This window comes from Prionailurus bengalensis, chromosome B1, assembly GCF_016509475.1.
Source record: "Prionailurus bengalensis isolate Pbe53 chromosome B1, Fcat_Pben_1.1_paternal_pri, whole genome shotgun sequence".
NCBI classification, from domain to species: Eukaryota; Metazoa; Chordata; class Mammalia; order Carnivora; family Felidae; genus Prionailurus; species Prionailurus bengalensis.
The window spans coordinates 72,788,190-72,932,368 of record NC_057344.1 but is presented as its reverse complement, the minus strand read 5'-3'; the positions used below and the strand labels follow the sequence as shown (position 1 = coordinate 72,932,368).

At 38.1% G+C, this 144,179-nt stretch overlaps 1 long non-coding RNA gene and 1 pseudogene across 1 annotated transcript; one reads left to right on the top strand and one right to left on the bottom strand.

Annotated features, from left to right (window-relative positions):
* Positions 1-27,303: 27,303 nt before the first annotated feature.
* On the bottom strand, positions 27,304-122,424 carry LOC122468909 (annotated as a pseudogene).
* Positions 122,425-128,453: 6,029 nt separating this feature from the next.
* LOC122467828 lies at positions 128,454-130,906 on the top strand. The gene is made up of 2 exons (XR_006293086.1): positions 128,454-128,577; positions 130,706-130,906. It is a non-coding gene; the product is annotated as an uncharacterized LOC122467828 (long non-coding RNA).
* The last annotated feature ends 13,273 nt before the right edge of the window (positions 130,907-144,179 follow it).

Here is a 144,179-nt window from a genome sequence, read left to right as displayed (position 1 = left end):
AAGAGGTTTCAAATAGGAACTTTAATTAGAATCACAAGGCTGGCAGGTTTCTGAGTCGCAGACATGTTTGTACAACCGAGTTCCTTTCACATGGGCCACTCTGGATCATTGGGTCCTATTTGTGCACCACTGGGGACTGATTGATTTACTTAAGGTGGTGAATGATTCTCTCAGGCTCTGCTGGTGATGGTGGAGAGTCTGAGCCACTGTCAGAGATGTCTGTGAACTGGAGGATGGAGGAAAGATAGTTAGTACAAGGTCCTCAGTCTGAGTATATTAAGAAACAGAAGCAGATAAGAAAAACCTTGCTAAGACAGTGTTTTGTAGAAGGTAGCTTGCCTTCTTCATTCACTTTGGAAAAAACGCCTTCACAATTGTCAGTTTTCTTTATCGATGCTTGGAAAGGCTCCTGACTTGGATTTTTATAAAGAAAACCCAAAGGTTAACTTGAAAATAGGAACCCACATTTTAGAATCAGAATTTGGAACAGTTAATGAAACAGCTAAATGCATTATGATGGTCGTATCAATGTTCTATGGTTCTGACATTCATTACCAATTTCATTTTGGTAGAGAATGGTTGAGTCTTTACCAGGTGAAATTGATAGAATCTCTCTTTCCTGGTCTCTCTCTATTCTGGTCTGCTTTGGTTATTCTGCTTTTCTGATAATTTTCTTCTTTGCCTGCGGTGCTCTGGTTCCATGCCTGTTAGCACTGGGAATGTTTGCTGCCTGGTGTTAGAGCTTGTTGTACCAATTTCAGAGAATTTGAATTCTCAGTACCTATCTGCAACTGTTTAAAGGGTAGGGTTTAGAGTCATTGCAACCACTGGTTCCTGTGGAACAGTTTTTGAAGAGTGTAAGAGCTTTTTTGTCCATTTGGCTAAAAGATTTCAAACCTTGAAAAATATTTAAGACACTAAGAAAATCACTTTAAAAATAGGAAACAAGAATTGCAGTATCAAAATTGATAGTAATTGCGAAAACAAAATTATACACATCTTTTCACATTTTAAGGCAGATGATTACATTTCATGTGGGATATGGGTATAACACTTCCGATATGATCACGTTAGACAAGATACTCTGGTTCTCTGCCTCAGAGCTTTCTCCAAGCTAAGAGAAATGGATCATTTCTCATCTGCAGATGGGGCAGGAAGTGCAGGGGAGTTGAATTCCTCAGGGCCTTTGACCAATCAGAGTGGTAGCCAAGGCACCAAGGTCCAGACTCCTACCCTAGGTGAACAATGCTGAAAACATTCTTATGCTTCTCTGAGGTTTTGTAGAAACAGACCCCATTGCCCACGGCAGCACCTTGATAACGCAGCCTTGTACTGGCTCTTCCTCCTTAACTGGGCCGCTCTTTGCACCCCCTCAGCGCTGCTTCCTCAGACTCCTCCTCAAGTAAATACCTGCATCCAAGTCTTTGCCTCAGGCTTGGCTTCCAGAGGAATCTAAATTGAGACACCTAGAAATCCATCCTTCTACTTAAAGAATTGTAGCCCTTTTCTTTTTCTTCTCCTGAAGCCTCGAATATCTGTGCAGGGAAAAGTCTAGAACCTGTTTTGACATCTTTTCTGTAAAGAGAAGAATGGTTTTCGTGTTGATATCCAAATGGAGACCTAAATGTCCATCTGGGCAGAAGTCCTTCAATTCTAAGATCTTTCCTGAAGTCCTTCAATTCTAAGATCTTTCCTGAAGTCCTTCAATTCTAAGATCTTTTCTGGATGTCACGGTCCTATGTCCCCTTACTGGCTTGACTAATAGACTGATGATATATGAAGTTGGGTATTATATATTCTTCAGGCATATTTAAACTAATAACATAGCTGTGGGAAGCAAGGTTTGCTGTATAAAAACTGGAGGTAAGAAGAGTGTTAAGATACTACTTTCAGAATATATATTATAAATGAGGAAGCTTTGTACCAGGGTGATGATGGCTGGGGAGCACTGAACCTGGGGGGCATTGCAGATCAAAATTGTTCAGTATTTAATATATAATGACATATGTAATGCAAACCAGAAAGAAAGAATGCAAAGTAACTAAAGGCAAATGGCAGTGGAGAAGTTGGTAGCAGGAGTGGCACAGACCACATGTGGAAGCTCCAGCCTGTGAGACGACATTCACAGTGTGAACTGGTTTTTGCTAGAGTGCAATGTGCAAAAGGTTTTGAAACTTTTGTTGTAGCTTCTCTAAAAGATATAAAACTGGATTGGCAGAAACGCAGATCATCATTGTGTTAGACAAGGCTGCGCTAAATCAATTAGGACAACACACTTCTCTTTTTTCACACTATGGATCATTTGCTGTGTATTCATTGGCTATACTCATTGGTAAAACTATTGATATTAGGGAATTTAACACTGACAGATAATGTAGTTTGGGAAAAGAATGATAAATAAAAGAACACACATTTTTTTCACTGAACGTATATTCTAACTTTGGCAAAATATTAGTATTAATGTGCAACTCGATGATTTTTGTAATTTTTGTTTATGAGGCAGATTTATATGAAGAGATGTTTGTAAAAATCAAGATATGTAAATTACACTTTACATGGAGGCAGACAGAATTTATTGATGTAGAGAAAGTCAGGATTATAGTGTGATAGCAAAATGGGAAAAAATGAGCCTTTAACAGAAATAGTACAAAAGTATGTTTTTAATAATTAGAGGAATATGAGATTTGCCTTCTAAGCAAGACTGTTCAAATAGTAATTTTCTTGATTTCAGTTTAACATTTTATTCTTAGACTATTTAAATTTCAGCTTCACTTTTTGAAAGTAGGGAACTTACTGTTTTCCTTTTTATATATTTAGGTGGTGAATCTAATTTGACTAAAAAAATTTCAGATTTTAGTATATGTAAGATATTATGGGGGTACAGTTATGTACAAGACGTAGGAGCATGTGCAACATCATTGTGTCAAGCTGTGTGTATGTGGCAAAATGTAAACATACAAGGGAAGTAGACACTGAAAAGGCGGAGTTTATTACTGAAAAAGCAGAGGGAGAGATTCCTAATGGCTAGACCCTAACCCTGCCAAGCTAAGTGGTGAGTTGATCTTCCAGCAGAGGGCAGTGCAACAAACTTTTTGGTGGAGAGGGACTTGAGTGAAGAGCATAGAGATTTAAAGAAAATTCCTCATCAAGGGAAATTGGTATTAGTAATTGAAGGGCATGAAGGGGCTATGGAAAGTTGAGGGACTTGGTGTTACTTCTGCTTTTCTGGGTTGCGTGGAAAGATGAAGTAATTTATCCCCTTTCACCTTTTTGTGTCTTCTCTTCCTCATGCTTGATCGAAGGGGGACACTAAGTATAATTATGTATTGAGGTGATTATGGATGACAGTATCAGTAAAAGGAGCTTTTTTCTTCACTGACTGAGACTTTGGAACATGGTTCCTTGTGGACTGGAATGTGACCCTGTAAAAACAGCAAAAAATAGTATTTTGCACCCCTCATGTTCATGGTTAGCTACTGTTTTCATCTGATAATGCATTGTACCCGTCCACCATGTTCAGATGTTGCAATTCGTTAGGGAAAGGTTAAAGAATATCCCTTCCCTTCCCTTCCCTTCCCATTACCACCTCTGCCACATTGTATTTTGCATTCTAAGGAATGGGTATCTGTGTCCTGGGATATCTAATGGGGGAATTTTTCTGCAGATGGAAACAGAAATGGTAATAAAAAGAAATGTGATGTTCATGAAAAATTCATGTCTTTTGTGTCATGACTATTCCTGGCACGATGGCTACGGAAATTAAGATATGTTTTAATAATAGTGTTTAAACATGAAAAGTGCCCTTGAACAGTGTGGGGGTTAGGCATGCTGACTCCTATGTAGTTGAAAATCCATGTATTACTTTAGTCTCCCCCAAAACTTAACTACTAAGAGCCTACTCTTGATAGCCTTACTAATAACATAAACAGATGAGTAACACACATTTTGTATGTTATATGTATTATATACTGTACTACAATAAAATAATCTAGAGAAAAGAAAATGTTATGAAGAAAGTCATCAGGAAGAGAGTATACATTTATAGTACTCTACAGTATTTCTAAAAAAAAATCTGCATATTAGTGGACTCGTGCAGTTCCAACCCATGTTGTTTAAGGGTCACCTGTGTAGCACATTTCAAGTTAATAACCTCACATTTTCAAAGTCATATTTTAACAAGCGTTTTGCTCAGTTGAAATTTTTACCTATTCCTAGAATTAGGACTGGTCTCACATACATTTTCAAACGTAATCCATTACCCTCCTAGATAAGTCCATTCCCTCCTACTGCACCTAAGAATTATTTTGAGTATCTTCTTCGTGTGTCTGCTTTTAATGAATCATTATGTTATTTACTGTCCATTCGGCTGTGAGAGGGCTCCAGAGAGGAGAAGTACTGAGCACTCCACATGGGCACACAGTGTCTCCACAGAGAAGACTCTGAAATAACATCTGTGATTGCTGACTGGTACTCCTTGCTACTCAGCTTTACCCCCCTGCAGTGAGTCCCTGGAAACAGAGCCACCTGATGTGTCGTGTTATACATTAGTCTTCGAAGGGTACCTGCAGTGGTTCCATAATACTAGTTTTTTTTTTTTTTTTTTTTTTTTTAAATAAAGGTGTTTTGACAAATGGGAGCAAAGCTGTACCCTGTTTTCCAGACCTGAGATTTGGAAGAAGTGGCTGATTAGGGGGCCTAATATTTCCTCTCACGTGTCCTTTCCATGATTCTTGAAGATGCTCTGACCTCAGTCTTTCTGTCCACTTCAGGGGAAAAACATGGTGTGGTTTCTTTTGTTCCTCAGGATTACACCGAACAGTGACAGGGCTTTGTTTGGCCACTCTGCCCTAATCCGTGGTCCCATGGCTTGGTGGTTAAGCATTCACCAAAGTGATTATTGAATTCAGGCTGCCTGGGTCCGTTTCCTACTTTTACAACTCAAATAGCTATATCACCCTGTGATGTACTGAATATTTCTCATCCCAGAGCTAACATCAGGTTGATGATAATAGACCTCCTCTTTATTGTTGTGAGGATTACATAGAATAAATTTTCTAAGTGTCTGATCCACATAATAGAAAAGTTTCTACTTTTTGGGTTTGGGTTTTTTTTTGATACTTCTCATGGGTGTACGTTTTCTTTCTTTCCTCCTCCGCCTTCTTGCAATCTGTTTAAGGTAGTTGTAAGATCATTATAGAAAAGGCTCAGGCAGCCCTAAACAAAAAGGTACAGACAGGTTGAAGAAGAATGAAGAAGGGTAATCTGGAGAACTTAAGTTCTCTTTAAATAAGATCTGGAATTTCTCTACAGTCCTCCATTATGGTGTGGGCCCTTAGAAAGTACTCCAGGAGGGAAACTTGCCATATGAATTTCCAAGGCACCAGAGTTAATATGCCACAGCAGTGGTTCCCAAGTCTGTGTAAGGATCAGAATCACCTGGGAAACTTTATAAACTGTTCCCTGAGATTGGGTTATTAGATCGGGGATAAACATAGGAATCTCTATTTCTAAAATGTTGATCGCGAATCCTGTTTAAAAATCCTTGTCTGGTGGTTTTATTTATTTATTTATTTATTTGTTTGTTTATTTAACTTGTTTTGTTTTTTATTTTTTTTTAAATTTACATCCAAATTAGTTAGCATATAGTGCAACAATGATTTCAGGAGTAGATTCCTTAGTGCCCCTTACCCATTTAGCCCATCCCCCCTCCCACAATGCCTCCCGCAACCCTCAGTTTTTTCTCCATATTTATGGGTCTCTTCTGTTTTGTCCCCCTCCCTGTTTTACATTATTTTTGTTTCCCTTCCCTTATGTTCATCGGTTTTGTCTCTTAAAGTTCTCATATGAGTGAAGTCATATGATTTTTGTCTTTCTGACTAATTTCACTTAGCATAATACCTTCAGTCCCATCCACGTAGTTACAAATGGCAAAATTTCATTCCTTTTGATTGCCAAGTAATATTCCATTGTATATATATACCACATCTTCTTTATCCATTCATCCATCAATGGGCATTTGGGCTCTTTCCATACTTTGGCTATTGTTGATAGTGCTGCTATAAACATGGGGGTGCGTGTGTCCCTTCGAAACACACCTGTATCCCGTGGATAAATACCTAGTAGTGCAATTGCTGGGTCGTAGGGTAGTTCTATTTTTAGTTTTTCGAAGAACCTCCAGACTGTTTTCCAGAGTGGCTGCACCAGCTTGCATTCCCACCAACAATGCAAAAGAGAGCTTCTTTCTCCACATCCTCACCAACATCTGTTGTTGCCTGAGTTGTTAATGTAAGCCATTCTGACAGGTGTAAAGTGGTATCTCATTGTGGTTTTGATTTATATTTCCCTGATGATGAATGATGTTGAGCATTTTTTCATGTGTCGGTTGGCCATCTGGATGTCTTCTTTGGAGAAGTGTCTATTCATGTCTTTTGCCCATTTCTTCACTGGATTATTTGTTTTTTGGGTGCTGAGTTTGATAAGCTCTTTATAGATTTTGGATACTAACCCTTTATCTGATATGTCATTTGCAAATATCTTCTCCCATTCTGTCGGTTGCCTTTTAGTTTTGCTGATTGTTTCCTTCACTGTGCAGACGCTTTTTACTCTGATGAGGTCTCAGTAGTTCATTTTTGCTTTTGTTTCCCTTGCCTCTGGAGACGTGTTGAGTAAGAAGTTGCTGTGGCAAAGATCAAAGAGGTTTTTGCCTGCTTTCTCTTTGAGGATTTTGATGGCTTCCTGTCTTACATTGAGGTCTTTCATCCATTTTGAGTTTATTTTTGTGTATGGTGTAAGAAAGTGGTCCAGGTTCATTCTTCTGCATGTTGCTGTCCGGTTTTCCCAGCACCACTTGCTGAAGACACTGTCTTTCTTCCATTGGATATTCTTTCCTGCTTTGTCAAAGATTAGTTGGCCATACGTTTGTGGGTCCCTTTCTGGGTTCTCTATTCTATTCCATTGATCTGAGTGTCTGTTCTTGTGCCAGTACCATACTGTCTTGATGATTATAGTTTTGTAGTATAGCTTGAAGTCTGGGATTGTGATGCCTCCTGCTTTGGTTTTCTTTTTCAAGATTGCTTTGGCTATTTGGGGTCATTTCTGGTTCCATACAAATTTTAGGATTACTTGTTCTAGCTCTGTGAAGAATGGTGGTGTTATTTTGATACGTATTGCATTGAATATGTAAATTGCTTTGGGTAGTATTGATGTTTTAACAATATTTGTTCTTCCTACCCAGGAGCATGGAATCTTTTTCCATTTTTTTGTGTCTTCTTCAATTTCTTTCACAAGCCTTCTATAGTGTTCAGTGTATAGATTTTTCACTTCTTTGGTTAGATTTATTCATAGGTATTTTATGGTTTTTTTTGTGCAACTGTAAATGGGATTGATTCCTTGATTTCTCTTTCTGTTGCTTCATTGTTGGTGTATAGGAATGCAACCAATTTCTGTGGATTGATTTAATATCCTGCAACTTTGCTGAATTCATGGATCAGTTCTAGCAGTTTTTTGGTGGAGTGTTTTGGTTTTCCATATAGAGTATCATGTCAACTGCAAAGAGTGAAAGTTTGACCTCCTCCTGGCTGATTTAGATGCCTTTTATTTCTTTGTGTTGTCTAATTGCAGAGGCTAAGACTTCCAATACTATGTTGAATAACAGTGGCAAGAGTGGATATCCCTGTCTTGTTCCTGACCTTAGGGGGAGAGCTCTCAGTTTTTCCCCATTGAGGATGATATTAGCGTTGGGTCGTTCATATTTGGCTTTTATGATCTCGAGGTATGCTCCTTCCATCCCTACCTTCTTGAGAGTTTTTATAAAGAAAGGGTGTTGTATTTTGTCAAATGCTTTCTCTGCATCTATTGAGAGGATCATATGGTTCTTGTCCTTTCTTTTATTGATGTGATGAATCACGTTAATTGTTTTGCAGATATTGAACCAGCCCTGCATCCCATGTATAAATCCCACTTGGTTGTGGTGAATAATTTTTTTAATGTATTATTGGATCCGGTTGGCTAATATCTTGTTGAGGATTTTTGCATCCATGTTCATCAGGGAAATTGGTCTCTAGTTCTCCTTTTTAGTGGAGTCTTTGTCTGGTTTGGAATCAAGGTAATGCTGGCTTCATAGAAAGAATTTGGAAGTTTTCCTTCCATTTCTATTTTTTGGAACAGCTTCAAGAGAATAGGTGTTAACTCTTCCTTGAATGTTTGGTAGAAATCCCCTGGAAAGCCATCTGGCCTTGGACTCTTATTTTTTGGGAGATTTTTGATTACTACTTCGATTTCCTTACTGGTTATGGGTCTGTTCAAGTTTTCTATTTTTTCCTGTTTCAGTTTTGGTAGTGAATCTGTTTCTAGGAATTTGTCCATTTCTTCCAGATTGCCCATTTTATTTGCACATAATTGCTCATAATATTCTCTTATTATTGTTTTTATTTCTGCTGTGTTGGTTGTGATCTTTCCTCTTTCATTCTTGATTTTATTTATTTGGGTCCTTTCCTTTTTCTTTTTGATCAAACTGTCTAGTGGTTTATCAATTTTGTTAATTCTTTCAAAGAACCAGCTTCTGGTTTCATTGATCTGTTCTACTGTTTTTTTGGTTTCAATAGCATTAATTTCTGCTCTAATCTTTATTATTTCCTGTCTTCTGCTGGTTTTGGGGTTTGTTTGCTGTTATTTTTCCAGCTCTTTAAGGTGCAAGATTAGATTGTATATCTGAGATGTTTCTTCCTTCTTTAGGAAGGCCTGGATCGCTATACACTTTCCTCTTATGACCTTCTTTGTTGTATCCCAGAGGTTTTGGGTTGTGGTGTGATCATTTTCATTGACTTCCATATACTTTTTAATTTCCTCTTTAACTTCTTGGTTAGCCCATTCATTGTTTAGTAGGATGTTCTTCAGTCTCCAAGTATTTGTTACCTTTCCAATTTTTTTCTTGTGGTAGATTTCGAGTTTCATAGCGTTGTGGTCTGAAATATGCACAGTATGATCTCGATCTTTTTGTACTTACTTAGGGCTGATTTATGTCCCAGTATATGGTCTATTCTGGAGAACGTTCCGTGTGCACTGGAGAAGAATATATATCCTGCTACTTTAGGATGAAATGTTCTGAATATATCTGTTAAGTCCATCTGGTCCAGTGTGTCATTCAAAGCCATTGTTTCCTTACTGATTTTTTGATTAGATGATCTGTCCATTGCTGTGAGTGGGGTGTTGAAGTCTCCTGCTATCATGGTATTACTATCAATGAGTTTCTTTATGTTTGTGATTAATTGATTTATATATTTGTGTGCTTTCACATTTGGCACATAAATGTTTATAATTGTTAGGTCTTCTTGGTGGAGAGACCCTTTGATTATGATATAATGCCCTTCTGCATCTCTTGATACAGTCTTTATTGTAACGTCTAGATTGGCTGATATAAGTATGGCTACTCCAGATCTCTTTTGTTGACAATTAGCATGATAGAGGGTTCTCCAACCCCTTATTTTCAATCTGAAGGTGTCTTTAGGTGTAAAGTGGGTCTCTTGTAAACAGCATATAGATGGATCTTGTTTTCTTATTCATTCTGTTACCCTATGTCTTTTGATTGGAGCACTGAGTCCATTGACATTTAGAGTGAGTACTGAAAGATATGAATTCATTGCCATTATGATGCCTGTAGAGTTGGAGTTTCTGGTGGTGTTGTCTGGTCCTTTCTAATGTTTGTTGCTTTTGGTATATATCTATATCTATGTCTATGTCTATGTCTATGTCTATATCTATATTTATATCTTCATCTTTTCTCCCCTCAGAGAGTCCCCCTTAAAATTTCTTGCAGGGTAGGGTTAGTGGTCACAAACTCCTTTAATTTTTGTTTGGGTAACTTTTTTAATCTCTCCTTCTATGTGGAATGACAGCCTTTCTGGATAAAGAATTCTTGGCTGCATATTTTTCTGATTCAGCACATTGAATATATCCTGCCACTCCTTTTTGGCCTGCTAAGTTTCTGTGGATAGGTCTGGTGCAGACCTGATCTGTCTTCCCTTGTAGGTTAGTGACTTTTTTTCCCTTGCTGCTTTTGTGATTCTCTCCTTGCCTGAGAATTTTGTGAATTTGACCATGATATGCCTTGTTGATGGTCGGTTTTTGTTGAATCTAATGGGGGTCCTTTGTACTTCCTGGATTTTGATGTATCTTTCCTCAGGTTAGGGAAGTTTCCTGCTATGATTTTCTCACATAACCTTGCTACCCCTATTTCTCTCTCTTCCTCTTCTGGGACCCCTATGATTCTGATGCTGTTCCTTTTTAATGAGTCACTGATTTCTCTAATTCTTTAATTGTGCTCTTTTGCTTTAATCTCCCTCTTTTTTTTCTGGTTCATTATTCTCTATAAGTTTATCCTCTATATCGCTGACTCTCTGTTCTGCCTCATCCATCCTTGCCGCTGCTGCATCCATCCATGATTGCAGCTCAATTATAGCATTTTAAATTTCATTCTGACTAGTTTTTACTTCTGTTATCTCTGCAGAAAGGGATTCTAATCTATTTTCAACTCCAGCTAGTATTCTTATCCTGATTCTAAATTCTTGTTCAGACATCTTGCTTGTATCTGTGTTGGTTAAATCCCTGGCTGTCGTTTCTTCGTGCTCTTTCTTTTGGGGTGAATTCCTTTGTTTTGTCATTTTGAAGGGAGAAAAGGAATTAATGAGGTAGAAGAATTAAAATTAAAAAAATTAAAATAAAAAATATTAAATTAAAAAATTAAACACACACACACACACAAATCTTATAAATGATGCTAGATCTTAGGTGTGTTTTGGTCTGGGTGTTGAAAGTGGTTTGACAGATTAGAGAAAAAAATGCGAGGGGAAGGAAATCTTTTCAGAATTTGAAAAAATAAATACACTGAAGTAGACTAAAATGAGATGATGGGAGTAAAATAGAATTTGAAAAAATGTACACAAAAGTAAAGGATATAGTAGAAAAAATTAAAGAAAAATATTTGTAATAAAAATGAAAAATAAAAATGAATTTTTCTCTTTCTGTATTCAAGAAAAAGAAAAAAAACAAAAAAGAGAAAAAAGAAAAAAGAAATCATTTGAAATTTTGAAAAAGTGAATACACTGTAGTAGACTAAAATAAAATGATGAAAGTAAAATAGAATTTGAAAAAAAATACATAGAAGCAAAAAATGTAGTAAAAAAATTAAAGAAAAATATATTTAATAGAAATTTAAAGTAAAAATGAGGTTTTTCTCTTTCTGCATTCAAGAAAAAGAAAAGAAACAAAAAAGAGAAAAAGAAAAAGAAAAAAGAAAAAAGAAATCATTTGAAAATTTGAAAAGGTGAATACACTGTAGTAGACTAAAATAAAATGATGGAAGTAAGATAGAATTTGAAAAAATTTTCACAAAAGGAAAAAAAATAGTAAAAAAATTAAAGAATATTTTTAATAAAAATTGAAAATAAAAGTGAATTTTTTCTCTTCCTGTACTCAAGAAAAAGTAGTGTAAAAAAGAAAAAAAAAAGAAAATTGAATAAATAGATGGACCTGTTAACAGACTGAAATAGGACTGAAATTACTTTGTTTTCCCCTAGAAGTCTGAGTATGAAGCACTTTATAGTCCATAAACTAAGCAGGCGGTGAGAGTTGTGTTCTTGAAGAGCGAGGTTGGCCCAGTTGGGAGGGTCTTAGTGTAATGGCTCCATTATCCACTGGATGGCGCTGCTAGCCTCCTGGGGTGGAGTGTTGAAGCACTCGTAGGTGCATATGCGCATGCGCGGGAGCAGTGAAAATGGCGCCAGCCAGGTACCCAGTCTCTAGTATCAGAATTCTGTTCTCCCTGATCAGCAAACGTGCACCCGTCCTCCATCTTCAGCTTTCATCCACTACCCGGTTTTTCACTGCGCGTTACCAGGCCCCAGGCAGTACTTCTCTCCCGAGTTTTGTCTCAGATGCGGCTGTTTTCTCCGGCCCCTTACTTCTGAAGGACTGCAACTTTGACCCATTCAGCCCCTCTGTAGGAGGGTCTCACTGAGCAATGGCTGAATGTCGGCCATACCCAGGAACACTTGCTGGACCCTGCTGCTGCCCTGAGACTGTGGCCAGGTGCCAGCCTCCCCAGAAAAAGTTTGCGAGATAGTATAGCAGCAGCGTTTCAGGGATTATGGAAAATCGCAACACACATCTGGCACCAGGCTTCACCTTCAACAACCTTGCCCCAGCACCAGCGAATGTGGCTGCCTTCCGGGGTCTGCTGGGACCAGGTGGCTTCAACAGTCTCTACCAAATGTCCTTCCAGCAGTGGAACTGCTTTTCCCCATGTGGCCTGAAGACCTCCCGGACCCCACTCTGTTCCTGGAGATTCGCCCTTCCCACCAGAGCACTGCCAGGTATCGAGCTATGGAGTTGCAGACTGCACTCCCCTTGTTTACAGTCTTAATAGAATTTAAACCCTGTCCTTTCTCCTTTCTCCCTTTTTAGTTTAGTCCCTGCAGCTGTTTCCAATTTTCCACTTTCTCTCCAGCTGCTTTTGGGGAGGGGTGCTTTTCCCGTATTCTCCCCCCCACCAGTCTCCATTCTCTCTCTGCTCACAAAAGCACCTCCCTTCCCACTCTCCAAGTTCTCTCTGCACCATGTACCTGCTGAATTCTGTGGTTCAGGTTGTGCAGATTGTTGTGTTAATCCTCCAATCAGTTTTCTAGGTGTGTAGAACGGTTTAGTGTTGGTCTGGCTGTATTTCATGGATGCGAGACACTCAAAAGACTTCTATGCTGTTCCGTCATCTTGGCTCTGTTCTATTGATTTATTTTAATGTTTATTTATTTTTGAAGGAGAAAGAGACAGGGTGTGAGTAAGGGAGGTGCAGAGAGAGAGGGAGACACAGAATCCAAAGCAGGCTCCAGGCTCTGAGCTGTCAGCACAGAGCCCGATGTGGGGCTCGAACTTGTGAACTGCGAGTGATATCATGACCTGAGCCACCATTGGATGCTTAACTGACTGAGCCACCCAGGCACCTCCTTGTCTGGTGGTATTAACAACAGATTTTGGGAATGGAAATTAGAATGAAGATAAGTACTACATGAGAATTGTGCACAAAATAGATGCCAAAGATGTTTCCTATTACTACTCTTTTGCAGAGAAAAGTCTGATCATGATCTTTGTTCAATTCAACTTTGTTCAATTAGCCTGTACAGCCATATCTGAGGGAAATCCCTTGTACGGGGGATTGAAAGGTGGGAAGTGAGGACAAATATTAGATATAGCATTACCTATTTAATTTTCGCAATTTTGGTCTCAAATTTACATTATTTTATTGGCTTGATGCACTTTGCAGAAGAAATTACAAATCTGAATGAGCAGTGAGAGGTATGCTTTTTTGGAACATGCTAAATTTCAGTTGAGGCCCTCTGTTATCTACCAGCAATAGTTACTGCTCTGAGAATATTGTTTCTACCTGCTTGCCTTCTGGCCAAGGGGGAAGGTAGAGGGTTCAAACAGCCAAACCAGACTCAATGTGAACAGGCAGCTTTATCTTCTTTGTTGTCATTGGGCAGGCAAACAGAGCACATTGAAACTTTGGGGTTATGAAAATTGAAGAGATTTAGGGAAAATTTACCTTCATCCTCATTTTTACTACATGTTGAAAAAGGTGTCTAAGCTGAGATGTTTGGGGAAGTTAGTTAATGGCTCTTTTATGGAGTGAAAAAGACTAATTAGTTGTTTTCATTGATTAGATCCCCAAATAATTGCTCAAGTCTTCTATCAGCCTAGCTAATAATAAAAGGGGCGGTATATAACCCAAATAATTCTTGACTATCTTGAAATCTATTTCCATCTGTCAGCTCATCTCCTAAACATTAGTTTGGTTAGTTTAGTGACGGGGAACCCGTCTCTGTACCTTCCCCTCCACTGTGGGAGCAGCACAGCAAACCACATGGCTCAGCCTCCACCAATTCTCTTTACACACCTCCTTCCACACAGTCCCCCAGGGTAACTGCTGAAAGCTCTCCTCTTTTCTTCTGTGGACCTTCATTGCCATACTGCCCTTTCTCTCACCTCTTCTTGCTCTTCCTTCCAAAATTCAGATCCCCCGCACATGGCAATTACTTTTGCATAGCTCATTAGTAACTGGTCTCTGCTCTTGACTTCACTGTTCTTCTTTATCCCAGCAAATGAATAAAATGATCTTTACACACTTTAACACAACTGCTATTGCTATTATTACCATTATCACTAATCTTTGCTATTACTCCTCTCATTACCCTCACCAGTGATGAAGGTGATAGTGAAACAATTCTGACTTTTTTCGAGCACTTGTACCAGTATAGAAATACCTTGCACGCAGGTGAGAAAATGAACTCAGTGGTTAGCTGCTGGCCACCAGTTACTCAATGGAGGCAGAACTGTAGAGCATATGGGTTTGTAGCTTATACCTTTTGTGTTATAATGACATTTAAATTTATCAATAGAATGCATTGGTTTCAGTTTATCTTCGAATTTACTAACTTGAGTGAATTTTTAGCCATTTTTGTTGTGTTTTTCGGGGCGACTTCCATTTGAAAGCATGCACAGGATAACTTATTTCATTGTCTCTGGCAGAAAGAAATGAAATGAGATCCCAGTAAGAACTTAGAAGGGACTTGAAAGGATGAACCTATGTTTAGGGTCAGTGGGCTGGAACTGAGCTCGTAGTGGCTCAGAGCTATCAACTGTGTGCATCTCTTTCTAACACTGGTCAGTGACTGTAGATTGGTAGCTGAGAATCAGCCATGGTGAGATTATTTACATCAGAGAAGTCACCAAATGCTACTGTATTTATTTCTTGTGGCTGCTGTGACAGGGTTCTGTAGTCAAGGTGTTGGTAGGGTCGTGCTCCCTCTGAAGGCTCTAGGGGAGAATCTGTTGCTTGCCTCTTCCAGCTTCTGGTGGCTCCCAGGTGTTCCTTGACCTGTGGCCACAGCATTCTAATCTCTGCCTCTGTGGTCCCATTACCTCCCACTGCCTCTCTCTTATAAGGGTACATGGGACTATGTTTAGGCACAACCCAGCTAACCCAAGGTATATCCAGGACAAGCTCCTCCTCTTAAGATTCTCTTTTTTTTTTTTTTTTTGAGAGAGAGAGTGAGAGAGAGAGAGAGAAGGGGAGAGAGAGAGAGAGATCACATGCATGTGTGCTCAAGCAGGGGAGAAGCAGAGAGTGAGGGAGAAAGAGAATCTTTAGGAGGCTCTACACCTAGCTCAGAGCCCGGCACAGGGCTTGATCATGACCTGAGACCATGGAATCATGACCTGAGCCGAAATCAACAGTCAGATGCGCAACCTACTGAGCCACCAAGTCAGTGCCCCATTAAGATTCTCAATTACTTCATTTGCCACGCATAGTAACATTCATTCTTTTGCAACATAAGGTAATAATACAGGTTCTGGGGATTAGGACATGGACTTTGGGGGCCCACCATTTAGCCACTACAGGTACAAAGCAGTCTCTTCCCCCACTGGACTGCTGCTTTACCTGCATACCACCGGTCCTATGTTCAATAAAAATGGTTACCTGGTGTGACATAGGGCTTCAGAGCAAATGCCACCATGAATTACTGGTGCAGTAAGAGCAGTGTGTCCTAGTTCAGTGTCAGCCCTGTCAAGGAAATACCTTCCTCACTTTGAAGGGTCAGCATGATTGATTAAATTATCAGCACATTAAAGTTAAAATTAAAATCCGCCATTCATTACAATGGATGGCACTGGGGGCACCTGGGGGACTCGGTCGATTAAGCGTCCGACTCTTGGTTTCAGATCAGGTCCTGATCTCATCGTTCGTGAGTTCAAACCCCACGTTGGGCTCTGCACTGACAGTGCAAAGCCTGCTTGGGATTCTCTGTCTCCCTCTCCCTCTGCCCTGTTCTCTCTCTCTCAAATAAATAAATAAATAAATAAATAAACAAACAAAAAACAATGGATGGCACTGATGTTTTCAAAATTGTAAAATGATTATGGAATGGCCATGATACAAACAACTTTATTCAACAAAGTCCTGAGTTCGTGACTGGATTGTTTTAGATTTCCTGTGTTTCTAAGCTTCCCCTTACATCACACATATGGTCTTCTGTCTTTCAAAAATATCCCAATGATAACTTTTTGTGACCATAATCACATTATTGGATGAAAAATCTATTTATAGAGCATGGATCAGGGAATGTTTATTGACAGTTTTGGTAGGTACTTAACTAAAGAAACGAAATTCTGGGGATGACACCCAATCTCTCAGATATTTAAAAATGATAGTTGATCAAGGATTTGTGATAGCTTACCTTGCACTGCCAAGATAGTCTGGAACTTAAAGTTGTTCTTATTCATTACTTTGGCATATTTAAATGAATTTTTTTTTAAATTTTTTTTTCAACGTTTTTTAATTTATTTTTGGGACAGAGAGAGACAGAGCATGAACCGGGGAGGGGCAGAGAGAGAGGGAGACACAGAATCGGAAACAGGCTCCAGGCTCTGAGCCATCAGCCCAGAGCCCGACGCGGGGCTCGAACTCCCGGACCGCGAGATCGTGACCTGGCTGAAGTCGGACGCTTAACCGACTGCGCCACCCAGGTGCCCCTTAAATGAATTTTTAAAAAGAAAGTGTAACTATACTTATCCATATTATCATCATCAGTAATTTCCAGTAGAACTGGAATGCCACCAAGTTCCATCAGTTTTATGGCTATTCTCCATCAGATAGTTATTTGGCTAACACAAGTTGTTGCCTTGAAGATGGATTGACTCTTAAAAGCAAAATCCTTCTGCATGAAGCCTACATTGATCCAGGAAAGTGATCAAGCTTTAAATTGCTTTTCAGATGTAGTTGGTCCTGAGGCAGGCCATTAAACATCTGCTTCCTCTAGGACAGTGGTTCTCTATCTTGGCTGTACATTAGAATCACCCAGGAGCTGATACAAATCCTAAAGTGCAAGACCAGTTACAGAGGACTCTATAAAACTGGTGCTTCGTCTTCAGTAGTCTTTAAACTCCCCAGGTGATGGTATTGTATTAACAAATTTGGGAACCAAGTCATTGCTCTAGGAAGAAATAATCCTTTCTCTTCTCCCAGGTTAAATGAATCCTCAGAAATAATCTTTGACCAGAGATGCTAAGTGTCCCCAGTATCATCATTTTACTATAAGACTGGGATTATAAGCTTTAAAAAAATTAGATGTTTAGGTGTTTATGGTACTTGTTACTAATAACCAGGTTTTTTGTTCACCCTATGTGGGAAAGAGCATGGTACTTTTGAGAATCATAGAATTTATTATATTAGGCCCAAGTAATCTGAACTATTGATTACTCAAAAAAGAAAAGTGTATTCATTTTATAAGTTAATCATGCTCTATTTCCACTCTAACCTCAGATATCTTACTATACCATTTTACTGCTTATTAGCATATGCAGATAATGATGGGGGGAGGGGGATACCAGAGATGTTGAACAAACAGGAGAGGAATAAAGTTGAATGGATTTCCAGATGTAAATTTTTTTAAATGTTAAAAAATTTAAACTATGAATTCTACACATTTTATAGAGATGGCACATGCTCATTGTAAAAAAATCAAGAAATGTAGAAAATTTGAAAGCAACATATAAAGAAAAAAATATCATATTTAGAAATAACTAGTATTAATATTTCCTAAAAATAAGCCAAATATGTCTCTGTTTATATAAACTGATAAAAGAGTTATGCAGATAAATAGACTTTTTTTTTTTTTTTTTTGGGACAGAGAGAGACAGAGCATGAACGGGGGAGGGGCAGAGAGAGAGGGAGACACAGAATTGGAAACAGGCTCCAGGCTCCGAGCCATCAGCCCAGAGCCTGACGCGGGGCTCGAACTCACAGACCGCGAGATCGTGACCTGGCTGAAGTTGGACGCTTAACCGACTGTGCCACCCAGGCGCCCCAAAATAGACATTTTTAAGAGACTGGGATTCTGCTATACATCAGGTTTTTAATATTAAAATTATTACATTTAATTTTGCTTGAATTAACAGAAGAAAAACATATTTAAATATAATAAAGAAATTGTTGAACTTCAGAGGTATATTGGACTCAAAAATTCAGAAAATTTAATATGAAAATCATTAAGAACCTGGAGTCATCATATTCCAGTTTTACAGAGTATGAACTGATGACTTCTTGATATGGAATATGAAGGATTAATAGTTAAAAAATTTTTCCCACTTCCTTGCCACAACCCGCTGATAATTTTTACTTACAGTTTTACATTGTTAGTTTAGAATATTTACATTTATTTTATTTTTAAAAAATTTTTAATGTTTATTAAAATTTTATTTATGTTTGTTTATATTTGAGAGAGAGAGTCAGAGCATGAGCAGAGGAAGGGCAGAGAGAGAGTGAGACACAGAATCTGAAGCAGGCTCCAGGCTCTGAGCTGTCAGTGCAGAGCCTGACCTGGGGCTGGAACCCACAAACTGTGAGATCATGACCTGAACCGAAGTCAGAGGCTTAAACAACCGAGCCACCCAGACACCCTAAGAGTATTTACACTTCTAATGTGCAACACAATATCTATGGTTGTTTACAATTAGTTCCCCTTTTCCATAGTTTCTTCATCACTTATGACCAAAGTTCGTAGTGTATATATTGTTTACCACTAAATTTTCAACTCCCAAGGATAGTTCTAGCACAGCAGATTTGTTAAATAAATAGCATTCCTGGGGTATTTGTAATGATTAATATCTTAGTTGGTTGGGCTTATAATTGAGTAGTTTTTGTTTTTTATTTTTAAAGAGGGCTATTGGTTCTATATTCTTTGATTCCTTTCAATTTAAAACTCTCATTTTTGTTTATAATTATGATTTTCACTTTCCTTCAAATATAAATATAAATACCATCGCATTTTGCAATGGAGAAGCCTGAGACTCTCTGGCATTTACTCCCCTTCCAGATAGTTTGTTTTCTCTCTCTGCAGTATTCTTCATTCTAAAAGTTTAATCACTAGGACTTTTTTTTTTCTGGAGAGTTGGTTGTTCTGTATCACAGTTTCATTAAACATAGTTTACTCTTTTGATCTGTAGATTCATATCTTCCTTGATTTTCTGTGTTATTTGTTTAACTTGTTTTTCTTTTTTGGGGATTCTTTTCTTCAAGGCTTTCATGTTTGCTTATGTTTGATCATTTTGCCTGATCTTAATATGCACATTTTCTTTAACTGCATTTTTATAATTCATTAGGATTATTGTAATTCTTTATTCTATGCTGTTAATATGGTTTTCAGCAATACATTTGTTGTAGCTGTTTCTTCAAATTAAGTATCTAGCAAACTATAAAAATTTCAGATAATATGAGAATAATATGAAGGAGAACAACAGGGAAATAACAGACAATAGAAACAGATTCATAGGGACTCCAGATATGGAAATTAAGACACAAGTTCTAAAATTAGCATGTTTATTATGAGGAAATAAAGACAATCTTGAGAAATTTGGCAGATACTAGAAAGTATAAAGAACCACAAAAATATGAAAACAAAACCAATAAAATGTCTAGAATTTCAAAACATAGTAACTAAAGCTATAAAACCACTGGATTGTATTCTCAGCAGGGATGAGACATAATGAACCAGAAAATACATCAGGAAAAGAATCAGAATGAAACACTAATAGACAAAAAGATGGAAAATGCATAAAGAGTAAAAAAATGTAGAGGATATAGTGAAAATATCCAAAAAGGGGAAGGCAGCACAAAATGAGGTGGACGCAATATTTGAAGAGATAAGAGCTGGGAATCTTCTAAAAAGGATGAATGCCTGAAATTGCAGATCATGAGACCCTCCAAAACACCAACCAGGTAATTAAAGCAATTCTACATTTAGCACATGAAAATAGAAGAGCTGGCAGCAGAGGAAAGGAAAATACCAAAAGCAGCCAGGGACTGGGGAGCTGAGGAGGGGATTCATATTTCTTCCACAAAAGTGACAATGTAACTGATAGCTTACTTCTCAAAATCAGAAACAATGAATGCCATAAGGAAATGCAGTAACATTTTTGTAGTGCAGAAATAAAGTAACCGCTAATCTAGCATTATCTACTTTAAGGTGAAGTGAAGACATTTAAAGAAGAACAAAACGGAAACTATGTCATCAATGGATCATTATCAAAGAAAAATCTAAAGAGTGTTTCTTGTGAAATGGGTAGATAATTTAGAGATATGGGGAAAAATGAAAAGCTGTGAAAGTATAAATGTGTAGATAAAATGAAATTAACATTGACTATATAAAATTATATAAGAATAAATAGTAACAAATTATATAATAAATTTTGTTGACATTAAAAATTTATTATTTTTTATGTGTTTACAACACTTGTTATATATATATATATATGTTTTTTAAATATATGTAGCAAGTGTATCACAAATATCCAATATGTAGGAATCAATCTAACAGAGGGCTATGAGAGTACTTTACACAGAAAACCAGAAAAAAAAATTGAGAAAAATATGTATGTATAATATTAGACATTTGGAAGTAATCACCAGCAGAACTAAGGACAGAAAGATTAAATGAGCTAAAAATTGTTTTCCTGGAGGAATGAGAAGGGGTACAAAGAATATGGTTGGGGACTGCTTCTTTTGGTAAAAGCCGTTCTGTACCATTGCAGTTTCTAAACATGTGAATGTATTTTTTTGTTGTTGTTAAAAATACTTACGTATTTTTTAAACCCCAAATTTAAAGTTTTAAAGTTTAAAGTTCCCCGAGAACTGCATCATTTAACTTATCAACTCAACCTTTGAAATGACCCCTTTCTTCAAAGTCCTTTCTTATTTATAATATTTCTGTTTTATCATTATCTATTTTATTTTCTTTTTTAATTCAAACTCATTGAAGGCAGAGACTCTTCCTTATTTTCCTTACATACTCCAAGGGCCCAGTGTGGGTTACAAGTGCATTGTATAAGAGCTATTTCTAGATCAACACTAGTATAATCCTGAATGTCAAAAATATGCAAGGACAAGGATACCATTGTGCCTACACAAAATCTGGACAAAAATAAGCTGTGCTTATGAGCAAATGAGCTTAGGGATGGAGGGAAGAAGTTTGAATTTACTTTTTTTTTTTTCACCAAAATTATACTGTTCATAGAGCTTGTGGATCCTGAAAAGCTACCAAATACTTCCAAACAACTGTATTTTTCCTATTCCCAGAAAACCTCTCAAATAGCAGGTCTGCTGCCAGGTGTGTGGATAATGGGACTCCTGCCAGATCCCTGGGAGAGTTCCTACCAGGCCACTGGGAGGGTCCCTGGGCAAGTCGGACTAACCTCAGACTGCAGCTGTGAGGAACTAGAACTGAATCAAAGGACTGTTTCAGGGTCTGAAACAGACAGATGGTACTGCTGACGGGATGAAGCCCAAACAGGTCTATTGCCCAGTCTACAGGGGGTTGGGACTGGTTCTGAGTCTGAAATTGGGATCGCAGTTGGTGAGCCCTCCACCTAGACATGGATCTGCCTTCTCAAAATTGTCCTCCTTGGTTGTGTGCTCCTGTGGGGTTTTGTAACCTCCTGTCTGGAAACCAAGGCTCCCATAAATCCACTTTTATCCATGGAGGCCATGGGGGAATATGAACGAGGGACTTCCTATTCAGCCATCTTGTGGACATCATTCTCAAAGTATATAGTCATTAGCTATAACCTTTTATAGAACTTTGTCCTTGAATTTACATATGCACATGTATTCTTACAAAAACATAAACATGCTTATGCTATGTTTATTATTCAACTACTATGGGGATCGGATCAAGTGGAAGAGAGAGGTAGACTTCCAAACGTCATTCTTGCTTAGGGGATCGTAGAAGCAGTGTGTTAGTGGAATTGGCAGTTGTAGCATAGCTTCCAATTCATACAGCTTCTTGGCTGTTGTAGGAGCAGCAACTGTCTTGGTGGTGTGGCTCCCAGAAGCAGGGAGGTTTCATGGACATACCCTGCAGTCCTCCCACCAGTCCTAGAAGTGATTCCATAAACTGTTAATTCCCTGCAACCATTTTCCTTCATTAAACTGATTAGATTATTTCCTACTCTTCTGTTGTGGTTGAACTCAGACTTACATACTTCTCTTCTTGCTGACATCCCTCATGTCTTTGAGTGATTTTATTTTCTTGGACCCATCACCTTATTTTGGAGTAGGGCAAGAAGAATCCTTTTTTCTCCTCTGGTAAGGAGGAGGAAAAAGCCACACTACTTCCCCAAAGGTTGCTCTCTATGAAGGACTCTCTTCTCTTCCTCTTCCCTAGTCTTTTGCTTACAAGGATAAGGATAATGTTTGGGTGTGGCAGAATCAGTTCAGATGTCACTAAATAACTGGAGGGGCTGTCTGGCCCTCAATTATTTGTGGCCCCTTCTATCATAGGAGTACTTTACACACTCAAGTTTTCACCTTTGGGCCCCCGTTTGCAGTGATAAGGCAATGAGGAAACCCCTCCACACAACATCTGTTCCAGAGGCTATTGAAGAAATATCGATCAGGAAGTATTGTTAGCTGGGGCTCCTTTTTTTGCAGTAGAGATGGAGAGACTGCACTGGTTTGAACTAAGTTCACAGGACAAGGTGAGAATTTGAGGGTGGAAGGCTTAAAGAGAGGGCTGTGGCAAACAAACAAACAAACAAACAAAAACAAACAAAAAACCCCACAAAACAAACAACATTTTCAGGCCCCTAGCTTGCATGTGGCATCATTTCCTGAGATGGCGACTGTGGGAGGAATTGTAGTGGGACAAAGGTCACAATATGGTTTTGGACAAGTGTGAGATGTCTCTTGGGATGTGCAGATAGAGGTAACAATAGGAGAGCTGGTGCAGGAAGAGAGGCTGTGCTGGAGATGTAATGTTGCAGTTGTAGGGTTTGAAACTCGGTAGACAAGATTGTCCAGACAGAAGAATAGAAGAAAGTGAAGGGAGAAAGTAGTTCCTTTTATTGCTGGTTTTATTTTATTCATTAATTTTTTTAATGTTTATTTATTTTTGAGAGAGAGAGAGAGAGACAGAGAGACAGAGACAGAGCATGAGCAGGGGAGGGGTGGAGAGAGAGGGAGACCCAGAATCTGAGCTGTCAGCACAGAGCCTGATGCAGGGCTCGGACCCATGAACCGTGAGATCATGACCTGAGCCAGAGTTGGACACTTAGCCAACTGAGCCACCCAAGCTCAGTTAAAAAAAAAAAAAAAAAAAAAAAAGTTTTTTCCTTTAAATAGTGTAAGTTTATCATGTTAGCATAGTGATGGGAAGCAGTAGTGAGGGAGAGGTCGAAGAAGAAGTGTTGGCCCCTTGATTGGCCAAAGGGCGCTTTAAAAAATTATTTATTTTATTATTATTATTGTTTTATTTGAAGCAGAAGGGAAGAAAGAAGCTTGGCTATAGATGCAGATAAATTTGTAGCCACAATTATAGAAAGTTGAAGGGGTTCCCATCTTAAGACTCAGGAGGAGTCAAATGTCTTTTTGGTGCCTAAGAATAATCAGTGTCACTGGTTTCTGCAGCTATGAAACAAGCAGAGTTCATATTTGTATGACTTTATGAGCAGAAATTTTATCAATTGTCCGTTTTTTCTTTCTTTTTATTTTTAAAATATTTTTATTTATTTTGAGAAAGAGAGAGACAGACAAGAGAGTGAGCAAGGGACGGGCAGAGAGGGAGACACAGAATCTGAAGCAGGCTCCAGGCTCTGAGCTGTCAGCACAGAGCCTGACATGGGGTTCGAGCTCACGGACTGGGAGATCATGACCTGAACTGAAATTGATGCTTAACTGACTGAGCCACTCAGGCTCCCCGATTGTCCTTTTTTTTTTTTTTCTAAATTATCCCTTAGCTGTCTATATTTCCTGGGGGAGGTGAGGAGGACTAGTATAAGTGAATCAAAGGGGAAAAAAAAAAATCAAAGGTTGAAAAGCCTTGTAGGACATAACACTTTGAAACTAAACTTTCAGGATCAACAATGTACGTTTTCTGAAGGAGACAAAAATGATACACCCAATAGTAATAACCAGCAGGTTTTATTTTAAATAGGACCTAACACCATTGAAGGAAAACTTAACCTTTCACAACCCTTTATTAATTTTTTTTCTAAAGCCACACATTCTAAGAATACTGATATTTTCTGGGCAGCTAACTACTGCACTTCTACTGTAGAGCCCACGCCTAAGATTGAGATACAAAAGATCCGCTCCTCTGAAATTGTTAGAAGCCACAGCAAAAAGACTGGGGCACTGACCAAAAGGAGATGAGTCATTCGTAGGAAAGCATTTTTCTCAGGGATGTAGGGCCCAGAGGCTGAAGGCGCACAGGCAAGACTGGCGATGTACTTGCAAATTAACTGCGTGAAAGCCTCAGTCACTGTCATCATTCTCGGCACGTTCAGGCCCATGGAGTAAAACAGCATTTCAGTACTGATGTATCTGCTGCCATTTGAGCCACTTTGCAGTAGATTTAAAAAGATGAGGGATGCAATATTAACGGTAAAGAGAAGGGGAGGGGTGGGCAGGAACAAGGAAGATGACTTCACATTTCGCTGTGTATTTCCAAACCATATTTCCTCTAAAGAGATTCTTGTTCATATTCTTATCCTGTGGTCAAATGAGCCCCATCCAAACACTCAGGCAGCATCTGGCTATGGGGGTCTAATCCTGACGAGTGTGCAATGCTTTCAAGAAAAGAAGACTTAAATAAGTGAAATGACTCAAGAAAAGTTCCAGGCAATAGCTGAGTAATAAATTGTGAGGAAGTGACAAATGCTGTTGGAATTCAGTAAAAACAATGAAGTACAGTGGGTTTGGGCAAGAAGGAGAGATTGTGGAAAGGATATGTCTTGAAGAAGGTGGCAGGGGTGAGAGGATTAGAAAGGAGGAGAGAAGCATGTAGGAGGAGTGTTGTGACCAGGGTTCTCGGAGCAGGCTTCGGGAAGCATCGATGGTCATGATGCTGATGGAGATGTGATGTGGAGAAAGAGAATGAGGGATGAGTAGGATCTGAGGCAACACCGAAATGAGCACCAGCCCAGGGGAGCCAGCTCCCTGGTCTAACCATGCCCTTTATGATGGATTAGTTCAGTAATTAACAAGTATAATTCAGGTCCTTCTTACTGGTTCGTTGTTACTTCGTTTCCTTTATTAACGAAAAATAGAGGAATTCTAGAATGCTGTCTGGTTCAATGTACCCGCATGCTAAGGCAGGCTGTTGATCAGGGCCTTTCTCTGAAAGCAGGTAACACAGACAAAGAGGAAAAAAGGTGAGACAATAAAAGATGTGCCCTTGTGAGAGATGGGGTGGCTACTATGCCCAGGGCTGACTGAGCTGGGGACCTGGGGTCACGTTGGGCGATGCGAGCCTCTGAGTTTACTCATTAGTTCTTAGACCAAACAGGAGAATTATGTCTCAGGGCTTTGATAAGTCATGTTCTTTTGGGGCACTGTAGTTCTGAGGATTTAATCAGCGATAGGTGGGGAGTGAGACAGTGCTCTCCAGAGAGCTGCTGATAGTTTGCCTGCATTTACTAATTTCTCAGGGACACTCCGCTTCAATGAACTCAGGACCACAAATTGATCAGCTCCATCTGCTGGCATGATTTGCCCTCCTAGCAAAGCCAAGCCAACCTGTCTATTTCCTTACTTAAAAAAAAAATTTTTTTTCCATGCACTTGCTTGAACATTTCTTTCACTATAATTGCTACGTATTCTTATTTTTGTAGTATTATATACATGGTTATAAGTCATCTCAAATCTTTTTTTGAAGGAAATAAAAGATAATAATAGTTTTTTCTTTGGCTTACATAAGAAATTATGAGGGGAGAAAACCCCTCAGAGAAGCCATCTAGGATATTTACCTGTTATGAGGTAGGATTAAACTAACCCCTACAGTCTGTTTTTAAAGACTTTCTGAGAGAAGTAACTTGTATCTCTGTGATACATTTTCATATTTGCCATGGCTCAATGTCAGGAATTCCTTTATGTTTGACCTAAATTCATAGGTTACATTTTTTTTTAAGTTTTTAAGTTTATTTATTGAGAGAGAGAGAGAGAGACAGAGAGAGTGAGCAAGTGGGGGAGGGGCAGAGAGAGGGAGAGAGAGAATCCCAAGCAGGCTCCAGACTGTCAGCACAGAACCTGATGTAGGGCTTGAACCCACAAACCATGGGATCATGACCTGAACTGCAATCAAGAGTCAGATGCTCAATAGACTGAGATACCGAGGCGCCACCATAGGTTACATATTAATAAGAGTTTCTCTTTTACTCACCTTAGGGGTGTTTGCTCCTTCTTGTTTCAGCTCTTAGTTGTGCCTTCCAACCTCAAAGTCATGCATGGGAGATGCGCCCACCCCATCTGGTAGGTCCCTGGGGGCCTAGGCCCTGGGTGTGGTAGGCACAAGCCTTCAAGAGAAGGTTCAGTGATTGGTGTGTGTGTGTGTGTGTGTGTGTGTGGACTCATACCTGAGGACCAGGAGTTCTGCTCACCAGATGCTTGGCAGCTGGCCAGGAGGGGTTCTGACATTTGGGCAGGTAGGCAGTTTGAGGCCAGTGGGCCTCTGTTGAGGTGTCACCAGGCCACCACAGTACTAGAGTGAGCTCCATAGGACTTTTGGATCTTGGCGGGTTTCCCTTTCAGGGTCATGTGTTCCAGCCCTGGCATCTGCTATGAGATCAGTCAGGGAGGGTGTCAGGGCATGCTCCCACCTCCTACTCTTTCCCTCCAGCCCCCTTGAAGTTTTCACACCATTCCCCTCTGGACTTTTATCCTCAGTCATGCAAAGCACACGAAACATGGCGACCCTCTGTCTATAGTAGAGCAGGACTGCTTCTTAGAAACACAGGACTAATTTCTTAGAAACTCTCCAGTAGGTGAGAAGAACAGCTTTCATTACGTGTTGGTGAGTCACTCCTTCTCAAGGAAGGAGAGAATAATTTTCCCGGAGAAGCAAAATGACAACAGATACCTCCCCCAAATAGGGCTTTTATATTTTGACTCCCAAGGAAAATGAGCGGAACTGAATAGCATTCTGATTTATTTATTTATTTATTTATTTATTTATTTAATAGCATTCTGATTTAGTTGTCACAGCACATCAGAAGCTTGGTGATGATTATTAAAATCATAAAATGGCCTCCTTCTATTTTCTGGCCACAATAAGAACAATCCTTTTATTCTTTCAAAAATTAATTATTTTCCAAAGCTTGTCATCTTTATTATTTTCTTGTGTCTTTCCCCAAATCTTCATATCTTTCTTTAAAATCAGGCCCTACTACTACTCAGTGCTCGTGAAGGCTCTGTTTGATGCAAAGTCATATCAGGGTCTTAAGTGACACTTTGGTAGCCACTTGTCCTATGCAGATTTTAGTTTTGGAATTGTTATAATTGTACTGCTTTGCTAAGTCATGCTCGCTTTGCTCCATGTTATCTGGATAGCCAATTGGCAAAAGCAGCTTTGGCGAACCCTGAGATAGAGGTAGTGGAACAGTTCACATCTTAGAGAAACTACATCCCAGATGCGTGGCCTCTATGCTGCTGCCTTGGGTCAGTTTGACGGCTTTTTAGTTTCTATCCTGGGACTCCACCTGTTTTAGTCCAAATATATATTAGGTGTAAGTTACATTAACTCTGTCTTGAAGATGGCGTAGTCAGATAGAGGTTCATCTGTCTCCCATGACAAGAAGTCTGGGGTTGTTGCCCGGTAGCATTGGTTCAGCTGCTCATCAGCATCACCGGGGTCCTATCTCTGCCCTTCTTACTTCTGCTACCTTTCATTCTCATATTTTTGGTCTCATGATGCCAAATGGGATCTATAGCTCCACACATGGTATCAGTGATATATGTGCATGGGGTGGAGGAAGAGCTGAAAGCCCTCAGCACCCTCTTCTCTTGCCTAGAAATCTGAAGCTATACTTCATTGGCCACATCTTTGGCCACCCCTACCGGCACAGGAGAGTAGGAAAGAGATGAGGTTTTCTGGCCTTGATGGCAGAGAGGAGCACAAGAGAAAAGGGTTGGAAATGGCTGTTTGATCACCTAACCACCAGTGCTGCAAATCACACAAGAAAGAGGCATTCCAAAGTTGTTAATTAGGGTGGTCCCTGTACAGGAGCTTTGCCAACTTGTTGTTGGGGAATTCCTCAAATTAGGGGAGGTAAGTTCTGTCTTCACTACTGCAGATGAAAATACCAGAAACCCACTTTCCCAGCCTTCCTTGAACTAAGGTGGGAATCTGAGAGGGAGAGGTGGGGTGGGGGAGAAGCCCATGTCCAGTTGTACTTGAAGCCAGTCTTACCCCCATCCCTCTCCAAACCAATTCAGTTGTATGGGTCGGTATACATAGGTCATCACACTTTTTTCCTGAAGACAATTTGGGTTGAGGTTTCTGTCACTTGAAAGCAAAAGCATCCGAGTTAATACATACTTAGAGTAAAATTCTTCTGGTATAAAATAATAAAACTACTTCACTGGTATAATTTTTGTTTCTAAAAACTTCGTCAGCTTCCTTAGACCAGTTAAAGCCACAAATCCTTGTTCTTTCTTCTTCTCATTACCCCTCTTCCCACTCCACCGTAGCATGGTGTCTGTGTTGTCTTAAGGACCTTTATTCCAAAAGATAAATCCTAATGGACATAAATTCCACTTGCAATAAAGCTATTCAAAACTCTTCTTTCCCCATCCCCCGTACAACATATATTCCCATGGGAATATATATTCCCATATATTTACATTGTTTCAGAGAATATTTGGAGGTTGTAGTAGCCAGCTTCTAAGACAGCCCTCACTCATCTTACCTCCTGATATTCATACCCTTGTGTGCTTCTGTCTCACATTGAACCAGGTTGGTCTGGTACAGCATATACCCTGATACGTTGCTAGTGGTGATCCACTGATTTGTCCTAAAGATTTTGGCAGTCAGTGCACAAAGAAGGAGACACAATTAGTATGATCCAGAAAGAGACTACTTCAATAGTCCTTAAAAAGAACATTGTGCAATATCATGAACAGATGTTTCAAAAACAATGTTTTCAGGAGAAATAAATTTGCTCCTATTTAGGCTTATAGTGTCTAATAATCACATCAGTTGTAAGAAATAGAATGTTTTCCTTCAAAAATGGAATAGGCTTAATTCTAGACCCAGCAAAGATGGGTTCAAGTATAAAGAACTCACCAGTATGAAGAAATTAATGAGAGCCAGAGCTCACAATTCAGATTCGTCTTCAATGAGCTTTTTTAAAAAATGGATTTTTTAAAAGTTTATTTATTTATTTTGAGAGAGACAGAAAGAAAGAAGGGGCCAGGGGAGGAGCAGAGACAGAGGGGAGCAGAGGATCCGAAGTGGGCTTTGTGCTGACAGCAGAGAGCCCAACATGGGGTTTGAACTCATGAGCTGTGAGATCATAACCTGAGCTGAAGTTAAATGCTTAACTGACTGAGCCACCCAGGCTCCCTTAAAAACTGAATTTTTAATTAATTGTTTTACATGAGAGTGCATTTAAAAGACTCACTGAGAAGTGGGATCTATGATCATTAAACAGTTGGATTTGGCTTATAAATCACTGGAAAATAAACCTCCCAAATGTTCTTGAATCTGCTTTCATTTATATATAAGACAGCTAGAAAAATACAACAATATCATGTTGTAAAAAAGACAACTAACTAATCACATCCTGTGTGGATTTCTTAGATCTAAGTCTTCTTAAGGATAATATACATTAGCACATAACTTTGGGGCACTATAATCAGGAGAATGAACCCACAACAATGGGGATAAATTAATTCAGTGTTGTGCTGCAGTTGGCTTGTACCAGCTCCCTTCCCAACTCTGTGATCAGTGACTGCATGCTGGGAGCTTCAAATCAGTCAGTTGTTATAACTTTTCCAGCACACTGCTGGATGAATTTCTCAAATAGAGTGTTGAGCAAATGAAGCAAAACAGTATATATGGTGTGATCCATTTATAAATAAACTACAACAATTGGCCAAACTAATCTATGCTTGTAGCGGCCAGGAGAGAGAAAGGGTGGTGAACGAAAGGGGTATGAGGTGGGCCCTGGAGGTGTTTGTGAGATTTTATTGCTTGACTTGGGTGCTGGGATCATGGATGTATTCACTTTTTGAAAATTCATAAACATGTACCCTTCTGAATTGTACATGTTTCCATATGTACATTATCCTTCAATAAAAAGTTAAAAATAACAAAAAAGTAAGCAAGCCATTAGACTAAAAATGAGTCTTTAAACAAGATAAAGAGTTATAAAACAAAAACAAAAGACAAAGATGTATAATAGAAGGCAACGAAATCTGCAAAAAGCAAAACTCTTTCTGTAGGAATTGGGTGTCCTGGTATTTGACACATTGTATGTGTCATTGCATAGGCGTGGAATCAATGAACCAATGGACAGTTCTCTTGAACCAATGGACATTTCTCTTAAAATCCTCCTCCAGTCAACTCTGCAAATACATTATTTCAAACATTGTTATAGAAACTCTTTTTTAATTAAAAAAATTTTTTTTGATGTTTATTTATTTTTGAGAGAGAGAGGCAGGCAGAGCATAGGAAGGAGAGGGGCAGAGAGAGAGGTAGATACAGAATCCAACATGGGCTTCAGGCTCTGAGCTGTCAGCACAGAGCCTGACATGGGGCTCGAACTCATGAACTGTGAGATCATGACCTGAGCCGAAGTCAGACGCTTAACTGACTGAGCCACCCAGGAGCCCCATTAATTGTTTTTATCAACATAAAAATGTTTCCTAGTTAGGTATTTAAAAGTATCAATTCTCGGGATGCCTGGGTGGCTCAGTCAGTTAAGTGTCCGACTTTGGCTCATGTCACGGTCTCATGGTTTGTGAGTTTGAGCCCCGCATCGGGCTGTGTGCTGAGAGCTAAGAGCCTGGATCCTGCTTCCATTTCTGTGTCTCCCTCTCTCTCTGCCCCTCCCTGCTCAAGCTCTGTCTCTCCTTCAAAAATCAATAAACATTAAAAAAAAATTTTTTTTAAAGTATCAATTCTCTTTGTGCATACAGTTTTTTTGCAATCATACTTAACTTTGCAGCAAATAACATGAGACAGGCAACAGGAATAATGAGATATCTGGAAATAACTTTATACAATGCATCAAGGAATGAAAGAGAAATTCCCTATTTACAAGTGAAAAAGGCTCAAAGAGCCTCTTCTTGTAGATTTACTTAGTCCATAGTGATACTTCTGCAAGTGACTGCTTATGGTGGGTGTTGCTGATTCGACTTTTTATTCCCACCAAGCATCTCTTATTTGGTTCTATGAAAGTTTGATAATTCAGTTCCATTGCAAGAGTAGCTTTTGTGGTTTCCTTGCAGAAAACCCTCTAGAATTCATCTGTTAACATCGGTAGCAGCTCTTCTATTATTAGACAAACAAAACAAAATAAAACTTTTTTATTTATGCCATAAAGTATCATGTAATAGCATATTATACAATATGATAAAATATATTCTTTTTCATCTATTTCTCTAAACTTCCTAAGATCTTACTACAATGAAAAAGGTGGCATCAGTAAGGAGTGGGTTGGACTCTATTAAATACCTTCAGGAAACCCTCTGTAAATGTTTCTTTCAACTAAGCTTCTGATAAATACTTATATAGCAGCTCATGTCTATTGCTCTTTATTTGGATACCATAGGATTTTTTTTTACAATTGTAACTACTTATTAAGGACTTTTAAGTGGATAACTAAAAGAAGTTAATAGCTGAAAATATCTTTGAGGGCATCTGAACCTACTCACTTATTTATTTATTTTATTGAAGTATAAATAGACATAAAAATCCAATTAGATTCAGGTGTACATCACAGTGAGTCAATATTTTTATACATTACAAAATGATCCCCATATTTAGTCGTTATGATCTATTGCTATATGAAATTATTTTAATATTTTTTACTATATTCCCTATGCTGTACATTACATACCTAAGATTTATTTACAGTTGACCCTTGAAAAACACAGATCTGAACTACAGAAGTCCACGTTTACATGGATTTAAAAATAAACACAGCATGGAACTCTAAATGTATTTTCTGTTCCTTATGATTTTCTTAATAAGATTTTCTTTTCTTTAGCTTACTTTATTGTAAGAATAGAATATATAGGGGCACTTAGGTGGCTCAGTTGATTAAAGGGCTGACTCTTGATTTTGGCTCAGGTCATGATCTTGTGGTTCATGAAGCTGAGCCCTGCTTTGGGCTCTGCGCTGATGGAGCATAGTTTGCTTAGGATTCTGTCTCCTTCTCTCTGTCTCTCCCTTGCTTGCTCTCTCACTCTCTCTCTCTCAAAATAAATAAATAAACATTAAAACAAATGATAGAGTATATAATACATGTAACATACAAAAATATGTGTTTTTTAATGCTTATTTACTTCTGAGAGAGAGAGAGAGAGAGTGAGTGGGGGAGGGACAGAGAGAGACAGAGACACAGAATCCGAGGCAGGCTCCGGGCTCGGACACATAACCGACAGAGCCACCCAGGCACCCCTACAAAATATGTGTTAATCAACTGTTTATGTTATCAGTAAGCCTTCTGGTTAGCAGTGGGCTGTGAGTAGTTAAGTTTTGGGGGACTCAAAAGTTACAAGCAGATTTCTGATTGCATGGAGGGGTCAGAGCTCCTTACTCCCACATTGTTCAAAGGTCAACTGTGTTTTATAAGTAGAGGTTTATAGCTCTTAGCCCCATTCACTTATGTCCCCAGCCCCTCTACCCTCTGGCAGCCCCCAGTTTGCTTCCTGTGTCTCTTAATCTGTTTCTGTTGTGTTTTGTTTGCTCATCTGTTTTGTTTCTATTAGATTCCGCATATAAGTGGAATCATATGGCATTTGTCTTTCTCTGTCTGACTTATTTCACTTATCATGATGCCCTCTAGGTTCATCTATGCTGTTGCAAATGACAAGATCCCATTCTTTTTTATGGCTGAGTAGGAAGCCATCTGATTTAACACTGAGAAACACTGGAGGTCAGATTGGCATCTAACTGGGAATGTTCAAGCACATGACAAAGCTCAAAATCTTATCTTAATAGGAAAGTGGCCCCTAAGTGCTGTGATAATAAAGCTAAATTCATGCACTCTCCATTTGAGAGTTCCAATATTTTCTCTGTTGCTTGACTGATTTAAGTGATATGTGAGGAATATACACTACAAAAACAACCCTTTATTAGGCAAGATTTAATTTCTTTCTGGGCTCAATATCTGTAAAGTGGAGATAATAATGAAAGCGAAGAAAAATTATGGGCTTAAATTAAAATATATCAGTAATGTGTGTTTGTATCTTGCAAGAGAGAGACTATCACCTCAGGGAAATGTCATTGTATTTTCATTGCTCCTGACTGGCATTTATTTGAATTTCATTCAGTTAAAAAATGTGTACAGAGTCTCTACTCTATTAAGCCCTCACATACTAAGGAGGGTATAAGAATAGTTGAGGTATAATTCCTGTGGCCAATAAGTTTCCAACAATTTGTGGGAGACAAGTGCACACATGAGAAATGAACATATATACCATACAATGGGTCTCCTGGAACAAGTGTACTATTGGAATTTAGCTGGTACAGGCATACCTCAGAGGTATTCTGGGTTTGGTTCCAGGCAACTGCAGTAAATTAAATATCACAATAAGGCAAGTAAAATGAACTTTCTGGTTTTCCAGGGCATATAAAAGTTGTTTACGCTATACCATAGTCTATTAAGTGTACCATAGCATTATATCTAAAAGGTAATAATGTACTTACCTTAATTAAAAAAAAATAATTTATTGCTAAAAAATGCCAACCATCATCTGAACTTTCAAAGAGCCCTAATCTTTTTGCTGGTGAATGATCTCACGTTGATGTTGATGGCTGCTGACTGATTAGGGTGGTGGTGGCTGAAATCTGGGGTGGCTGTGGCAATTTCTTAAAAGAAGACAATGATAAAGTTTTCCATATCAATTGACTCATCCTTTCATGAACAATTTCTCTGTAGCATGTGACACTGTTTGATAGCATTTCACCCACAGAAGAACTTTCAAAATTGGATTCAATCCTCTCACACCCTGCTGCTGCTTTATCAAGCAAGCTTATATAATATTCTATATCCTTTGTTGTCATTTCAATAATATTAGCAGTATCTTCACCAGGAATAGATTCCATTTCAAGAAATCACTTTCTTTGTTCATCTGTAAGAAGCAACTCCTCATCTGTTAAAATTTTATCCTGAAATTGTAGCAGTTCAATCACATCTCCAGGTTCCACTCCTGGTTTTAATTTTCTTGCTATTTTCACCACATTGGCAGTTATTTCCTCCACTGAAGTCTTCAACCCCTCAACGTTATCCATGAAGGTTGGAATAAACTTTTTCCAAACACCTGTTAATATTGATATTTTGACCCCTTCCCATGAATCATAAATGTTCTTAATGTGATATAGAATGATGAATTCTTTCCTGAAGGTTTTCAATTTATTTTGCCTAGATCCATCAAAAGAGTCACTGTCTTTGGCAGCTATAGCCTTATGGAATGAATTTCTTAAATAATAAGACCTGAAAGTTGAAATTACTTCTTTTATTTTTTATTTATTTTTTTTTTTTGAGAGAGAGAGAGAGATAGAGAATGAGTGGGGGAGGGGCAGAGAGAGAGGGAGACAGAATCCCAGGCAGGTTTCCTGCAATCAGCACAGAGCCCAATGCGGGGCTTGAACTCACAAACCGTGAGATCATGACCTGAGCTGAAACCAAGAGTCAGATGTTTAACTGACTGAGCCACCCAGGCACTGCAAAATCTTGATCCATGTGCTGCAGAATGGATGTTGTGTTAGCAGGTATGAAAACAATATGAATCTCATCCATTTCCACCAGAGCTCTTGGGTGACCAGGTGCATTGTCAATGAGCAGGAATATTTTGAAAGGAATCTTTTTTTCTGAGTAGTAAGTCTCAACAGCTTAGAATATACAATAAACCATGTGGTAAACAGATGGACTGCCATCTGGACTTTGTTGTTCCATTTATAGAGCACAGGCAGAATAGATTTTAGCATAATTCTCAAGCCCCTAGGATTCCTGAAACGGCCAATAAGCAGAGGCTTCAGCTTAAAGTCACCAGCTGTTATTTGCCCCTAACAAGAGAGTCAACCTGTCCTTTGAATCTTTGAAGCCAGGCATTGACTTCTCCTCTGTAGCTACGACAATCCTAGATGACCTTTCCTTCCAGTAGAAGGCTGTTTCATCTACACTGGAAATCTGTTGGTTGGTGTAGCCACCTTCATGAATTATCTCAGCTGGACCTTCTGGAGAACTTGCTGCAGCTTCTCCATCAGCACTTGCTGCTTCATCTTGAACTTTGATGTTATGGAGACGGCTTCTTTCCTTAAACCTCATGAACCAACCTTTCCTAGCTTCAAACTTTTCTTCTGCAGCTTCTTGTCTCAGCCTTCATAGAAATGGAGAGAATTAGGGCCATGCTCTGGATTAGGCTTTTGCTTAAGGGAATGTTGTGGCTGGTTTGATCTTCTATTCAAACCACCCAAACTTTCTCCATATCAGCAATAAGGCTGATTTGCTTTCTTAGCATTCATGTGCTCACTGGCACAGCCCCTTTAATTTTTTTCAAGAACTTTTCCTTTGCACTGAAAACTTGACTAACTGGTACAAAAGCTTTCCACCTATCTTGGCTTTTGACATGTTTTCCTTGCCAAGCTTAATTATTTTTAGCTTTTGCTTTAAAGTAAGAGGTATACAACTTCTTCTTTTACTTGAACACTGAGAAGGCTTTAAAGAGTTCCTGATTGGCCTAATTTCAATATTGTTGTCTCTTGGGGAATAGGGTGGTTTGGAGAGAAAGACAGAGAGACAGAGAGAGAGAGAGAGATGGAGGAACAGCCAGTTGGCAGAGCGGTCAGAACACATACATTTATCAGTTAAGTTCACTGTTTTATATGGGTGTGGTCCCTGGCATCCCCAAAACAATTACAATAGTAACATCAAAGATCACTGATCACAGGTCACCATAACACAGATAATAATGATGAAAAAGTTTGAAATATTGTGTGAGTTACCAAAATGTGACACAGAGACGCGAAGTGAGCAAGTGCTGTTGGAAAAATAGCTCTGATGGTCTTGCTTGACAGAGGGTTGCCACAAACCTTCAATTAGTAAAAACAAAACTAACAAAACAAACAAACACACAAAACCAAGTTTCTGTGAAATGCAGTAAAATGAAGCACAAGCAAACCAGGTATACCTGTACCATAAAAAGATGAGGAAGAGGCTCCTGGTCAGATATTTTTGGAAACACTGCACTGATTAAGTTAAAATTAACTAGATGCTTACATCAAGGATTTTCATAACATATAACATGCTAATGTTAATCATGAATTTCCAAGAAGGAGAGAGGGAATGTTGTATCCCAGACTTTTGTATCTTAGAAACCTTGGGTCAGAGAACATCTTGGTGGAAAACGTACGTTGATAAATGTCACAACTCAGGCTACAGAAGCAAAATGCAGAGAAGATAACAGAATTTGGATTTAGAAGACCTCTATTGAAATACTGGCTTTTCTGCTTTCTAGCTTTCTGAATTTGAAAAACATTATTGCTGGGATTTAGTAAAAGAATAAAGCTATTTTTGGTTTTATTTTTTCAGTGGTGCATTGGAGCTGGCTCAAAAGTTTTGAAGAATTTTTTACCTAGTTACTCAACATAGACATAATTAAAAGTAGTATATATGATATGTGTGTATATAAACTTAAATTAAATAAATGATATGATTATAAAATGTATATAAAATTATAAAAGGTAATAAATATTCAAAACTCATCACTTTCTGGTTATTTTATTATATCTATTATATTTTACTATTTATTATATTTACATTTATTACCATATTAATGCAATGAAAATCCTATATAATTATGTGCTTCTGTACATCTCTTCCCAGCTCCATGTTCACCGATATCACAGCTTGAAATTAGCCAGGGTGGGCTATTTATACCATGGAAACATACAAATGCTACAAATTGGCCCCCTTTCCTCTCTGGTTGTTAGACAATGGCCAGCCCACCACTAGTTTAGTGACAATTAAATACGATATTGTGTCTTAACCTCCTTAAAAAATTGCCTTAGTTGTGGGATAATTGGAAATGGTGTAACAGGATGCTGTGAGGTACCTCAGTATACACTATAGGGTACACGGAAAACAGCTAAATTAAGGCCCTGTTGAGAATAAAATTATAAACTTTCAAAGTCAGCTTGGAAAAGAACCAGATCTTGACTGAGATGCCAGCTCTGCATGAGGTGTTAAAGAGGCTCTGACCCAGGAGGGTGCCTGGGAATTAGGGGAGAGCACCTTTTGTGAGGAGAGAAGAGCTCTTAAAGAAAAGCTATCTGTCCCTCTTACCACTCTCTGGAGCAAGAAGATACTTGGTCAGTAGACACCTTTGGTGGACTTGCAAATTTTGTGTGTGTAGAAAGAAGGTGCTGTTGCTGTCTGTACTAATTTCCTATTGCTGCTGTTACAAATTAAGACACAAACTCTGTGTCTTAAAGCAATACAAATTTATCATCTTACAGTTTTGGAGGTCAGAAGTCCAAATGGATCTTAGAGACTAAAATCAAGAGTTCAACAGAACTATATTCCTTCTTGAGAATTTAGAGGAGAATTCATTTCCTTACCTTTCTCCTTACCATTCCTTACCTCTCCAGAATGTAGAAACTGTCTACCTGCCTTGAGTTCTGCTCTTTCTTTCATCCTCAGAGCGTGTAACTCCAGCTCCTGCTTTCATTGTCATACTTTATCTCACAGCTTTGACCCTCTTGCCTCCATCTTATAGGAGTCCTTGTGATTCACCGTATCTACTGTGATAATTGAGGAAAATCTTCTCATCTTAAAATCTTTAACTTAATCACATCTGCTAAGTCCCTTTTGCCGTGAAGACTGACATATTCACAGATTCTGAAGGTAAAGATGTGAACATCCTTTGGGGATGCATTATTCTCTCTACAACAAAATTATACTATGAAGTGGATGTTCTCTTAGCTACCAGTCTTGTCTACTTGTTCATGTCATCCCAGAATTGCAGAAAGGGCAGCATGGTCAGGCAGAGATTACCCTTTCAAATTCCTAGTTCTCAAACAATGCAGATTACAGAGCCTACCTGCTCCAGCAACTCCAGATTTGGGGTAATAAGGAATGAATGAGACCAAACTGTAGGTTCACTGGAACCAACACATGTGAGGCAATGTAGTTCAAATGCTAGAGGAATGTGGCATGGGGGTGCTGGTAGGGATAGCTTGAAAATGTAGCTGATTCTTGCAAGGGCCCATTGATTCTATGGGATTGCATACCATGTCAGCAAGGTTTTGTTGGGCTTCCACTGATCCACATAAGTCCAGAGATAATAAGCCAGGTCAGTGGTGATTATCAACAGAATGAGAACCCCTAACCACCACTGACATAAAGTTGTTTATGACCCATAAAGAGAAGCATAGTCAATCCAAGAATCAAATGACCATGAAAGGAAAAGGCTTTTCCCACTCCCCTCTCCAAAACCAGAGTAATACACGTGAGAAAGAAAGGAGTATGAAAAAGTAGATCATTTTATACTCCTTCTCTCACTCTACTCCAAATTCGATCCTCCATAGGTGAGGTGAAGGAGGAGGGGATTTGCAGACAGATTGACTTAGATGTGGGATTAAAGCTTAAAAATGATCAGTACTGAGTCTTAGTAACTAAAATGCAATAGCCAGTACTAAACAGAAAGTGAAAAGTTGTAGAAGCAGGGGCGCCTGTGTGGCTCAGTTGGTTAAGTGTCCGACTTCAGTTTAGGTCATGATCTCACGGTTCAGTTCCTTCCTGAGGGAAGGACCCTTCCTCCCCCCCCCCCCATTAGGTTCTGTGCTGACAGCTCAGAGCCTGGAGCCTGCTTCAGATTCTGTGTCTCCATCTCTCTCTGCCCCTCCCCCACTCATGCTCTGTCTTCCTCTCTCTCAAAGAATAAATAAACATTAAAGAAAAGTTATAGAGGCCGACTGGGATCGCATAAATAGAGTTTGGTATTTGGCAGAAGTCGAGGGGTAGGCAGAGCACAGTTGCTGTCAGTTGTTTGAAAAATAACATCTTAAACATATACCCCAATGTGGTGAGATTCCTCAATTAAACTGGTCACGGAAGAAGTCATTGTTATTGCTGTGCTCAACTGCCAGTGGGGTCATGTAGCTAGTAGACGCCACTCAGAGTGGAGAAGCAATAAATAGACCGAAAAGCAGAGCAGTATCTGGGGAAATAGCACTGAAAGGAAGAGGCATAGGGGAATGGGCAGGATTTGGTTGGACAGAGCATTTATCTGCTTTTACTCTCCTAAAATATGAAACATTGGAAAGGATAGAGGAGAATATGAAAATTTTTTGAACTGAGAAAATGAAATGGGTTAGTGTTAGAACTGGGCTAATTGTCCCACAGCCTAGGAATCATACAAGGAACAGCCTTCCAAACGCTCTGTGACCGATGACAGCTGGGCTGTTCACCCTGGTACTAACTGATGCATCTTGGCACCACGTGAGCTATTAGGCTGTTGATAGTGAGCAGGCTGAGCTCATGCATTCTCATCACTCATGCAACAACCTGTCACAGTGTAGGGATGAACAGATAGTGTGCACAAGAAAATGGCCTTTTTTTCTTTCCTAAGATGTGTATTCCAGCCGGAAATGCCAAAATTGAGAATAAGGAATAGCTATGGTTCATAAAGAAAAATAAATGGGTCCTGAAAAAGTCATACTTTAATATTTTACCAGTAGTAGTCTATTTTTCTAAATCGGCTCTGCATAGAATAACTCATCTCAGAGTAAATGACAGGGTGGAGAGATAAGCGGATGTCCCCTCTGCAGTACCTTCGCCAGGACGTGGAGGTTTGGTCAGCAGTTTCCTCCTTGTGAGTCCAGGCAGGAATATTCCCTCTACAAACAGGAGACATTTTGAAGCATTTTGATCAATTTCAGTATCTGACCAACTGAAATAGCACTTTGGTGAACTGATGGTATGTAAATGGTGGCCGGGAAGAACCCTCAAGAGTGGCAAGGGGCTCTCAGGTTGCACTAGGGTCATGTGTTGCCCAGAGAAACTTGGGCAATCAGGATGCTGGTCTCTGTAAGCAGTGGAGGATTGTATCATTCAGCTGGTCATGCCTGTTACTGGATGGTTTTCAAATTTCAGACACTTCAAAATGGTAAGACAAGGAATTTTAGAATTTACATTTCACATTCTTTTCCTTGGGAAGATGAGGGTAAAATTATAAAAATTAGAGAACACAAATCATTATTTTCATACTGACAAAAAATCCTACTAGCTAAAAATCTCTCATATATGGGGGTGCCTGCGTGTCTCAGGTGGTTAAGCATTGGAATTTGGATTTCGGCTCAGGTCACGATCTCACAGTTCATGAGAATGAACCCTATGCTGGGCTCTGCACTGACCGATCTCTGTTTGGAATCTCTCTCTGCCACTTCCCTGTTCTCTCTCTCAAAATAAATAAATAAACTTTAATAAAATAAAGTAAAATTCTCTCATATATGACATTTAACACTAATTTAACAATGCATTTTTAATAAATTCCAGGTCGTAAATTTCCAGCCATCTGTTGTTCATTTCTACCTCCAAAGTCTACAGACACATCAGACTAAATGTATCTAGAATTAAACTAGCTCCCTTCTCAAGACTACTCTTGGCTTTTTATGTTCTGTAGTTCAACTAGAATTAGTCACTCCTCTCTCTCTCCCCCGTGTCTTTCTCTCTCTCCCTCTCTTTCTCTATGATACACACACATGCACATACATGTACACACCTATTCAAACTCATGCACACACACCAAGGTAGGTTAAATGATGTAATTTCAATAGCTGACCCCAGAATTTATCTTAGGACTGAAACTGTTTCTGTTTATGTTAATGTAATGATAGGCTTCCTCGTGTCTGGGGAAGATTGTTCTTCAAGGGAATGATTCACAAGACCATGAAACAGAAAAGAACTAAACTTCTCTGCATAAAAAATGGAAGGAATTTGGAAATAGTGTATATCAGGGAAGATAGGAAAGCCAAGGAACACAGCAAAACTTTTATCTTTGGAGAAAGTTGGTGAGAAGTTTCTGGTGGTGTGAGTGGTGACTATTAAGAACAGGGATTTTAAAAGTAAGATCATGTTTCTCATATATCGGTTTATATGAAACATTTTATTTTACTTCTTTTTAAAATTGTATGTTATTGTGGAGAGAATATTTAACATGACATTTACCTTCTTAAATTTTTAATTGTACAGTAGGCTATTGTTGACTGTAAGTACAAAGTTGTACAGCAGATCTCTAGAGCAAGATTGAAACTTTATGCCCACTGATTAGTAACTCTCCACGTCCCCTTCCCCCCAGTTCCTGCCAACCACCATTCTGCTCTTTGACTTTATGAATTTGACTATTTTAAATATCTCATGTAAATGGATCATGCAGTGTTTGTCTTTCCGTGATGGGCTTATTTCACTTAGCATAATATCCTCAAGATTTATCCATGTTGTCATATATCATAGAACTTTTTTAAAATTTTTTTTTAACATTTATTTATTTATGAGACAGAGAGAGACAGAGCATGAACAGGGGAGGGTCAGAGAGAGGGAGACACAGAATCCAAAACAGGCTCCAGGCTCTGAGCTGTCAGCACAGAGCCCGACGTGGGGCTGGAACTCACGGACCGTGAAATCATGACCTGAGCCGAAGTCGGCCGCTTAACTGACTGAGCCACCCAGGCACCCCAGAACTTTCTTTTTAAATGCTGAATAGTATTTATTTATGGTTTTTTTTGTGTGTGTGTGTGTGGTTCGATACAAATTTTAGGATTGTTTCTTTCTCTTTTGTAAAAACATATCATTGGGATTTTGATAAGGATTGTACTGTATCTGTGGATTGCTTAAGTAGTATGGACATTTTAACTATTACATCTTCCAATCCTTGAACATGGAATGTCTTTTCATTCATTTATGACTTGTTTAATTTCTTTCATTAATGTTTTGTAGTTTTCAGTATACAAGCCTTTCATCTCTTTAAGTTTATTCCTAAAAAACTGCTATTGTGAATAGGATTGTGTTCCTAAATTTTATTTTTTTTATTTTTTAGATAGTTTGTTGTTAGTGTTTAGAAACTCAGCTGGATTTTTTAATGTTGATTTTGTATCATGCACTTTTACTGAATTAATTTATTCTAACATTTTTTTTTTTTTTAAATGGAGACTTGAGAGTTTTCTATATATAAGATCATGTCATCTGTAGACAGGGACAATTTTACTTCCTTTTCAGTTTATGCATTTCTTCCTTCCTTCCCTCCTTCTGTCCTTCCTTCCCTCCCTGCCTGCCTGCCTGCCTGCCTATTTGCTCTGGCTAGGACTTCCAGTACAGCTGCGAATGGGCACCGTTTTCTTGTTCCTGATCTTAGAGGAAAAGCTTTCAATTTTTCTCCATTGACATGATGTTATCTGTGGGTTTGTCATATATGGCCTTAATTATGTTTGAGTACACTCCTTTTATATCTAGTTTGTTGAGCATTTTTACCATGAAAGGGTGTTGAATTTTGTCAAATTCTTTTTCTGAATCTATTGAGATAATCACATAGATTTTATCCTTCATTCTGTTAATGTAATGTGTTATATTAATTGATTTTTGTATATTGAATCATCCTTGCATTCCAGGGATGAATCAGACTTGGTCATGGTGTCTGACCTTTTAATGTACTGTTAAATTCAGTTTGCTAATATTTTGTTGAGGGTTTTAGCATATGTGTTCATTAGGGATATTGGACTGTAGTTCCCTTATTTTTGTGATGTCTATGTGTGGCTTTGGTATAGGATAATGATGGTCACATCAAATAAGTTTGGAACTATTCCTTCTCTCCAATATTTTGGAAGAGTTTGAGAATGATTAGCATTAATTTTTCTTTAAACTTTGGTAGAATTTGCCAGTGAAGTGTTCTAGGCCCAAGCTTTTCTTTCTTGGGAGGATTTTCAGTACTGAGTCAATCTCCACGCTAGTTATAGATCTGCTCAGATCTATATTTCTGTTTCCTCAGATACAAATTAATATGTTACATACTTCTACATATTTACCTATTTCTTACAGTTCGTTAGCGTAAAATTGTTTTTATAGTCTTTTATGATCCTTTTTATTTATGTGTAATCAATTATAATTATATTTAATTCATTTCTGATTTATTTACTTGTGTCTTCTCTTTTTCTTAGTCTTTTCTTTTTCTTAGTCTGGCTTTAATTTGCTATTTTTTCTAGTTCCTTGAAGTGTGAAGTTGTGTTATTTACTTGAGATCTTTCTTCTTTTTTGAATGTACATTTTTATTGCTATGAACTTCCTACTTTCTACAGCTTTTGCTACATTCCATAAGTTTTGGTAAGTTGTGCTATTATTTTTCTTGAGATATTTTTTAATTTTTATTTTGATTTCTTTTAACCCAATGTTTATTCAAATTTATGTCCTTTGATTTCCACATATTTATGAAATTACCAGTTTTCTTTCTGTTGTTGATTTCTAGTTTCAATCTTGTGAAAAATATTTTTTAATGTTTATTTTTGCACGCGCGAGGGAAAGAGAGAGACAGAGTGCAAGTGGGGGAGGTGCAGAGAGAGGGAGACACAAGATCTGAAGTAGGCTCCAGGCTCTGAGCTGTCAGCACAGAGCCCAACTCAGGTCTCGAACTCACAAACTGTGAGATCATGACCTGAGCTAAAGTCAGACGCTCAACCGACTGAGCCATCCAGGCACCCTACTAGTTTCATTCTTGTGATCAGAAAATATAGTTAGTATAATATCAGTGTTCTTAAGTTTGTTAAGACTTGTTTCGTGACCTAATTTTTCTACCTTAAGACTTACCCGGGCGCCTGGGTGGCTCAGTTGGTTAAGCGTCCAACCTCGGCTCAGGTCATGATATCATGATGTGTGAGTTTGAGCCCTGCATTGGTCTTCGTGTTGACAGTGCTGAGTCAGCTTGGGATTCTCTCTCTCTCTCTCTCTCTCTCACTCTCTAAAAATAAATAAATAAACTAAAAAAAAGAAAAAAGAGTTACCAAAAAAAAAAAAAAAAGGAGAGAGAGAGTAACAATATCAAAAAATAATTAACCAAAAATTCATCCTTTTTCCTCTTATAAAACAAGAGTCTAATTATACTTTTAACTTACTTGCAGTCTTTTATTTTCTGGCATGATTTTTTTTTTTTTTTGGTAAAAAATTCTTTCTTCATACTATTATTTTTTTTAATTATTATTATTTTTTTAAACTTTTATTTATTTTTGAGACAGAGACAGAGCATGAACGGGGGAGGGTCAGAGAGAGGGAGACACAGAATCCAAAACAGGCTCCAGGCTCTGAGCTGTCAGCACAGAGCCGGCCGAGGGGCTTGAACTCACTGACCTCGAGATCATGACCTGAGCCAAAGTCGGCCGCTTAACCGACTGAGCCACCTAGGCACCCCTCTTCATACTATTATTTTGATCCTTTTTCAGTAACTCTTAAAGTAGAAAAGTCTGTCTGCACAGGTATTTCCCAAGGCCAGGGAGCTTCTTCAGCCTCAACTTCCATCGTCACTCCCAACCACCTATCCCTGTGCTTCCACTCTGGCTTCCAGTTATGCAGAGTGACTTTTAGCATACTGAGCCCTTGAAAGCTTACTGTCACAGAACTTCTCCAATACCCTCTATCCCTTCATTCTGGCTAAATTTTCTTTCCTTTTCTTTCTTTCTTTTTTGGTCTAAATTGCCTTTATGACATTTATCAACCTCTGATATTGAATATATATATTCTATATATATATATATATATATATATATAGCACATATTGTGTCTATGTATGTGTATATATATAGTTGGTCTTCCTTAACTATAAAGCGGCTCCAAGAGATCAGTGACTTTGTTTTATTTACTGCTGTATCTTCAGAACATAGAACAGCATCTGATAAATAACAATGCTCAGTTAATATTTATTGAACGAGGGGTGCCTGGGTGGCTCAGTTGGTTGAGCATCTGACTCTTGATTTTGGCTCAGGTTTTGATCCCAGGTTCAGGGGATGGAGTCCCACATTTGGCTCTGTGCTGAGTGTGAGGCCTGCTAGAGATTCTCTCTCTCTCTCCCTCTGCCCCTCTCCCTGACTTTATGCTCTCTTTCTCTCTAAAATAAAATAAAATAAAATAAAATAAAACAATAAATATTTATTGAATGAATGAATAATTGAATGGAACTTTGGAGCTCTCTGTGTTTTATTCCATATGTCTGAAATATCCTCCACAGACCCTCCTTCACCTGGTTTACTACTATGAATTTTTAAGGTGTACTTTTCAACATCACTTATTCATAAATCCTTTCCTGCTTTTTTTCTTCCAGCTTTACCTTTATTCCACAATTGTTTGCTTGTATCTTCTTTTATTCCATGAAGACAGTGATAATGTCAACCCTGTTCACCTTAGTGTCCCCATTGCTAAACAGCATCTGGCACATAGTAGGTATCATATACCTCTTTGTTCTTTTTGTTAGTTACTTTCTACTCTTCAAACATCACATGCATTTTTAACCTAAATTTCTATGTATGCTACTTCTTAGGTATAAAATACTGTTTCTTCAATTGATTTCTGTCACGTATTTCTAAGAATAATTTTTTGCCCATGATTCTCAAACTGTGCACCAAGGTACCTCGAGACACCATAGATTGTTCACAGGGAGCACTGCAGGATACTTAAATTAAAAAAAAATTAATTTTATTCACTTTTGAGAGAGAGAGAGAGAGAGAGAGAGCGAGCATGAGTGGGGGAGGGGTAGAGCGAGAGGGAGACACAGAATCCGAAGCAGGCTCCAGGTTCCCACCTGTTAGCACAGAGCCCAAAACAGAGCTCAACCCCACAGATGATGAGATCATGACCTGAGCCGAAGTATGACGCTCCACTGACTGAGCCACCCAGGAGCCCAAGGATATTTTAAATTTTTGACGGAAATACAGCAGCATCGGTAGATGCCACATGAACTACTAGCATAAGGTAGTCCATAGTTCCACGTTACATTGTGCTACATTCCTTTCAGTGGCACTATGTCTTTGTGGAGCCGTGATTTAGTGGTTTCTGTGATAAAAAGCAAATACCATGTGAAATTTAATGTGGAACAGAAAATGTGAATGTTAGTGTCTATTGCTATTCCAAGTGTTGAGAAGGTGCACAGCACCCATCAGGCTCACTAATCTCCTAATAGGTAATGATGGCTGAGACTGAAACAAGAAAACTACTTTCCCCTTTCAAATTGTACGTATTATATTTTACGCAGCTGCTAAGCTTTAGGACACAAAATCTTATTAAGCTGTTTGGATCTAAGTAACTCATATATATATTTTTTGGCCTGGGTAGGGAGGGTAGAAGAAATTACTGAGATACTAAGGGCACCGTGAACCAAGAAAATTTGAAAACCTTGTATTATCTGAAATCAGTATTCCAATTTCAACCTTTTAGGACAAATTCACAAAATCGAGTTCATTTGAATTTACTTCTCCAAATTGCCAGACATCTGTAGAGTTCATCCTTTTTTAAGTCTATAGCAATGCATGATGAGGTCTCTTTTCCTCTCATCCCTTTTCTATTGCAACCCTGCTCCCCCAGCTCTATCTCCTGCATCTCCCCTTCTCTCTTTGGCCTACGTAAGTTTCCTTCTGTACTGATTAGTGTGGCTGAGTAAAACAAATGCTGGGTCTGAGTCATTTCCCATTTACTAGTGAAGGGATTAATTGAGATGCGTTTTCCCATGTGTTGATTAGAGCTGAGGCCACTATTAAATTAAGGAAAGGGTGCGTTTATCGCCTCCCCCTGGTGAGCTCTACCCTTTTATCTGCCATATTTCTGATGAATATATCATCACTGAATGCTTCATTTTGATACAAAATGAAGAACATGTCTTCAAATAATTAGCTTGTTAGGGTCAATGAACAGAAATTTTAGTTCTTGCTTGACAGAAATTATTTCATTGAACTTAATCATTTGATCGCAATCATCCTTTTAGCACATTTCCAACAAGATAACAATCGCCGTGTGTTTTCTTTTCTCTGTATTCGAAGTGATACTTAATTAAGGTAAAGAAAACACTTTCCAGGGCACTCCTTACCATTTTTAGCTGCCTTTTTCCTCAAAGAACTCTAATTTGGATCGCTTTGTTTCTTCTATCCCTTCAAAATCTATAGTAGAAGCATCATCCACAGTCTTTGCCTGAACCCACCGGTCATCTGCACGCTTGTGTTATACCTAATTGCACCACAACACACTCACACATCATTTTCTCTTTGCCCACTGTGGTTGCGCCCACATCCTCTAAATCTCTTAGAAGAAGAAAATAATAGGATACATTGAATAAAAAAGTTTTCTTTTTTCCACAAGACACCAGAGCGTCCTGGTAGATCAGTTTAGGAAGGAATCAAGAAGGGAACATGGGATTGTGTGGGAAATAGTCCAGCTTCATAGGAAGCTAGTTTCACCATCATTCCACTCTAAGATTGGATTGAAAGGGGTTGGTTGTATTGTATGTTTCCAAATGGAAATGTTCTCTGGTTTTGTATAATGGCATCTTTTCTCTAGCTTGCAATGGTCTATTATTCTCCAAAAGTTCAGATTTTCATTGTTCCCTTGGTTTTTTTTTTTTTTTTTTTTTGGCAGCCAGCCATTTGTTTACCTGACATATCTGGTCAGCAACTTATAATGACCATATCATCTTACTCATATTGAGAAACTTAAAAAAATCGTAAGATTAAGAAAGTGTTGCCCTTTCAGGAAAGTTGTATAATGGATTTCAGAAGAGTTTTTGCGAGTTAACTATTGCTCTTTTGGTCTTCTGAGTATTCATTTCCCCCGATGGCTGAGATGCAAAATGAATGGGCATTACATGTATTTGTTATACAGTTGACCCTTGAATAACACAGGTTTGAACTGCGTGGATCTACTTATACACAGATTTTTTTTTTTTTTTGATGAATACAGTATAGTACTGTAAATGTTTTGTCCATTCCTTATGATTTTCTTTTGTGTGTGTTCCTTATGATTTTCTTAATAACATTTGCTTTTCTTTAGCTTACTTTCTTGTAAGAGTACAGTGTATATATGCATGACATCTGAGATATGTGTTAATGTGACTGTTTATGTTACCAGTAAAACTTTCGGTCAGAAGTAGGCTATTAGTTTTGGGGGAGTTAAAAGTTATACACTTAAATGTAGGTCCTTGACTGTGTGTGTGTGAGGGGGGTGTCAGTGTCCCTAACCCCCTCATTGTTCAAGGTTCAATTGCAATTCTGTTTTAACAAATAACTTGAAATGTACAATTGGATGAGTAGTCCCAAATGTTAATGTGGTTATGTTTTTGTGGCATATATTGGCTTTTCTTCTTATCTATTTTTTTTTGCCCATAACATTCATCTTATTCTATGCCCATTATTCAAGAAGACTTTATCTCAACAGACCTGGTGTCTAGGCCTTTTGTTTGCCTATCTGCAGAAACACAAGTGACCAGTATATCTTGAAGAGACACTGATGTGTTGTTGGAATTTTTCTCCTCTCCCTCTCTCTCAACCTTTTCTTGCCTGTACCTTCGGGCTTATTTGCATCTGGCTCTCTGGTAATGTTAAATAACATTATTCTTATGGCCAATACATGAGAAGAGAATTGATCAGTGTTGACTTCTGTTACTTTCATTTTTTTCCATTCCAAAAGAATTATTGGCTCAATGGTCTCCAAATTTCTTACCTTCTTTCTTTCCTTTCTTTCCTTCTTTCTTCAGGTTTTGCATGCCTTTCTTCTCCTTGATATCCTTTCTTTCCTTCTCCTCTTCTCCCTCCCTCCTGCCCTCCCTCTCCCCTTCTTTCTCTTTTTTTTCCTTTCTCTTTTTTTTCTTCGTACTTGACTATCACACTGAGCAACATTGTAATATTATTACTTGATAGTCATGATACACTTAAAAGCAATTCTCAGTTCTGTGTAACCAATTACTCAATTCTTCCTAATTGTTGGCCTTTTAATTTCTGGCATGGAATACTAGTAATGTGTTTGGAACTGAGGAAATCAGAGAGATTTTGGAGATTTTAGGTAATCTACACTAACGTATAAACTCATTCTTATGCTGATCCAGAAGTTTGGAGGTAACATATCTTTCATGTCAAACAACAAAGTTAAGAGAATAATACCAACATTGCAATCAAGTTTCACAATAGATTTTGATATAAATTATTTTGTTTTGGTTTAATTATTGTTTAATATTTTATGTAATTGTGTGAACTTATTTTAGACTAAGACTTTTCTAGTTTTGTTTCATGAATATGTATCAGGTACCTTTTCTTAGCATTGAACATTTGCAGAAAATAAGTGTGTAATTTGTTCCTGTGCTGCCACAGTTGCAAAATTCCTGTCATAAAAGAGACTATATTAGCACTTTTGCCAAAATCTTAGCCACTTAGAAGTCAAAAGGGTGTGGAAATTGATAGCAGCTGACAGGCATGGTTTATGTTATCGAAGTTTTTACAAATAAGTTTTGTTTTTTTAATGACAGTTCTTCACAGAATAGAGACAGTATAAATCTGACTTATTTTTAATTTAAATGTGAGTTATTAAGAAATGGTTGGGATAGAAAGGTGAAAGTGATACTTAATTATTATTTATGCTTTGAAATTCAGCTTCATTTTTTACTTACTTATTTTTTTCTTTTTAGACCGCATTCTTTCAATAATATCCCAAAATGTCCATGGCCCTTGGACATATACTTTAGGGCAAGCATCATTTTTGAGAGCTAGTTAAGAGAGATATATTTAAAAGCAAGATCCAATAAAGGGCACTGTGCCAGATACTGAGGACCTGTAAATCAAGGCTCTGGGGTTTGATGTTGTTAAGATGTGGTCAGGAAAATATGAGGGGTCAAATAGCTCTGGGCGAGGTAAGGTGAGGACGTGTGTGTTTATTTCTGTAAGTTTGGGCTACTTTAATATGATATTACCTTGGACTGGATGAAATCTGGTGAACTGCTCCATCAAACACCCTGGTTATGCTCTGCCTGCTTACAACTTTTGATTTTAGCTTTCCCCTTCCTAATCAAGAATCCATTTCCATAGAAACACAAATAGGAAGAGCATCATGAAAGCAATTTGTCTGCTTCTGCTTCCATTTAAATGGAAATGGAATTTGCAGGAGTTAAAAAAAAAAGAGCTTTAATAAGTAATATTTTCAAATGCATCCTTCCAATTTAACCCTCTCAACTTACAAGGTAGTTACTGATGGCTGAAATTTTGAAGCATAACAAGGCAATTTTATACCGGGAGGAAATTAAGGCCTGCACTTAAGCTAACAAAGTCTTCTGATCTTGACATGCATGCAGCTGTCAACTATTACTCCAAAATCTGTGCTACTTTTTCTATCCCAGGGGTATTTCTTATCGCTTCCTTCTTAGAAAGACCATAATGGTGAGAGAGTTACCATGGGAGGAAATAACTTTGGGTTCTGAGTTTTTGTTGTTTGTTTTTTTAGTTTATTTATTTGTTTTGAAAGAGAATGAGAGAGAGAGTGCTAGCATGAACGAGGAGGGGGCAGAGAGAGAAGGAGAGAGAGAGAAATCTCAAGCAGACCCTGTGCTAAGCCTGACACAGGGCTTGATCCTATGACTGTGAGATCATGACCTGAGCTGAAATGGAGAGTCAGACGCTTAACTGACTGAGCCACCCAGGTGTCCCTGGGTTCTGAGTTTTAATTTTGTCTATTTCTAAGTGTCCCATAGAACTTTTCTACTATTTCTGCCCTGGGCAGAAATATATTTTTAAATATTATATTATGGATAATAATTATTATTGAATTATAAACTATTATTATAAAATTACTTATTAATAGTAAATGCTATATATTTTAAATATTAACTCAGCACAAGCCATAGACAAGATAGACATAAGGTGAAAATGTAAGAATTTCATATTTTATGAGGAAATTTTCACATTCTGGTTTGCACAGTGCTGAATAAACAAAATATTTGTTGCTAATCCATACGGTAAAAAAAATGATTTGCAATATGAATTAAAATCAGTTCTTGTTAAAAATCATTTAGTTCATTTTTCGTTTTTAAAAACATACCTTCTAAGCATTTGAAATTATTTCCAAGCTTTTATTTGAAAAGTGCCTGGTGTATATTTTTAAGCTACAGAATTATAAGAAATTAATTTATGGAAAAAATAGGCAAAAATCAATATTGGCCATGACTTATCCCAGTAGTTCTTTTGACTTTAGTTGGATGAATCAAATAGATTGCGGACTATAGTCATTTGAAGTGTCAGCATTTCCAAAAAGCCAGAATCCTATTTCATAGATGATGTGGGAGCGGTGGTGTGGGGAGAGAGAGATGACAGGGTTTGGGGGAAAACAAATAGAATTATAGCTTTCTAAGGTAATGGAGAAAGCTATTTGAGGAACAGTCAGTCAAGAACATTCTTTTCTTCTTAAAAGGCACAGTGAAAGTAAAAGGCCCTGTTCCCCTGTCGCCCACAACACTGAGGTAGAGAGGAGAAAGCATGTGAGAAGAAAACTGCCACCAGGCACTTGGGAGGACACACAGTGAAGGGTGAAGGAGCTGCCTCACCTTGAACCTCACACTGCAGTCACCTGGGCGGTTGCTGGAACAAAGAGCTGAATTCAGTGAAAGGTTGTTGTCTTAAAGTCTCTACCTTATGAAGGTGTAGTCTGAGCCTGCGAGGTCTTTGAGATTTGGATTTCTCTCCTAACCCAAAGGAAGGGTCTGATTCTACACACTGAAAAGTACATTGTTTTTTGTGTTTTTTTTTTTCAAAAATTTTAAAATGTTTTCATTTATTTTTGAGGGAGAGACAGAGAGAGACAGAGAGAGACTGAGCACAAGCAGCGGAGAGGAAGAGAGAGGGAGACACAGAATATGAAGCAGGCTTCAAGCTTTGAGCTGTCAGCACAGAGCCCGACATGGGGCTCGAACTCGTGAACCACGAGATCATGTCCTGAGCCCAAATCAGACGTTAAACTGACTGAGCCATCCAGGTGCCCCTGAAAAATACATTGTTAAAGGATACAAAGCACAAGAAGCCCAGAGAAGAAAAGGACAATGGCATTTCTATTAACTAAAGGCTACATTATAATAATATCTTAGAAATTTAAATTATTATTTATTTCTTAATATATCAATAGCCATGTTTTATTTATGGTTGTCTATATTTATTCATGCTTCTGTTAGCATTTTTACCTCAGGGTAACATGACAAAATTTCAACATAAGTATTTGCACCCCATTCATTAAATTCCATGTCAAGAAATTCTTTCTGGATTTTGCCCCAGTATTCATTTATTTCCCACAAGAAGGTGTATGAAGAGAGCGAGAGAGCACTGCATTGGTCATGACTCTGTCCCAGAGCATACAGTAGTGCCTGGCACATGACAAGAACCTCCTATCTGTGGAATGAATGAACAGGGTAGGTATTGTTAAGGAGACAATCTCAAACCAGGTATCCAGTATTTATGGACAACATGTTGGTTTCCACAGTGGGCGTAATAGATGAGCATGAATCCCTTAATGCTGTCTGCATAAGCTTTTTTAGATTAGCTCTATAGCACCTAGAAGATTCAGGGTGCAAAAGACATGGGCTTCAATATCACATAGACATGCCCATTAATTGTGTAACTTTGGTAAAATTATTTAATCTCCTTGAGCCACATGTTTTTAATTTGAAAATATGGAACCAACTTCAGTGACTTCCTGTAAGGATTACATGGCATGGTATATTGGTTGACCCAGGCCGGCAGCTGATATTCAACACAGACTAGCTGGAGCAAAAAATTGTTAAATCATTCTCATCTTAAGTTGTGTTAGTTTTCAATGTCACCATTTTCACTGATGTTGCTTCATTACCAAGTGATTTAATAATACAGCTCCAGGGGCACCTGGGTGGCTGTCGGTTAAGCATCCAGATCTTGATTTCAGCTTAGGTCATGAACTCACTGTTCTTGATTTCAGCTTAGGTCAAGAACTCACTGTTCTTGAGTTCGAGGCCACATCAGGCTCTGCACTGACAATGTGGAGCCTGCTTGGGATTCTCTTTCTCCCTCCCTCCCTCTCTCTCTCTCTCTCTGCCCCTCCCCTGCTCTCTCTCTCTCTCTCTCCCTCAAAATAAATAAATAAAATAATACAACTTCATTCTTCCTCTGCCATCTTAGTCCCTAAATTCTCCTTCTGAAGCTTTGTCTGACCAGGCTCATTCCTTCCTTAGACCCACAATGCTTGTTTGTGTTTACTTCCATGCCCTGCTCAAGCTACTTCTCTAGCTGTAATGCATTCCTTCTCTTCTACACCTACTCACTCATTATGTGTGATAGTTCATTTTATGCACCAACGTGACTGGCCACTGAGGCCCAGAGTAGACGTTATTTCTGGGCAGGTCTGTGAGGGTGTTTCTGGATGAGATTACCAATTGAATCAGTGAATTCGGCAAAATAGATTGCTCTGCCCATTGTGAGTGGGCATCATCCAATCCACTGAAGGCCTGAATGGAATAAATGGCAGAAGAAGGAGGTATTAGCCCCTTTTCTCTGATCTCATTGCTTGAGCTGGGACATCTCATCTCATCTTGTCTGACTCGCAGGCTGGGATTTAAACCATCAGCCCCTCTGGTTCTCAGGGCTTTCGGGTTCTGACTGACTTATACCACTGGTTTTCCTGGGTCTCTGGCTTGCAGGCAGAAAGAAGATCATGGGACTTCTCAGCCTCCATAATTATGTGAGCCAATCCCTCATAACCTCTCTCTCTATTTATTAATAAATAAATAAACAAATAAATAAATAAAAATTTTATATAAAATATATAAAATACCCCACTGGTTCTGCTTCCTTAGAGAACCCTGATTAATACAGTATCTTTAAGATTTACCTTGTCCATGAAGATTCTTTAACTGCTTGTTTCACAATAATCTCTTCTGACTCTGGCTTCCTATGTAGTCTTTCCTTTGCTCTGACACTTAGCCCTCTGCTCTTTTTCACTGTTCTCTATTTACTGAGTGTGTAAATATCTTGGCTCTGAGGGTGCAAACACTTTGGGTGCAAGGGCCATGACTAACATTCAGCACAGTGTCTGGCACATAGTAGGTGCTTAATAGATGAATATTTGAATTTATGAGCTTGAATCTATTGGATATTTTTCTCCCTCAATAACAAGAACTGTTCGGGTCACATAGCAGGTGATCAGATGCTGAAGTGCATACAAGAATCTTACCTTGGTTGGCCTGGTTACATCAGTTGGCTGGAGCAGCTTGTGCATTTATGACCTCTCAAACAAATTCTCTATTTTCCTTCGAACTGGAATTGGATTGCAATGTGATTTTCCTCTACTATTTCCAGCGGACTTTGGAGTGCCTTATTTCAGTGAGTGGATGAATTGCTCCACTCCCAAAGAGAGCCGAAGCCCCCAGGAGCAGCCATTTTTCTTCCAAAGCATTTATCTGCCTTCAGTCATCATGGAATTAACAGAACACAGTGAAAAGATTATTTTTTTATTCACACCCTGTGATGTCTCTGTTGAGACTACCACCCATAGTTTGATAAATAACAATGGAAAATATGAAATGCTGCCCTTTTGGACAGAGTCTTTTTACAGAAAGGCAGTGGGAGGAACTGACATGGTAGGCAACATTCTGCTGTGGTGACAAGTGTTTTGGTCAACCCCCCACAGGAATGCCCCAAAGCATGGAGACATCCATCCAGAAAAGCTAAAGTCATCATCTTTGGAAAAACGTTTTCTTTTTATATGGATAGTTTTTATCTGATTATAGCCTTACAGTTTGATGCCATCATATTTCACTATGTTTTGTGCCTCCCTTTTTTGCCTTCTGTCCTCGTTGGGACCTATTTCTCCAGCTTTTAACTTAGATACGTTAGTGTTAAGTTGCCATTCAAAGAGAACTGTCAGTGCATTAAATTATCCATTCAGAGGGTGTATATGTTTCGTATCCCAAGTTACCTCCAGTCAATTCGTAAGAACTGCCAGGTATGCTGGGTTGGGAACAGGAAAGGATGTCATGATTAATCAGAAGTATCTGCCTTAAAAGAGGGAGAGGCATCTTGATCCTCTGGAAAAGCATTTTTCTCTCATGCCAAAGACTAGTCACTAACTTTACTGAAACTCTCAAAACCCATTATTTTTCCCTTGTATCTTACAACATAGGTAGAATGCACCAAATAAATAGAAACTAAAAGTGAGCATATTATTATAAAAACATTTATATATCCTTAATGGCAAAGAACAATTCTAACAGTATTGGAAGTATAGAATGAAAAGTGAAATTCTCTCTTCGCTGTCCTTTCACATACTGACTTCTGGAACCTCTCTTTAACGCACGTGTTAATCACTCTTTATATATCCTTCCAGAAAAATGCTGAAGTAAGATTGAACTAGAAAATTATTTTTTAAACCTCTTACAAGTTGCCAGAAGCTATGAAAAACAAATAATTTGGTTTCAACCCTCAGGAAGCATACAATCTAGCTGATAAAAACAACATGTTGAATGGGTTTGGAGGGAAACCTATAGAGAGTAGGGAAGCAGTATTTGAACTGACAGGAGTCTGAAGTCACTCCAGTGACCAAGTTGCTATGGTAACTCTGTCTTCACCCATGGATGTACTGACTTCCACGAGGAAACTTCCTGGTTTCTACCAGAGGTGAATGAGGAGAAGCCAAGGCCGCCTGGCACAGGAGGCTGGAAGCCTGGGAACACAGGGGCAGCTGGGAGGATGGGAAGCCATGTTACTCTGCTCTTGGACTAAAGGGAAAGACTTGATTCCTCAGAGGTTTCTGAGAAGTCTGGGAACAATTAGCTGAGATATGAGGCCCTCAGATTTGAAATACATCTGTGGAGCCCCTGGAATATTCATGGAAAACATCCTTTTAACTTTGGCAGGTTAGCAGGCTCTGCAGGAGCCCCCTTCTCCCATCATGTGAAATTGGCGTCCTCCTTCCAGAGTCCAGTGGCCAAGATTTCTGCTGGTTTCTGGTGATGGCTGGTAGTTGTGCTCTGATTTTGTATTATTCTGAGAAGCTTTTAGGTGTTGGCATGCCCAACTTTGTTCTGTTTTAGGCCAAGACACCTCCAGTCTTTACTGCCTAAGAGAAGCTACCTTATAGTGGAGGAGACAGTTGTTTGCCCGTTTGACACCACTAGGATCTTCACTGACTTTGTAAAGCTCAGAGGTATCATCACATATGAATACCAGCAATGATAAGAGCACTGATCTTAGCCCTTTATCAGGGATTTTTCCTTTTTCCTTTTATTTCCACTTAATCACTGGACAGGTCTAAAATTCTACCTCCTAAGAACAGTCTTTTTAGAATTAAGGAAGAGAAAACACCTTCTGTAAGCACTTGTACGAGCCTGGTGTTGGCACGTCCTCATGTTCTGAGAAGAGCTACCTTTAATGCCAGCTCAGCAAAGCCCACCGGAGGAGTTTAACCTTACCTGGACTGTAGGCAAAATCTTCAGAAGTTCCTCAAGGGTGGTTATGTGGGGGCGACCTGACTTGGTGGAGACCAGGGGTGCAGGCAGTGAAAGGACTCACCTAAGACAGAACACAGGAGATAGAAGCTTGAATACACTACAAGGGAGCAATGGGCAAGACGGTAGAGGAGAGACTGTCTACCAGGAGGTGGTGGGTGGGGGGCTATAGTTAAGGTGGGGAGTGAGGAGGTAGGGGAATGCATGGAATTTTCCTTTTTTGGTCCCTGTGCCCAGTTGGAAGTCGCCCATTGGTCAGCTAGGGTCTGTGGCTATTTTGAGGCTGGTGGCTTCATAAGCCTGTTTGCATTTGGCCTGGTGGTCACTCTAGGCCCTTTTACCTTAATCTGGTTTCCATTGCTAAAGCCTTTTGCCTAAAAGTGGCCTCTACAGTTTAGTATAAATAAAATTTACAGTGTCCTCATGTTAAATTCTATTTGCTTAGATATTTTGTTAGCAGAAATGTATGTTGAAGTCCTACTATGAAAATTAGTCAATATTGAAATAGAAACATTTGTTTATCTTACAGATCTTCTACTCTGAAGCACCCTCCTAAAGCCCCATTACTAGGAAGTTCTAGCTCTGCTCAGTAAGGTCCTGTCACCTTCCTAAGTGGATGCTTTGAAAGTAGGATACTTACTGTGTCTTCAGAGTGGAGCTGGGATCCAATGGAGGTGAAAAAGAGGGACGCCTAAAAGATCAAATCTTCCTGGGTACTCATTAGAGAACACTCTATGCCTAAAGAGAGGACCACAGTTACAAAAGCTTAAAAAATGTTTTGTACTATCCTCTGGGTCTCTGTGTATTCACAACCATCTAGGGGCAAGTTGGTGTTATTTATGTTAGTGTGGCATTCCACAGGTGTTGTACATAAATACAGTTTCAGGATCATGACCTATGTGTATATCTAACCACCTTCTTGTTTTATAGGCATTTCCATTTCATATATTCAAAACTGAACTCAGGATCTTTCCTACGTCCTCAAATACACTGTACTCCTACCTGCCTCCGGGCCTTTGCACATGACATTTTACCTCTTTATTTTGCCCCTAGCCAATTCTGAGAAATTGTTCAGATCTCAGATCAAAGGTCATTTCCTAAGGAAGTCTCTCTCTGACATTGCTGACTAAGCCAGATCATCTTGCTAAAGCTCTCATAGCTCCATGTACATTTCCTACATAGTCTTTATCACAGTTTTTTACATATATTCATAATGTGATTATTTGATTAATGTCTGCTTGTATCAAGAAAAAAAAATATGGTAAATACTTTGGGGGGTAGGATCGTGTCTGCTCTAGTCCAACAAAAAATATTGGCTATACCATTCATTAATTGCTACAGTTCTTTCAGATCATGGCTTCTCTATAGGCTTGATCCTGTGCTATGCCTCCTTCTGCTAGTGCCTAGGTGGATGTTGCTGCATAGGATGATATAAGAAGCTGAATTAAATGAATTTCTATTCAAGTAAATGAATCTTTGTCATTCCTTGCAAATTTATAAAAACAAAAGGGTAAAACTTTGTTTAGATGGATTGAAAACTCTTAGTTTTCCTGTGATTTTCCCAATGACCTCTATAGGCTTATAGTCACTTTGTCTGATCTAGACACATGTATAATGTCTCATCTCATGATGAACCAAATTGTTCTTTATTATATTCTCCATCCTCTGCCTCACTGAGCCATCCTGCAAGCATGTAACACTGTTCAGAAGTGCAGTTGAGTGGAAATGCTTCTGAAGATCGATAAAAATTTACAACCATGACTATGACATGATTTGAAAAGAGTATATTACTGTTTGAAGGTCACTGTATTATTTTGGTCAATGTCATTTCTATGAAATTTAGGTTTTCACAGCATTACAAATTTCATAAAACAATAATCTGCTTAGTTTCTTTTGTAAGCTGGAGGCACAAGAAAGTAGTCATGAGCCCTCAGCTTACTCAAATTATTTATTATTACTTCTGAGTCTAGCAAAAAAGACTGTCAATTCTTATATATTTTGTTTTGATTAATTATATTAATTATATTGCTGGCGATCACTTACCTAAGGCTATGCCATTTTAAAAAAATTACACTTCGGCTACCTGTGTAATGAGGGAGAAGAACACTTAACATTTTTCAGGCTTGTCTGATTGTTGTTTGTTGAATATATAAATATGTGGTTGGTCTTTCTTTGAGTAGAAAGACTTCTGGTAGGATTATTCACCTATTTTATGATATCTACTCCCTGATGTTGATAGTAGCTTGATTATCAAGTCAGAGTATAATGCTTAGATTATTTGTGAAATAGTTTTAGAAGTCATTCAGTGGAACAATTCTTGATAAAGAAGGATCTTGACAGAGGCCTGAGTTGTCAGAGAAGGGCAGACATGAAACAGCTCTAATGATTATTCATGTGCATCTTCTGAGCAACATTTATTAAGTTTGGTTTTATGTGGTTCAAAGTAGTTTGACAGTTTGACCTCTCATTATTGTTTTGTTTTCTATTCCCAGAGTATGTCTGTGTGCAGGGAAATCATAATGCTGGGCTGTCTGTCTAAGGGTAATCACATGCACCAGAAGAACAAGAACACTGAATCAATAGAAGTCTTGATAATGGTTTCTCACCATTCCATCCCCTCTGCAGAGCTATGTGATTCTTTTGACAGACTATTCAAGGTACATGATTTTCTCAGGTCCCTTGAAGATGACTTCATAGGGTGAAGCTATAATGCACTAAGAAGTAAGGGAACGGGGCGCCTGGGTGGTGCAGTGGGTTAAGCGTCCGACTTCAGCCAGGTCACGATCTCGCGGTCCGGGAGTTCGATCTCGCGGTCCGGGAGTTCGAGCCCCGCGTCAGGCTCTGGGCTGATGGCTCAGAGCCTGGAGCCTGTTTCTGATTCTGTGTCTCCCTCTCTCTCTGCCCCTCCCCCGTTCATGCTCTGTCTCTCTCTGTCCCAAAAATAAATAAACGTTGAAAAAAAAAATTAAAAAAAAAAAAAGAAGTAAGGGAACAATTGATTTCCATGACTTTAAGAGTTCAACATTGGGAGGAAATAAATGAAATAAAAGATAGTTTGCTTAAACTTTCCCTCCCCAGATTCAATTTTAGCCTCAATCTGAAAATAAATTCCAGATCAATAAACTTTAGGTCAGTAACATCCTTGATGGCGTCCTGGGACTATGCTCTGAGTCTTAAAAATCCTGATGAGAATCATTTATTCTCATTAGGGTTCATAATATAACTAAAATATCAGGGTTCTTAAAAATGTGCCAGGATTCTGAGCTTTGGGCTAATGTAGCATTGGTGATCTCTTATTCATTTCATGTTCTTTTATGTATTTTTATTTTATTCTTTGGTCAACAAAAATTGCAAAATAATTTTTTCTTGAAATGTATTTGATGGGCACATATTCCACATATGCAGGGTCCACATGAAGAAATAGGGTCCATATGCAGAAATTTATTTAAAGGGGTCCTTCATCCTTCATGAGTAGTTGTTGAATCTTTGAGATACATTTGCTATAGTGTTGAATGATATGAATTGTTTTTGATATCTGGCCAATCGAAAGGGCCACAGAGTTCTGGGCAGATTCAATCTATTGAGGGTGAGCTGCAGAGAGCTGATTGTATTTCAGGCTGGACTTTGAACTTGGCCTGTCAAGAGGAAGCAAACCAGGGTATAGCATCATCACGTCTGCGTACCCTGAAAGGATTGAAGAGCAAAACTTAGTGGGAAATGTTGAGAAGCATTTCGGAGCCAGTGTGATGGCTCTAAGGCAGCTTGTCTTCTCTTATCTGGAGCTCCTACAACCACTGCAGGCCTCTCCCAGCTGAGCCCAGCCTCTGCACACATACACACACACACACACACACACACACACACACACTTCCCCACTCCCATGGGCATTGTTCTGAGAAACCTGCCCAGTGCTTTGTGTGGCCAATTCCTAATCCTCAGACTGCAGCCACAGCCAGAGGTTATCAAAGGTGCCTCTGGCATACAGTCAAGCTTACATTTTATTTTAATTGATTGAAGTAAAGAATACTGTGTCTTAGGTTCCATAAAACTAATCAAAGTATTAGACACTTGGTTGTTAAACTGACAGCGATGCCAGTTGGAAGTTCTGTCCTGGTGAAATTACACTGAGAACCATTATATACCACCTGCAGCTTCTGAACTTTGGAGTAGTAAAGCCCACCATATGTAAGTGATGACTCAGGATAGCTTTCTCACTTAGGCTCCTTTTATTTTAACTTAAATATACAGAGAAGTAACACAGAATTTTAAAAGATAAATTTTGCAATGTTACTTTTGACTTTTTACATAAAAAAAATACCCAGAGATAAAGCTGAAGTCCTGTTTTCCTTCCCAGACCCATTATAATCATTTTATTCTCAAAGATAATCACTTTCAGGATTATCTTTATATATATGTTCTTCCAGTCCATTTTAAAGTCTTTTAACTATTTTTTATGTAGAAATGTTGCTGGAATTTTTACCTCAATCTCCGAGATTCGTTTTCTCACCACTTTAAAGAATAAAAGGTGGACACAAAATGAGCAGCAGGCAAAATTTTATTAGATTCACAGGTTTAGGGCTGTAGTGGGTGCTCTGGTGCGTGGCCCAGAGTCTATTTCAAGCATTGTCTTCTGAAAGCTTGCAACATAGTGCGTCCCTCAAATTAGACAAAGAGACCTGTTTTGTTCAAAATTCAGCTCCCTCTTCAGAGATAGCCCTGTGTTCAATTACAAGTTCCTGCGGAAGGACAAAAGCTGGGCTCCTGGATTCAGTTTGTGACTTCTGTAAAGGGCCAGTCCAACTTGCAGTCTCTCCATGGGATTGATTAAGGTCTCTGTTGCAATGTGTTACCATTTAGCTTCTCTCTCTGCCCAAGTTTGCTTCCTTTCCTCCTTTACCCAAATTACTTACCAATAAAGCAGCTTCATGCCCATCTCCCTCTCAGAGTCTGTTTTCTAGAGACAACCTGGGACAATTGGCCCAAGAAACAGTGCTACAAAACATTCAAAAATGGGTTTTGGAGCTGAATCATCTACCACCTGGCTGGCTATGGCGAATTAGGCCATAGATGAAATAATGATAGCTCAGTGACTTTTAAAACTTTCACTGAGGCTGGAAGAAAATACACTGGTGAGTACAACATCTCAAGTGATTGAGAGGTTCAGGAGAACCAGTATGGATTTATAAGGATATTGAACTTGGATAGTGTTGAGTTTAGCTAAACTGCTCCATAATGTTGCTGCTCTGGCATCTGTTTTGTGTTAGCCAAGCAGCCTGCAGGGGCCTTGAACTTGAACTGACACCAGCACCTGCTGTGAGCTCATGCTCTAGATAATAGCCACAGAGTCACACATAATGTAAATTTGTGATTTGGCTACGTCAGCTGTCCTTTGTGATAAGCATTCTTTCCTCCTGCCTAGGGCTTTTCCCTTTTGTGGCCCTTAGATAAGACCCCTATGAAGCTTACCAAACTCCTGCTCTTTTTGGTTTGAATTAGTGAATCTACCTGTAGCCCAGGAACCCCAAAGCACTCCACTAGCAGGCCCTAAGAAAGCCATGTGCCCAGATTCTGCCACCAGGGTCTTTCTGCCTGCCCCCTGTCTTGATCTCCCATATGCTGAGTACCTCCTCTAGGACCTGTGAATAATAAACTTCTCTATCTCACTTTTCTTTGTAGTCTTTTGTTGAAGGGTTGCTCAACATCACACATACCCTCCAGGCTCTACTTATCAAATGTTAATTTAAAAAAAATCTCGATAGATGGCTGTTGCTGAGGACTATTGATAAATTAGAAAAAGAAAAGAAAAGCTGAAGACTTTTAATCATCAGTTCAGGCTTTGTGATAACCAGAGGATGTCCTTGGCAGCATATAAGACGTTCAGCTTTTGCAGCTGGAGGGCAGAAAATGCTGGTCTTATGCTGCTGGTTTCATGATAGTGGAACTCCAAAGAAACCTGAATTCTCAGTGCTGGGAAGTCTACTACACCAAGTTCAGGGTAGCATTTGAAGAGTAAGATTCCAAGATTTGAGTTAATGCACTCAAAAATCTTGAATTCCCATATTCTCCTAAATGTTCTAAGCCTGAATAAGTGACCCACTCCTTGCTGAGAGTCTAGTGCTCCTTGTTTATATTAAGATTATGCAGAGTCCTCTTCACTGTGTGAGAACAGTTGCCCTCCTTAAAATCTCTCTGGTTCCCCACCCTTTGAACATCCTATCAGTTACTAGGGTTAAGTTGTAGGAGAACCTAGCCAAGGGAAGTACTGAGCCTGCTAAGGAGAGAACAGGGCTACACCTCAGAAGAGCTACAGGATCTACCCAATTTATTCATTTTCTTTCTTTCTTTCTTTCTTTCTTTCTTTCTTTCTTTCTTTGGAAAGAGACAGAGAGTGTGAGCAGGGGAGGGGAAGAGAAAGAGGAGAGATAATCCTAAGCAGGCTCTGCACAGAGCTGACAGCACAGAGCCCAACATGGGGCTCGATCCCACAAACCGTGAGATCATGGCCTGAGCTGAAACCAAGAGTTGCACACTTAACTGACGGAGCCACCCAGGCAGCCTCAAACCAATATAATCTTACAGGAGATGGGGAGTGTGTTTTGGACTATAATATCCTGAGAGTTCTAGATTAAAGGAGTTGGAATACAAAGTTGGATAAGGGAGTCTTTTGTGATATGGGACCAGTTATCCACGATAAAACTTTAACACTCTGACAAGGGCCTCAGGAGTCAGTACTAACAGGCTGTGAAAAGAACAGCTTTTAATCCAAATGACCGCCCTGCCTTAGTTTAAAGCTAAAGTTCTCTTTTCTGCTTATTATGGATCTTTGATAAGAAATACAATTGCTGAGAAGTCTGTTTTGCTTGCTGTTTGCTACGAGCATTGTGAGGCCTTTCCTGAATGTAACCCGCTGTGTAGTAGAATGGGTTGTAAACCTTCCTAAATGTAGTCTGATATGTGATGGAATGAGTGATTGTACATAAACTAACCGGCATTTCTCGCTTCTGTAAACCTGCTTGCTTAGCACATTCCTCACCTACCCTATCCCCTTCCCCCTTCCCCCTTCCCCCTTCCCCCTTTTTCCTCCCGCCACAAGTAACTGACAAAGCCTTCCCGCCAAAGGACAGACAAAGGACGCCCAATCAGAGAACAACAAATGTCCTTACTTTAAAATCAACCAATCAGGCACCTCATAATTTAAAACCTCCCCTGTGCTACTTGTCTCTGTCTATAAAAAGTGCTGTACCAACCCTGATCGTGGCCTCTTGTGTCACCGGTGACGAGTGCGCGGGGGACCAGGTTCGAACCTGCAATAAATGACCCTTGCCGCTTGGCTTTGACTTACGACTCTGGTGGACTTTTGTGGGAGGTTTCGGAACTTCGGGCATTACAGCTGTTTAGGTTAAAAGCAGAAAGAGTTAGGGATCCCCCCAAAAAGAAGACAGGTATAGCTTTCTTAACATAGGAAAAGTCATTTTGGGCTCCCAGTCATCTTATGAAAGAATATAAGAGCAAACAGCTACTATCAGTCCAGGAAATAACCTAATCATATTTAAAAGTGAAGACTGACCTGATGTATATTCATGAATTATCTTTGCAGAATCTAAATCATTTTGAGAACTCAGATACCCTACCAACTGGAGCCAGAGAATTGAGGATGGTGACCCTTGCCAGCCCTCATGACTCTGACCTGGACTCGGCCACCGTAACATGACTTATGTCCCAATTCCATACTATATTCCCCTATGTACAAACTTCTTCATGAATATGCATGAACCCTTAGCTTAAAACTTGCCCAATTTTGTTGTTTGGGGAGATGCTGCTTTGGGAAAGATACCTGCTGTTCCCCTTTATTTGTTGCAAGTAAAACCCTTCCTTTTCCTGTTCTTTGACTTGGTTGTGTACTTTGGCTCAGCACCCACCAAGAAGAGAACACAGTTTCAGATACTAGGATGACTTAAAAACTTGGAAAACATGAGGTACCACATCATGTGAGGCAGAAATGCCAGAGTCGTTGCGGAGAGTGGAAGACCAGATTAAAAGAAAGAGAAGTGAGTGTGCCAGAGAGAATGTACTATACAAGGTTGGAAAAATAATGCATATAGCTGGAAACCTATCAGCAACTATGTTCTATAGTAGGGTCCAGTGTATACTCCTTTATTAAAGCAATAAAGAATGAACTTATAGGAGGGGCCAAAGTAATATTGAGAAGCCCAATGGAAACTGTCCTTTCTAGACTACGGCTGATGGTAAGATTGGGCTCCTTGATAGCAAAGAAGATGATATGATCCTAAAATAATTACAGGTCAGGTGCTCAAGCCTTGGAAGAAAGATGGAAACAATTGTATAACGAATGAGAGTGTTATAATATTTGTATCGTGTCATTATGACCACCAAAGAATATCCCTCATGTAATAGTCACTAGACAACCAAGTGGAAAGATGTAATCAGTTGACATTAACCTTTTTTTTGTTGTTGTTAGGCCATACCTGAGAGCTAGCACAATGGATACAAAACTGGAGTTATCATTATCGTAGGGGTAGATAATAACCATAGGCCCAAAAATATGGACTCTCACCTACCCAGGTTGATTTAACTATGGCTGCTTTCAAGTGTCCAACTTGTCAATAGTGGAAATCAACAAAAGATGAGCTCTCAATGTGGTACCATCTTTCTAGGAAACCAAGCAGATTTTGTAATAGGTTGATTATATTAGACCTTTTCCGTCCTGAAGGCGTAGTGGTTCCTTTTAAAGGGAATTGAATTGTTTTGCCTTTCTTGCTTATAGGACTTCAAGCACCATTATTGAAAGACTTACGGACTGTCTCAACCACTGCCAGGGATTACAATTGCTTCAAACTAAGGGACTAATTTTAGAGCAAAGGGGGTACAGCAGTAGGCATGTAACCATAAGATCCAGTGGTCCTATCACATCCTATACTACCCAGAAGCTTACAGCCAGTTGAAGGAATAATATAGCTTTTAGAAAGTATAACAGATAAGCCAGCGTAAAGATGTTATCATTTAAGAATGGGCATGATCCTCCAGGACATAGTATATTAACTAAATCAGTGAATAGAATATGGTGTTATATACTTAAAAAAATCTTTTTGATGTTTATTTATTTTTGAGAGAGAGGGACAGCGTGAGTGGGGGAGGGGCAGAGAGAGAGAGGGAGACACAGAAGCTGAAGCAGGCTCCAGGCAGCAGTCAGCACAGAGCCTGACGTGGGGTGCAAACTCATGAATTGTGAGATCATGACCTGGCCTGAAGTCAGATGCTTAACTGATGGAGCCATCCAGGTGCCCTGGTACTATATATTTAATAGGGAAAAATACACAGTCTAGGAATTAAGGAGAGGAAGTACGAATGGTCCCAATGCCTTTCTTCCGCTAGGCCCACTTGGAAAATTTAGATTTTTGGTTCCTGAAGTTTTAGGCTCTTCATGCTAAAGATCTTATTTTCCAAAAGGATAAAACTTCCACCAGAGGATACAGCAAAAGAACATTAAACATTAAGCTATAGCTATGGCTATCACCTAATCATTTTGGGCTCCTTATGCCACAAGATTAGTAGACAAAGAAAAGAGTCATCATTCTGACAGAGTTTGATTGACCCTAACTATCAGAGTAAGCATGCAAAAGCCACAGTCTGAAGAGGGCATGATTGCCCTTGGCGCAGAACCCTGGGAAATGAAGGTCTAGATTACTCCACCAGGTGGTGCTAGCTGAGAGTGAAGGGAATAAAGAATGAGTACTAGAATTAGAGTAGGCAATTAGCTAGGTTCAAAAAGGATACCTGGAAGCCAGCAAGGAGGAGGTCATGGCCAACTATTAGGGAAGTCAGAGACCTATCTGGGCAGCATTCCACAAAAAGCCAGATCAAAGCAGACAGACCCAAGATGGCAGGTGCCATGGCAGGAAACCCCTAACCAAATAAGGAAAGCACAAAACCCTGTTTCCCCACCCCAAGTAGTGAATATTCTATCCCCTACTTAAAAATTATGGACAAAAGATAAAAATCCAAACCCCAGGGTTGTAGCTCTTTTTCTCTCTTGAGCTCACCTGCTCTCACATCTCAAGAGTGTACTTTTTGCCTTAATAAACTTTCATGCTTATGTTGCTTGTCCCCTGTGTTGCCTGTCTTTTCTTAAATTCTTTCTCATGACAAGACCAAGATGGTTTGATGACTCCTTTGGTATAGGCTGGGTCAAGGCCCCAGGGTCCAGGGTCTTCTCAATTCACTCAGCAACAGAAGAGGGAGATAACTGTTTGGTAATTACACTAGTTACAGCTAGGAGGGCTGTCTTATCAATGTCCCCCAAAAAAGAGACCAACAAGAATCCTAAAGGAGTTCTTCCCAACTGGGTGAATGTGTACAAAGCAATTAGAACTGAGCAGTGCAAGGACTAGACTATAGTGAATGCTACACTTCACTTCTCAGATCTCGCCTTAAAAAACATGACACTTATTTCTCAAGCTACTGGGAGTTTTGCCTGATGAGGTTTCATAGCTGGATCCTCCATAGGCCAAAGGGTGCTGCGCCTCAGAAGCTTCCTCCTCTTCCTGGGGGCAGACTGCTTTTCAGTTCAGGATGTCTCTGAAGAGCCTTCCTGTGTCCAAAGCTCCCTATGTGGTCAGCTGAAACCTGTTGCAACGGAATTATAAAGTTTAACTTCTCCTTTTGTCTGATTCTGTTTTTCTCACTCCCATGAACACTCCCCAGTGACCCATTGGCATATAAATTTTGGAATTGTTTCCTGGGGAAACTGACCTACAAGAAGATCTTCATTTAGCATTTATTTTTGTGTGACGTGTTATAAGGATCTAATATTTTATTCCATACAGAACACGTAGTGTTCCCAAGGTATTTATTGAAAAATTAGTCAAAAGATGGAAAGGCCCATTGATATGTAATACTAGCACTTTACATATCAATTCTATATACATTCCTTTCCCTTGTCTTTTTTTATTCTATTGATCTATTTGTTTATTCCTGCATTAATACCACATTGCTTTAATTCCTACATAATTATAGTAAATATTATCTGTTAGCGCAAATCTTCTGCCTTTGTTCACTTATTTTAGGTTTATTTTGGATATTCTTAAACCATTATTATGCCGTATGAAGTTTTAAATCCTAGTTTCAAGTTAATAAACACACTGTTTGGATTTAAATTATGAATGAATGGAATTTGCAAACTAATATGGTAAAAATTGACAGCTTTTAATATTGAGCTCTCATCTATTAACATATTATAAATATATAGATAGAGAGCTTCCTTTCATGTTTTCCCTTTGGTTCTTCATAACGTTTTTGATATTCCTACTTACTTTAGTATTGCTATTAATTATTAGTGCTGTTCTTTTTTTTTTCTTTCTGGATTTTTCATCCTCCCTTGAGAATTCTGTACAAGAACTTCACCCTGGCTGTTTACCTTCTTAAAGTACGCATAGTGGACTTACTTGACATTTCTATATTTCCAGATATCCTCTTTCTCGTCCTAGTGAAGAGCAGTCAAATTCTGGAGGACAGTCAGGTTCATCACAGGCTGGCAGAGTGGTGGGATATAAAAGGCACTATGAGTTAGATTCACAGAGCATGAAATGCCACATCACTCAGCATTTTTCAGCAGCTGTACTGAATGTAAAAAGATTACATTACCTTGCATCCATCTTGGTTCTTGAATATTTTGCTGTATTGATTTGATAGTTGCCCATTTTTGATTCTGCAAAAAGAAATTACTGAGCAAAGAAAACTTACATAAAACCAGAGAGGTGTCACCTGCAGTGAAATATAAAAGACTTCTTCAGAGATCCTAGGTTCCATGCAATTTTAAAGAAGCTGACATTGTTTAGAATTGATATGCATGGAGAAAGCCACTCACTACCACTCTTTTTGATTTGGTATTAAAATCCCTCAAAGGAGTGAAGATTAGCATGTAAAACTGCCAGGCCAGGATTTAGTGGTGGATGTTGCAAGAAGTGAAAAGATTTTTTTTTTTCCTATGCCATTATGGAATTAACACATATGGTGTTTAAATTCAGACCTAAAGTATCATATGTTGAAGTAAATCTTGAGTCATTACTGATGTGCTGACTCAGAAAATATTGTTGTCTTCCTTGAGATGAGGAAAAAGCCTGAGGTTTTGAAATGCATACATGGCTATGTGAATCCTGTCTTAAAAGTTATTTGGAATTTTACTTCTTGTTATTATGGAGTATAAGGGTTTGTACTTTATTATCAAAAATGACTAAAAAACTGGGCACTATAAGTAACAACTTACTTATTTACATCCAAATTAGCATACAGTGCAATAATGATTTTAAGAGTAGATTCCAGTGATTCATCCCCTATGTATAACACCCCGTGCTCATCCCAACCAGTTTCCTCCTTAATGCCCCTTACCCATTTAGCCCATCCCCCACCACGACCCCTCCAGCAGCCCTCAGTTTGTTCTCTGTATTTAAGAGTCTCTTATGTTTTGTTCCCCTCCTTGTTTTTATATTATTTTTGCTTCCCTTCCCTTATGCTCATCTATTTCATATCTTAAATTCCACATGAGTAAGGTCTTAAGATATTTGTCTTTCTCTGACTAATTTTGCTTAGCATAATAATCCTCTAGTCCTATCCACTTAGTTGCAAATGGCAAGATTTCATTCTTTTTGATTGCCAAGTAATACTCCATTGTATACATACACCACATCTTTATCCATTCATCTGTCGATGGACATTGGAGCTCTTTCTGTATTTTGGCTATTTTCCATAGCATTGTTATAAACATCATAGTGCATGTGCCCCTTCAAAACAACACACCTATATCCCTTGGATAAATATCTAGTAGTGCAATTGCCGGGGTTCCATGCAAATTAGGATTGTTTTCTAGCTCTGTGAAGAATACTAGTGTTATTTTGATAGGGATTGCTTTGAAGATGTAGATTGCTTTGGGTAGTATTGGCTAAGTAACAACTCTTTTAAGACAGGAGACAAATGCCAGTTCAAGACTGTGCTCTCAGAAAAGGGGAAAAAAAAGGTCAACCTTATCATTTTATTTTCCCAGATTTCTTCTTGGAAGTAGCACAAAGAGGAAACCAATAGTCTTGCTGAGTTAAATAGACAAGTATAGGAATTAAAGGACTTTGAGGCAGCTAGAATTTTCAGGGATGAGTGCTGTAAAGGAACAAACTATGCAGAGAAATAGCTCCAGAAATGTACGAAGACATCTCATTGAATCTTTGGATTGATACCATTTTGCACATGCATAGGGCATGAAACCAGGTAAAGCAAAGCTTCTAAAAAAAGAATAATTACTGAGGAAATGTGAGTTAATCTATTTCCAGAGTTTATACATAATTGGAAATTAAATTTCTATTCTGCAGAAGAGAGAAACCTGATTGAATATACAAGGAATTCAGTAAAGACTCCAGATGGTCTTACCTTAGTCATGGGCTAACCTGAATCTAGAGAAAAGACTAGTCTGGCCCCATTCTAAAATGTGATTAATTGCAAGCTTCAAAAGACCAAAATGATATTTAAATAACTTAACTGCCTTCTAGAACAAAGCCCAACACTTTTTAAGGAAATACGATTTTATCAAGCATTCAACAATGTAAAAAAAATAGTGTCTACAATACTAACAAAAATTTCTAGATATGCAAAGAACTAAGAAAATATGATCAGTAAAAAATGAAAAAAAAATCTTTCAATAGGTATGGTATTTAAGTGACAAAGATGATGGAATTAGCAAAGACTTCCAAACAGCAATTATAAATATGTTCTATGTACTTAAGAATTTAAAGGAAAATAACATGATGAAAGGAGATATGAAAGATATATAAAACATTTCAAATATAACTCTAGAGATAAAAAAATGCCCTATCTAAAATGAAAATTTTTAGATGCCTTAATCACAGATTTAGAGGTTGTAACAGAAAAGACTACATACTTGAAAACAATAAAAAGAAATATAATGTACAAAACATTATACATTTTGTATTGTAACAAAAGCAATATGATGTATCAACAATGAAGGATGGAGACAAAAAAGATGTAAAATTTAAAAAAAATACAGCTTCAGTGATCTGTGGGAAAATATCAAGAAGTCTGAAGAGCAGGAAAAATATATTAGAAAACATAATGGCCTCATTTTTTCCAAATTTGATGAAAACTATAACACAAGAACAAAATTCAAAGAATCCCAATGAACCTCAAGTAGGTTAAGCAAAGAAGAATCACAAAAAAGTGCGTTGCAATCACATTGTTTAAAATGAATAATGAAGAGAACATCTTAAAACCAGCCAGAGGAAGAAAGAGAAAATTGAAAAGTTACAGAATACAAATAACTGCAGAATTCTCATAGGAAATTACATATCAGAAGACAATGAAATTAATCCTTTGAAATGTTAAAAAGAAATAAAAAGACCTATCTAAAAATTTTATTAATCAAAACTATCATTCAAAAGTCAAGATGACAGGACAACAGGATTAAGTAAGATCATTATGTTGCTATGCTCTGCAAATTTGTTACCCCCCAAATGCAATGGAGAGCAACAGAACCCAGCAACAGTGATTTATATTTGAATTCTGAGCCCTTCTGCAAAATGTATCCCCTTTGGCTTGCATTTGTATACTAATGGCAATAAAAATGTCTGTCTTCCCCATTCTAGTTGACTGTTGTAAAGAGAACATTAGATTATGTATGGTAAAGCATCTCACAAAGATAAGATAATCTGATGTAGTAATAATAATATTAAAAATAACTATAGTAAACACAGAACACTTGTTATTTGCCAGGCACTGTCCTAAACATTTATATTTATTTTTTCACTTAGTTCGCATGATAATCTTACAGGTAGAATCTGTTCTCTCATTTTATAGATAGGAAAACAGAGCCACAGAGGCCTGGAGCAACTTGCTCAAGGCTAACCAATAAGGCTTGGTGCTAGGATTTGAACCTATGTAGTCTGGCTCCAGAAGTTCATGCTTTTAAACACTAGGGCTAAAAACAAAAAAAAAAAAAAAAAAAAAAAAAAGAAAAAGAAAAAGAAAGGAGAAGAGGAGAGAAGAAGAACAAAAAGAAAAGAAAAAAGGCATAGACTCTTAACTAAATGAGAAGACCAGCATTTGAATCCTGGCTTCATAGGCTGTGTTACTGTGGTCAGGCCTCTTAAGCAGTCTCAACTTCAGTTTGCTCATCATAAAATAATACCTACTTTTAAAGTTTATTCATTTATTTATTTTGAGAAAGAAAGAGGGAGTGAGAGCAGGACAGGGACAGGTAAGAGGAGAGAGAGAATCCCAAGCAGGCTCTGGGCTGTCAGTGCAGAACCCGATGCAGGGCTTGAACCCACGAACTGAGATCATGACCTGATCTGAAGTCGGACACTCAACCAACTGAGTCACCCAAGCACCCCAGAAGCAAAGATGTATTTTTAAACATTAAAAAATTAATTTAAAAATTAATAGTTTAAAATATTTTTAAAGAAATAATTACTCAGTGCAAAAATAACATTTTATTGTGGAGTTCATAACAAGCATACATGTATACAAATGGCTATAATAGTGGATGAGGGAAATGAAAGTATATGACTGTAAAGGCATTATACATTATTAGTTTAAAATTATTATTATTATTTTTAAATTTCTTAATCTTTATTTATTTTTGAGAGAGAGAGCATGAGTGGGGGAGGATTAAGAGAGAAAGGGAGACACAGAATCTGAAGCAGGCTCCAGGCTCTGAGCTGTCAGCAAAGAGCTTGACGTGGGGCTCGAACTCACAGACTACGAGATCATGACCTAAGCTGAAGTCAGACACTTAACCGACTGAGCCATCCAGGCACTCCAACTTTAAGATTATTTAATGGTAGTCTATGATAAGTTAAGTCTTTGTATTGTAACCCTACACCAAGAATTTAAATAGAAAAAAAAAAAAGAGGGAGAGCACATAAGTTGATAATTGTAATAAAATGGTAGGAAAGGGGTGCCTGGGTGGCTCGGTCAGTTAAGCAACTGACCCTTGGTTTTGGCTCAGGTCATGATCTCAGGGTTGATGAGTTCGATGGAGCCCCACGTTGGGCTCCACACTGCCTGCTTGGGATTCTCTATCTCCTTCTCTCTGTCCCTTGCCCTGTCTCTCTCTCTCTCTCTCTCTCATTCAAAATAAATAAATAAATAAATATTCAAAAAAATGGTATAGGAAAAAATATGCAATTAATTTAAAAAATACAAAAAAAAGAGTAAAGAAGGCACAAAGAAGAGATGAAATAGAGTATGCACATATATGGAGAGAAAGAGGGAGAGAAAAAAGAGGGGGGTGGGAGAGAAAGAGAGAGGTTTGTTCTAAGAAAGTGGCTCACATGAATATAGGGCCTGGGATGTCCAAAGTCTGCACAGCTGGCTGGCAGTCTAGAGACTCAGAGGAGTTGCTATGGCAGCTTGGATCCAAAGGCAGTCTGGGGCACAGTTCCCTCTTCTTCAGGAGACCTCAGTTTTTGTTTTGTTTTGTTTTTTTCTCCTAAGGCCTTCAATTGATTGGATGAGGCCCACTCTCATTATAGAAAGTAATCTGCTTTACTCAAAATTTACTGATTTAAATGCTAATCTCATTACAAAAATACCTCTACGGAGACACCTAGACTGAGGTCTAGTGCTTGTGTTGTCAGTACATATACTAGACTGACGTCTAGACTAGTTATCTGGATATCGTGGCCAAGCCAAGGCGACACATACATTAGTTATCCCAGACACATTTATACCCAAACAAAGTGATAATTACATAAAATGTAAATTGGCTAAATACCTCCAGTAAAAAGGAAAACTGTCAGATTGGATAAAAAAAAAAAGCACAACCCAACTAAATGGTATTTATAAGACACACTTTAAATATAAAGAAACAGTTTAGAAGTAAAAGGATGAAAAAAGGTATGCCATACAAATACTATTTCTAAGAGAGTGCAAGTGACAATAGTAATATCAGATAAAGTCAACATTAGAATAGTAAATGTAAATATTTCCAGGGATAAAGGACATTTTATAATGACACTTTATCAAGAAGACAGAATAATCTCAAGTGCATTTGTACCTAAAACAAAACATCAACATACGTGAGGCAAAAAATTGAAGGGAGAAATAGACAAATGCACAAATATCATTAGAAATATTAATACTCGTTTATCAGTAACTGACAGAGCAAGTGGACGGAAAATCAGATATAGAAGACTCGAATAACACTATAAATCAGCCTAAACTGAAGTATAGATGAACACTTCTGGTAACATACATAATCTTGACCTATTGAACCACAGTGCTTGTGTCTTAATCCTATATTTTGTGATTATCAGATGTATGGCATTAGCAGTACCATGATTACAGGGCAGAGTTGTCTACTAAGAAGTTAGAATTTAAACCAACGAAGTGGGAAGAAATGGGTAAGAAGATTTAAAAAATGCAAAGAAGTGCATCATAGTAAATGGCTCCCACCATTCAGCAGGGGGCGTCTTATTTCAGTGGTCTTGGGCAGAGGTAGTTTTCCCCTGGTATTAGAAATTTAGAGCTAGCCTTTTACTAGGTCTTAAATTCCGTGGCCTCTGCTTCTGGAGATTCTCTGAGAATTTCAGCTTATGGCTTTGAATAGTGCCATCTTCCTCGTTTTTAGAGTTGGGAAAAAGACAATGTTTTTCCCCAGAAGCATGATTCCAAGGGTCAATCCCTTGCTAGGTCTTGTCCAACAAATATGCAGTCTTTCTCCCATGCTGTTTTCAAGATACCCAATCTTTTGGTCAAAAATCATGTAGAAACTAATTAGATGGTTTCTTGGGATGGCAGTTTGCATGTATGGATAATACCAGATAAGCACTGGCTAATTTATTATAACAATCATAATTATGAGAGCAGAGGAGAGTGAGATCCTTTGCTGAGTTATAGCATATAATTAATTTGTTATCAATTAATGACTTTTGTGAGAATAAGAGGATGTTATGAAAACTAAGAGCATTAATAAAACTTTTGGTTTTTAACTTTTTTATATTAGGTATATTCTGGTTGTCCTTGATTGATTGATTGATTGATTGATAAGAGTATTTTACTGGAAAACTGTTTATAGACAGATCTGTTTATACACAGATATTTCATCATTCTTGAGTATGAGTATGATTTTTTTTTAAATCTGAAAAGTACACAATCATTGGAACATATTTTATTAACACATTTTATTTATGGCTAAGCTAGGAAGGCTGAACCCTTTTAATTTTTCAGATTATTATTTTTTAATAAAGTTTATTTATTTATTTTTGAGAGAGAGCACGATCAAAGGAAAGGCAGAGAGACAGGGAGACAGAGAATCCCAAGGAGGCTCCACACAGTCAGTGTGGAGCCTAACACAGAGTCTAACCACGAGATCGTGACCTGAGCCAAAATCAAGAGTCAGACGCTCAACCAAGCTCCCCAGGAGCCCCCAGATTAATTTTAATCCTAAATTTCATAAATAAAAGCAGACTCACAATAGTGTTTGAAATAAGCAAAATTTGGACAGATCAAGCAAACCTAATTATTCCTTTTGTGTTCTTTTTATAAAATGAAGATACAAATGTTTTGGTTACTAAGAGCCATTTAGGAAAATGAAAGATATTTTGTGTATTAAAAAAATTAAAAATTCTGCTTCAGGTTCGGGGAAGGCCCAGATGATTCATTTTCTGTGGGAAGTGTGTGAGCTAAGAGGTGTGCAGTTGTGCCTTCAGAAGACTGCTGTCAAAATGTGAATATGGTATCTGGGAAAGGTAAGATAATAAACACCTGCTATTCCATAGATACTAGTTCAATTATGAACTTAACCACCTTTCCTGTGGGCTCTGACCCATTGAACCCAACGGTGAGAATTTTAGGGGCAAGAAAATAAAATATGGTTAGGGTAAGTGACTAATTATGGGGAGGTGGGTAGGAGGGTCCTAGGAGAGACACTCTGTAGGGAAAGGGATTCTGGGCAGATAGAGGTACCCAGAGCCCACTATTCCTAGTCTAACCTGGCTCCATCTGCCTCTCAATTTAAGAATTGGAGAAAAGGGGTGCCTGGGTGGCGCAGTCGGTTAAGCGTCCGACTTCAGCCAGGTCACGATCTCGCGGTCCGTGAGTTCGAGCCCCGCGTCAGGTTCTGGGCTGATGGCTCGGAGCCTGGAGCCTGTTTCCGATTCTGTGTCTCCCTCTCTCTCTGCCCCTCCCCTGTTCATGCTCTGTCTCTCTCTGTCCCAAAAATAAATAAAACGTTGAAAAAGAATTGGAGAAAAATGATATCTAACATGTATTAAGCACTTATTTGTAACAGGAAATATTCTAATTGGTTTTTGTGTGCTCATTTGACCTCTTACAAAACCCATGAGATTGATACAATTTTTATTCCAATACTACAAAAGAGAAAACTGAGGCACAGAACGATTATCATGTCCCAAATCACATAGTTAATGCATGAAAGAGCCAGGATCCAGACTTTACAGTTTTGCTCTAGAGCCTTATACCCACCACATTATGTTACTATTTTAATGCTAGCTAGTAATCACCAGCCAAGCCAATGGTAGAAGGAGAGGCTGTTAGTTACTTTACCTGTGGCTTCTAGAGGCCTTGACAAGGCTGCAGGTACCTTAGAGAGGTTGGGTAACACAATGTGGCAGTGGAAACAAGCATTAAATTTGATTTGGATCATCTTGAGTTTGAGTTCTAACTCTGCTATTATTGTCTGGGAGATTGGGGGCATTTGACATCTGTAGGTCAGAATTGCTTCATATATGAAAGAGGGAAATAGTATCTTCTCTGCCTTCTTCACAGCCTTGTGGTGAGATTCAAACTCAGACAATGTATCTCAAAAAGCTCTGTGAACTTCAGTGTTGCATATTAAGGTAAGGTGGTGGAATGCCAACAATAACAGACTAAAGCCACAGCAGAGACCCAGCTTCTAGATTATTCCTGGAGTCTCTTGGTTTGATTAGCAATCTAGGAAAGAAATTCTGTCTTTTCAGACCAATTATTTTTTTTTAATGTTTTATTCTTGTTTTTTTTTTTTGTTTTGTTTTGTTTTGAGAGAGAGAGAGACAGTACACACAAGTTGGGGAGAGGCGGGGTGGGGGGGGAGGGGACAGAGAATCTGAAGCGGGGTCTGTGTTGACAGGCTGACAGGCTGACAGCAGCGAAACCAATGTGGGGCTCAAACTCATGAACCACCAGATCATGACCTGAGCCAAAGTTGGATGCTCAGTCGACTGAGCCACCCAGGTGTCCCTTTTCAGACCCATTCTTAATGTTGAAAGATCTCCACTGCAGTTTGCGGATGGCTGGGTCTCCTACTGGTGCCTGAGGAGAAGTTAAGCTCAATTTCAAATAATTTCAAGTAATTGAGATTAAAAAATTCTATCTAAAATATTAGTATTAGATAATTTGTGAGAAAAGTTGGTTTGAGTCTACTCAGCCAGTGGAGCTCTCCCCTCCATCTCAGGTCAATGGTTCTGCTGAGAATCCTTCAGAAGCCTCCAGATTCTCTTGAACCCTTCAGAAGCCTGGCTCTGGCAGCAGCTGTTGCTTGGGTGAGCAGACTGAAAAACGCACCCAATTTGACAGCTCACTTCAAATTGTAATATCACTCTTTAGTCAGGTGGGGGTCCGTCTATTATGTCTGTTATACATAGTTCAAGAGGGAAGAGGAGAAACGGTTTGATTTTGATTTCAGCTTGCACTGATTAGGGGGTGGAGGAGGACTTTTTCTGAATGCACTATCTGAATGCTGGCAGATGTCTTCTTAACATTGGTACTGGAATTGAGAGTATTTGGGAAAGTATTTTCAATGACTTTCTGGTAGCTGTGGGATTTCATAAGTCCTGAATGTGCTAGTTTAACATTTGTTTAGTTTGACTAGTCTTGTGTTAAAATGGTAGCAAAGAAAGCTCCAAGGGTCATTTTGAAGGAGGGTTGTTTTGAAATGTCGTGACAGGCTCATAAACTAAAGGTCATAACTGTGACCAGTTGATCATTAATTTGTTTTTCTGCCTCTGAGCAGACCAGATCCTGCGTATTCGCAGCAGACCTTAATGCTGATGATTGGAACAATGAAAAATGCCTGTGCTTTTAATGCTGCATTCAGAGGTCATGATGTATAAAGGAAAAAATGCTGAGCTGGAAGCCTGGAACTTGGGGTCTTACCATCTTTCTACTCTAATGGGCCCTGTGACCCCTCTCTGTCTATCTTTTTAACCTTTACAATAGAAACCTCTAGATAGAATTCTGGGGCTAGTTGAGGAAATGTTTTTTCCAAAAGTTTTTTTTTTTTTCTTTTTTAATTTACATCCAAGTTAGTTAACATATAGTGTAATAATGATTTCACAAATATAATTTAGTGATTCATCACTTACAAAAAACACCCAGTGCCCATTCCAACAAAATGTCCCCCTTAATGCCCCTTGTCCATTTGGCCCATCCCCCCACCCAAATCCCCTCCAGCAATCCTCAATTTGTTTTCTGTACTTAAGTCTCTTATGGTTCATCTCCCTCCCTGTTTTTATATTATTTTTGCTTCCCTTCCTCTATGTTCATCTGCTTTATATCTTAAATTCCACATATGAGTGAAATCATATGATATTTGTCTTTCTCTGACTGACTTACTTTGCTTAGCATAATATATGCTAGTTCCATCCATGTTGCTGCAAATGGCAAGATTTCATTCTTTTTTGATGGCTGAGTAATATTCCATTGTATATATGTGTGTGTGTGTGTGTGTGTGTGTGTATACATACATATATATATATATATATATATATACATACATATATACCACATCTTCTTTGTCCTTTCATCAGTCAATGGGCATTTGGACTCTTTTCATACTTTGACTATTGTCAATAGCACTGCTATAAATGTTGGAGTGCATGGGCCCCAATATAGTACTCCTGTATCCTTTGGATAAATTCCTGGTAGTGCAATTGATGGATTGTAGAGTAGATCTATTTTTAATTTTTTGAGGAACCGCCATATTGTTTCCCAGAGTGGCTGCACCAGTTTGCATTCCCACCAGCAGTGCAAAAAGGTTCCTCTTTCTCCAGGATTTTTTTTTAATTTAGGTTTTATATTTTCTGCCTTGGCTAGTTTCATTAATCGTTAGGTTGATGTAGTTGAAAATAATGTAAAGAAGTATTGAAAGGAGCTCCTTAACATTAACTCAGATAATGTAATTAAGAGTTTGGTTCAAATCAGTATATCCTTATTTTTGTGAATAATGAGGGTGTTAATCACATTACTGTTTTATGGTAATCCAGTATATTCAGGATTACCTCTTTAAATAAAGATGATGCTTGGCCCCTGTCCTTGGAATCTTGTATCCCACGTGTGATTCCAGCCACACTATTCCTCCACCCACCCTCTTCTGATGTCTCCCAAGAGAGGGCTAATTATCTATTAAACTAGGCAGATCTGGGAACATGAATTGGATTCTGTTTTATTGGCTGGGATGGGTGTATTGCTGTGGCTCCGTGATTAGTACTTGTGTGTGACTCTCCTGCTCTTTGAGGGATACCCAACAAGGTTGCTCTCTGTCGTTCTCTTTCTTCTGGTTATATAGCTGAGCATCCAAGAGGATCCATGTTCCATTGGTTCCTAGCTCTTCATGCTGAATTAGCCTAGTCCTAGGCATACTGAAGATTTACTTTTAGAAGAGTGAAGAATGTAAGAGTCCTACTTAGGTTCCTGTCTGAGTCACATACTCCAACTCAGCTTTCACCAAAAGGCCCTACTTTGACAGTCTGTAATACTGGCTCACTTGTAAATAAATACTTGCTTCACCATATGACCAGTCTTACTTTCCCAAGTTCCCTGGGACACATAAGGATGAGTAATAATAGCTCAGCACTCAGATATTCCTGATTCTCTGATAGAACATTCTCAGAATAATATCATTTTTTTAACTCACAACAGCAAGTGTCCCACACCTTGTTTGTCTGACTGACTTTTGCTTTTGTCTATATTACAATGGAAAGCATACTGACTTGGCTGTCCTTCATTCTATTCTCTTCCAAGCTAAATCTCTTACTCCTTCTGTATCTTTGGCCCTTAATTTCCTTAACTGTAAAATGAAGAGGTTGAGCTGGATCCTTTCAAGGTCATCTTTAATCTTTGACATTCTCTGCTACTGAAAATGTCCTTTTGGATGTTCAGAGCCCATTTAGAACATTTATTTTTATTTTTAATCTTTCCTCGGAGTTTCCTTTTGAGTCTCAGTCTCTCTTATTCCGTCTCACTCTCTCTGTATTTTTCTGACACACACACTCTTAAATATCAGTGAATTAAATACATTTTCTGTGAATGGAGAGCAAATTTTACATGACACGAAATGCTCATGGGGAAATGGAAGAAAACAGCCAGAGTAATGCAGGTCTCACCATATTGAGGAGAGCTTTTAAAGAGCAGCTTCAAGCCAGATCTCCTGGTGCCAGAGGAAGTAGATCAAGCAGCCTCTAATAGGCCTCCTTTATAGCTTTTTCACATAACCCAAGGTATCATATTCTTTAAAAGAGTGAGCCATGCTGCACTCTGAAAAGAGCTTAATGTTTCTGTGAATAACATAATTAAAATGAAGATTCACATCAATGACTTAATCTGGGCCATTGCTTTATGAAGAAGTTCAGCAAGAAGGATTTATTCAGAAGGCCTGTGGAGAGGGGAATAAAAATGAAAATATGACTCGGCTCTGGAGCTGGAGGTTACAGGGTCGTGGAAGATAGTTGCTGCATCCAAGCTGGATGAAACACCTCTGCTTGGAAACATAGGCCAAGTGGACAGGAGAAAAATTGGACAAGCAAAGAAGCGTAAAATCTGAGACAGGAAATTGAATATCTCAGCACCAGTCCATTGGGCTCCACCTCCATACCTGTAGAACCCAAGAGGAGAGCTGGCAGGAGCTCAGCACCTGTGACATAACAGAGAACAGAGCAAAATGAGTGGAAATTCAGCAACTATTCTATGTGGGTCTATGCTATAAAGTCTTCTTCTCCTTTTGTCTTTGCATCTTTCAGCCAAGTAGTATGAATGCCATCTTTCAGACAAGGAAACCAAGACTTGAGGACATCGTGTGGTACTCCAACGTCACAAAGTATTTAAGGAACAGAAACAAGGTTGAACATTTAGGGTCTGACCTCAAAGGCTCCTCACTTGACATCACTTTCTGTGCATTAGAGGGATGGCCCAGCTAGAGGCAGAAACTGTCCTTCCTACTTGGCCAAGAAGAGTATGAGAATTTGATTCTAGAAGGTCTGCTTTTGTAACACAACACCATTACAAGGGCTAAAAGTAGAGCTACCAGACAACAGGGATTCATGTGTGTTTAACCCAAGAGCTTTCAAGGGATTAGAATTGGTGGTAGTGTTTGTGTAGATCTTCAATATTATCTTCATACCCTGGGGGAAATATCATTTGCTCTGTCAAACCCTTATTTGATTTCACACCATGCTCTCTGTTGAGTACCTGGTGCTTTGTGTGTTTTGCTGCATCACCTCATGTGGAGGAGAAAGGTCAATCAGAAGTGGTACAAAACGAACCAAAGTTATCACCAACTTTTATCATCCCAGAAGAAGTTCTATTTCATGCACAAATTGCTTGGCATACATTATTTATGGAGTTACCCAATGAAAATGACAAACTCAAAAACAAAATAATGACTTCTATTCACACACGGAATTTATCTTCCAATTCTAATTATTATTTGGAGAATTTAAGGGAGTTTTGGCCCAAGTCAGTAGAATGTAGGTTTTTTACTAAATTCTTTTGCATGTTTGGGAGATCATTTTCCATGGATCACTCATATTTCTGTGTCTTATGACAGAGATACTAAATGCCTTCTCATTGTTAGCTATCTTTTACTGTTTGTATAGCAAACAGCCTTGAAAAAAATAGTGTCTTTCTCCAAAGGCATACTGAACTATAGAGGGAAAAATAAAGTCTCTGTAGAGCAAAGGACAAGTATACATACTGCCAATTATATAAGGTTAAGGCTCCTTTTCTTTAATACAAACCACTCTGGGCACAGCCGTGTATTTGGGCCCATTCGTGTCCCTTCTGGGGGACTTGGAACAAGGGGGGAAATGTAAATAGGCTAATACTCATGCTGTCTGCTATGCCATGAGTAAATAGAGTCCTTTGCCTCTGACCCAGAAATCTTATTTCTTCTGCTAGCATCCATGAACTGCTAATAAGTTGTGGCATCTTTTTAAAAAATGAGCACTAAAGGGGCGCCTGGGTGGTGCAGTCGGTTAAGCGTCCGGCTTCAGCCAGGTCACGATCTCGCGGTCCGGGAGTTCGAGCCCCGCGTCGGGCTCTGGGCTGATGGCTCAGAGCCTGGAGCCTGTTTCCGATTCTGTGTCTCCCTCTCTCTCTGCCCCTCCCCCATTCATGCTCTGTCTCTCTCTGTCCCAAAAATAAATAAACGTTGAAAAAAAAATTAAAAAAAAATAAATAAAAAATAAAAATGAGCACTAAAAAAATATAACTTCTCGAAACAGAAGTTTTAAAGATTTACATTGCCTTCCATTGTGATTATTGAATTTGAAATGAGCTCTGTGCAGATGTGAAAGATCAGCTTATTAAAAGTGGAAACAGGTAGAACTCACAAATGCAGAAAACACTGAAGTCCCAGGGAATATCTGAGTGGCAGTATAAATTATTTAAAGAAATTCTTCAGGGCCAAACCCTTACCTAAAGCTCAGTTTGATCTAATATGTAGTAGAAATATCACTGATGTTTGTTAAACTGAATGAAATAAAAGCCATTTTGCTTACCTCAGTACACACATGATACCCGTGGCCAGCATCTAGTTAAACATTTACAAAATTTGTCAACTTCATTGATGGAAAAAAACCTAGATTTTAGACATGGAGAGAGAGACGGGGAAAAAACAATATTGCAGAAGGACTTTGAAAGGCTGGGAAAATACAATTCTGAAGAAGGACTTCCAGCACAAATATGATTTAACAATAGAATAATCAATTTTCTCAAAGAACATGAAACTTCTCTGAACTATTCTTATCATTTAACAATAGGAGGAAGAGGGTGATGTTGTAAATAAACCATATATGTGCATGTATATCTACCTGCATATGCTTCACATTTGCAGAACTAGACTCAGACGTGTTATCTAGGCCTGGAGTTGAGGTTGATAAGCTAGTGTGCAGGCAGCTGGGCTTGCCAAACCTTTAGGTTAGGGCTTTTTTGCAGAGCCTGTTTTTATTTGTAAATGTGCACCTTTGCTAGGAGTCTGACTGCTTGTACCCAGAAAAGGTTCCTTCCAGCTCCATTCCCATCACTCAGTTGATGCACCCCAAATTGGTCTCATTCTTCATGCCCCAATAAGGCTATCCATATAGTTTAGGACTTTTATAGAAAGGGCTTCACCTTATTTCAGCTGCTGTTTATTGTTATTTTTATTGTCCTTTATGCTAATGGATTTATTATTTTCTTCATTAACTTTTATGCTTATTAACTGTCCATGTCCCAGGTCTCTACCTTATTTTTTAAACTTTATCTTTTATAAAAATATAATTTCTCACACACTCACATATATGCACATATATATGTAACATGTTGTATACAGATGCGTGCAATAAAAATGTCTGTGTAGTCATCAAACAGATCAAGAGAATTCTGGAAAATTCTGGAAGCCTCCTTTATACTTCCTTCCAATAAGTACCCCTCCCTCCTCTCAAAAGTAGTCAGTATCTCGAGTTCTTACATCAGATAGGAGTTGGTCTTTTTTGAACATGATGTAAATGGAATCAGACAGTATGTATTCTTCTATGTCTGGTCTCTGATTTTGAATTATATTTGTGAGATTTATCTGTATTATTGCATATAGCCATTGTTCTAGTACACACACACACACACACACACACACACCATGCTTTTTACAGTCTACTGTTGATAGACTGTTGGGTTGTTTCCAACATTTGGCTAGTATGAATAATACTGCAAGAATAACTTTTACACATCTTTTGGGGTACATATGTATATCATTCTGTTGGAAATATAACTAGGAGTGGAACTGGTAGGTAGGGTACATACATGTGATGTTAATTTTATGTGTCAATTTGACTGGCCATGGGGTGCCTATATTAAATATTATTTATGGGTGTGTGTGTCAGAGTGTGGATGAGATTAGCATTTGAATCAGTGAACTCAGTAAAGCAGATTGCTCTTCCCATTGTGGGTGGGTGTCATCCAATCCACTGAAGGCCTGAATAGAACAAAAAGGGACCTAAGGAGGAATTTGCCTGGCCTTGCTTCCTGACTGCTTAAGTTGGTCATCTTATTTCATCTTCTCTGGTTCTCAAACTGGGGTTTAAACTGCCAGCCTCCCTGGTTCTCAGGCCTACCTATAAACCTGGACGGAATTAAACAACGGGCTTTCCTGGGTCTCCAGTTTGTAGAAGGTGGATTTGGGAACTTCTCAGGTTCCATCATCATATGAACCAATTCCTTATAAATTTCTCTCTCTCTCTCTCTCTCTCTCTCTCTCTCTGTCTCTCTCTCTCTCTCTCTCTCTCTCTCTCACACACACACACACACACACACACACAGAGTTAACTTTGGTCAAGTTTCTAACCTCTGCTAATTCTGGTAATATGTAATTAAATACTGGAAAATTATAGAGATAATTTGAGGTTCTAGAAGATTTTATATTTCTCCAGCAAGAATTTATTTTTCCTTCTAGGAGGCAAGTGTATATTACTTTAATGCATTTAGCATTTGAGATGGTCTGAAGCTCTTTGTGAGGTCTGGCTTGTTTTTGCTTCATTACTACTCCTAGAGTATAGATTTTCTGAATTCTTATCTAAAAACCTTGGCTGCTTAGCATAGTCCTTCCTTTTGGAGCTGCCAGAGTTCATAACAACAAACAAAACGATAAATAAACAAACAAAAAGACTGCCCAATTAATTTTGAACTTTGAATTTTTAAAAAAAATTTATTTTTGAGAGAGAGAGAGAGAGAGAGCGAGCACACACATGTGAGCAGGAAAGGGGTAGAGAGAGGTGGTGGTGGGGGGCAGAGGATCTGAAGTGGGCTGTGTCCTGACATTAGAGAGCCTGATGTGGGGCTTGAACTCAGGAACTGTGAGATCATGACCTGAGCTGAAATCAAGACTCAGATGCTTAACTGACTGAACCACCCAGGTGCCCCTGAACTTTGAATTTTTAATATTATATGAGACATGCTTATACTATCTTATATTATCTTATGATTTTTTTTAATCTAAAATTCAAAGCTAGCTGGTATCTTGTTTTATACCCAGCAATCTTACCTCCCCTTTTTCAATTTCCCATTAGCCAATGAGACTTTTGAAGGTTCTGTTCAGCTTCTCTCCTACCAGTTTCTATTTAGTTTCTGAAATAGTGTTGGAAATAGCAACTACCTCAAGGGGAAATGTGGTGCTGAATATTGACTCATTCGTGAGCTTCCCTTCTTTCTTGATCTTAATCTCTAAAGTTCTCACACAAATGTACAAATGTAACTGCCTGATATTTTCTAGAAAATGTGTAAATATTTTATTTTAGATACCAGCAATTGGAATGCAACCCCCAGGTTGTCCATGATTCAAATTTTAAATATATTTACTAAGGTAACTATTTCTGGGGTGCCTAGGTAGCTCAGTCAGCTAAGCGTCTGACTCTTGATTTCAGCTCAGGTCATGATCTCACGTTGTGAGATCAACCCCGCACTAAGTGTGGAGCCTGCTTGGGATTCTTTCTCTCCCTCTCTCTGCCTCTCCCCCACTGTCTCTCAAAAATAAATAAGATTAAAAAATAAAGTTGCTATTTCTGATTTATGGCTATCATTAATAATAGCAATAATAATAATAATAATAACAATAATAACAGAAGATAGCATAGTAAGCACAAAATGTGTGTCTGTCAACATTTTAAGTATTTTACATTAATTGACTAATTTTCATAAAACTCTTTGAGGCAGGTACTGTCATTATGTCCATTTTTCAGTTAAAGTTTTTAGCAAATCTGCATCTGATGTCTGTTAGGGACCAATAAGCACAGCCACAGAGAATTTATAAAACATTTACTGCTCTCACTTGGAGCTTGGCACAGTGCCTAGTATTCATGATCACCCCATAAGTAAGAAATTACGGTCACTGGACAGTATGCTACTCAGGTGGTACAAATTATGTTAGCTAATTGAATTTAGTTGGCCTTAGGAATGTCCACCTCATTTAGGATGCTGGTCTTTCAACATCATTATACTTTTGTTGTGTGTTTTCTCAGACAATTTTGGAACTATGTTTTTCATACCCTGTTTCAGCAACAGTAACCCAATATCCCGAACACATCAATGTTATCTATTCTGGGTGAAGAAAGTTAGAGTGACAGAACCTACTCAGTTATCTTTCTTTCTCTCCTTTGTGAACTTAAAACTGTCTAGAAATCTCCAGAGCTCTGGGGCAGCATGAGTTTTTGAAAAATGTCCACTCTGACTCCAACCTGATTGTTCTGGAAGTTTCATAATAATAAAATATGATTCCAGCCCATGGGCATGGTTGATTGATCCAGTAGTGGAAACCTGGCACAAACTGAGTTGATTTGAACTCTTCTCTAACATTTTGGGAAAATCAGTTGAGGAAGAACCTGAGCTTTAAGATATAAAGGAGCCATTTCTTGGTCCCATTGCAGATGGCCTGGAGTTTTCTCCTAAATTTGGGAGTTTCCTGTTTGGAAACATTGAATCTTTATTTATCCTAAGAGAATTTAAGCAGAACTCTGTTATGAAGTATTTTGATGGGTTTTAAGGTTCGTGAGGGCCTTGACCATGACATTTTGCCACTCGCAACCTTTGCAGTGATGATCCTAATTGCACTCATGTTTGTTGAGGACAGAGCAGGAAGTTGGAAGAGGTGACTTTGTATGGCTTACTTAGGAACAACTGGTTTAAACACATAAATTCTTCTTTACCAGTGCACTGGTTCTTCAGTTAACTTCAGAGGATGTCATGTAATCTCTTTGGACCAAAAAAAAGAAAACAAAAACAAAAACAACCCCCCCCCCCATCCTCTTTTTTCTTTGCATTTATTTACAATGTAGAAGAGAGATGACACAAAATCAAACAGAAAACAATATAGGTTCACAGCTGCAACAAGTCAAAAAAAATCTCACCAAAACAGTGACATAAACAGGGACGACTGAGGGTTTTTACAAGAACCATAAAAAGAGTGTACATAGAAATCTGAATCTTCCATGAGACCCAGAGCCTCCATCCAATGCAATTTTTCTTATCCAAGAAAGTCTGGTCGCTGAAAAGGAAAGAAAGACAGAAGGACAAGAGAAAGTGACAGAGAGGGAATGGAAGCAGTGAGGAAAGATATACAAGTCTTATAAAAGTGTCATGCAGAGAACTTGAGAAATCGTCAAAGCAGAGGTGACTTGAAGTAACAGATGATTCAAGCAGGATGGTTTCAACAAACAGTAATATCATCAAAGTGAGGGACACAAGTAAAAGTCAGAAAGAAGACAGCAATTCTGCTCTCTGTCAGAAAGTCACCTTGGGTACATAGATCCAAAAATGCAGAGGGCAGAGCTGAGGAACATTGCTTGTGGATCAATATGACTGCATCATTTAATCAATGACCTTTATAGGTGACATTCTGATGGCCATCAACACGAATTTGGAGCCAGAGAGACCTGAATTTAAAACTCAACTTTCTGCATGTTTTCTTATCTGCAAAATGTAAATAATAAAGTTTATCTATTTCTCCGTCTCCATCTTCATTTTGTGGTCAGGAACCAGAGTAACCAAAGACATGAACCTGTCTTGAAAACAACATTCTGAGAAGCAAGGGGTGGATCTTTGATGCTGTATGTAGTAGGGTCCCATTCTCTCTGCTGGTATTGGGGATATTGAACACAGTGTCCCTTGGTCCTTAGAGACTTCACTTCTAATAGTAATATTATGAGATTCTGATCATACAAAACTTTTCATATATGAAGTATATATGTTCTGAAGCGTTCAAAAACTGGATATAAATAAAGATGACGGGATCTATCAAAATGCAACAGTGCAGACACACCTGTGTCTAATGCTACCTTTTTTTCATGCTTTTCTATTTCTAACTCAGTAGAGCATTTTAAAGTCAACTGCATCCAAACAGTACCATTTCATGTCACAGAGGCTAAGTCAACTCTCTAAAATAGAGAGTGCCACCTCAAAAAAAAAAAAAAAAAAAAGCTATCTGGGAGAAAGAATAATTCTACTTGAAGAACAATGGACTAAAAAAATCAGAAACAAGACCAAAAGAAGGTAAATGTATTTCCTCAGGCAGACTCTGTAGTGCATTATTTATTTTACTTCCTCTTTCAATAAATAAGGAACTTGCCAAAGAAGAGATCTGCTTTTTACACTTGACCTTAAGGACTGTGTATACATTTAAAATGAACACACTGCCATCTTCTTGAAGGAATTCTAGTATGATCATCATTTACAAATGTTTTGCTTAGAGAATAAGGCATGGAGTGGTGTTCTGTTCACTGAATAAACCTCTGTTTATTTTTGTTTGGTTGGCTGGTTGGTTTTCCCCCATTGCTTCTTCCACAACCACCTACCAATTGTAGTAGAAATGTTCATGTTGCATTTGCGCTTACAGAGACTTCCTGTCATTGGATAGCATGGAAAGTCAAGAATATTAACTCAAAATGTTACACTTCTACAGCCTATTCATTTCTCAAATTTGTTTTTGGCAGGAGACAGCAACATTTTCGCCATTGCTTCAGTACGAGACTGAGGAAATTACTGTTGAGTGCATCTCTGTTGTCCAAGGTCATTTCCTAGGTGATGGTATCCAATTTAGATTATGCTGTAAGCAGCACAAATGTTAACTAAGTAATTCATACAAAGGCATGTATTAAGATAGACAGATGGAAGAGAAGAAACTCATGCCAAAGAAATAGCTACGAAGCTGGTTATTGTGGTTCCTTTTTCTAACTCATCCTGGAAACACTGAAATGTGGTTTGAGGCTAATGTCCCAATTAATAGAGGGGCCTTTTTATTGGCATTATTAGCTATCTTGCAATACAGTATCATAGAGCACAAGGATAAACATAGCTGGGTGAAATTCTACAGTCTATAGCAGGAATAATGGTAAAAGTGTCAATTTGCTGGCAAAAGCAGGATAGTGTGTGCCTGCATCTTTTCTTTATGTGCTTTTTTTTTAAATTAAAAAAAACTTTTAGTTTTTTTTTTTTTTTTTTGAGAGAGAGAAAAAACGTGCATGCGTGTGCATGCATGAGCAAGGGAGAGGCAGAGTGAGGGGGAGAGAGAGAATCTTAAGCAGGCTCCACACCCAGGATGGAGCCCAACCCAGGGCTCTATCCAAACACAAGATCATGGCCTGAACTGAAATCAAGAGTCGGCTGCTTAACCAACTGAGCCACCCAGGTGCCCCTCTTCATGTCGTTTTATGTCCTTTACTTCTTTTCTCTTACTATCTGTGTATTGAGAAGTGCTCCCCAAAGAGGCCTACGATCAAATCAATTTAGGAAATTGCATATGCCAGGCTCCTCTTGGATATTTGGAATGAGCAGAATGTCAAAGGACTGAGGAGTTCTGTGTAAAGAACATATTTAATCCAGCTTTGTCCTCAGCTGTTTGACCATAAAACAGTTTTGATTGCTTTTTGTCACATGACATTTACATGAATAGTAGAGTGGGGAATCTTTGGGTTTTTTTTTTTTTTTTTTTTGTAAACTAAAGTAGCAGTCAAAAGCTATGGATTTTTAACTGTTTTTTTTTCCTTCTATTTTGCTGGTTATGTTTTTTTTGTTTTTGTTTTCTGCTGGTGAGACGAGAGCTCCAGTAGTGGTATTAAACATTGAGTGAGCCAGTGTCTCTTTCCTGCCAGGTTTCTCCAGGTCTTAGGGTTTGTCCATGACCAAAGCTCTCCTTTTCTCTTCTCATGGTGCAGCCCCCCTGCTCCCGTGGGCACCCACTAAGGCAGAAGGTGAGATACTCTATTGTTTTGTGTCTCCTTAGTGCTCTAACCCAGGGATCAGAAGTTGGCTTTGGAGGCCTGAATGTAAATATTATATATTATTCATTTATTGATGAATACAAAGAAAAATTTTCCAATTTTTTTTTCTGGTATTTATCTTTGCTCCATCTCCCATGTTTTTCAAGTCAAAATTAAAAAAAAAATTCTGGGGGCGCCTGGGTGGCTTAGTCGGTTGGGCGTCCGACTTCAGCTCAGGTCACGATCTCACGGTCCGTGAGTTGGAGCCCCGCGTCGGGCTCTGGGCTGATGGCTCAGAGCCTGGAGCCTGCTTCGGATTCTGTGTCTCCCTCTCTCTCTGCCCCTCCCCTGTTCATGCTCTGTCTCTCTCTGTCTCAAAAATAAACGTTAAAAAATTTTTTTTCTAAATAAAATAAAAAAAAATCTGGATTGCAAGTAACTTGTTCTGTGAGTATTCTTCAAGACAAGCAAATATTTCTACTAAATTTTATTTATTTTTTTTTTTAATTTTTTTTTTTCAACGTTTATTTATTTTTGGGACAGAGAGAGACAGAGCATGAACGGGGGAGGGGCAGAGAGAGAGGGAGACACAGAATCAGAAACAGGCTCCAGGCTCTGAGCCATCAGCCCAGAGCCTGACGCGGGGCTCGAACTCTCGGACTGCGAGATCGTGACCTGGCTGAAGTCAGACACTTAACCGACTGCGCCACCCAGGCGCCCCTCTACTAAATTTTAACTTGACAAATGAGCGATGTCTTGCAATACCAGTAGTATGTGATGCTGAATGTCACATGATCACAGCCGAGTCAATGGTTCTTGAAACTCGCTTTGCTATACAAGTGCTTTGGATTGCAAGCATGTTTCTGGAACATATTATGCTCACAAACCAAATTTTTACTGTATTTATAAGTTAAGGTAATGCTCACTGAAGTAACAGGAAAACACCAAATCTCATCCACTAATCCAATACAAGTTTACTTCTCTATTCATGAAGTTCAAAGTAGGTTCTACTATGTTGTGGCTCCATGATCCCCTTTGTTTGGCTTCCAAAATCTTTACAAAGGGAAAAAAGAAAGGAGGGTCACATTTGGAGGTTTTACAGGCCAGTTCTGAAAGAGGCACCAATCACTTTAGCAGTCATTATATTGTCATGGGCTACAGTTCAGTCAGTCACACAGAACACACAACTGTAAGGAAGATCAGGAATGATAGTCAAGCCATCTGCCTGTGGAAGAGGAGGAATGGGTCCATTTAACAGCAACCTAAACACTGTCATGACATTGAACATCTCTAACCCCTGGGGGAGATTACATTTCAATTATTTTGGGAGGAATTTCTAGCTGGTAGCAGAATTAAAATGAAAGGCAAAATATTGTATTTCACCAATGCCAATGCCCTTACATGTTTCCATGAGCATAGATCTTCTAACCCAAAAAATTTGCCAAGAAGACAAATGTGATAAGCAGTGCAAAGATTACGTTGTGAGCTTGATCCCGGTTTGATAGGAAGATGAATAATGGAGAAAAGACAAATATTCATGAAGTTTACACAATCCTCTGAAAGAGTCATCTTTATGTAAGCAATTATTGCACTACATTTGTGTTTCATTAAAATTTTAATGGACAGTTTAGGCTTTTAAAGCTTTGTCTTATTATATTACAAAACCTGTACATCTTACTTATAAGCCAGTTTCCCGACAGCAATAAACTTTAAAACCTTGCAAACGTTACATTCCATTTGCTATACATGCCACATTGCATTCTTAGGAGACAATTTTGTAATGAACCTCATAGATTTAATATGCTTATTAAGAGGGAAAAGTTTTCAAAGTCACCACCTTTTCGAGTATCCAAAACTTTCTCTAGATTCAGAGAAATAAAGGAAAGCAATGTTATAAATATCTTCATAAAACAAAATATATACAGGATAATGTGTTCTCTCGCTGTAATTGATAGTATTAAGAACAGCAATTAATGAGGAAAATTGGGGTTTTGGTTTTTAAGAAACTTTACTCAAGGTTTAGATTGATTTTTTCTTTTTTTTTTCTTTCCAAGTTTTTATTTAAATTCCAATTAGTTAATATATAGTGTAATATTAGTTTCAGATGTATATTTTTGTGATTCATCACATACATACAACACACGGTGCTCATCACAAGTGCCCTCTTTAATACCCATCACTAACCCATCCCCCTGCCCACCACCCCTCCCGTAACTATCAGTTTGTTTCATATAGTTAAGACGCTGTTTCTTGGTTTTCCTCTCTTTCCCTCACCCCTAGCTTGTGCAATTGTTTTGTTTCTTAAATTCCACATATGAGTGAAATCATATGATACTTGTCTTTCTCCTACTGACTTATTTTGCTTAGTAAATACTCTCTAGGTCCATCCACATCATTGCAAATGGCAAGATTTCATTCTTTTTATGGCTGAGTAATATTCCATTGTGTATATATACCACATCTTTATCCATTCATCAATCGATAGACATTTGGGCTCTTTGCATAATTTGACTGTTGTAGATAATACTGCTATAAACCTTGGGGTGCATGTATCCCTTTGAATTAGTATTTTAATATTCTTTGGGTAAATACCTAGTAGTGCAATTGCTGGATTATAGGGTGGTTCTATTTTTAACTTTCCAAGGAGCCTCCATACTGTTTTCCAGAGTGGCTGCACCAGTTTGCATTCCCACCAACATTGTAAGAGAGTTCCCCTTTCTCTGCCATCCTCGCCAATGCCTGTTGTTTCAGATTGATTTTAATAACTACTGGTTTAGTTGCTTTCAACAGTTTATGGTTCAATTATGGAAATTACTTTTAAAAAATAATGATGCTTACAGGATTTTTGCTTGACATTTTCCTTCCTTGGTTCTTCCTTCTAGATTCTTCTCTTCCTTCCAAATTTCTACCAATTCCTTTCAAAGTTCTTCTAAATTTCCTTTTCCTGACCTCTTAACTAAAAGGTGCTGAGTCTTTCTCTAGGAAACATCTTCATATTCTAGGCTCAAGCATAGAGTTAAAAAACAAAAAAAGCAGAGTGTATGTGATTCCTTATGGTATGTTGACTAAGTTAAAATTTGCTCATTCCATTTTTTTCTTAGTTTATTCATACATTGGCCATACAAAGACCAAAACACTTTATTCCCAGGCATCTTGGCTTTTGCAATCATTATGACTATGTTTTGTCTATTTGGATGGATAGTCTTAGAAATGTTATAGCCATTTAAGGCCAAGTTGTAAAGTTGGCCCTTCTTATGCTAGCCACTCTGTGGTTTATGCAGAATACAGACTGGTATTACCAATATGCCATTAGTTGACCAGTGCTATTCACTAAGAAACTTACCTAGAGGCCTGACATTTTACTATTACTTATTATTATTATTAACCAGGATTAATCTCTCTGTATGGTCCATGTTGGGAAAAAAATCAAATTCCCTTGGGAAGTTAAACTCTTCCAAGAAATGGATAAGGAAGCAGCTTAGATTTATTTTAATCTTCACTTCAACCTCAAAAAGAATGTTTGTTCTATGTGCTTCATTTTAATGTCTCTGCTTCTTCTTGCTAGGTAGAGTGTTCAAGACAAGTCTAAAATTTGGTATTTTTTAATAATCAATTCTGAATGCAGGTATAATGCTAATGATCATTTATACAATGATAATTCTCTAAACAGAATTAATTAGGAATTCAATTTTCAGATGATACTTGACCTATCAGAATGTAAGCATGCTATTCTTAATTACCTTATCTCTTAAAATCCAAAAGGAAATGGAATTTACCTATGCAGGAACACCTCTTCACAGATAATTGGTTCAAAATTGAGAAGGGACTAGTGGTTATAGGTGGGAGATTTTAGGCAATGTGAATGTTCTAAAAAAATGTTCTAAAAAAATGTTCTAAAAAATGTTCTAAAGATACAGTGTCAAAACATAGCAGAAAAATGATTGAAGGCATTTTGACTGTAAATTATTTTAGAAAATGTGGAATTCTCTTTGTTATGAGTAAAATATTAAATATTCATAGCACAATGCTCATTTATCAACTGTAATCAGCACTCTATAAAAGTGTTGTGAAATGATCAGAACATGTTAATTACCTAATTAAATACAGATTTGACTAAAATGAAGTATAGCATGTTTAATTTAGACCAATTTACATGTAATTATGTTAAGTTTAAGGGCGCTTTCACCAAATACAGATTTCACAACTCATTTATTCGCTCATCCATTTATTACACAAGACATTTTGTTTTGCATGAGATCAGTATGTTAAGTTTTCTTTGATCAATCTGTGAGCACCCATCTATGGCACCAGGCACTGTGCCAGGGGCAGTTGTTATAGAGCAGTTCAGACAAAGGAAAGAAGGAACTAGCCCTTTTTGGACTTTCAGATTTCTGTCCAAATGTTCCCTCTGCGGGCTTCGCCTGACTGCCCATATAAATTAGGTTTTGCAGTAATTGCTACGTCAGTGCTTGTATGATTTTTATGTAGGACTTATCGCTACTTGTTAATTTGTCTACTTACATATTAGATCTCTGTTCTCTGCAATGTAAGCTTTATGAAGGCAGGCTCTTTACATGTCTTGTTCATATCTTCAGTGCCTAAAACATATTAGATGCCCAACAAACAAAATGAATGAAAGAGATGTATTAGTTAAGGTAGCATGAGGTGGTTTAAGGTAGGAGTTTTTTTCTCAGTGGCATAGAGTACAGTTAAAGTAAAAAATCTGCCAGTCTATAAGAACTAAATAATGTAAACCCATCCAAATGCAAGAGTACATATTCATAAATGTTATAGACATATATTTTAATGCATGTTATTCATGTCCCCCCCCCCCATTCATATGTTGAAAGCTAATCTTTTGGGAAGTGCTTAGTTTGTGAGAGTGGAGCCCTCATTAATGGGATTAATGCCCTTATGAAAGAAAACTCATTGAGCTACCCTACTTTTTTTTGCCATGTGAAGACACAGCAAAAAGATAAGCATCTCTGACCCAGGAAGTGAGCCCTTGCCAGACACCAAATCTGCCAGCACCATCATCGTGGACTGCCCAGTACCTTGACCGTGAGAAATAAATTCATGGTGTTTAGAAACCACCTAGCCTATGTTATTTTTGTTATAGTAGCACAATGGACTAAAACACTGAGGTACATATTAACACGTTATGGAGGTACACATTAACTCATGCTGTAGAGATACATACTAACCTACATCATGGACATACATATTCACAATGTCATAGAGGTGCATGTTAACACATGTTATGGAGGCACATGTGAAGAGCTAAGGAAGCATAGGCATGGATCAATTAACTTTACTTAGGAAAAAATAGATGACATTTTGTTTGGGTCTTAAATGACAAATTCGAGTTTTTCAGGTGAAAAGCATTAATATAGAGCACAAAGTTGAAAATAATCTAAAGGGCTAAAAGTATGATAAGAACTAAAAACAAAGGGCTTGTAGACCTTGCATTTTAAGTTTGAAAGAGACACCATCAAAGCCCTGCTGGTGGGTAAGATCATTTCCAAATTGCTGTTATTGAATCAACCAGCAACTACTCTACATTTTGTTTTCCTTAAGAAAAAATTTTTTAAGCTTCTCTGTATAACCATTGCAATTTCTTCTTTTTGTCTATATGTGGCACAAATCTGCAAATCCTGGCTATGGTGAGATTTATCGGAGACTGGCAGAGGAAGTACTGGTCAGGTTTTGGTCCCTGAAGTTTGAATGGGAAGCACACTGATGACCAGGGGGAAGAGCAGGGGAGAGAAAGAACATGACGGTCACACTATAAAGAAGGTAGTAGTAGTAATTATGAAGGCAAGAAACAAGGGTACCCTCCTGGAGCCCTGTTTCTTTAAGGGTAACTGCTGATATCACACAGCGGGTAGACAGCAGCTCCGTGGAGGGTATAACCAAGTCTCTGGGAGGACAACCTGCCCTTGTCCATTTGGGCCATTGGCTATGAGTGAATAAAATGAAGTGAGTAAATGAGTGTTTGGACTTTGAATGAGTGGGATTTTCTAGAATTTAGATCTCATAGAATCTTCAGATTAAGTATATACAGTTTTTCATAGTGAGTACACTTCAGCCTTAACCAGTATCCTGAGGATGCATTCAAGTGAGGAATATTTGGCTTTCTATGGTAGTTTGTATTGCCTTGATTGAGTTGAGACACATTTAAACAGTGACCTCAGGCCTTGTATTAGAAAAGATTTAGGGGCCCCTGGGTGGCTCAGTCTGTTAAGCGTCTGACTCTTGATTCAGGCTCAAGTTATTATCTTGTTGTTTGTAAGACTGAGCCCTGCATTGGGCTCTGTGCTGACAGTGTGGAGCCTGCTTAAGATTCTCTCTCTCTCTCTCTCTGTCTCTCTCTCTCTGCTCCCCCCACCAACAAAAAACCTTAAAAAAAAGAAAAGATTTATTATGAGGTTTACATATATGTTAAACACAATCCCAAAGACTGGAGTACTGTTAGAGTAAAAACAATCAGTCAGTCCATAAGTATTTTTTTGAAGGTATGCTCTTCATTCATTTGTTTATTCATTTAATTAATTTTTCAAATTCTAGACACGCCTCTCTATTTTTTATGTTCAACACTTTACGGGTTTTTTTCTTAAAGCATAGGAAGTGGCCATTAATAATAGAGGATTTAGTCTCATAATTTTGAGGCAGTTATTGACACATAAAGTTGGTAATTATATATATTTTTTAGCCAGAATGTATTTGTGAGCATGTGTGGAACCAGTGTAGAAGGCATTTCAGCATCTCTCTCAGAGCAAATAATGCACAGAGTTCCTCTAGGACAAGAAGCTTCAAAGAGGGAGAATGTACCAGGAGTGGTTTGGAAGTTAATGACCTATTTGATCTAATAAGTTTTAGATTTTGGTAGAGACATTTTTTTGAAAAAAAGAAACATGCTATTGTGTCTCTCTCTATATATAGTAATGCTTCATATTGATGTAATGTAAAACTAAGCTCAGAGCAAATTGTTTTGCCATTACAAAGTGTTTCTTAAATTTATTATTAATACACGATGAGTTTATTGAGGCAGATCCTGGTGATACTCCAAACATCACATAAAAAGAACTGTACTTGGCACTGCAAAATATACCAAAATACTGAAAAACTTGTTTTCTACTCTGAATTAGGTTCTTTATAGAATCCTGAAATGTTAATTGACTTCGGTATTTGATGTTCCTTTGACCACATCAGAACACAATTGCATAGCGTATAGTGACATTTCTTTCATAGCCAGAAAATTGTAATAAAAAGGATTTAAAAAAAGAACTCTTCCGTGACTTAATCTAAATGTTAGAGCAGCTCACTCTTCATTCTTGTCTGATTTTGCAGAGCAGTAACCAGACGCCCTCCTGCCTCATATGACACATCCAGTAACACGTAGACACATTCATCAATAGTTGTTGACCGCACATCATTTCAGTCAAGTATGGTATGCTTCAGGCATTCTTGCTCTCAGCTAATCTCTCTACTTTTAGTTTTGCCTTTGTTATGGGTCCAAAAACCGTAAACAGTTTACTTGGCCGTGCTCTTTGGTTTCTCTTCAAGGTTGTGACTTTTTTTTTTTTTTTTTGAGAGAGAGCAAGAATGGGTGGTAGCAGGAGAGAGAATCTTAAGCAGGCTCCGTGCCCAGAGCAGAACCCAGTGCAGGGCTCAGTCCCAATACCCTGAGATCATGATCTGCACTGAAATCAAGAAATGGACACTTAAATGAGCCACCCAGGTGCCTCTTCAAGGTTGTGATTTTAGATTTGCCTGTGAATGTTCAACTTTTGGCTACCTCAGATAAATATTCCACCTGAACCTCTCTACACCTGACAGAACTCTTTACCTCTTTCTCAAATTTGTCACCTGGTGAGGCTACCTGGGCAAATGTTTCCTCTTTGCAGTTCAACACATTACCAGTGTGTTGAATATTGGGTGTTTTCAATTTCTTTGGGAATTTTAGGTTTTGTAATCATGGAAATAATAAAAGATGAGTTAACTAAGTGATATCTAAAATGTAATTATTTTTAAAAAGGAGCAATACTAGTGTACTTAAAACCTTGAGCTTCGTTAAAAAAAATATTTGATGAAAATGGAAGATCACCATGATTTTTCAGGATACAGTGTCACTGAGGTTTATGCCTCTTGAAGTTCTCAGGTAACTCCAATAGAACTCAACGTATTGCTTCCACATTCTTTCCCAAATAAATTATCACTACAAATAAATGATATTCCACATATGAAGTAAAATAGTAAAACTGGGCCCCCTGCTTGCTCATCCTGGGAGACTTCATGTTGCCACTAAGAAAGTTACTCAAGGTATATATCAGATTTATTGGACTGAGATAAACTGGCATGAAATCTGATCTGAGGACCATGAAGGATTTACTAATGTCTTTGGTTGACCACAGTCTCTGGGAGAAGCTTTTGCAAGTTCCTGCATGTCAAGAGCTGGAGGCAGGAGAAATCATAGCTGCATGGTCACAGATAACCACAAAGCCTTCCTTCCCCTGCATGTCAGCAGTCTCCTTGGCAACACATTTTCTCTCATGCCTTTGAAAATTGTTTTCAAGTAGAAACAATTTGGGTTGTTTCAGCAATGAAGATGACTAAAACTAAGGACAAGAAATAAGCGTTTTTTCTCCCTAGTAAGAAAAGAGCTCTCCAATGAATGTAAGTTAGTCATTAATTAGGCATTTCACCCATACTTAATACATTCCATAGCTTTGTAGGGGCTCTCTTGCTGAAGTCTTATAAGCTCAGTTTGAAAATATTGTGGGGGCACCTGGGTGGCTGAATCGGTTAAGCTTCTGACTCTTGAATGCAGCTCAGGTCATGATCTAATGGTTTGTGAGATAAAGCCCTGTGTCAGGCTCTACACTGAAAGGGAGGATCCTGCTTAGGATTCTCTCTCTCCTTCCTTCTCTGTCCCTCTCCTGCATTCTCTCTCTCTCTCTCTCTCTCTCTCTCAAAAGAAATAAATAAACATTTTTTAAAAAAGAAAGAAAATACTTTGGAAAACCACGCGACTTCTTCCAGGAAAAGGGCAATTCAAGGTTCATTATAAGAACTGATTCTAGCGGTGCCTGGGTAGCTCAGTCGGTTAAGCATCTGACTTTGGCTCAGGTCATGATCTGGTGGTTCATGAGTTTAAGGCCCACGTCGGGCTCTGAGCTGTCAGCTTGCTCAGGATTCTGTGACTCTTTCTCTTTCTACTCCCTGCCCACTCATGCTCTGTCTTTCCCTCTCTCTCAAAAATAAATAAACATTAAAATTTTTTTTCAAAAAAAAAATAAATCAAGAAGTAAGTATGGTCCATTTTCTGCTTCGTTTTCTGTTTAGTGGAAGAAACCATAATCTTGTTAGTTACCCCCTAGAAAATGGAACAGTGTAGCATCACAATTGTTTCATATTTTTAAGAGAACACAAATTTGCTGAGTCTACATTAAATTTGAAATTACTGATATAAAAATACCGTGTCAATCAAACACTTCTCTTGGAGTCTTGAAAGTAAAAGAAGTAAAGTATTCAAGTAGATGATGATTATTTACAAAATACTTGCCAGCCAAGAGTACAAATCAAGTGTCACCAATATTTCCCTGGCTCTTGGACTCACCTGGTAATGCATCAACTTTAACATTACCTAAAATCTCTCATAGAATTACTGCTGAGCATCTCTGGGCACATACATGAATGTACATTTACCCTGAATGTATTGTATACCATGTTCTGCTTTGACTCTTCTCAGATGCTTATTTGTCTTTATGGTCCATGAGAGTACCTCACAACTACTACATCTGGTAGCATCTTCCCTGGGTGTTGAGAATGTTGTCTGTATCAAGGTTTCTAGTTCTTCATGTTCCTGCTAAACCTCTTCATGTTCCTGATAAACCTGTGTATATTGGGCTCCTCCTTGCACAGAAGCATGATGCTTTGTCTTGGGACAGCAAGGCTCCCACATCAAACAGAATCCATATATAAACAGCTATTTCAGATTCTATCTACAGGCTGTCTTGCATAGATTCAGGCACAGTTCCATGAGGACCAATACAACTTTAATTTAATGATGCCATGTTTCAACTCCTGAATCTCATCCTTCTAATCGTGCTTATGCAATAGACTTCCCTCCATTTCCTGTTTCAGCTGTTTAGTTCCATAAGAAATTTCTTTATTCTTTTTTATTAATTTTTTTAACGTTTATTTATTTTTGAGACAGAGACAGACAGAGCATGAGTGGGGGAGGGTCAGAGAGAGAGAGGGAGACACAGAATCTGAAACAGGGTCCAGGCTCTGCACTGTCAGCACAGAGCCCGACGCGGGGCTCGAACTCACGGACCGTGAGATCATGACCTGAGCCGAAGTCGGACGCTTAACCAACTGAGCCACCCAGGCGCCCCGAAATTTCTTTATTCTTAATATAAACCCTTTGGAAAATTAAATAATGTAAATCAGTGGTTCTGAACATGTAGTCTATGTACCTCTTGGGGTCCATGGGGCCCTTTTAAGGGGGTGCATCAAGTCAAATAAGTTTTACATACAAAACGCCTCCTTTCATTTACAGTGTTCTGGATCTTTAGGAATTTTAGATTCCCAGCATGAATTGAGCCCTATTTGTGTCCTCACCCATACTAATCCCTCTAAAAACTGAAAAATATGTCAGAGTTTACATGAGCTAAAAAAGATCCCGGGGACCAGATGAGAAACCCAATGTTAATGCTCAAAAGGTTTTCATTTTGTATAGGATGAGGTGACTGCCTGTTTTACAGGGCATGGAAACAGGCCTGTGATAAGAGATGGAGCAGTTAGGACTCATTTGTGAGCTACAGTACTCCCTCCTTGTGTGAGGTTTTCCTTTTTGTGGTTCCAGTTACCCGAGGTCAACTGCAGTCTGGAAGCAGATGATCGTCCTTTTTGACATGCCTCAGAAGGTCAGTTGTAGCTTAACGTGACATCACAATGCCTACCCCATTCACTTCACTTTATCTCATCACAGGGGCATTTAATCATTGCGTAGCATCACAAGAAGAAGGTGAGTATAGGGACAGGAAGATATTTTGAGAGAGAGATCACATTCACTTAACTTTGATTACAGCATATTGTTGTAATTTTTCTATGTTATTATTAATCTCTTACTGTGCCTAATTTATAAACATTATCATATGTAAGTATGCGTAGGAAAAAACATAGTAAATATAGGGTTTAGTACTATCTGTAGTTTCAGACATCCATTGGGGGTCTTGCAACGTATGCCACACGTATAAAGGAGGAACATTGTATTTGTCTGTGTTGCCCATGGAATGAGGCCTCATGGTCCTGGCTGAGTGAGTCCTCCCCACATTGCCCAGGCAGAGCTGGCTGACTTAAGCTGGGCAAGCCAGAGCCTTGGGACTGGGACAAAGAAGATATAACAAGTGTCCACTCGTGACTAAGTTGGCCATAATTGTGTACATACAAGAACAGTAGAGAATGCTTGTCTGCAAAGAGAAAGAGGGTTGAAAGGTCTTCAGTGGAACAGAGATAATTGACTATGTGACCTTAGAAAGAGAGAGTCCCTGGGCATCTTGATATTTGATTGCCTTTCAGGTCCTAGTTCCAGGCTTTCACGAAGATGGGCTTGATTTCAGTTCTTTCATTCTAAAAAAAAATCCCCTTGTCCTTAAAAAATTTTCCATTTTAACTTCAACTAGTTGAGTAAGTTTTGTTCCTTAAGAAGCAAATAATTCCTGATGAAGACAAAATTTGATGAGTAAAGCTGCTCATCAGCCCACATGACATTTTTGAGTGATTTTTAAAAAAGCACCTGTTCCTCAAATAAAATATATCTTAAGTCAATATATTACTTACATAATAATTACATAAATTGTGTATGATTGTAGCAATTGTTTAATTATTATACAGCAGTTACAAATGGAAAAGAATTCTGGAAATACAAATACATTTTTTAATGTAAAATTTAATCACAGTAATCAGAAAGTCAAAGTTGTCTAGATATAATAATCATCACCATAAAAGAGTTATACATCTGCTTTTGTAGATAGAAAATTCTTTATGATAGTTTCAATGCTTAACTGCTCCATTATTGGATTTTTGATATAAATGAACCTTAATAGTCTTTCTTGTGATATTGCAGACCTTATGTACCTTTTCACTAATATTTTTGAGAGCTGTGTTCTCTACTGTGGACCAATTTTGCAAAGTTAGGTACAAATGAAACCTACATAAATATTTAATAGTTCTAGTGAACTATTGCAGTAAATATGTAAAATACTTCACTGGGGATCCTTACTAAAATTTAAAACAATATTTTTTTAAGTTCATTATACATTGATGCACATCAATAAAATATTCTTTACCATGTTTACTAATTTTAACTATTAATTTTTATATTATTGCACTAGCTTACATTCATTATAATTCTATTATATACTTATATCATGTATAAAATGAAAAGACCATGATACCTTTTCAGATCATAAACATAACATTAAAAATGGTATAATTTTGGGGCACCTGGGTGGCGCAGTCGGTTAAGCGTCCGACTTCAGCTCAGGTCATGATCTCGCAGTCCGTGAGTTCGAGCCCTGCGTCAGGCTCTGGGCTGATGGCTCAGAGCCTGGAGCCTGTTTCCGATTCTGTGTCTCCCTCTCTCTCTGCCCCTCCCCCGTTCATGCTGTGTCTCTCTCTGTCCCAAAAATAAATAAAAAATGTTGAAAAAAAAATTTAAAAAAAATGGTATAATTTTAGAAGCATCTGGGTGGCTCAGTTGGTTGCGTGTCTGACTTCAGCTCAAGTCACAGTCTCATGGCTCATGGGTTTGAGCCCAGCATCGGGGTCTGTGCTGACAGCTCAGAGCTGGAGCCTGCTTCAGATTCTGTGTCTTCCTCTCTCTCTGCCCTTCCTCTGTTTGCACTCTGTATCTCTCTCTATCTCAAAAATGAAAATAAACATTAAAAAATTATATAATATTATACAACATAGAAAAAAATGATTTTAAAATTTAGTTTTAGATTAATGATAAACTGATCTTGGGATATGTAGTTGAAGTGAATTTCAACATTTTTTTCCCCAGCATTTTCTGTTTGAAAGCTAACTAAACATTTGGCATCAATTTGTTTTAGCCTCAATAATATACTTTCACAATATCACTTAAAATGGTTTCTTATTCCTCTCAATGTTTTGAAGGATAGTATATATATTGGATTTTTTTCATCAAAAATTTGCTTAAAATATTAATTTTACTTAAAATATCATGTCAAATTGGTACTAAGTTAAGAAAGTCACAAGTGGACATTTTCTAAAGTATATCTTATTTGCAGTCTAGAATTGATATCTTACTATCAGCTTCTCTAAAAATAGGACCAAGCATTCAACTAAATTAACTTTTAAGAACTTGATGGTATCATCTTGGTTTTTCTATCGTACATTCTATGGTGGGTTCACATTGCCAAGTAAATGCCTTTCAACAAATACCAACGTTTCACTGGATAGCAATAAAGAATATCAATGATGGGGCGCCTGGCTGGCTCAGTCGGTTGAACGTCCGACTTCAGCTCAGGTTACCATCTCACGGTTCTTGACTTCGAGCCCCGCATCGGGCTCTGTGCTGACAGCTCAGAGCCTGGAGCCTGCTTTGGAAGCATTTTATAGGAGTCCTCTTATATCTCAGGCTGGCATAGCCTCAATGTTAAAAGGGACCCCTGAATTGGGATTCTCCCACACCCGCTGATGGATAAGGAGAACAGGAGGATCCCAACAACCTTCATCACTGAGGGCCCCTGTAGGGATGACTATACTTAGATAAGACACAAAAGACTTTAAGACAAAAGCTGTCTCTAGAGACAACGAAGGTAACTATATAATGATAAAAGGTCAATTCAATAGAAGAGTACAACAAATATAAATATGTGTACACTCAACATCAAAGCACCTAAATATATAAAGCAGATATTGACATATCTGAAGGGAGAAATTGACAGCAATACAATAACAGTAGGAGACTTCAGTGACCCACTTTCAAAAATGTATAGAACATACAGACACAAAGTCAGTAAAGAAACAACTGACTTGACATCATAGACCAAATGGACCTAACAGACACGTACAGAACTTTCCCCTCACAGCAGAAGAATACATACTCTTCTCAATTGCACATGGAACATCCTCAAAGGTAGATCACATGTTAGGTCACAGAACAAGTATTAAGACATTTAGGATCAAAATTAATCCAATCAGAATGGAATACACCCAAAATCAATAACAATAAGAAATAGAAAAATTCAGGTAAGTGGAAATTAAATAACTATGTTATACTGGAAATTATAAAACACTAATAAGGAAGATTAAAAAAAACACAAGTCAAAATGGAAAGACATCCTGTATTCACAGAATGAAATAATTAATGTTGCTACAATGTCCGTACTACTCAAAGTGATCTGAAGATTCAATGCAATCCCTATCAAAACCCAATGGCATTCTTTATAGAAATAGAAAAAACAATTATGAAATTCATTTGGAGGTACAAAAGACCCTGAAGAGCCAAAACAGTCTTGAGTAAGAAGAAGAAAGCTGAAAGAATCATACTTCTTGATTTGAAAATACATTACAAAGCTACAGCAATCAGAACAGTAATATACCAGCATGAAAATAGGCATATATACCAATGGAAAAGAATATAGAACCCAGAAATAAATCCACACATGTACGGTCCACTGATCTTTACCAAGGTGACAAAAACACACAGCAGAGAAAGGATAGTCTCTTCGATAACTGAGTCTGGGGAAAACTGTTTTTCCATATATATAAGAAGGACATTAGACCCTTGTCCTATACCATATATAAAAGTCAATTCAGAATGGATTAAAAACTTAAACATAAAGTCTACAATTGGAAAACTACTCTAAGAAAACCTAGAAAACTTCTTACCATTGGTCTGGGTGATTTTTATAGATATGACACCAAAAAAAAAAAATCAACAAAAGCAAAAATAGACAATTGGGACTATATAAAAATAAAAGGCTTTTGCACTGCAAAGGAAACAACCAACAGAGTGAAAAAGCAACATATAAAATGGGAGAAAACATTTACAAACCACATATCTGGGACAAGAGGTTAATATCCAAAATATGTAAGGAACTCCTACAACTCAATAGCAAAAAACCCCATACAAATAACCCCCTTAAAAATGGATTAGGATCTAAATAGATATTTCTTTGAAGAAGAGATATAAATGGCCAACAGGTACACAAAAATGTGCTCAACATCACTAATCATTAGGAAAATGAAATCAAAACCACAATGAGATATCACTTCACACCTGTTAGAATGGCTATTATCAAAAAGACAACAGATAACATGTACTGATGAAGTTATGGAGAAAAGGGAACCATTGTATACTGTGGATGGGAATGTAAATCAGTCATTATGGAAAACAGTATGGAGTTTTCTCAAAAAATTAAGAGTAGAACTACCTAATGATCTGGCAATCTTTCTTCTGGCTATGCATCCAAAAAAATGCAATCAGTACCTTGAAGAGATATCTGCACTCCCATGTTCATTGCATTATTCACAATAGCCAAGATATGGAAACTGCCTACATATCTATTAACAGATGAAATGAATAAAGAAAATGTGCTATGTATATATATACATAATGGAATATTATTCAGCCTTTAAAAAATGAAATTCTACCTTTTGGAAAAACACGGATGGACTTGGAGAACATGATGCTAAGTGAAACAAGCCAGGAACAGAAAGGTAAATACTGTATGATCTTATATGAGGAATCTAAAATAGTCAGACTCATAAAAGTGGAGAGTGGAATGCTGGTTACCAGGATTGGGAGAGGACAAAGCATGAAGATATTGATGAAAGGGCACGAAGTTTTAGTTATGCAAGATGAATAAAGTCTGGAGATCTAATGTACAGCAATCTGACTATAGTTAAGAATACTGCAATGTATACTTGAAATTTACTAAGAGTGTAGATCTTAAGTTCTAAGTTTTTGTGTTCTCACCACAGAAAGAAAGAAGGAAAGAAAGAAAGAAAGAAAGAAAGAAAGAAAGAAAGAAAAAAGGAAAATGATAACCATGTGAGGTGATGGATATGCTACTTAGCTTGGTGGTGGTGATTATTTAACAGTGTATACTTACATAAAAATACCAAGTTGTGCACCCTACGTACATACAATTTTTGTCAATTTTACCTCAAAGGGGAAAAATAGCCAAAGTTGTTGTTGTTGTTATTTAAGGTGTCTTAAAACAACACAAATTTCTTATCTCACAAATTTCATATTTGGTCATCTAGACACAGGTTAGTTGTGTCCTCCACTCAGGGTCCCTCGAGGAAAAAAATCAAGATATTAGCTGTGGCTGTGTTCTCATGCAGAGCTCAGGACACTTCCGACCTCACTGGTTGTTGGTTGTTGTCAGTTTCCTACAGTCAAGAGACTGAGGCCCTCAGCTTCTAAAGTCAGCCCCATTCCCTGCCACATGGCTCTTCCTTGTCATGATGGTTTGTTTCTTTAGAATCTATAAGAGTAAGGGCGCCTGGGTGGCTCAGTCAGTTAAGCATTGGACTCTTCATTTCAGCTCAGGTTATGATCTCTCGGTTCATGAGAGCCCTTACTCCCCGACCCCCCCCCCCCCAACTGATGTGCGTGCTCTCTCTCAAAAATAAACAGCAAAAAGAATCTGTAGGAGTGTATCTGCTGTCTCTTCTCTTTCCCTGACTTCTACCATCTCTGATTTCTAAATCCTTTTTTTTTTTTTTTAATTTTTTTTTCAACGTTTATTTATTTTTGGGACAGAGAGAGACAGAGTATGAACGGGGGAGGGGCAGAGAGAGAGGGAGACACAGAATCGGAAACAGGCTCCAGGCTCCGAGCCATCAGCCCAGAGCGCGACGCGGGGCTCGAACTCACAGACCGCGAGATGGTGACCTGGCTGAAGTCGGACGCTTAACCGACTGCGCTACCCAGGCGCCCCTCTAAATCCTTTTTTTAAAGAGCTTACTTCATTAAGTCAGCCCTCCTAGGATAATCTTTTTGGATTTTACTTTTTTTAATCTTAAGACTTTATATATATAATATGTAATATATATTATATATATATTATTAGAGAAGTTTTAGGTTCACAGCAAAATTGATAGGAAGGTACAGAGATTTCCTATATACTCTCTGTCCTCCCACATGCACAGCTTTCACCATTAACATCCCCCTCCAGAGTAGCACATTTGTTATAGTTGATGAGCCTGGTTGACAAATACGTATATCAAAACATCAAGTTGTACAATATACAATTTTGTCAACTAGATCTCAATAAAGCTAGAAACAAAAAAGATATTCTTTCTCCTGGATTTATAAAAAACATTTAAAGGGTGCACTCACCAAGAAATACAAAATGCCATAACGGTTTTTATGATAACTTTTCATTCTATTAATTTTTTACAGTATGTTAACAGCATTGGCATATTCCTGGTTCCTCAATTTTTTCTTATATTTTTATCTAGATAAGGTTTTTGTAAGTGTTTACATAAATGTGTGCAATCCTGCTTCTGCTGTGTTATTAGGCAAAATTCTTCACATTATTCTCAGATGGAGCCACTTGTATTTTGGAAGTTATAAGTCTAACTCTAATTATGATCTCTTTCACATTACTTTGCTCAGGGATTGTATCTACAAAATTGAGAAATATTTAGAATCTTTCACATTTTCAAAATAAATTTAATATATCATGTCTTCTATTTAAATTATTCATTTTTATAATTTATTGCCTGCAAATATGTTATATTGTTTGTTGTTGATTTTTGTATTCTGCACAACTGTTTTCCTATACCATCATCAAATTTTGATATAGTTTTTGTTTGGTATTGGCTAAGCATTTCTTGAAATAAGCAACCACATAATCTCAGTGTTACACAAAGATAAGCATTTATTTTGCTCTAGTGACTCTGGATTCACAGGGGTGACCCGAACCGAAGTTGGACATTAAACCAACAGAGCCACTGAGGTGCCCCAAGATGTTATTACTTCTAACTTGTGATGGAGAACTTTCAACAAGACTGTCTTTTAGTTGAAAATCCCAGTTACATGGTTATGTATCTGGGACAGGAGAAAGTACTTTGGTGTAAATAGGTCATCCATTTTTTTTTCCTTTCAGTTTTTCTCAAAACTCATTAGATATAGTTGGTATGGAGATAGAGGGTAAATTTACATTTTACTCTATCAGTGACATAACTGTGCTATAGTTTGCTGAAGGTAATAGCTCTGAATTCTATTTTATTTTCCCCTGGCATTTCATCAAATTTCTCCAGAATGTCTTTTAATGACACAGAATAATATTCTTATAATTCTATTCTAACACCTCTGCTTTTCTTTAATCTTGACATCTGCAGTGAAGTGATATTTAACAATGTAGTGGTTTATCTTAAATTTTGTAGCGTTTTGAAATAATATGTATCTAAAGTTATTTAATTTGAAAGTAGTTTTATTTTAAATAGTGAAGTAATCATAATAACAAGCAAATAATGCTATGCTATACTAATCAAACTGTTACAGAGTAATTCCTAATGTATTTACATATAACACTTTAAAAATGAAAAAAAAAATACCTTAGCCATTAAATAATGCTTTGTATTATTAAAGTACTTATATAGTTAATTTTAAAATTCAGCAATGTAATTATAACACAACTAAAGTAGAAGAGTGTATGAGCTACAATATTAAATATCAAATTTCGACACTGTGCTAAGAACAATGGAGGCTTCTAAAATTTTTTTAAGATATGGTAATTAGTATATTAATTTAAAATGCAATTTCTTTGTTTAGATGCACAGATTGAGATGTTAAATCAACAATGTCTTTTGTTTATCAATGTGTATATTATAATATTGGAATGTGTACATATATAATATTAGAACAAAGCAGTTTACTTCCTTCTATCTAAAAATTGTCATAATATACTAATTTATTAGAAAAAATTTTGTTGATATAATTTTTAGAGTTAAAAAACTTAATAATAAATCTCTTAACTTGAAAACATTAACAATGTGCACACCGAGAACTGCAACCTCTAACATGGCACTTTGATTTGGGGAATAACTAAAGCTTTCTCAGTAGTTTGATGTTTCACTCACTTCATAAAATATTTCCTGTGTGATTAAAATGAATCAATGATTTAAAATGATTAAATTGAATGAGAATTTTTTGTTAGGTGTATACATCTAACAAGGCCAACAATGACAAGTAGTTCAAGTTTACTGATTATAGGTCTGCTATTTTTTGCCTCAGTTTTAGAGTGGAATGGACTGAAATCTCCAGGTACCATTGTTTTATCTATTCTTTTCCTTCAGTTCTGCAGTTGTTGTTTTATATATTTAGGAAGTATATCATTAGGTGCACATATGTTTATGATTGCTATAGCTTCCTTTTCTGTTATTCCTTTACCACAATATAAAAGTTTCTGTATTAAGGTAACATAAGCTGAAGTTATAGATAATCCACAAACAGCACTATTTTAACACACACAAAAAATATTTTCTTCCTCACACAAAGCACATTCAACTCCAGGGGGTATGGTCATTCAGGGACCCAGGGTGACAGTCAACATTGCCTCCAATACGTAGAAGCAAATAACAAAATTATAGATCTAAAACTCCAACATTTTCCTTATTTTCAATTAGTGCTTTTATCTACTTTAGGAATTCAGGTTATAGAAGACTTATAAAATGAGCTGAGAAGTTTTTCTCTTCTACTGTTTACTGGAAACACTTGTATTAGAGAGAAATTAACTGTTTCTTGAAAGTTGGTAAACTTATCTCTAAAACTGCCTTAACCTAGAGTTTAGGGAGAAGATAGCATTTGGTGAGTATTTTTAATTTCTTTCAATTATATTGACTATTCCAATTTTATACTTATTCCTGAGTTTTAACATTAAAAGTATTTTTCTGGAAAGCTATTTATTTAAACTAGATTTTTAAATGAATTAGCATATAATTGTCCACAATATGTGTGCATTTATGGTTGTATGTTTGCTTTTGTTTTGGAACATAATTGTGTGGGATTGAGTTAATCATACTTCCTCGGTTCCAGGTGCCGTGTCAGTTTATGGCCACACCAGACCACTCTGTTTTACTTCTTTATGTAATCTATTTTACCTTTTTTCCTTAACTATCTACCCTGCTCACTTTGACAACAATTCAAATGTGTTTATTAAGTATATATTTCTTTGTATGTTTTTTGCAAAATATATATTGTGTGCATACATATTTTAGTTAAACAGTATCATGTCATATAGTTAAAAGTTCTCCCTGAGCTCAGTGTTTTCAAGATACGTCCATATTGCTATGTGCACACCTACTCTGGTCTGTTTAACTAGTGCACAATAATCCATGATGTATTTCCACTGCATTTTACCTATCTACTGTCTTTTTATGGACACTCTAGATTCTCCTACTCCCTGTCATCTCAAATGGCACTGTGATAACTATACTTACATGTGTCCTCTGAAGGGTCTATGTAACATTTCTCAGAGTAAATGCCCAGGAGAGGGTGGGATATGGAGAATGTGTGTGCTTAATTTGACTAAGCATTTCCGCATTGCTCCTACTGTATATGCACGATAGTTGTATCCGCACATCCCACCAACACTTAACATTATCAAGCTTTCTAATTTTTGACAATTCTATAGGTTTAAAGTAATCTCTTATTATAATTTCAGATATCTAATTATTAATGATTTTGGATATGCCAGTCATGTAAGTTTGGCCCTGTTTGGGTCTTCATGTGTCATGTGTCAAGATTCAGGATAGATTGTGAAACATCAAATAGAACAGATTGAAGAACCATCTTTCTTTAAGGAAAAAAGGAAACTCACAAAACCAAGCCCAGCAGAAGATAAGGGACAGTGTGGATTCCCCACCTGTTCTGCTTGCACAGAAAAAGAATATGCCAAGCCTGGGTGTTGCTAGACCCTCTGTAGTTCTGCCTTTCAGGGGAAGACACTTCCCCTTGTTATAATGCCAGTCTGAAAGCAACCTTATCAGTAAGGGACAGTGATCTAGACAGTGGTCTGGATTGAGATGGTACCTTTTTACAGTTGTTTGGGAACAACAGCTGTGTAATACTTAGAGGCCTCGTACAAATCCATTGTATCACTTGTACAGTGATACAACTTGGTCAGAGACTTAAGTTAGAAAATTCATGAACATCATTCTGCAGATTCATTTTCTAAGCAGTGAATTGTGTTCTCTCCATTCTGCCCAATGAGTGATCTTTTCTTGACCAGTGTTATTAACATCAACTCTTGAGAAGCTATGTAGCAATCTACTGGTATCCTTTGTACTTGGCCCTGGAATGCTGAAGGGGCCCCTGTTTGCCAGGTATATTCGTCAGGGTCCATTCAGGAAAAGAGAAACCAATTAGGTATTTTTTAAGGTATTTTAACTGAAGGGAATGTGATACAGAAATGTGGCACTTTGAATTCACATTCTAATGTGCCAATACATAGCTCCCAAATTGCTTTGGCCATCAGTATTACCAACATATAGGGGATAGAAGGATCACATATTTTATGAGTTAGGCCTGGAAGTGGCATACTTCTTTCCATTTTCCCTTGGCCAAAATATAACCACATACTTACACCCTACCTCAAAGAAAGCTGGGGAAGGTAGTCTTGCTATGTGTTTGCCTCACATTTAAAAGCCAATCTGGTTGATTTAAAAAGTATAGGTTCAGGGGCGTGTGGGTGGCTCAGTCGGTTAAGCGTCTGACTTCAGCTCAGGTCATGATCTCATGCTTGTGAGTTTGAGCCCCACGTCGGGCTTGTGCTGACAGCTCAGAGCCTGGAGCCTGCTTCTGATTCTGTCTCCCTATCTCTCTGGTCCTCCTCTGTTCAGTCTCTCTCTCTCTCTCTCTCTCTCTCTCATAATAAACATTAAGAAAAATTATAAAAATTATAGGTTCAAAGTTGATTTATTTAAGCACTTAAAAATATTACTCCATTATCTTGTCATCAAAGTTAGTGTTAAGAAGTCTCACATAAGTCTGATTCTTATTTCTTTGTGGAAAGCCTTTAGAACTTTCTGATGTCCTTATATATCATTAAAATTCCTATTTTTGTTTTATATTTTTATAATATTTCTATTTTCTGTATGTTGGTAGTTTTGTTTCTCTCCTCCATATCTCTTCATTTTTCTTTTACATTTTATTTCCCTTTTGCCTTTCATGCTATCCTCAGGAAGTTTTCTTCAGCAGAATCTACAGACATGCTAATTGATTTCTCAGCTATTTCTACGCTACTATTTATTTATCTTAAACCATTGAAACTGTTTTATTTTCCAGAACTAACATTTCTGCTTTCTGTTTATGACTTCATCCCACTAAATATTACTAAACATTCATTTTAATATTTTTGAGAGCATTTATCATGATTGCTTAAAATTATTTTTCTATTCATTGTTGGCTTTGCTTTATTTGTTGAAAGGATTGCTTTAAGAGTCTAGCCATGTTGGCTTGTATGTTCATGTTCTCTTAAAATGGATTCCTGCTCTGACTTGTAATGTGTAATGGGGAAATACCAAAGCCCTGGAAGAACCTGTTTTCTCTGAGTTTTAGGAAAGGGCAGGAGGGGAAACCAGCACATCCAGGCACTACAGAGCCACTAGGTGGGCCATCATATCTAAAAGATTCACCTTTAAAACCCCCTTAGGTGGAGGCAGCTTTAGAAGGGGTCATTTCTTTGGAGTGAGGTGAACCTTACTGTTTGGAGGGAAAGGAGGCAAATAATGAATGCCTGAGGGTAGCCAGTGTGCCTACACCTGTTTCTGCCAGCTCCTGGCCCCAGCGGGATTTTTGTGCTACCGTTGAATTCTCTTCCACATTCATCCCTTTCCTCAAAACCAGGTTGCCTAGACTTGAGGGAATTCCTGTGACTATGGGGCAGGCAATAATTGTCCAAAGCAATGTAAAGAGAAGAAAAAAACTTAATGTATTTCCTCCAGTGTATTCCCTCAAAGCTGCATGTTCGTAGCCAGATGCTAAAGCTTCCTTCTTTCCTTCCAAGATGCTATCAGTCTTCCCGGAGCTCTCAAAGGTTTTGAATAATTTTTTCAGCTTGATTCTTGTTTTCTGTGGTTTCTCTAGTGCTGATTCAAGGGAGGGAGTAAGAAATAATCTAAATCTGATTGTTATTTGATTTAAATTATAATTTTGATACTTTTGCTGAATAAATTTTTTGAATGTTAATGTAATCAAATATTTTGTTCTTTTAATTTAAATTCTCTCATATTTTTTCTTCATTTCACCCCATTCAAGAGATACGCTAAGAGCACATTAGTAACCCTTTCAGGTATTGGTTCTCTGTATGTGAATAGGACAAAAGATCTGCTTAGGGGCACACACACATCACTGTGTGTGTGTGTGTGTGTGTGTGTGTGTGTAAAAGGTCTTGCCTAATTTTAGTAAAAGGCGAAAGATTTATACGATCTGAAGAGAAACCAGAGTATTGCCTAATTTTAAAATATTCTGTTCTGATTCAGGATGCTATATACTATCTACCCTACTAGGGAATTTGATAATTACTAGTGTTGAAAGTCCTTTCCCATACCAAGGCTTGAGTTAAATTTAATATGGCCAAGTGAGTTATCCAGAATGTATACACAGTTCCTGAGAAATCACACAGGTAATGAAAAACAAAAAAGCTCATAAAGAGGTAAACATAAAAGAATTAAGTATTCAATAAGAAGACTGAAAAATGATAATAGTCAAGTGATTTTGAGAGATTACTCCTCAAACCAGCCTATTTTAGTCATTCTGAGTGTGTGAAAGGTGGAGAGTGAGGAGAGATGAAGAAAATAGAGGTCCTTTTTTTCAAAAGACATGCCATCTAGTTTGAAGGAGATGTGCATATATAAAATAATGAGAACGAGTCAACAGTATATAATTATCTGCCCCTCACATAGTATCGACCTCAAGGGCAAGAGAAATCAGAGATGAGAGAAAATAAAGTTATTATGAGTAGTTAGGGAAGTCATAAAAGACGTTCTCAGAATAGATTTTGATATGGGTGTGATAGATGTGGAGTGAGGTGGAGAAATGTTTCAGTTAGGGTTTGTGTGTGTGCATGTGTGTGTTTATTTGTGTGTCTACTGTTGGGGTTGTGAAGAGTAAAAGATTTAAATAATGAGTAACTGAATAATGAGTAACTGAGCAGAAGTATTGGCATTTATTTTCTGGACAGCAGAGGGCTATTGATATTTTTTGAGTAAGAGACTGATGTGAGAATTGTAGTATTTTCGTCAGGTGTCAGAGTGCCGGATAAATTGGACAAAAAGATGATAGCGGATAGGAAGGCCATGTAAGAGACTATTTTGACAATCCAGATGTGAGTTAATACAGGTGTAGACAAGGGCAATAGCAATTCAGTAGAAAAGAAAGAACCGAATGAAATTCAAATACCCCTGACATTAGCACTAGGATGATTTGTGATTATATGTGAAGAAAAAATAAGAAGCAGTCATCATTTTACCAAAATAATATAAATATTAGGATGAGAGAACAGTTCTTGATGAGAAATGGTGAACTTGGTATAAAATAGAAGAACGAGTTTTAAACGGTGCTATATGGGTTATCATAGTTCCTTAGAAGCATGTCAGGATTTCTGAAAGCCACAGAACATAATTTAAAAATTAGCTATTGACACATTTTAATATAAAACAACACACTCACTTCAATGTGCAATCGATAAATTTTATCTCATTGGTGGACACCGATGGCATAAATAGGAGCCTCTGTGCTGACTCACTCATTGCACAGAACTTGTTTGTCTGTGTACTCAAATTCAAAATTCTTACAAAAGAATTGCTGAGAATTTGCTGCTTTTCAATGTCTTTTTCTGAATTTAGACCATGGAACAGAAATGCAACCCAACTGTTACCCATAGCTTTTTGTGTATATATGTATGTATGTAACAAAATGACCCAATTGTCACATTTAAGGACAAGTGTTTGCTGTTCTGTTAAGTTTAAAGTGATAAAATATTGGGTTTCCATTTAAGACATGTTGTAAAAAGGAGTCTGTTTTTAAAAAGTTTGAAAGCTACTGGTTCAGAACATATTAAGTTTGAAATTTTAGTGGAACACAGATGAAAATAACGTTTAGAAAACCGGGAATGTGGAATTAAAAAATTCTGTTGAGGGGCGCCTGGGTGGCTCAGTTGGTTGAGCGTCCGACTTCAGCTCAGGTCACGATCTCGCGGTCCGTGAGTTCAAGCCCCGCGTCAGGCTCTGGGCTGATGGCTCGGAGCCTGGAGCCTGCTTCCGATTCTGTGTCTCCCTCTCTCTCTGCCCCTTCCCTGTTCATGCTCTGTCTCCCTCTGTCTCAACAATAAATAAACGTAAAAAAAAAAAAATTAAAAAAAAATTCTGTTGACAACCTTGAGTCTGGTGGGCAGATCTGAAAATAACTCACATGGTTGAAACAGAGTGATTGAATTCTCTCAGTACCAAGAGTGTTTTCAGGAGTTTCCCAGGACGTGGAGAGTGAGAAGGAGCAGTATCCAAGGCTAGAAAAGAAGGGAAATCAGGGGGTTGGAGGTGTACTGGTTCTTAAGCATATTAAATTATTGGATCTTATTCTGAGAAACCAACCAAAAGAGTCTCAATCTCAAGTGAAGATTCTAAAAACTATATATGTAGACAATAAAAATTAAATTCCATAAAGAGCTGGTGAAGAAGAAATCTAAAATGTCTGGTAGAAGTCGAGGCCTGCCCAAAGGAAAGTAAATGCATTGCATTGCTTCTATGAAGAAACCATGGTCCAAAACAGTATGGCCAGCTAATATAACATCTTTTCTAATTGATGAGAGGGAAGGAGAAAGACACGCGCGCGCACACACACACACACACACACACACACAGCAAGAGAGAGGGAGAGAGAGAGAGAGAGAGAGAGGGAGAGAGTAAAGGAGAAGAGGGAGACACAGAAAGAGAGGGGTAGAGAAGGAGAGACAAGGAGTGGGAAAGAGAGAGGGTGAGAAAGAGAGGGGGAGAGAGGGAAAGGGCGAGTGGGAGAGAGAGAGGAGATAGAGAGGAAAAAATAATGAGTGGTATTCTACTTTACAACAACAAGTTAAAAGCAATAGAAATGGGGGAAAGAAAACTGGCAGATCTAACTGGATACAACTAAAAAAAGAATAGATGGAAGATAAGTCAAAGGGTAATTGAGCACATAAGAAATTTATAATAACTATAGTTCTTTTTGTAAAGCATGATGGAAATGGAAAGATGAACCAGGGGAGAAACAAAAGTGGATGTTCGGGTCTCCCACAAGGCATGTAGAAAAGGAAGGGGAATTTCAATGAAATGAGCCTGCTTCCATTTTTCATGCTGTAGAAATGACTTTTATTTCTGCCCCAGATGTTGGGAACACTTACGCTCCATTAAGGATCCCAGGCAGCTCTTGTGAGAGTTTATATTTTTTCGCTCTCAATTTTTCTTCCTGATTGGAGGAAGTGTTTTATCTTCTACTTTAATAAACTGTGTAGAAGACCTGCTATTGAATTCTGGCCTCTTTCCTGTAAAAGGCTAAGAAGGGATTGCTTTGAGCTTTGGACAAAAGTAAACGCTTCTCTTTCTGTTTATTTAATTTTAGGAACTTGTTGCATTTGCCCATATTGCGTGAGAGTTGGCTTTCACGATGTACGTACGCATACAGACTCAATTCAAACAAACATATATTTTTCTGTACAGAGAAAGGAGAGTGCGCTTGCGTAGAGCGTGTCTCTGTGTTCGTGTGTGTATATAGATAAGATCTGAGGGGCTCCGGTGAAGACGAGAATAGGTTCTTAAGTTCAGTAAGTTTAATGTGACACTAAGGATGCCATATTTCACAAGAGCACATACTCACACACATTGTTTCCAGTTAAGCCTTGTTTAAACCAAGCTTTGACTTTGAGGCTTTCCAATCTAGAAAACAAGTGCAAAACACTCTAGTACCATAATCACATTAAATTCCTTCAACATCCCCCTAAGAAATGTGCACAAAAATAATCTCATCTTGAACTGGAAAAATCAAGTCAGAGGTGATGCATAGTTTTTTTTTTTTTTTTCAAGGACCTAATATAAATCTGAAAGTACACACTAAAAATCTCCACCAAGTTCCTGCTTTCTTGAATCCACTTACAGTTTTAGCGTACCCCCAACTGCTAGAATCATTTCTGATTTCAGGCCAGAAAGATTTACTTAATGCTATGATCTGGCACTAAACACACTGGGAGCCAATCAGGTGCTCACTCTGTGTGCTAGTTCTGATAACATTTCCGAACTGAACTTCCCAGAACCTTCAGACCCCTGCTGTGCCATTCTCTGTTTCCCTCAAAGACTGAGTGGTGGTCTTGCCTTGAATCCCAGCCCCGTGTGTGGGTACCCAGCTTCCTGCCGCCAGACCTGTACCAGCAGTCTCCACGTTAGCCCCTGTGTTTTGTTCTCTCTCCGGGGGAGGCATGCTGCTGCGTCCATGCATGCTATGTGCCCCCAGTGATTGCTTGTGTGATCCAAAGCCCTCTGTCCATCACCCTAGTCCACCAGAGCAGTGGTTTCAGAGCTTTGGCCACACTATCCAGGCCCACACTTCCACTCAGTTGTGCTGTGGGTTTCTGCATTCTCCTGGGTGCTTCCCCATCCTGCATGGCCTTTCAGTTCACCCAGTATCTCCTGATGTTGATGGAAATTATAACTGAACCAAAACAGTATTCATTTTCTGACTTTCCATTCAATTCTACAGATTTAGAATTCAGGATAATTGGAAGAGAGGTGAGCCTAAACTTTTATATCGTGTTAATTAAGGACAAAAATCTGCTAAACAAAATACTAAGGCATCAGGTAGAATACTTAAATTTCATGAGAGAATGAATTTTCCAAACACATTTAAACTCTTTTCGCCTATTTATATAAAATACTAACACATTATTTGGGAATCTCATGTATTCAACAAGGCATTCCCCCTAATGAAGGCTTTGCAAATAAATTTCACTTACTTTATTGATTAATAAGATTGTATGTCACTTAAAATTGTGAGCAAATAACATTTTTACTGATGCTTTTCAAACAACCTATTTCTCTTCACTTAGATAAAATTAGCAAGACTTGTGGAAATAGTTCAAAAATGTTAATCATGCTAACATTTATACATTTGTGAGTTTATGGAAGCACATGTAATAGAAAATCCAGAGGAATTAAAGCCTAAAAATGACGCAACTGCCAAAACAATATTTTTCCAAGGTCCATTGAAAACTTGTAGTATCTATGCAGTGTTAAAAACATATGTAACCGAACTGTGTGAGGGTTAGAATATGGCCAACTTAGGGGTGCTTGGGTGGCTCAGCTGGTTAAACATCTGACTCTTGATTTCAGTTCAGGTCATGATCTCATGGTTCATGAGTTCGAGCCCCACATCAGGCTCTGCACTGTTAGTTAGCTTGGGATTCCTGCTCTCCTTCTTTATCTGCCCCTCTTCTCTCTCTCCCTCTCTCTCTCAAAAAAAATAAATTAATTAAAAAAAAAGAATGTGGCCAACTTAAAATTCAGCCCTCTTTTCTGCATATTCTTCCTGGGCTCCATTTCCTTGCTTTTGAAACTGTGCATTAAGACGGGACATAAGGAAGTAAAGAGCCCAAGGAACTGCATGTGCGTGAATGAAGCAACACATGAATGCCTGGTCTCATGGAGCTCTCCCAGGGACCCCCTGCATTTTATAAATGAGAACCTTTCAATGAAGGGCCCAGAACTAGACAGAGGAAACCAGACATGGAAGGACCTAGCCTACCTTGAACTCAGGCCATGTGCCAGGTACTTTACAGACAGGGCTATTTACTCAGCTCGCTAGACTCCGTGTTGGACAATGAGGAAGAAGCTTTAGTATCGTTTTCACCACTGTCCTGAAAACTAGCTCTGTTGGTTTTTTTCATCTCTGAAAGTTAATCTTGCATAAATACCAGAGATTTGGGTTACTCAGATCTCCTTTTCCATTATTACAAGTCTGATGGATATTGAAGTTTCAATCTGTCTTCAAATTAAAATCTTCTCCTCTCCCTGCTCTTAGAATTTCTAAGTGAGGTGTAGGGTGGGGTGGGGGGGGGGAAAGTTCTGATTTTAACCTATTCTCCCAGGTCTTCACCCCCAGTTCTCACCATCCGGAGTCATGGCAAATTCACCACGTGCAGACCGCCCTCTTGGAAAGGATATTTTGTGCCTGAATCTGTCTGTGAAGTGTTCTGGATTACAACGCCTTCTTATCAGTTTTATCAATTAGAAAAACATGCCTCACCTTTAATTGTTTTGGATCATATTCAATTTTTCTTTTTAAATAAGGAAGAGAGCAGTTCATTAACCGGCCCAAAGCCATAGCAAATGGCTTTCCTGGGATTTGAAACCACATATTTGGAATCTAGAGTCCAAGCTCTTCTCATTGCCTTATAAAGCTTCTCTGTGAGTATAAACACAAATGAACAAATACGTTTCATACCTTTAATTTAGCTTTTTCTCTCATCAGAGGTTGAATTATTAGATCAACACCTTTTGGACAACTAATACCATTAAGGAACCAACAACAAAAAAGTGATTTATAAATACATAAATAAATACAATGTCTATTTCTGTTTACTAAAAAGCACCCCCACATATTAAATATTATAAATGAAGTAGATTTATATGATATTCTCTATTTAAGGGTAATAAAAATAAAAACTGGTTTTCTATGGATCAGAAAATAGATTGAGAGCTTTTAAAACTTTGGATGTTTGGACACGTTGAGGGCAATCCAATAATTTTCAAACAAAAATAAAAACTTATGATAATTCCAGGAAGAAATATCAATTACTGAGGTGTTCTTGCAGCTGTTCGGGGCCGTTAGAACATTGCACACATGCAGCTTGGATCTGAAAACTGAAGTGTGGCTGGAGGTGGAGAAAAGCAAAATCAGAGGTGGCTGAGAGAGAAGACTATTGCTGATTTACCCCCTTTCCATACAACGCCCTGGGATTTTATTTGAGTGCTCTGCCTGACCTAAAGTAAGATACTACACTGCCAGTGAAGGAGTGGTTACAAGTAAATCAGGGCTTTTCAAAACCATTTCCTTTGGATTCTTTGAAATCAGAGAAAACATTTTTGAAAACCTAGGAAAACAAACAAACAAACAAACAAATTTTGAGGGAAATTAATTGCATGTTCAGAAGACAGCTGAATGTTAGGTTAAGTCAGATGCTTCCTAGCCTTCCCTTACTTCTCTGCTGAAATCCCCAGCCTCACCCCTTTTAGTCCAATATTGAAAGCTGTTTTAGGGGCAAATAATAAGAGGGTGAGGAGGAAGGTGGTAGTGACCTATCAAATTATCATGACCTGTTTTAGAATTTTGGCTGTGAGTAATGGTCCCAAACTATAAGTGTTCCCTTACCGGTAGTATTTGCATGGGGGTAATCTTCAGATTAGAAATCTTTGCTGGAGCATCAGTTTTCCCTTGGCTAGCTAGGAGGAATTCAACAGCTATGCGATCATTTGTGACCACACTGGGTAATAAATTTAACCTAGTTTGTAGGGCTTCCAGAGCATCAGCTATCCTATAAGAAGTACCCTAAAAAGAAACAGATACTATTAGGAATATACATAGTGTTTATATCAACAGTAGTGGGCCAATCATTGTTCCTTTAATGTGAGCAGATTTTGTTTGTTTGTTTGTTTGCTTTGGCTGGAGGGTCCTGAAGAGAATATTGAAGATTTTAGCTATGATAGTGCCAACATTAGTTCCCATACCTGGTGTACTAGATTTTGTTGATGTGGAGTCAAGGTTCCTGTTTTATAAGGCTGAAGTATGGCATGCACGATGTGATAGAAATTTAACGACCAGAGAAGCCTGTAAGATGAAATCTACCTTCTGAAATGTTGAAAGCAAGAACTATTAATTTTTTTGTAGACAGGATCAGGTGGAGGTACAGATCCAGCAATGAATTAAATTCAGGAGAGTAGTTGTATTAGTCATGTTTCTCCAAAGAAATAGAACCAATAGGATATAAAAGGGGATTTATTATGAGAAATTCAGCATGCAGTTCTGGGGGCTGACAAGTCCCATGATTTGCATACTAGTGACCTAGGGAAACCAGTGGTGTAATTCAATCTAAGTCTGAAGGTCTGAGAACCAGGGGAGTCAATGATATACTTCCCAGTCTGAGGGCAAGAAAAGATGAGATGTCCCAATTCAAACAATGAGACAGAAAAGAGGCTCAAATGCCTCCTTCCTCCACCTTTTGGTTCTATTCGGGCCCTTAACAGATTGGATAATGCCCACCCACACTACAGAGGGCAATCTACTTTAGTGAGGCCACCAATTGAAATGCTAGTCTCATCCAGAAACACCATTATAGATACTCAAAAATAATGTTTTACCAGAAACCTGGGCATCCCCTGATCCAATCAAGTTGACACAGAAAAATACCTATCACAGTAGCTAAGAGAAAAATAAGCAAGAGTTTGTTTTTCCTTAAGTGGCAGAAGACAGAAGATCTTACGGGGAAAAAAACAACAGAATGAAAATAATGGAGAGTATCTTGAAAAACCTTCATTCAGCTAATAGAAAGTGTCAAAGTATAATAATAAGCAATATTAGAAGTGAGCAAAGAAAAGTTATGCCAAGGACTCAGAAAATCTTACACTGTTGCCTTGGACAGAAGTAGTCTATCTCTGCAGTAATCAGAGAGTTTGGGAAGATACTGTTTACCCTCTGTAGCTGTCTGTTTCTGGGCATTTTTTATATCAAATATGATTTATTGTCAAATTGGTTTCCATACAACACCCAGCGCTCATCCCAACAGGTGCCCTCCTCAATGCCCATCACCCACTTTTCCCTCTCCCCCACCACCCATAAACCCTCAGTTTGTTCTCAGTATTTAAGAGTCTCTTATGGTTTGCCTCCCTCTCTCTGTGTAACTTCCCCCCCCCCTCCCCCCTGGTCTTCTTTTAAGTTTCTCAGGATCCACATATGAGTGAAAACATATCGTATCAGGGCAATTTTTAAGAATCCTCAGTTTAAGGCCTACCGATGGCATGGGCATCCAGTGATCTAGAGATAATGGTGTATGTATTTTTTTTTAATTAAAAAGAATGTTTATTTATTTTGAGAGGGAGAGACAGTGCGAGGAGGGGAGGGGCAGAGAGAGAAGGAGACACAGAATTTGAAGCAGGCTCCAGGCTCTGATCTGTCTGCACAGAACCCAATGCAGGGCTCCAACTCATGAGTTGAGATATCATCACCTGAGCCAGAGTCAGACAGTTAACTGACTAAGCCACCCGGGTGCCCCTGCTGTACCATATTCTTAATAAAGAAACATGAATCGGGGCACCTGGGTGGCTCAGCCATTAACTGTCTGACTTCGGCTCCAGTCATGATCTCCCAGTTTGTGAGTTTGAGCCCCGAGTTGGGCTCTGTGCTGACAGCTGAGCCTGGAGCCTGCTTCGGATTCTCTCTCTCTCTCTCTCTCTCTGCCCCTCCCCCACCTTTTCTCACTCTCCCTCTCTCTAAGATAAACATATGTTAAAAAATTAAATAAAAAAAAAAAAGAAACCTGCATCTAAGGATCCTCTTAGAGTTCTGCTGCCATGTGAATTGTTAACGGTATATGATAATGTTCTTTCCATCATGGTTAAGGGCAGAGTTCTCTGATGTCTGTCCCTGGAGACCAACTTTTCAGGATTCAGATCATGCAGGGGCTGCTGAAGCAGCTGTTCTGATAATGGAGCTTGAACCTGTCGGTGATAAAGCTGGAGGTACTGTATGAGTCCTTTGCAGTATTTAGTCATATTGGTTCGCAACTGGCAGAATGGGAGGCTGGAAGTGAAATTTCCCCACACACGGGATGGCTTGTTACTGACCCTTAGAAATATTTTAGGTCCCTAGAGGGAGTTGGTTTTGCTGCTGTCAAATCTAAATGGCCTACATTTTAAGGATTTCTGAGAGGTTTTTTTTTTTTTTTTCATAAGAGTTTTAGAATTTCATTGGTTCTCTCTACTTTCCTTGTTGGTTTTAGAAGAAAGGGACAGTGGAGTTTCAGAATAAAAGGCAAAAATTTACAGTTATGTAATGGCAATACCAGTGAAATGTGTGCCCCTGTCCCTGGAGAGCTAAATGAATCCCTTGACTCCACCACACCCCAGATCAGGAAAATAAAATCAACCAGCAATTATTATTATTATTATTATTACCGTTAGGATCATAGCTTTCTGGCAAGGAAAGCCCTCAATTCGCTCAGAGTAAGGAAACAATAACTGGGACATAGTCATAGCTCATTGCTTCTGCTATTTGTATAAAATCCATTTGGGGGTGTTTATAGGGGCTTCAAGGCTTTACTTCTTTTTTGGTTCCCACTTTACTAGTTTTTCAAGGATCATGTCATTACCAGGTAGGGCATCTATTAAAGGTATTCTCAGCAGTACCCTTAACATCAGGCACCAATGTTATTTTCGAATGGTTTACTATTTGTCTCTGCCGCTGTGGGGCATTTTTGCTTAACTCAACTTGAAATCCTTTGGTTCAAGAGGTAGCCATATTTTGAGTGCTGAAGTTATCTCCAGGTACTATGCATCTTAACCTTCGAGCTTTTTTTCTCCGTATCATGGGTTTGTCTCTGACAGTCAAAAATAACCTCTCTGAGTCCCTTTCGTGTGTGTCTTCCTTAAGTGTTAATAGGCGTAATTAGTCAGATAAATGGTGCTTGTGAATCACAGTGGTCAGCTGCAGTGTTTAGTTGTATTTGTCCAGTCAGAAGGTTCCCAATAGATGACAACTGGATTTTGGCCAACCTGCAGAGACATGAGGTTGTACAAGCACCGCTAAAATTTTCATGTCAGCTGCTGAATTTGAAGCTCTGCCTCCTTCAAGCTGAGCACCTGCTCCGTTTGGGATTTCTCAATTCACAAGAAATCTATTAGCCCTTAGGTCACACATCAGGGGGAAAAATTAAATTTCAACTCACATACACATTTTGTTGTTATGGTGGTCAACAAAACACTTAGAATCATAATAATGTGTTATCTTGAGATAAAACTGTCTGGAGTTAAAGGAATGGAAACACAAGGTCAAGGATTAAAAGGAATGATATGAAATTTCTGACTGTTAAAACAACGTTAATGGATTATTTAAAAGTGTAAATATCACACTGCTGTGTTCTTTAGATTCCTCCAGATACATTTAGAATAATACAATAAAATTGTTTTAAAATATCAATATTTACAGGGTACCAGAGATTACATCTTTTATAAATATTTACATTTCCAATAAAAATTTGTAGGTCAACTTTCAAACGGGTCAGGCAACACTTGCAAAATTCTTCTAGAGTGTTTAAAACAAAAAACTTTGGAGGCTTCAAAATCTAGAGCACTGATTCTCAATGCTGGCTATGCACTAGAATCATTCAGGGGGTGGGGAGGACATTTAAGAAACACCGATGACTGGATGCATTAATGGCTTCAGGGTAGGGCCCGAAGCCCTGGATCCGAACGAAGGATCTAGAAGCAGCCCTAGTGCTGCTGATATCACTACTGCAGACTGCAGTTAAGATCATTCTCCTGGGGCACCTGCATAGCTCTCTGTAGGTTAAGTGTCCGTTTTCAGCTCGGGTCATGAGTTCATGAGTTGCAGCCCCACATCGGGCTCTGTGCTGACAGCTTAGAGCCTGGAGACTGTTTTGGATTCTGTGTCTCCCTCTCTTTCTGCCCCTCACCCCGCTTGCACTCCATTTTTCTCAAAAATAAATCAACATTAAAAATAAATTAAAAAACAAAACCAAGATCATTCTCCATCAGCCACTAAAGCCTCTGCCTGGCTGGTGCAGACGTATATTGCTGCCTGCTGTCCAAGAAATTCAGGAAATACTATTAATTGAAAAGTAAGCTAAAATGGTTAGATGATAAAATTTTGACTAGCTAAATGTGTGTTTTTGGAAATGCAAGTATTGAAAGGAAATATACTGAAATCTTCACAGCGATAAAATTGCCTCTTGGGATTGCAGATAATTTTTTTCTGTTTCTTAATACTTTCCTATTTTTTGTAATAAACATGATTTTTTTCCTAGCCAAAAAAATAAAAAGAATATGCTCCAAATTATGAGTGTTCCCTTAAAAATACATTTCCTGCATTTAGTTCCACCCCAAAAGCCCAGTCACAAATAGAAAATCACATTATCAAAACTGCTGCTTGTCTTGCTTTGTGTCTCATACCATATGATCCTACATTTAGCAAGCATATAAAATGAATAACATTAAGAATTTTTAGACATTTTCCTTGGGTTTCTTTGGGATCATGACTTGATTTACTAATTAAGGATTAAATAATCACATAAGAAAAAATATAATAGGTACCACTTGTGAAATATGAGTCCTTATATTTATCAAGTTGTTACTATTCACGGTGATTATTTCAAAAGAAAATTTCTGCCCTTTTTTATCTCCATGTTTTTCTATCAATAAAATTATTTTCCTTTCATCTAATTCCAAAAGGTTGTTTCTTCAAAGGATGAGTTTTCTCTGCTTGCTGCTCATGAGGGCATTATCTCTATGGAGACCCACACTTGGAACCTGGAGGTTATGAAGATAAGGTTGTTTTCCTTGGAAGTGACCTAGTCTCCACATGGCCCTCTAAAGATATATTGGATTTTGTTTACTGAAACAGAATATAAATCAGGTTCTTTGAAGATCGAGCTCTCTGAAATAAGTCAAAATGCCTATTTGGTGTCCTGATCTTAAATTAATGTGGTTAAATTTCTGATTTTTCATGAAAGTAAGTAACAGTGTAGGATATATGTGCATAACATGGACACACACACACACACACACACACACGCACACATAGTAAGACACTGTGAATAAAGGCTACCAGCACTGTCACAGGGATTTTGTGGCTAGTCACTTCTTTTGGTCTCAGTTTCTGGGTTCTGAAACTTTCTTTGTGAGGGCTACTACCTTGAAATTATAGTCTATGTCCTTAATGCATTTTGTTTTCTTGTTCCCCCAATTCTAGCTTTTTCATGACCCTACGTACTTCTTGGTGTATACATTACTCTCTTGAGCTAGAGGAAAAGTGTGAATGGGGTGAACACGTGCTTTGGAGTCCTACAGATGGGGTTAAAACTATTTTTTCATAACTTCTTGATTAAACAGCCCTGGGAAAGTTATTTATGGTGCTTGAGGCTCCATTTCTTTATCCTTAATATGAGAACAGCAAAAATGATTATCTCCTAGAATTCTGAGACAATTCTTATGAAGGACTTAGTGAGTATGCAGAAAGCATTCAGTCCTTCTTTCTCTCACCCTGTCTTAATCTGTTTGGGCTGCTACAACAAAAATCCAATAGACTGAATGGCTTATGAAAGACAAAAATGTATTTCTTACAGTTCTAGAGACTGGGATGTTTAAGATCAAGGTGCTGGCAGATTGGCTTACTAGTCTGGGTGTCTAGTAAGAATCTGCTTCCTGCTCCATAGACAGCTATCTTCTCAGTGAGTCCTCACACAGCAGAAGGGATGAGGAAATCTATGAAGTTCCTTTTATAAAGGTGCTAATTCCATTTATGAGGGCTTTACCCTCATGACCTAATCACTTCCCATAGGCCCCAACAGATACCATCAGATTGTGTTAGGATTTAACATATGAATTTGGGGGGCATACAAACATCCAGTCTATAGAACCCTCTGCGAGTTTTATAAACACACAGACTTTAGGTCTGTTATGTTTAAGGTAATTAAAGGTAAGAGCGTTGGCTCAGATATTCAGATATTCAGGTGGCATGGAAGAGCAGGAACAGTTCTTACCCCGTGATGATGGAAAGGTCAGGAGACACCCCGACCCTCTGACACAGGTTCTTCCAAGTTTCACCTGCTTAATTTTAACTTCAAAGATGGGAACGGTCACAAATTGGATGGAATTTTTGTCTGGGCGCAGGGTCAGAAATAGAGACACTCCTAGATTGGCCAATTCTTCCACCATAATTCATTAGACATCTTCTCTCATTTTGCAAATCCTTTTCCTTTATGCTTCTCAGCCTTACCTATTAAATTTCTTTTGTCTTCTCTAATGCATGTTTACTGTCAGAGTAACATAATTCAGAAGCATAATTACAAAAAAAAACCAGAGACATTTTAGATAAATAAGAAGCAGGATCCATTTAATGTCCCTTGCATCCTGCTACACACTGACTTTAATATAAATATTAAAAACATCTCAACCGTAGCATGACAAAGGCTCAAACATATGAGGCATGAGATGAACATTATAATTGTCTCGCCTTATTACTTACCTAGAGCTTAAACTTTCTTTAATTTCACTCCAAATAATTTACCCATGGGTGATGCAACCATCAGTGGAAAAACATGAATCATTTAAAGACCTACCGAAGAACCTGAATAGAGATACTGTGAAAAACCCTTGAGGTCCTTTGGAAGAAAGAAGCAATATCAATCATAAAGGCCATCATCATTACAATGATTATCCAGGGGGAAAAATTATCAATATTAATGTTTCTATGACAGACCCATAAGTATTTTTTTCTGTACTACAACATGCAGTATGTTCCCATGGCTACCTTTTGCTTGCCTGAAAAAAACCAGCTGATAAAGGGTGCTTTTCATATTGCCCAGATTATTTAAATGCCAAATGCTAAATTATAGATATTTAAGTGATCTAAACTTTAGGAGTTGGAAGCAGCCTCTAAATTCAATTAAATCCTAATCATTTACTTTACTAATTACTGAAATAAAATGTTTTCTTTACAAATGAAGTCACTAATTGGGGAAAATGAATGCTAGCAATTTATTTTTATTTAGTCATATTTTTACATGGAAATAGATTGGTGGTTTTAAAAGGTTTACAGTAAAGGAGAAGCTCATTTCATTTTTTAAAACATTGTGATTTCATTTCTATTTCATCTACAAAACGTTACATAGTGAGCATGAACATGAACATGATACTTAGGTTGCATTTGGGTTCCAATCCCAATCTTAACTGTAGGTTGTTCAAGGGTAAAAATGGATCTCTTGTTTTCTTGCCTTTCTTGCTTATTGCTTCTTCATTCCATTGTTCATGATATTGGAAGGCGAGAAAGGAGAGAGACTCAAATGGTGATTTTTTTTTTTAGCACCTCTGGCTCAAATTGAATGTAAGGGGACATTGAAAACAGTAAAGATACGTATGAAAAGATGGTAAATGAGGGAGGCTGAGGACTGGGACCTGGATCATACTCACCGGTGGGTTTTCTATGGAAGAGAGGAGTTATGTCAGAAGTGAAGTTTTCAGAAGGCAGAAGAGTATAATCCAGGTACCTATGGGGGAGAGAAAAAATGAAATAGGACAGTTATAGACTAAACTTTGTCTCCCCCACTCCCTTCCCCAAAATTCCTCTGTCAAAATCCTAACTCTCACTACCTCAGATGGTGAGTGTCTTTGCAGACAGGGTCTCTAAAGAGGTAATTAAGGTTAAATGAGGGCACTGGGGTGTGACTTAATTCAATGACTGGTGTCCTTTTTAGGGGGAGATTAGGGCACGGACAGACACATAAGAATGACCAGGTGAAGACAGGGAGAAGACACATGTCTACAAGCCATGGAGAGAAGTTTCAAAAGAAACCAGCCCTGCTAACACCCTGATCTTGGATGTTTAGTCTCCAAAATGGTGAGGAAATGAGTTTCTCTTGTTCAAGCCAACTGGTCTGCATTACTTTATTATGGCAAACCTAGTGAAGTGATACAGGCGTCATTTACGGTAGCAAATTGTTACATATTCTTTGATCGTCCCTCTATCCATAACTGTCACCCTAAACCTGACTCTACAAATTTTAGCAAAGTGACTAAAGTCATGAAGTGTTTGGATCCAGTGAAGCAGAGGAATGAAGATGAAAACACCATGAAAAATGAAGTTACACGCAATGCTACCCAGAGACAAGACAATTGCAGACAATTCTCAAGGTGGGCATTTCAACCTTTGGAGAAATCCAGAGGCCCTATTTTTCAATCAGAAAATAAAATGGGAAACTTCCGAACTCTTTGTGAAGTTACAGCTTGAGATTTATGTTTAACTTATGTTCCATTAAAGAACAACTTCTTAAGGAATTGGGATCCTACACATATAGACTTTCCTGAAGAATTTTGTTCTTGTGGTAAAGGTTATTGTCCTGAACTGAGGCATGACTTGTGGAGCAATGAGAAGGAAGGAGACAGGCACCTAACCTGCCAGATCAAGGAAGTGGACCTTTGACATCAAAGGAAGCTGAATTGTCATGGCCTGATATTCTCAACCTTATTCTGCAGTAGGGCTTTTGGGCTTGATATTTGAAAATAAGGGATAAGATTTTTATTGATCTAGTTATTGGCTTGAAACAATATTCTCTTGGCTGTCCCAACATTACAAGGTGGGGCATAAGAAGAATCAGCTCTCCACAACTCCCCTTTCAGTAAAGAATGAACAGAATGAATCTCAAACAATGAAATATCCATCCTTGGGTCTTAAGCCAGCTGTGTCTCCATGACACTGAAATGCAATTGTTGTAAACTAGGTTTGTGGTCTGAATGATTGTAGGAAGCATAGCCTCCACATGGAAATTGGTTTGACCTGAAAGAAATTTGGGTGAAGCATACTGTGTCCATTGGAATGTTTAGGGACGACAGATTTATGATACACCAGACAAATCTGTTCTGCCGTACTCTTCTCAATGTGATACTATATACATCATACACTATAAAGCCTTACACAGGGCTCCTTGATGAACCCAACAAATTGGTAGGCAGCAGCTCCATTTAGAGCATCAGGGTGACAGTGTTTGCATATGCGAATTTTTTTCAATTTTGCTATTAAACCAAACTCATGAAAGTCAAAGTCACCAGTTCTCCCGGAGTTGAGGACAACTGAGTAGAAACAGAACAGCCATAGCCATCAGATGTTCAGGGTCTAGCAAACATTGATTTAATTTTTACCTCGAGCTTCTGTTAGCTTTAACTTGGAAGCCTTTGTTTTTAGAGATGAATCTGAAAGTTTGCTATCCCTCCCTTATTCATTTTAGGGTACTCTCTGTGTAGCCAGGTGCCTATAAACATTCCATTTTCCTCTAAATAAATAAATTCTTGTAAACTTTGAAAGGAAGCAAAGAATAATGGGAAAAACAAAGTAGGTTTGGAGTTAGAAACACCACTGTTTCCCAACTTTGCCATTTGTGGGTTAAATTTGAAAATGTACTTAATCTTATTTTCCTCATCTGTAAAATGAGAATAATAGTCATCCAGTTCTTCAGGTTGTGATGAGGAACATTCAGTGATGTAATGTTTGAAAGCACTCAGTGTCATGTTGAGCACATATTAAATATAAAATAATTGATAATTGTTATCATGGACTATTGGCTTGGTCCATTTCGGTGTACCAGCAGGTCTGATTTGGGGGGTTTCTCTTATTCTTTTTGATTTGATACAAGCAAATGTTTTCAAATTTTCTCAAATTATAATGCCCTTATGTTTTGGGTGAAATAAACATTAAGGTTTTCTCTTAGTCTATATCACAGCAGAGGAACATTTGCATCATTATTCGGAACTGTTTATTCAGTGTCAGTGAAGACAGTTATGTCACATCTGGTCTCTGCAAGACGGGAGATGATGGAAAAGTTGTGTGTGATCCCTAAGGTTAGGTAGCATACATTTTGTTTCTGCTTGCCTGCTGTGTGTCCAGACAGGCAGCATTTTGGTAGTCTTTACTTTTGTCTTTAAAGAAGGAATCTGGCTTAAAAGGCAAAGCAGAGACACTTAAAATAGCTTGAAAACAAGAGGAAAGTTAACAACAGCAAAGCACTACGTTACAAGAGAAATGTAAGTATCAAAAGGAGACAACAAAGCTCCGAATCTAAGAGATTCCTGGAAAGGGTCGTTTGAGTTGAATTTGAAACAAGTGATAAACGTGGACTTGTCATGGAAGAACATAAATAACATTTATTGAACACCTTTGAATTGAGAGCATAACGGTAGGTCTGTTTCTTCACTCAGTCATTTCATTCATGGTTTATCTCATGTGCCAGTCACTGCTCGAATATGGCTTGTTTTGTCTTTCTTTCAGAAATTGAAACTCTGAGAAATAATTAACTTGGTCAAAGTTTCACACTATGTGGCAGATCTGGAATCGAAACCCAGCTGTTTGACCATAAACCAAGCTCTGCTTCGTAACATGTGAGCTCTTTGAAAAGAAAAAAAGTGATAGACCAGTGCCATAAAGAAAATTTTCTTCTCCTTAGTAAATCCTTCAATCTTCCAGTGATAAGGAGGTCTCTTTATGTTTTTACTTATTGGATATATTAGAGCTAGATCTGAAGGGTGAGAATCAGTGGCACAAAATTGGTGAGAAAAATAAATTTCCTATGATAAACACGGTTTAAAAAAATGGAACTATAACAGTTTTCTACAAAAAAGAAATGCTAACACATATGCTTTCTAAACAAAATTTATAAATTTCAGCACCACAAGTCATCATTTTATGGAAACCTTTTGATCATAGTATTCAATTTTATGGGAAATTCTTTGCATTTCTCCAGTAAACAGACTTAGAAACTCAGCTTTATGATAAAATAGCAAATAAGTATACAAATAAGTATAGCTTTAATTTAAGTGCCATGGTAATTGGTATGTAAACACTCTCCAATCTTAATTTCTTGACTCTCTACATAAGTATAATGTTTAATCTAACACTTTATCTTCTCTAAACTCTAGTACAAATAACATTATTATCATAATATCTCAGTAAATTTTTCTCATTGACTGTTAACTGAAACTTATGACCTTTGGTTCACATAGAATTTTGATCATGAATGAATGAAACATGTTTGGGCTTTAAAAACAGGCTTTCCTTTCTTATTTTTATTTTTGTTTGTTTTTTTATTGATCCTTCTCCCTCCTTGATATAGATTTACTTGAGAGTCTTCTGCTCTTATTTATAATACTATGAGGTAACAATGCAAATATTACCTAACGTGAGTTAACTAGATCCTTTTATAGATTTTTGTTCCATAAAAACTTTTTGGAATTTTTAGTAAAGAAATGTAATTCTTATATCAAAATTTCCAAAGATAAGAAACTCCCCTCAACATAAAGCATTGTCACAAAGGATAAGGAATTACATAATTTGGTAAGCAGCAGGAGAGATAGGCAATTTGGAAAGAACTGTCTAATTCTTAAATGGTTTTATACAGCTTATGTCTGAGACCTGCTGGGTTTACAAATTGGTTCATGCATTCAGAGTCTAACCTTAGAAATACTTCTAGAACAAAGATAATCAGATACCAGACCTCCTGGACTGTCCAGGGTCAGTGGGTGAGATCTAAATTCTCCATATATTGACTTCAATTAAAGGGCAATATGCATTTTATTCTTAATTTAACTCTTATATGAAATGCTGATATATGGAATTATTATTGTAAATAGTATGAGTACTTGAGAAATTTCCTAACATCCCCAAGCTTTATTGCTTCATCTCCAAAATTCAACACTATGGGGTTGTTGGATGACTAAATTAGATAATGTATGTGGATGGCTCAATTAGTTCCCAACTTATCAGTAAATATCACCAGTACTGATAATGATGATGATAAAAACAAATTCAAAGCTCTGGTACCCATGTTAGGTCTTCATATAATAAACATTCCATGCTCTTAGTTTCAGATATTCAGCTTCCCAGATATCTCATTGTGGATGCTCCATTGGTATCAAAGATTCAAGTTTATTTCAAACAACTTGTAAACTTCTATCCCTCCTTCCAGAACTTTTCACCAGATGATACTCACCCATCATCTCCCCCTTCCCAAACCTGTGCACCTGATTGCATTCTTATCTTGGTGCTTGACATCCCCACAATGCCATGAATCTGCTCCTTCACTCAGAATCATGGTGTCCTCCTAGGTTTCCCATGGCCTTTCCTGCCACTACCCACCCCTCCCATATAAGATCTGCCTAATCTACCTGCACATGAAAAGAGTGACTACTTCCTGGGTTCTTTTTCCTTAGTAGGCACTATAATAGTTATGTTAGCTCCATATCACACTTAATCTTTTCAATAGCTCTTCGGTTTACAAGTGGAGAAGCAGTTTTCAAAGCCTCCAAAGACTGCTCATTCCACAAAGCCACACTGCCCCTTGTAAAAATCTCTTGCTATCTCCTGCTGTTCTCCTTTGATGTCCGTTTTTATTTCCATTGGCCTATTTCCGAACTTTTCTTTTCCCATGTGGCCTTCTACCATAGACTCTTGATGGGTGTCCTGCAATTTTGCCTTCCTCCAGTCCATGCTCCACAAAACAATTGTTCAGATGTGCACTTTATTTCTTGTCACTTTCCCATCCAAAATCTACTCTGTAGTAGACCTTAACTTCTTAGGGTTCCTAAATATCCACCCTCCTACCCCCCCCTTTTTTTTTTGCTTTTTAGGCTTCTAGAGTTTTGCATGTGCTGTTACCACTTACCGAAATGTCTAATGTTGCTCCTGCTCTGCTCAATATCAGGTGATCTCTTTAAGAGGTTCTCAGCTCTGGCTGTATGTACGGATCAACAAATATCCTTTTCAAGGTATTTTAAAAATGCCTATTCCAAAAAACAATGTGATTTAATTGTCTAGGGTGGGTCTGATCTTGGCATTTGTTCCAAACTCCCCAGATGATTCTAATGTGCTCAGATGCTCCTTCCTCTTATGTTCCATTTATGTACTGTGATTGCCTCTATTATAATATTTATCACTTCTTATTATAATTTATTTTCAAGTTTAATTTCCCAACTACAACATGAACTTTTAGAAGGCTTGAGACCACGTCATTCATCTTTATGTTCTCTGCACTTACAAAACAAATATTTGTTGAATTAATGATTCTGTTGTCGGGCTCTGGGGGTATATTTATTGTTCCAGGTACAGACAACACCTACAAACCTTACATTTGTGCATTGAATGAATTTTTATTTTTCTCTCCTTTGGTACCTTTAAATTTAAAAGCAACTTAACTTATGTCAGATTCTAGAAATATTAATTATTTTTTTTAATTTTTTTTTCAACGTTTATTTATTTTTGGGACAGAGAGAGACAGAGCATGAACGGGGGAGGGGCAGAGAGAGAGGGAGACACAGAATCGGAAACAGGCTCCAGGCTCTGAGCCATCAGCCCAGAGCCTGACGCGGGGCTCGAACTCACGGACCGCGAGATCGTGACCTGGCTGAAGTTGGACGCTTAACCCACTGTGCCACCCAGGCGCCCCAAGAAATATTAATTATTTTGAACAATTTTTGTTTTTAAAGCAATAGAAAAATAAATCTTAAGGAAACTAAAGTAAGTAATGAAATGTGTTTTCTGGGTGAAAAAGTTGATTAAAAATTATACATATTTCTGTGCAAAAACACACCAGCAGTTATTATTGTCCACTTATCTCTGCCATGTTACCTAGAATTTATCACTGTCATATTGATCCTTTTTGAAGCCTCTACATCGTTATAAAAGCGACTCCAGAAGCACTTATTATTCATTCATTTATTTTTAAGCTTTAATTCACACTTGTGATTATATATTAAGAATTATATGTCAGGGGCACCTGGGTGGCTCAGTCATTTGAGCATCCGATCTTTGATTTTGGCTCAGGTCATGATCCCAGGGTTGGGGGATTGAGCCCTGCTTCGGGCTCCATAATGAGTGTGGAGCCTGCTTAAGATTCTCTCTCTCTGTCCCTCTTTGTCCCTCCTCTGCTTGCACCCATGCATGCATGCTCTCCCTCTTTCTCTCTCAAGTAATAAAAAAAAAGAATCAAACTTCATATTGGAGATTCTGAATTTAAGACCTTACAGTGTACTTCTAATGCTTTCAGTTCTAAACTGAAAAACAAAACAAAACAAAACAAAACAGCTCATCATTAGCTATGTTTATTGCAACACCATTCTTAGACTTTAAACTCAGATTTACATTTTAATCCATTTGATAGCAAGCTAAGTAATATGCCATCTTCAATGAGGACTGTGAACTCTGGATGTTTTAATATGCAAAATGCAAATTCCAAAGAGCATAATTTTATATTTATTTTTTGTGCTTGCTTATTTTTTGGAAGTAGTTAATTTTAGTGCAGATACGTATTTTTCCTTAGCTCTGCTGTACCTCAAAAAATGTTCAAATGCATTTCTAGTAGTTAAATTTGAACAAACAGAATCTTCTCAATTAGAAGAAAATACCATGTATGTTATTATAAAAATGTCTTGCAGTTAGAAATAATGATAATTTATCAATAATTAAATTTTTCAGGGAGACAGCAGGACAGAGCCACACAAATTGTCATCCTGGGTTTCCTGATAATGTTAACTTTTGTTTCCCTGTGCACTATTGGTGGGAATGCTAACTGGTACAGCCACTGTGGAAAAGAGTGTAGAGTTTCCTCAAAAAGTTAAAAATAGAGTTACCCTATGATCCAGTAATTATACTCCTGGGAACTTACCCCAAAAATACAAAAACACTAATTTCAAGTTATACACACACTCCTATGTTTATTGCAGCATTATTTATAATAGCCAAATTATGGAAGCAGCCCGTGTCCATCGATAGATAACTGGATAAAGAAGATGTGATGTATACACACACACACACACACACACACACACACACACAGTGGAATATTATTCAGCCATAAAAAGAATGAAATCTTGCCATTTGCATTGACATGGATGGAGCTAGAGAGTATAATGTTAAGTGAAAAAGTCAGTCAGAAGCAGACAAATACAATGTGATTTCGTTCACGTGGAATTTAAGAAACAAAACAAGCAAAGGAAAACAAAAGAGAGAAAGAGACAAATAAGCAGATCTTAACTATGGAAAACAAACTGATAGTTACCACAAGGGAGGTCGGGAGGGGAGATGAGTCAAATAATAGGGGATGGGGATAAAGGAGTACACTTAACACGATGAGCACTGAGTAATGTATAGAATTGCTGAATCACTATATTGTACACCCCAAATAATATGACACTGTATGTTAACAATGGAATTGAATAAAAAACTTAATAGAGGAGCACCTGGGTGGCTCAGTCTAAGCGTCCGACTTTGGCTCAGGTCATGATCTCACGGTCTGTGAGTTCGAGCCCCGCGTCAGGCTCTGTGCTGACAGCTCAGAGCCTGGAGCCTGCTTCGGATACTATGTCTCCCTCTCTCTCTGACCCTCCCCCCGTTCATGCTCTGTCTCGCTCTGTCTCTCTCTGTCTCAAAAATAAATAAACATTAAAAAAAAAAACTTAGAAAAGAGCAAAGTAATAAAGGTAATAAAAAAATTAGGCCAACTGAGCCTTAAGATTTATATTGACTCTAGCCATATTCTCTACAATCTCCTCTTTCACCTCGGGCTTTTAAGTTTATTTTGCCAATATCATTTATTTTTGCATGTAATTGTTTCCTTGCTGACCATAACTAAAGAAAACATTCTAATTTTAAGAACCATCTCAGATCTTATCGCATACATGAAACTTCCCCCAACTCCTCAATGTAGGCAGAGTGGATCATTTCCTTCTCAATTCTCTTACACCACTCAGTTCATTCTTTATTGTAGAAACTATATAGTTTCGATACGGTTATTGGTTTAGGTGCGTGTCTCCCCCTCTTGGAACATAAACTATTTGAAGATGGATTACTCACCTTTGCACAGCCAGAATCCGAAACATTGTCAGAGACATGGTAGTTGACCCAAACTAAAAATAATTATTACATTCAAATATTCTGCAACACCCCTCCCCACAAATACGCATAAAAAAGATACCAAATGCTGTTTTTACCCTATTTTTTCTAATGTCCTGAACTCTTTAGTTTATGGAGTTTAGTAAATGGAGAAGCCACTTAATTCCTACCTGAGACATAATGGAGCACTGACAGTGAAATCACTACTAGGCTGAAGTCACTACAAAAGGGCAATTGCTAGAGTGGGTTTTATTTCTCTGGATGGAGCAGAGGGTAATCATGGCATAGTACTGGTTTCCTAATTTATTTTTTGCCATGTGAACTGAGAGCTATACAAGGTGGAGGGCTTCAGAATCTACGTTGGTTGACAACATACACCATGGGAGTGAAATGATCCCTAAATCATAAATGTAATAATTAAGAAGTCATTATTGTCCCCTATTATATGCCAAGGTCTATAAAAGATGCTGGATGATAGTGAATATCTCTCCTTTTTATTTTCTTTATTTTTTCACCCTTGTTTTAGTAGTTTATTCCACATTCCTTCTGGGTCTTGCCTTAATTTTTTCGCTTCAGCTTATATTAATAAAATAATCCCATTTTGATTTATTTTCATGCTTTATTAAATAAAATTAAGACATGATAACACTGGCATACTGAAAAGCTGCTGTTTCCCTTAGAATTTTGAAAACAAATACATTTCTTAGGCATGTTAGGCTCTTGCATTTAAGTATTTAACAATTATTGGGGCGCGTGGGTGGCTCAGTCAGTTGAGCATCCGACTTCGGCTCAGGTCATGATCTCACAGTTCGAGAGTTTGAGTCCCACATCGGGCTCTGTGCCAACAGCTCAGAGCCTGGAGCCTGCTTTGGATTCTGTGTCTCCCTCTCTCCCTGCCCCTCCCCCTCTTACACTCTTTCCCTCTCTCGAAAATAAACATTTAAAAAAATGTTTTTGAATTTTAGCAATTATTTAATTTACAAGTCAATTTCTCCTCTCAGCAAAACTGCTTTCTGGTGCTTTCCTATCCCATTCCTTCCAAATCTTATCACCAAACTTGTTACTGAGTACAATTCTCTACCTCACATACAGTGGGTGATGTGTGAAGACATACTTGTGTGAGCATCTTCAAAATCAATTCTTGTTGGCTGAATATAGGTAAAGGTAGTAGGGTGTAAGTTGATATTTATAAATGTCCCAGTTGAAATTTCCATGGAGGCATGGAGGGACTTTCCTTAAACCGGACTGAGGCACCTTTGACATCAAGGCTAAATCTTGAAAGATAATCAAAGACTCAATAGTACCAGGGTGCCAGTCTCTTCAGAAGAACCTCACTGAAGATAAAGGAGAAATCCTGCATCTACAGACTTCTAAGAGTGGAAGTGAACCAGGAAATCAGAAGTGTTTAGGAATTTAAGAATGGCTGACCAATAAAATACCTCAGAAAGGCACCCATGGGAATGAACACTGCTGTATCCAAGATGCATTAATGATAGGATTTGGAATGTGTGAGACTGAAGATAGGCTGGATAGGGAGCTGCTCTGAATGATGTGTCTCCATCTCACGTTGTGCATATGAGTTGTGGTTTGTGGCTAGTTAAAATGAATGTTTTTAAAACTATGCTGACTCCAGGTTATTGTACTAGCTCTCTATTTTGCTGAGAATTTGTGCGGTAAAACCTTATGTGGCTTGGATTTGGTCTTACTCTAGTAGCTAGTCAATTTCTCCTTTCTTTTCTATTTGCAGTCTTCTTATAGTTTATGGTAGATTTTTACAAAAATAGTTACCGTAAATTCTTATCCTATGTCTATACCTTTTGCTAGTGCCTTTCCACACTGACCCTGAACTTGCCCATGTGACTTAGTGACCCATAGAACATTAGGTAACTTGAAGGAAACATTATGTTGAAAGTGCTTGTACATCGGGGTTCACCCTCTTCCTACTCTTGAACTCTGCTATGTGTGTAAAACTATGCTAAGTGTCAGTGTGAAAGGCCATCCTTGGTAATACACCCACCAGCTGCCTTTCCAACTGAATGCAATGCTTGAGAGGACTCAGGAGAGATCAGTTTATTTTCAGTGTGTCATAGATTGCCACCCCAGATCAAAGAACCACTAGCGTCGTCTACAAAATAGTGAGCTAAAGAAATGGCTTTTGTTTTGAGTGACTATGTTTGGGGTAATTTTTTTTTGCAACAAAAGCTAACTGATAAAGAAGGTGATACCTAGACTTGGGGTGTTTCCATAACCACCACCACCACCACCACCAAACACGTGACAGTGGCACTGGAAACCATTCAGGGGGCAGAAGCCATAAGATACTTTGCGAAGTCTGGAAGATTGGCAAGCCAACTGCTAGTGGAAGATGGAAAGATGGTGACATGTGTTACGTAATCTTATGAAATAACTCATAAAACTCTTGCCTAGGGTAATTTAGAAAATAAAACATGGGAACCTTGGCAGGATCATTTTCAGAGAGAGTTTAAAATTCCATTGGCTTCTTTTAGTTGTCTATGAAAGTGACAGGGAAAGAAAGATGAGCTCTAAAGAAAGAACGGATCAGCTTGCAAGAAGAACTTATGTAGAATGTAGAGGAGGTAGGGTGTGCTGGATTAATTGGTTTTCATTTGCAGTCTCTCCAGCCAGTAACAGTCCCAATGCAAATGAAAACCTAAGAGTGTTTTAAAAAGTCAGGACACTCCCAGTAAAACATGGTCTCTTCATCAAGATCAAATCAAGAATACGTCTGTAAGAACCTTGTTAGGACTCTAAGAAACATCTAAGGTGATGTCTAGTGGAACTTGTCAGGTAGATAAAGGACTTCAAATAACTCTAAATAGGACTCTAAAGAGACTCTAAATAACATTGCCTCATAAGAAGCCTGGAAGGCCTGTCTTGAAAATAATTGTGGGAATGACTTTTGTTAAAAGATGCACAAAAAGCACACAAAATGTTTGAAGGAAGTTGTATCAGCAAAAGGACTGCTAACTTAGACTAAAAGAAACTGAGTCATTTCAAATGAAGAAGAGGTCTCTGGACTCTCAAATTTCTATTGGAGGCAGACTTAGAAAGTTACTCAACTGCCAACTTGGGCCATTTACTTTTTACAGAAAAGGAGGATATATCAGAAGGAGAAGCCAAAAGCCAAGAGGGCAGAGCTAAGAGTCATAGAGAAGAGATTGTTTGCAAAATGACGGCTAAAATTCCTATTCCACTCTTAGTTCTTCTTGGTAGTTCTTCCCACACTGCCTTGGGGCTTGTCATGTGACTTCTTTTAGTGGATGCGACATCAGAAAACTTGATCTAAGGGGCGCCTGGGTGGCGCAGTCGGTTAAACGTCCGACTTCAGCCAGGTCACGATCTCGCGGTCCGTGAGTTTGAGCCCCGCATCGGGCTCTGGGCTGATGGCTCAGAGCCTGGAGCCTGTTTCCGATTCTGTGTCTCCCTCTCTCTCTGCCCCTCCCCTGTTCATGCTCTGTCTCTCTCTGTCCCAAAAATAAATAAACGTTGAAAAAAAAAATTAAAAAAAAAAGAAAACTTGATCTAAGTAGAGGCTTAAGAGTGCTTATTCATTGGGGCCTGTCCTTTTCCTGATCTTGGATCTCTGCTTCGTCTACATAAGGAAGTGTGGCCAACCTATTTGATGAGTAACATTTGGCCTAGACCCTTGTCACTCTACGTGCCTCCACCAACCACTAGACCTCTGAGTGAGATTCTATTAAAATATCGAGTAATGGTCAGCTACCCTCTTAACTAACACATGGGACACTCCTGGGGAGGTAAGCTAGAACCAACCAGGCAATCTACAGAATCACGAGCTAATAAATGGTTATTATCTGAACCACTAAATTTTGGGGTAGCTTGTTATACAGAATAAGCTAGGTGAAGCACACTTTGTCTAAGGCATTTATATGTTATATTTCTCTTTTTTAATCAAAGTATAGTTGACACACAGTGTTACATTAGTTTTAAGTATATGACATAATGATTCAAAAGTTTATACATTATGGTATGCTCAGCACAAGTATAGCTACCATCTGTCACCATACATTATTAACACAGTACCATGACTATATCCCCTATGCTGTACTTTTAAAAAAAATTTTTTTAATGTTTATTTATTATTTTTTATTATATGTTTATTTTATATATTATTTATTTATATATTATTTTATTTTATATATTATTATATATATTATTATATATATTATATATGCTATATATTATTATATATATTATTATATATTATTTATTTTATATATTATTTATTTATATATTATTTATTATATATCATATGTTTATTTATTTATTTATTTTTGAGAGAGACAGAGACAGAATGCTAGTGGGTTAGGAGCAGAGAGAGGGGGAGACACAGAATCCGAAGCAGGCTCCAGGCTGTCAGTACAGAGCCCAGTCACGGGGCTTGAACCCACGAGCTGTGAGATCACGACCTGAGCCGAAGTCAGACGCTCAACCGACTGAGCCACCCAGGCGCCCCCACTATGCTGTGCTTTTTATTCTTGTGACTTATTCATTCCGTATCTTATTATATTTTAATTAATTGCTTAGAGGTCTGTAACTACTCCTGTGCTATCGTCACCATGCTTTAGTAGAGCACATCATGTCTTAGTCACCCCTTTATCCCTAGCAACTGGTATAGTGTCTGGGAGATAATTAGGAAGGGAAATGTGATTGCCTTTGAAAAATATAAAACTGATTATGTTGCTTCCCTAATTAAAATTCTAAGCTCTTTGCATATGCATCCAAGGTATTCAATGCACACTTTTAAACACACACGTTAAGCTTTTAACATGCTTTTTTTGTTGACAACTATTAATGATTCTTCTCCACCTCCATCTTCCCCCAGCTCTAAGATGCTTACTTTGAATTCATGAACAATTTATTAACAGCTAATATATACCTGGCATATGATGTGCTAACATTTTAACAAAGAAAACAGGATTTAAAACAAATGCAAATACAAATATAAAAATATGTATTACTAATGCAATAATGAGCATATATATTGAGTACATTGACCAGCAGCACAAAGGAGTGCTCTCGGAGGAAGTGAGAGGAAATACCTCAGCTGTGCTCAGTGTTGCATTATGACTCTGTACCAGTTGGAGAGAATAAGTGAGAGGAGAAGCAGCAGCATGGATAGACTCCAAGTGGCAGGAAACTGCAAGGAACACAGGGATATAAAATATTTTGTATGGTCGCACTGTAGGGGTGAGAAAGTCAAGTGCAATTCTTGCCTAGAGAGGTGAGGCAAGGACAGTTAGGACAAACTGCTTCTGACATCAAGGAGCTTGGGAACACTCCAACAGGCTTACTTGGAGGGGAAGGAACAGAGGTGAGTCATGATAAAAAGTTTGTGTTATAATAAGTAGTCCGAACATCGTAAAATATGGCAGTGGTCCTATTGTCTTCCATCCATCCAGATGTAAATGCTAGAATAAATGGGAGGAGTATTATGGATTCTGTTGCCTTTTCTGAATAAGACACAAGGACTAAAACTTTTTAAGTATGCACATCAGTTCAGCCTTGTTCATAGTGGAATAGATCTAAGTTCCCTGGGAGAAGGGAAGGTAGTTTTGCTGATGGATTATCCTCGTCGAATGCTTAACGCTATGGTATGCACCCAATGACTTCTCAGTTCAAATTTGTTGCTCATGACATACATGTTCAGTAAACTTATATTTCAAATGCAACATATGTTTTTGTACTTACTCTCTAGGCATGGAGAGTGCTTAGACTGAATAGATTTTTAGAAGTTCAGTTGTGATAGAAAATTCTTCCTCAATTTTAAACTGCATTTAAAGGGAACATAACCTGTAACTCTCTTAAAGGTTATTTCCAGAGCTCATACTTGAAGGAATTTATTGTGCTTTGTGTTTGTACTACCATCATTTTGTTTAAACATGGTCTTCACTCTGTTCCATTTTGTATTTCTCTTTCTCCTTAAAAATTCAATCTTAAATGTGTTGAGTGAAATCAGTATTTTTTTTTATTTTTTTTTCAACGTTTATTTATTTTTGGGACAGAGAGAGACAGAGCATGAACGGGCGAGGGGCAGAAAGAGAGGGAGACACAGAATCGGAAACAGGCTCCAGGCTCTGAGCCATCAGCCCAGAGCCTGACGCGGGGCTCGAACTCACGGACCGCGAGATCGTGACCTGGATGAAGTCAGACGCTTAACCGACTGCGCCACCCAGGCGCCCCTGAAATCAGTATTTTAATAAAACTGACAGCTCAGATCGGAGAGTGGAAGGTCTCAATTGCCACACCTATATAAAGAGAGCACTTGCCCTCTCAAGTGTGACTAATGACCACACACAACACAAAGAGAACTGATTTCAGAAAGAGCACTGAAATCTTATCTTTATGAACAGGAATGCCTAGCCATTAACAATGTTTTGCAGTAGATACCCCTGCTAAACACACCCTCAGATGTCACCCTTTCATTATAGGGAAAGCTGCTTTCGTTTCCCTCTTCCATTTAATAAAGGTAAGCTCCCATGTGCTGAATCGCATTCCTGAAAGTGTTGATACATAGGACCAGGTACCACAGTATAAAACTGACGTCTCTTAGCTAAAATGTCACCATTGTGGGTCCGTCTTATTCTTACTAATTGCCCATGAGTCTACTTCCAACATTCAGGAATCTAAGAAAGTAAAGGTAGAGAAATTTTCAGTGGACCAGGAAGAAAATATGTATGTGACCAAAGATGGGATCTGTTGATGGAAGGGAGAAGCCTGGTGAGATAAAAATGGAGATGACAGATTGAAAGCAGGAGTCCTGGGGTTGAATCGTAGACGTAGAGTGAAGGAAATGTAATTTTCCCTGGTTTAATTGGGCATGGAGGCAAAATAAACAGGAAATGTTTTTATGTCCTGTACCAACTATTATACCTACTGTACTGAGAACAATGTCAGAACACAAAGGTGAAACATATTTTTAAAAAAATTTTTTTTCAACATTTATTTATTTTTGGGACAGAGAGAGACAGAGCATGAACGGGGGAGGGGCAGAGAGAGAGGGAGACACAGAATCGGAAACAGGCTCCAGGCTCTGAGCCATCAGCCCAGAGCCTGACGCGGGGCTCGAACTCATGGACCGCGAGATCGTGACCTGGCTGAAGTCGGTCGCTTAACCGACTGCGCCACCCAGGCGCCCCAAAGGTGAAACATATTTAAGATAGGTAGCAACATCTGGAAAGTTCAAGTCTCAGACTTCTAAACCCTTTTACTGGATCACTTATATGTCTTTTTGGTTACTGGACCATCATTTAATTTAGTTAAGGTCCCTGTATCAAGTCAGAATTTTTTTAGACCATATTTTATTAATTTTGTCAATTAATCATCCATTAACCATGGATGATTTTTGAATAAATGGAAAGCAAGTTATTCAAAGTCGGGATTTTTCCCTGCAGTTTCCTACTTTGATGAAAACTGACTTCCAGGAACAAACAAGGAAAATGTGCACATTTATGATACAACAAGGCAAAATAGAAAGCAGTGAGAAGCAAAAAAGAGTTTAACATAAATTATGTCGTTCAGCTATGGTGTTTATTTAAAAAAATTATAGAGCACCATGGGATGGACTGTTACAATCACATCATCATCCTTGGAATACTTTACCAGTAAGTTTCAAGATGGAAAAATTAACTTTGCTGTCCATTATGATTATGATCATCTGTCTTTGTTTACCTTAGCCTGGCTTTAAAATGAAAAAAATATTAATGAAAAGGAAGTATTTTGGAGTTATGTATCACCTTGTTTTTAGCTCCATTTACATATATCATAGAACACAAAAGTTACTGATTCTTCTTGTATGGCAAGGTATTTGCCAGTCAGT